This window comes from Lynx rufus, unplaced genomic scaffold, assembly GCF_022079265.1.
Source record: "Lynx rufus isolate CCGP_SWC_20201006 ecotype Redwood Valley unplaced genomic scaffold, mLynRuf1.p SCAF_4, whole genome shotgun sequence".
Classification (NCBI taxonomy): Eukaryota; Metazoa; Chordata; class Mammalia; order Carnivora; family Felidae; genus Lynx; species Lynx rufus.
The window spans coordinates 9999821-10128943 of record NW_025814856.1 but is presented as its reverse complement, the minus strand read 5'-3'; the positions used below and the strand labels follow the sequence as shown (position 1 = coordinate 10128943).

The 129123-nt window shown below is 43.0% G+C and overlaps 9 protein-coding genes across 10 annotated transcripts; 4 read left to right on the top strand and 5 right to left on the bottom strand.

Annotated features, from left to right (window-relative positions):
• The first annotated feature begins 5356 nt into the window (after positions 1–5356).
• On the top strand, positions 5357–19972 carry LOC124524779 (olfactory receptor-like protein OLF4). Its single transcript, XM_047097179.1, has 2 exons — positions 5357–5561; positions 19027–19972. The coding sequence occupies exon 2, from the start codon at positions 19040–19042 to the stop codon at positions 19970–19972; it is 933 nt and encodes a 310-aa protein (XP_046953135.1). The 5' UTR covers positions 5357–5561; positions 19027–19039.
• An 18058-nt stretch (positions 19973–38030) lies between these two features.
• On the bottom strand, positions 38031–39062 carry LOC124524879 (olfactory receptor-like protein OLF4). Its single transcript, XM_047097303.1, has one exon. It carries the CDS (start codon positions 39060–39062, stop codon positions 38031–38033), a length of 1032 nt encoding a protein of 343 aa, XP_046953259.1.
• Positions 39063–47963: 8901 nt separating this feature from the next.
• LOC124524850 (olfactory receptor 7A17-like) lies at positions 47964–51318 on the bottom strand. 2 transcript variants are annotated; one of them, XM_047097272.1, is made up of 3 exons: positions 51279–51318; positions 50278–50307; positions 47964–48946 (listed from the first exon to the last, which is right to left on the bottom strand). In XM_047097272.1, exons 1-3 carry the CDS (start codon positions 51316–51318, stop codon positions 47964–47966), a joined length of 1053 nt encoding a protein of 350 aa, XP_046953228.1. The 2 variants fall into 2 exon arrangements, with proteins under 2 accessions (XP_046953228.1, XP_046953230.1); XM_047097274.1 differs by lacking the exons at positions 50278–50307; positions 51279–51318 and having other exon boundaries at positions 47964–48953.
• Positions 51319–60615: 9297 nt separating this feature from the next.
• On the top strand, positions 60616–61545 carry LOC124524916 (olfactory receptor-like protein OLF4). The gene has a single exon (XM_047097361.1). The coding sequence runs from the start codon at positions 60619–60621 to the stop codon at positions 61543–61545; it is 927 nt and encodes a 308-aa protein (XP_046953317.1). The 5' UTR covers positions 60616–60618.
• Positions 61546–69992: 8447 nt separating this feature from the next.
• Positions 69993–70925, top strand: LOC124524877 (olfactory receptor-like protein OLF4). The gene has a single exon (XM_047097301.1). The coding sequence runs from the start codon at positions 69993–69995 to the stop codon at positions 70923–70925; it is 933 nt and encodes a 310-aa protein (XP_046953257.1).
• Positions 70926–79542: 8617 nt separating this feature from the next.
• On the top strand, positions 79543–80511 carry LOC124524894 (olfactory receptor-like protein OLF4). The gene has a single exon (XM_047097318.1). It carries the CDS (start codon positions 79543–79545, stop codon positions 80509–80511), a length of 969 nt encoding a protein of 322 aa, XP_046953274.1.
• An 8734-nt stretch (positions 80512–89245) lies between these two features.
• Positions 89246–95269, bottom strand: LOC124524852 (olfactory receptor 7A17-like). The gene is made up of 2 exons (XM_047097276.1): positions 95237–95269; positions 89246–90181 (listed from the first exon to the last, which is right to left on the bottom strand). The coding sequence occupies exon 2, from the start codon at positions 90176–90178 to the stop codon at positions 89246–89248; it is 933 nt and encodes a 310-aa protein (XP_046953232.1). The 5' UTR covers positions 90179–90181; positions 95237–95269.
• Positions 95270–102461: 7192 nt separating this feature from the next.
• LOC124524904 (olfactory receptor-like protein OLF4) lies at positions 102462–103479 on the bottom strand. The gene is given in 2 exon segments (XM_047097337.1): positions 102462–103430; positions 103432–103479. Coding segments are annotated over 2 exon segments (1017 nt in total).
• A 14261-nt stretch (positions 103480–117740) lies between these two features.
• Positions 117741–120799, bottom strand: LOC124524859 (olfactory receptor-like protein OLF4). The gene is made up of 2 exons (XM_047097283.1): positions 120723–120799; positions 117741–118680 (listed from the first exon to the last, which is right to left on the bottom strand). The coding sequence occupies exons 1-2, from the start codon at positions 120752–120754 to the stop codon at positions 117741–117743; spliced, it is 972 nt and encodes a 323-aa protein (XP_046953239.1). The 5' UTR covers positions 120755–120799.
• Positions 120800–129123: the final 8324 nt, after the last annotated feature.

Sequence of the window (129123 nt, the reverse complement as noted above, 5' to 3'; positions counted from 1 at the left end):
TCCATTTAAGCCTCAGGCTATTGACACCAATGCTTAGGTAGGAAACCCCAGGCATTTGCTTATGCCCTTGTGCTTGTGGACATTCCCCCAAGTGTTTCCCTGACCAGAACCTATGCTGTGACTGCCCTGGCCTTTGGGTTCTTATTTTGGTCACAAGACACACCTCAGCAACACCCACCGGAGGACTTTAAAAACACAAGGTTTATTTCTCATGTGTGTTGGAGGGCACACGGGATGCCCAAAGGCCATTTGGGGAGGTTTCAGAGAGGGAGAGGGACTTTGACAGGGAGGGAGAGAGAACACTGTTGAAGGATCTGACTTTTATGGGGGGGGGGTCCATGGGTGCATGGCTATGGGTTTCTGGGCTTAGTTTTTATGGTTAATTTAAAACATGAGTGGAGTTTGAGGACGGGGCACATGGGGGAAAGAGAGGCGGAACGGAGTTATGGAATGATCAATAATGAGAATGGAAGACACAGTGTATGGAACATAGTCATCGATGATGTACTAGCGGTAATGGGACAGGTGTCAGTACACCTGTGTGAGCCCCGCATAAAGTACAGAGAAGTTGAATCACTGTATTGCAGACCTGAAACTAAGGTAACATCGTGTGTCAACTACACTCATGTAAACAGTTAAAGAAAAAGAATAATAAAATATTATCCCCCAGTACTCAAAAATAACAACAGCAAAAGCCAGACAAAAAGCCCAGTAATGCAATGTGGGCACCGAACGGGAAAAGCGGGTCACTCACAGTTGTTACCTAGATTACCAGGACTTTCTAATGGGGGGATTTGTGGGAGGGGGGGCCTGCATGTTTATATAGTAACTGAATCATACACCTGGCAATGTGTTAATATGAATGGTGGTCTTTGAAGTGGATGCCTCAGAAATCAAAAGCCTAATGTCAGGCAATTACTGTACAAACACGCTTCTGTGTCTCATAACTGGACTCTGTTGTTGTTGTTGTTGTTGTTGTTGTTGTTGTTGTTGTTTTTCTGTTATTCAGCCCGGCGTCCAGAGGCCTATCATAGCCACTGGCAAAAACTGATGAGCAAATATGTACCTCCCAGTGGAGTAAACATGGAAAGACAAATTGGAGTAAACAGATTGATCTAATATGTTCTTGGTGTCAGAGGAGACCATAAACCCGAGGAAGCAAAACACCCATTGTGTTCCTATGCAAAATATTTCTTTTTCATGCGCTGCCTCTATTTATTGAAGCATGGAGGCTTTTGTCCACAGCTGAGGTGGTTTGTTCACTGAGGTAAGGGGTTGCTTAGTGTCTTCTGTTTTATCTCCGAATTCGCTTCCCGTTTCTTCTGAAAGCTTTGCAACGCTACCTACTATCATGAGTCTTCCTACCGTCACATGAAATAGGTTCCTTTTCCCAGTATTTGTCACAAATGATGGCAAATGAACAGTATCAGCCCCACCCATTTCGTGCCTCCATCCTGCTCGGAAATCGCTCCCACCTGCACAACCAGAGGATGCTTCACACGAGAGCTGGATGTCCTGCTGGCACGTGGCTCACGGTCCCCAGTTGTTCTGCACAAACGTGCATGTCCTTCAAGCTCTCCCAGTTACCCAGAAGGGAGCCCACTTGTTCATCAAGTCGTGGGAAATAAACTTGAATCACAGAACGATCATGAGTGCTCTCCTCAACGTCAGATCATTTGCCACAAATAAAAATCAGCACATCTTCTAACTGTCTAAGGTCCGTTCGCTTGGGTTTTTGTGTCAGTCAGCTATTCCTGTATAACAGGCTGTCCTTGTCAAATGAGATATCATAATACCTTTACAATCAAATGGAATCATATGCGGGGGAGTGTTTCTGATCTCTGCTGGGCTCTTTGTGGGTCTGGGGTCAAGTGTGAATCTCTACATTGTGTTTCTAAGGCTCATGTGTGGTGTTGGGCTTGGCTGTAGTGCTCTTCTGTCTTCAACCAATTTATGGAGGTTCCCATATGGAGGTTAATCTTCTTCTATTACAGAAACAAGTTTCTTTCTCATGTGGTTTACTTAAATTTAATTCCATTGTTTGTACATCCATACTAATGATTTCTTCCCCGTTAGAAGTGGTATCTCCTAATCCTCTTAAGTGAGAATCCGCTACCTGTGCTCTGGATCCTACCCTTTCCCATGCACCATCAGATTTTTTTTTCCACCGAATGAAATCATCGGAGTGTAATTACACACTATAACCTGCATATGTAAAGTGTATACTTTGGTGAATTAAAGGAGCCACATGCAAACGAACAGTAGATATTTCAAGTTTCTTGTTGTGTATAATTTAAGACTGTCACATAACCTTGAAGTGCTTTACTGGGTAATTTCTTTTTTTTTTTTAATTTATTTATTTTGAGAGAGAGAGAAAGAGAGAAGGAGAGGGAGAGAGAAAGTGCAGGGGAGGGGCAGAGAGGAGAGACAGAGAATCTCAAGCAGGTTCCATGCTGTCAGCCCCGACGTGGGACTTGATCCCAAGATGTTAGGTACTTTCTAAAATTGAAGCATCCTGAGCCGCAGTCTCCTTATTTCTGAAGGCAGAATGGCATACTGAACCGTGTGGAGGTCGTGAGGATGAATAACATGTGTGGAACTTCCTTTGTAACTCAGAGAAATCATTTGAGGGTGAAAGGTTTGTCGTGTGTGTGTGTGTGTGTGTGTGTGTGTTTATATCCAATTTTCTTTCAAATAAGCACACTCACCACACATGTACACACACAGATGACTTGTGATTTCATCTTTTATATTGAAAAGAGATGTGAGAGACCGTTGGAGAGGATAGTATGGAACAGATGAATGGTTGAATTAACATGAAATAAAAAGATGCAGAAATACAGACACAAAATCTTAAATTACAAAGGGTGACCTTAATTTTGATCATGGGTTCCTTTTCTGGACTTGCAGCCTCAAAGGCCTTGTAGTCAGACGACACTCACATTTCTACCCCGGGGAAATCACTGTACCAGCTGATGGGGCAGAATATATCGAAATCAATTTCATTTTTTTCCTACTTACTGTGGGTTCCTCACATGTCAAATAACCTTTTCCTGGGGAAGATGATGAGTGAATTCAGAGTCTTAAACTCAGTTTCCTCAAATAATTGTATTGACTATGTCAGTATGAGAGTTCTACCGCTGCTGTAAAATATCTCCACACTAGCTGCTTAAAACATACACACCCTTACAGTTCTGGAGTCAGAGCTCGGAAGGAGTCTCATCGGGCTAATAGCAGGAAGTCTGCAGGGTTGACTTCTTACTGGAGGCTCAGGGGAGAATCTGTTTCCTTTCCATTTCCAGCCTCTGTCGCCGGTCACCTGCATTCTTTGGTCATGGCTCTCCCTCCACCTTCAGAGCCGACAGGGTAGCAGTTTCAAAGTCTCTCTGACACCAACTCTTTTGACTCCCTCCTCAACATTTGGAGGACTGTCGCGACTACCTTAGTGCCACCTGGACAATCACAGCTAATCGTTGTATCTGAATGGCAGCTGATTGGCAGCCCTGTTCAATCACCTACCTTGATTCCCTGAGCTCTAGAAAATACCATGTTCGTAAGCACTGATTAGGATGTGGACCTGCTTGGGAGGCTCCTCCTCTGTCTTCTAAAAAGTCTTTTTCAAAAGTGTATTGTTTTCAGGTGATTTGACTAGTTTATACATTATGCTCTGTCACCATGAGAGCAGCTACTGTCTGTCCCCGGGCTGCACCATTACAATAAATTGACCGCATTCCTTATGCTGGGCCTTTTATTCCCATGGCTTATTCGTCCCATAACTGGAAGCCCGCACCTCCCACTGTTGTAACCTTGTGTGTCAACTGTACTAAAACTATGACAAAATAATAGATACACGAAAAAACCAAATCCCGGGTGTATTATTTTGTGCCACACTAGTGCCTGCCTATAAAAGAAGCAAACACAGAACTGACACAGCCTCCAGAAGGAGGGATACACTATTTCCTCCAAATTACATGCAACGATGATTTTTTGTATAGGAGATCTCTAAAACTACCTACATCTGTCTCTAACACAGGATCACACCCTTGCTAACCAAAGAGTGGTACACGGACTGGAACTTGCACATAAACGACAAGTGAGAGCTTGTCAAAAACGCAGAAGCTCTGGGCCACCCGGGAACTATCACTCAGATGCGGCATTTGCAGCAGGATCCGTGTGGATTCATTAACATTTGTAGACCATGTGAGGCTGGAGAAGGGCTGGTCTGGAACAGGTTTTCTCACTTGGTGCACCAGACCTTTGGGACAGCTTAAGTCTATTTTTGGAGGCTGCTTCTTGTGGACGAGGTGTTTAGCAGCATCCCTTCAGACGTCACCAGACATCCCCGGGGGAAAATTCATTTCTGGTCGAGAACCACTGCCCCCAAGCTTGAGAACCAGAAGCATCCGACAGAATCCCACTCAAGGCCCACATCCTCGAGCACTGACTTCGGGCAGGTCACTAGATGCCGCCGAGCACATTCCCGCCTGGAGAATGGAGTTTAGAAATGGAGTTTCTCAGGGACGACACGTTCACAGAACATTGAATTAAACATTCCCTGTAAATGCTCGATACAGGTGATGGCATGTGCAAAGACCTAAGTATACCTCTTATAATCAACAAGGCCTTTATAAGTGGGACTAAGTGACAGCTTTTAGCTTGAGATAAAGTAAGAAAGTCCTAATTGCAATGGCAAACGTATCTTGAACCGTAGATACGTAGTGCCCAAGGTTTATTATCAGAAGAACCGAGTTCTCCACCTCATTTAAGAGAAGAGTAAACACGTCTGGAGATAGCTGGGTCCCCACCGCAAGTCAATGCTTTGAAGATAAAGAGACCTAGTCCAGGCAGGATCCCTCAGTCTCAGACCTGGAGGAAACCGTAACTGGGAGCTGAGATAAGGTGCTGGGAGATTTACTCACCAGGAGGGAGGAAAGCTGAAGGAAAAGGAGTAAAAAAAAAACAAAAACAAAAACAAGCCCATCCAACTGGATTCCCTACTTTTTTTTTAATGTTTAGTTTTGAGAGACAGACACTGAGAGTGGGGAAGGAGCAGAGAGAGAGGGAGACACAGAATCTGAAGCAGGCTCCAGACTCCAAGCTGCCAGCACAGACCCAAAGCAGGGCTCGAACTCACAAACCACAAGACCATGACCTGAGCTGAAGTCTGACGCCCAACCGACTGAGCCACCCTGGTGTCCCTGAGGATTCACTACTTCTAAACTGGTCTCTTGGGAACATGGTTCATTAGAGAAATTTCCTATGTGTGCAAAAGTGTTCCACTTGGGAACTGTGCTGGAGTAAGAAGAGGGAACATATACCTAATGAGCAGACAACAGGGAGCTGTAAATATCTCCTGGTCTCCTGTCTGTCAGCCCGTGCAACCTTGCACAGGAAGGGGCAAGCTTTTCTGTTTGTTCTGAATCCTCGTTCTGGCTGAGGACTGATGCTTCACTGCCTCCTGCTGTCTCGGGTGAGGGCAGAGCTTTAGTCCCTATCATCTGCTATCCAGGGAGGCATTCAGGCTTCCACAAGGAGACCTTCCCGTCAGACACCCCAGCCAGGTGAGTCCAACAGCGCAGTGGACCGTGGGTGAGAGGGTCAGAGAGAATGGAAGCCAAGATCATTAGCTGTCACCACTTGAGAGCCAATCCAACGTAGCCCAGAGCAAGTGGTCACTGTGTTTGTTTGCTTAATTAAGTAATTCATGTATTTATTCAGTGGCTGTGTCAGTTTCAGAGGGAGTGCCATTCACACTCTTGAAGAGCTTTCTTATTCTTTTTCATTCAATTGCTATTATGGGCATGCTAGAAAAACTATGTTGAGATTGTTAAATTCAATGTGTGGTTCTAATCAGGTGTAATTTTGTCCCCCGGGGGACATTGATCAATGTCTGGAGACACTTTGTCTGTCACGCTGGAGAGGGGTGCACAGAGGTCAGGGATGCTCTGAACATCTTACAGGGCACAGGACGCTCCCCTACACAGGGCAGGCTCTGGGCAGGATGGGTGCAGAGACTGGGAAGCTCCTGGTTAAAGAATGTCAGTATCTGTAATACAGCTGCTTTCAGGTTCTGCCTTCCACCTTGTAACACTTACCCTTAGGCCAACAAATTCAGAATAACCCTTTGGCTCCTTTTTGAAAGTTTCAACCACAAACAATGTAACAGCCCTGTAAGTTTTTTTCCAGACTGCTGGGTGAAGGAGACAGTTCTTGTTATTTTCCTAAATCTTGTTATTTTCCTAAACTATCCCTCAGTTTCAGCCAGGGTCATATGTTTGATGACCGTCTGGTTGGTTTTATTATTATTATATGCCCATAGGTTTCTCTCTCTGTCTCTCTCTCTCTCTTTTTAAAACACTATCAGCATTTCAAATGATTTCCTGAGATCATTGTTTCTCAATTGGTTTTTGCAACATATTTTGATCATAAAATTTTTAAATTTTATTTAAATAAATCTATCTTCTTACTTCTGAGATTATGGCTTTATTTAGTGGGTTTGCTCATCTTGAATGTTATATGTAGTTTCCTTGATGTTCTGCTATGTTGTATGGCTACACTTACACTGGGGTCATAATCCCTCTGAATTTTCGTGAAGTGTCTGAGGAGGGGACCAGTTGCATATTCTTCCAGATAGATATCCATTGCTGCCAGCACTGGTTTAGATATTCATTTATTCTAGCTGTTATATACCAATTCAACCTTTTCCAACTAAACGGAAATTAAACCTTGTGAACAAAGAAGGTGAAATCCCTTCACTAGCGTATGTTTCTGTGTAGCATCATGGACAGAGAACAATAATATAAATATACGGATGGCATCATGCGGTCAAGCATAATCATATGAAACAAGTTTTGGTACAAAACTGGACTGTCGTGATGTCGGGAGCATTTACAGAGCATGGTCTGGGGAAGCCTCTGTCTACTGGCTGACATACAGAATGAGGATTCGAGGTGCCCTTGGGTTTGTGAAAAAGAGACCCAATACCCAGAGTCCAAGAGTATCAATGAAAGGACATCACATAGGGAAGGGAGATGAGCGCCTGGGTGGCTCAGTGGGTTAAGAGACCTCTTCTTGGTTTCGGCTCAGCTCAGATCTCACCGTTCGTGAGGTCCAGCGCCATGTTGGGCTCTGTGCTGATGGCATGGAGCCTGCTTGGGACTCTCTCTGTCCCTCCCCTGCTTGTGTGCTTGCTCTCTCTCTCTCTCTCCCTCCTCCCCTGCTTGTGCTCTCTCCCTCTCTCCCTCCCCTGCTTGTGCTCTCTCTCTCAAAGAAATAAACATTAAAAAGTGAAAGGGATAACAGGGCTGCCCTCACCTGCTGTCAGCCCCCATGAAGAGGAATTGCCCAAGTAATGATGTGAGAGGCACGTGAAAGCGAAGTCTTCCGTGGTTGACCTTGTAACTGCGCACCTTGCAGCCAATCGTGTGTGCTTCCTTTTGTGAAGTGTTGGCTTATCCCTTCGCTCATTTTTTCCCTTGGCCCCGCCATATGTAAGGTGTTTGACATTAGGAAGATTTCAGCACTTTCATCTTTGGGGGGACGTAAATGTGTTCTCACGTGGTTTTTGCTGGGCATCGGGGGAGGTGGTCGGGTGCAAAGCTTCCAGAAGCGAGGGAGGTTGCTGTTCGTCACAATCCCTCAGGGACCCCCTGAGCTTACTGGATCCTTGCTCTGCTGTCCAGACTCTGGGTCTTGTCTAGCAAGGGATGATTATAATGCGAGTGAGGCTAATGTCAGGGAGGAGACCAGAGCCCCAAGTAAGGGTCCTTGTTCTGCTTTCATTAGGATCAGGAGGCTTACAGGCTTGATGGGTGTGCACAGGGACGATGGAACCGTCCATATTAACTCATGGGCGTGGGGGAAGTGGGGCTTTGAAGACGTGTGGTGTTAGGGGTTTGGGTCAATGCAAAACAAATCCTGGGGCAGAAGGTTGTTTACAGCAGACATGAGGAGCCACCTCTGTTTACCTGAACTGGCCTAGGGGCAAGCCAGACAAAGCAGGCTACCTTAGGGTCTACAAGGCACCTTTCTTTTGCTAATTAGCTCCCCTCGGGGCAACTTCCCCTTGCTGAGGTCTATGGCCCTGTTTACCCATTTACCTAATTTTAGTCCTTCCTTCCTGGGAAAGCAGCTTTCTGCTATTGTATTCAGTTGGGGGGCGTTTCAGTCCTGAATACCTAATCTTTTCCCCTCATTTTGGATGCTTCTATGCAGAGATTTCCCATTCCTATACTTTTGTCCTGTGGTGGGGACCTGTGCCCTGTTTGCCTAATGTTGGATGCCTTCATCCTGTGTCTCTTTATGCCTTGTTAACGCATCTGTGCAAGCTCAGGGAATTCCTAAGCTTATTCCCCACAGTTGCCCCCTTTTGTTTTTCTTGGTTCTTCTAGTTTCGTGTTCCAGGACCGTCATGATGAGCTCCTGGTCCTTCGTTTGTTGTAGGAAGGCTTGGAGGGTGATTCCGCAAAGACACAAAAAGAGCCTCAGTGGAAGCATTCCGCTTCCCAGAGTTATCCAGAATTTGAGATGAGTGTTGGCTGTAAGTGAGAAAGGATTTAGGTCGCGCCACATTGCCCAGGAATCAGCCCGTTCATTTTTAAGCTGATCTTCTGCATATTGTAGCTGTCGGCACAATGTCACATCTAGATTTTCTATATTGTTAGAGTTGTAGGGAGAGAAGACACTGCAAAAGTGTGTCTGGACAGCATCCCAAGCTTGGGAGTGATTATAAGGAATGCCAGCCATGCAAATATGCTGGTAGTTAGGGTCGCAGGACAGTTTAGAGCGGAGGGACAAGGCCTCCTGTCTTTTCCAATAAATTCCACTGACGCCTGAAGGGCTTCGAGGCGGGCCAGAACTTGTTTATCAATGGAAGTCTGGCTTATAAATTCTTTCGTAGTGTTGACCGTAAATTTATTAAGGACACGGGCTGTCTGGATAGTACGGTGCAGGCTGAGTCCAGCTACAGTGGCAGAAGCGATAATGCCTGCTGCTGCTAGGATGCCCGTGATTAACAGGCCAACACATCATTTCTGCCTTGCAGCTGAGTGCCAGTGTTGAACAAGCTTGGAAAGAGCTCCTAGTCCCGATGGATGCGTATAGGGCTGAGAGCTATTAACAGGAAGCCAGGCCGAGATGCGCTTAAGTGCTAATAAAGAGGAGATGTTTAATTGGGTGATATTATCATTATTTACGCAGGACACAAGCCAGCCCTGGGAGGTAGAGATATTATAATTATTTTCTAGTTGTTTGATCTGTAAAGTGGAGGTAGCAAAGAGAAGGTAGGAAGAAGGGATACAAATAGTGGCCCCTGCAAATTGATGGTTGTGCGGGGAGGCCCAAGTTATGTTGATATGTCAATTTACATAAATTTCACCTTGGCTAACAGTATGAATGAAGAAGGGAAGGCCTACCTTCCAAAGGTTAACAAGCCCAGGTCCTTTTAACTTCCTTTTATGTGCAGAAATTATAGGGCCAGACAAGCCTCTGTCTTTCAAAACAATATTCTCCCTACTAGGCTGGCCAAAAGGTACGGTCTTATTACAGTATTTTGTTTCACGATGTCCTCTAGGACCCCTGTCAATAATAGTTCAATTGCCCCAGCGAAGATTATGCTGTTTCTCCATAACAGGTTGTCCAGGGAGAATGTTCCAGGGATGGTCTGAATATTTGAGAGTAGAGCAAGCTAGAACATTAGGAGTGTGAGATATGTTTGTTTGTTTTTTTTGAGGTATATGAAGCTTGTGGCTGAGAAGGAGGTAAAATTGTCTGGCCTTGTAGAGGTTTTGAGCTGTACATATAAAAGCCAGCTGATTTTTAGTTGGAGACAAGCAGATAAGTTGCTAAGTTTAGTAACACACACAGGAGGTGCTGGAGGAAGCCACCATTGAGGTCTTGGCATAGAAAGCCAATGGTCTTGTCCCGTTTGGAAGGGCGGGTTAAGATTGGCTCCTCCCAGGAACTCAGTGTCATAATGGCCAATAGGAATATCCCAGTCCAGAAGTGTTAGGCTGTCAAATATAGGTGGGTTAAAGAGATGAGCCCAATATGAATACTGAGGTTGGCTTGGACAAATGAGAGCAAGGAGGGGAATCAGGGTTACACATATCAAATTCCTGTTAGTGATGGAAATCGTGGCCATCAGATGTGAATCAGGGTATATGCAATGTAATTTTCTTGTAAGAGGATGACGGTAGACAGACGTTTAAGGCTTCCCCATGTTCTATCAGGGGCAGGGATTTGTGTTTGTGGAGTGGCTTCAGGATGGGGAGTCCACCAAGAGGCTTCTTCCATCTTGAAGAAGGGGGACAGGGGCTGCTCATTCAGAATCATTCTCTGGATGCCCTGGCTCATGGGAAGATATCCCGGGTGTCTCCATCATGCCACGGTAAGCCTTCAGCAACCGAGAGGGAATCCACAGAAGTCCAGAATCTGAAAGTACGCAGGCATATCCTCGACCGCAGGTGAGAAGTTGAGTGGGCCCAGTCCGTGTGGGCCCCCGTTCGGGGGGTTTACGTAGCGCCATAGGGTGAGAGGGTTTATCTGGTTTTGAAGAATGTCACTCAGCTGTAGTCAGTCCTTGAGGATTAAGATTTAAAAAGTGAAGAGTAATCATAGCATGATCAAGAAGGAGCTGAGGTTGTCATGCAGACTGATGAGGTTTTTTGGGGTGCTAGTGGGGTTCGTGGGGTCTGGAGCCGACGACCAAGAAGGAATTCTCGAAGACGTCTTTTGTGCCAAGAGGTGATTTATTGAGGCATGGGGACAGGACCCGCGGGCAGGAAGAGCTGCCCAGGGACCCTGAGGAGAGACTGGTTTTGCACTATGGAGCTGGGGGAGGTAAGGTCCAGGGGGAGTTCCCAGTGAGATTTTCATATGCTAAAGACAACTCCCAGGTTACTGGAGGCCTAGCTAGTGTCAAGTGAAGGTAGTTCTTCCCTCTAGCAAAGCAGTAAGACAGCAAGGAGTTCCTGGAGAAACGTTTTACTCTGCCAGCCTCACGTATTTGTCAGTGGGCTGCAGGGTGTAAGGAAATGGAGTTCTGTTAGCCATTTCCTTCTGCCTCTGTTTCCCCCATCACTGTGGAGAGGTGATGGAGACTCAGGTCCTGCTGGACTGCGATCTCCATCAGTTCACCCTCTGTTTGCCCCTTTCCTTTGTTCTTGGGCAGCGGGAGTGCCCAAGGAATATCACACACATCCCACCTGGTTGGGAGGGGATGTTTGCGGACGGTCAGCTTGCCTTAGGCTCCCTCATCACAGACAGCCAGGGGCCTCTCCCCCTTTTGGTTTGTGTAACATGCTTTTCGAGTGTATGATGTGCTCATTTTACAATTGCTTGGCCTTGTGGATTATAAGGAATGGCTAATTCTAACCAAGTCTTCAGTAAAACAACTTAAAAGGGCACGTTGTCCTTTTTTTCCCCCTTTTAGTTAAAATTTTATTTATTTATTTATTTATTTATTTATTTATTTATTTATCTATTTATTTATTTATGTGGATCCTGAGAAACTTAACAGAAGACCATGGGGGAGGGGAAGGGGGAAAAAAAACTTACAGAGAGGGAGGGAGGCAAACCATAAGAGACTCTTAAATACTGAGAACAAACTGAGGGTTGATGGGGCGTGGGGGAGAGGGGAAAGTGGGTGACGGGCATTGAGGAGGGCACCTGTTGGGATGAGCACTGAGTGTTGTATGGAAACCAATTATAATCATAATAAAACATTTTTATTTATTTAATTTGCAATAAATATGCAAATTATTTCTTTAATTTATAAGACAATAAGTTATATTTAATAAAAATTATTTATTTATTTATAAAATATAAATATATATTTATTTATAAATAAACATGTTTATGTATTTGTTTATTACCTTCAACAAACACGTATTTTCATTTTTTAATCTTTCTTACATATCTCTTACTTTTTACTATACGAAGTTACTTATTTCCATCAGCCTTAATAGCATTTAGCAGAATTTTAACTCTTAGAAACCTTTCGTCTCCATTGAAAATTAAATAGTAACCAACTGTGAATTGTCTGTTACATCAGAAAGTTTTTAGGTGGCCGACTTATGAATCCATTAAGCATAATGCGTGTTTTTTAATGGATTTACCTGTTCTTCGTTTTTTTTGTCTTTGCCATAAGAAGTCGGAAGCATAAACCGTGTTTAGTAAGCAATGTTTTAGCGTTCTGTTTGATGTGGAAGAGGCCTAAATGTCCGATGAACTTAATTCAATTTATCCTTTGAGCAAAACGCTAAAGTTTTAGGTTCCCAAAGACCCTGAAAGCTATTTTAACAATTACCCATGAAAACTGTGAGACAAAGTTAACTATTACTGTAAGTCGTCCTTTTGCTAACAAATTGGAACAGAGATCACAGGAGCTTATTTGGCCTTCAGTAAGCCTCAGTAGAATAAAGTTTTACTATTTAATTTTAATAATTTAAAAGACATGTCTATCTTAATTACATTTTATCTGCGTGTCCCCCCAGCCGCCCCTCCCCCCTCCCCCAAGGACACCGGAATAGCAGTGTCAAAGTTCTGCATAGCGGGAGCCACGCAAGCAGCATGAAACTCTTGGGCACAGACAGCATACTGGGCTGGGGTCAAAATGATGCTCATAAGAGAGCCCCAGTCCCAGGCACCCATGGAATAAGTACCCCAAGTATTTTCCAAAATGTCGATTGTAATAGGGCTGTGATGGACATACAGCTGAACTGATTTTTGCAATTCTTTTGCTACTGGAAAGAGCAGGCCTCCATGGACCTATTGCCCACTTTGCCTGACAGCGGGAAACCGCTGGAACTTACCCGCCTTACTGGCTTCCTTAAAGTACTTTCACATTGGGGTGAGGACTTTATCAGAACCGGTCGGTGAGGTTTTTAGAGGCTCCGTATCTTCCCACCCTTTTGGGAGAGGAGGAGTATCTTTTGGCTGCAAAGGCACCGAAGGCACAGGTTGACTATGAAAAGTTCAGGTTTTTCCTCTATTTGGGGTAATTTTACATCTTTAATCTTTCTTTTAAATTATTTTTTTAATGTTTATTTGTTTTGAAGGAGAGAGAGAGAGACAGAGCATGAGCGGGGGAAGGACAGAGAGAGAGGGAGACACAGAACCCGAAGCAGGCCCCAGGCTCTGAGCTGTCAGCACAGAGCCTGATGTGGGGCTCGAACTCATGAGCCTTGAGATCATGAACTGAGCTGAAGTCAGACCCTTCACTGACTGAGCCACCCAGGAGCCCCTGGGTAAGTTTACATCTTTATCTACATCCTCTGAACTCAAGGGCAGTATGGACAATGGGCTAAGTGAGGATTACCTTTGGGGGACATTAACCCCCTCAGAATGCCCAGCTTTAAATGTTTTCCCTACTTGTTCCCAAATATCAAGTCCTTGGGACTTAACAAGTACATTGTTTTGGGAACCAAGGGCAGTGTTGCTGGGTAATCATTAGATATTTAAGGAGTGCTTTCTGATTGAGGATAGTGTCGGCCACCTTTCCCAATGATTACAAAATACGAATGTATTGTTCCTGTTTTGGGGAGAGGGAGTTTCCTATAATAAATCTCCCAAAAGTTCCGCAGCAGCAAATCGTAATATAGTTTCGCTTTATCTCTTACCTTGTCAGGAAGAGACTGTAACCCCATGCATTTTTCTTGGAGCTCTTTGGTCGTTCCTCGGGTCCTGCAGTCCTTGAGTTGCACCGCCTCCTGGCCACCCCGGGTTCTAGCCACATCAGCCTATAGTCCTCTTGACTCTGATCATGTCGGGGTCACCATCTGTCAGAGACTCTGGGTCTGGAGTTCTCTCTTGTCCAGCAAGAGAGTGGATGCAGGGTTAAAATCTAAGAGAGGCTAATGTCTGGGAGGAGACAAGAGCCCCGAGTAAAGGTCCTTGCTCCATTTTTATTAGGATCAGAAGGTTTACAAGTATGACAGATGTGCAATAAACCATCAACATTAACTCAGGTGTGTGAGGGAAAGGGGGCTTTGAAGATATCCTGGCACTGGGCAAGTGGTTGTTTACAGCAGACATGAGGCACCACCTCTGTTTCCCTAAACTTGCCTAGGGCACAAGACAGAGCATGCTACCTTGGGGTCAATAAGGCACCTTTCTTTTGCTAATTAGCTTCCCTTGGGGCAACTTCCCCTTGCTGAGGTCCATAGCCCTGCTTACCTGTTGACCTATTTGGGTCCTTCCTTCCTGGGAAAGCAGCTTTCTGCTATTGTACTAAATGGGGGGGGGGCATTACCGCCCTGAATATCTAACCTTTTCCCCTCATTTTGGATGCTTCCATCCTGAGATTTCCTATTCCTATACTTTTGTCCTATACTGGGGACCTTTGCCCTGTTTACCTAATGTTGGATGCCTTCATCCTGTGGCTTTCTCTTTCTTTATGCCTTGTTAACTCATCGGTGCAAGCTCAGGGAATTCCTAAGCTTATTCTCCACACTCTGCCTCATCCATTTCATTCACCATCCCTATGTCTTTCCACGTATTAAACAAATGTATGTATGCATATATGTGTATATATATGTGTATACATACATACATTTGTTTAATATGTTTAATACATATGTTTAATATGTATATATATATATATGTCTTCAATCTAGTTTATTTTTTAAAGTTTTTTCAATTTAATTTTTTATTTTTTTAAATTTACATCCAAATTAGTTAGCATATAGTACAACAACGATTTCAGGAGTAGATTCCTTAGTGCCCCTTACCCATTTAGCCCATCCCCCTCCCACAACCCCTGCAATAACCCTCAGTTTGTTCTCCATATTTATGAGTCCCTTCTGTTTTGCCCCCTCCCTGTTTTTATATTATTTTTGTTTCTATTCCCTATATTCATCTGTTTTGTCTCTTAAAGTCCTCATATGAGTGAAGTCATATGATTTTTGTCTTTGTCTGACTGACTAGTTTCATTTAGCATAATACCCTCCAGTTCCATCCACGTAGTTGCAAATGGCAAGATTTCATTCTTTTTGATTGCCGAGTAATACTCCATTGTATATCTACATACCACATCTTCTTTATCCATTCATCCATCGATGGCCATTTGGGCTCTTTCCATACTTTGGCTATTGTTGATAGTGCTGCTATAAACATGGGGGTGCATGTGTCCCTTCAAAACAGCACACCTGTATCCCTAGTAGATAAATGCCTAGTGGTGCAATTGCTGGGTCGTAGGGTAGTTCTAGTTTTAGTTTTTTGAGTAATCTGCATACTGTTTTCCAGAGTGGCTGCACCAGCTTGCGTTGCCACCAATAATGCAAAAGAAATCCTCTCTCTCTGCATCCTCGCCAACATCTGTTATTGCCTGAGTTGTTAATGTTAGCCACCCTGACAGGTGTGAGGTGGTATCTCATTGTGGTTTTGATTTGTATTTCCCTGATGATGAGTGATGTGGAGCATTTTTTCATGTGTCGGTTGGCCATCTGGATGTCTTCCTTGGAGAAGTGTCTATTCGTGTCTTTTGCCCATGTCTTCACTGGATTATTTGTTTCTTGGGTGTTGAGTTTGATAAGTTCTTTATAGAATTTGGATACTAGCCCTTTCTCTGATATGTCATTTGCAAATATCTTGTCCCATTCTGTCGGTTGCCTTTTAGTTTTGCTGATCGTTTCCTTCGCTGTGCAGAAGCTTTTTGTTTTGATGAGGTAGGTCCCAGTTCATTTTTGCTTTTGTTTCCCTTGCCTCCAGAGTCGTGTTCAGTAAGAAGTTGCTGTGGCCAAGATCAAAGAGGTTTTTGCCTGCTTTCTCCTCGAGGATTTTGATGGCTTCCTGTCTTCTATTTAGGTCTTTCATCCATGTTAACTTTATTTTTGTGTCTGGTGTAAGAAAGTGGTCCAGGTTCATTCTTCTGCAAATTGCTGTCCAGTTTTCCCAGCACCACTTGCTGAAGACACTGTCTTTATTCTGTTGGATATTCTTTCCTGCTTTGTCAAAGATTAGTTGCCCATAGGTTTGTGGGTCCATTTCTGGGTTCTCTATTCTGTTCCATTGATCTGAGTGTCTGTTCTTGTGCCAGTACCATACTGTCTTGATGATTACAGCTTTGTAGTATAGCTTGAAGTCTGGGATTGTCATGCCTCCTGCTTTGGTTTTCTTTTTCAAGATAGCCTTGGTAATTCAGGGTCTTCTCTTGTTCCATATAAATTTCAGGATTATTTGTTCTAGCTCTGTGAAGAATTCTGGTGTTACATTGATAGTGATTGCATTGAATATGTAGATTGCTTTGGGTAGTATCGATATTTTAACAACATTTGTTCTTCCTATCCAGGAGCATGGAGTCTTTTTCCATGTTTTTGTGTCTTCTTCAATTTCTTTCATAAGCTTTCTATAGTTTTCAGTGTACAGATTTTTCACCTCTTTGTTTAGATTTATTCCTAGGTAGTTTATGGTTTTTTGTGCAACTGTAAATGGGATCAATTCCTTGATTTCTCTTTCTGTCGCTTCATTGTTGGTGTATAGGAATGCAATCGATTTCTGTGCATTGATTTTATATCCTGCAGCTTTGCCAAATTCATGAATCAGTTCTAGCAGTTTTGGTGGAATCTTTTGGGTTTTCCATATAGAGTATCACGTCATCTGCGAAGAGTGAAAGTTTGATCTCCTCCTGGCCGATTTGGATGCCTTTTATTTCTTTGTGTTGTCTGATCGCAGAGGCTAAGACTTCTGATACTAAGTTGAATAACAGTGGCGAGAGTGGACATCCCTGTCTTGTTCCTGACCTTAGGGGGAAAGCTCTCAGTTTTTCCCCACTGAGGATGATATTAGCGTTGGGTGGTTCATATATAGCTTTTATGATCTTGAGGTATGCTCCTTCTATCCCTACTTTCTTGAGGGTTTTTATCAAGAAAGGATGCTGTATTTTGTCAAATGCTTTCTCTGCATCTAATGAGAGAATCATATGGTTCTTGTCCTTTCTTTTATTGATGTGATGAATCACGTTAATTGTTTTGTAGATATTGAACCAGCCCTGCACCCCAGGTATAAATCCAGCTTGGTCGTGGTGAATAATTTTTTTAATATATTGTTGGATCCAGTTGGCTAATATCTTGTTGAGGATTTTTGCATCCATGTTCATCAGGGAAATTCGTCTCTAGTTCTCCTTTTCAGTGGGGTCTCTGTCTGGTTTTGGAATCAAGGTAATGTTGGCTTCATAGAAAGAGTTTGGAAGTTTTCCTTCCATTTCTATTTTTTTTTTTTTTGGAACAGTTTCAAGAGAATAGGTGTTAACTCTTCCTTAAATATTTGGTAGAATTTGCCTGGAAAGCCATCTGGCCCTGGACTCTTGTTTTTTGGCAGAATTTTTATTACTAATTCGATTTCCTTACTGGTTATGGGTCTGTTCAAATTTTCTATTTCTTCCTGTTTCAGTTTTGGTAGTGTATATGTTTCTAGGAATTTGTCCATTTCTTCCACATTACCTATTTTATTGGCATATAATTGCTTATAATATTCTCTTATTATTGTTTTTATTTCTGTTGTGTTGGTTGTGATGTCTCCTCTTTCATTCTTGATTTTATTTATTTGGGTCCTTTCCTTTTTCTTCTTGATCAAACTGGCTAGAGGTTTATCAGTTTTGTTAATTATTTCACAGAACCAGCTTCTGGTTTCATTGATCTGTTCTACTGTTTTTTTGGTTTCGATAGCATTAATTTCTGCTCTAATCTTTATTATTTCCTGTGTTCTGCTGGTTTTGGGTTTTATTTGCTGTTCTTTTTCCAGCTCCTTAAGGCATAAGGTTAGGTTGTGTATCTGAGATCTTTCTTCCTTCTTTAGGAAGGCCTGGATTGCTATATATTTTCCTCTTATGACGGCCTTTGCTGCATCCCAGACATAGCATATGCATATATTTAAGTTTGTGAAATACACAACAGGAGATGGCCATCCCAACATGGAGCTTCAACTTCATTTGTTCATGGGAGGCTTAAGAATTAAAATTTCCAGGAGCCATTTCTACATTTTTCAGGGGAAATTTCGCTGATCTGGTCTATTTGGGTTGTATCCATTCCCAGCATAACCTGGATGGCATGGGCAGTAAGACGGGGATTACACAACCCAGAAGACCACGGTGTCCTGTGTGTTTGTGTGTTTGTGTGACTTGTAGAGGGTGAGCAGTCCTCACAACAGGGGCCAGGACTCCTAATCTCAAGGTGACACAATACAGGGGCCAGAACTCAGTCAAGAGCAGGCACCAAGATGGAGATCTGTCAGTTCATGGGATGTCTTTGCAGCACGATGAATACAGAGGGAGAGGTAGTGTGGACAAGAACGGCCCTGTGCCCTGAGGTCACAGTTGTAGCAGAGAGACTACTTCCGTCATCACATGTGTGACAGCATCTGTCCTCAGTGTCCCCCAGACTCATTCCCCTTACAGCGCTGGCTTTGCTTTTTGACTTGAACATTTGAAACAAGTACCTTCCTCAGGGCCTCTGCACCGACCTGCATTCTGTCTGCTGGGCACGCATTTCCCCCATAATCCCACATCTACCTCTCTTTCGTATCAAGGTCTGTGTTCCAATATCACCTTGTTGCAGAATATGCCCAAATACCCACAAAAATAGAATGCCCTATTTGCTCTGCTTTATGCCTGTTTTTCTTTTCTTCATGTGCTATGCACATATGCACCCCTCACCATCTAAAAAGTTATACAATTCTCTTATATGCTTATATTTTTTCTCTATCATTGTAGGACTTTTTTTCTTTAACACGTTATGCTCATTCCTTAGATAGTGCCTGACACATGGTCAGCACTCAGTGTATATTCCTGAAATTCTTGAAGAACTTCTTAGTAAAACTATAAAATATGATTCCTTAGGAAAGAAGCTGATTGAAAAAAAAAACACACAGAACATATCAGATATGTCCGACTGCATTCCTGAAGGGGACCATATCCACATACAACATATTAAAATGAATTTCTGCACTCCAAACTATAAAAGTAGATTTCAATCTGTGAGTAATGAAAGTTTGTGTGAAATGTACTCACATTATTTCCTTCTTTCCAAGAAGCCACCTCCACCACATGGAACTGAGCAACAAAACACGAATTTCAGAATTTCTTCTCCTGGGATTTTCAGAGAGACCAGAACTGCAGCCCCTCATATTTGGGCTTTTCCTCTCCATGTACCTGATCACTGTGTTTGGAAACCTGCTCATAATTTTGGCCATCAGCACAGACCCCAACCTCCACACACCCATGTACTTCTTCCTCGCCAACCTGTCCTTCGTAGATATTTGCTTCACCTCCACCACGATTCCGAAGATGCTGGTGAACGTCCAGACTCAGAGCAAAGTCATAACTTATGAGGACTGCATCACACAGATTTATTTTCTCATTCTCTTTGCTGTACTGGACGTCTTCCTCCTGAGTGTGATGGCCTATGACCGGTTTGTGGCCATCTGTCACCCCCTGCACTACATGGTCATCATGAACCCCCGGCTCTGTGGGCTGCTGGTTCTGGTGTCCTGGATCATGTGTGTCCTGAATTCCCTGTTACAAAGTTTAATGATGTTGCGTCTGTCCTTCTGTACACACTTGCATATCCCCCACTTTTTCTGTGAACTCAATGAGATGCTCCAGCTTGCCTGTTCTGACACCTTTCTTAATAATGTGGTGATGTATCTTGCAGCTGTCCTGCTGGGTGGTGGTCCTTTTGCTGGGATCCTTTACTCTTATTCCAAGATAGTGTCCTCTATACGTGGGATTGCATCAGCTAAGGGCAAGTATAAAACGTTTTCCACCTGTGCATCTCACCTGTCGGTCGTGTGTTTATTTTACTGTACGATGCTCGGCGTGTACCTCAGCTCTGCTGCTACCCAGAGCTCCCACTCAAGTGCCACAGCCTCAGTGATGTACACGGTGGTCACGCCCATGCTGAACCCCTTCATCTACAGCCTGAGGAACAAAGACATAAAGAGTGCTCTGAAAAGAATTTTTTGGGTTCAAGTGATGTAATGGCCAACTGTCTTGGGGTTGGAGACATGTGCATGATTGCAGGGCAGAGCCTCAGACCCAAGAACTGCTCTTCCTTGAATAGACTTTGGCAGGAGAATCTGCTCCTTCTGTTTTTCTCCTGGAATTTCCACTTGTTTGCTTTCAACTTCTCTATACATTTAAGGAACTCACTTTATCAAGCTTCTTCTCTGTCTGACATACAGTTTCCCCTTTGTCCATTTTCATACATCCCCAGTGTTTTCCCCAGCCTTAGAACACAAATGCCTGGAAATTTCTGTATCTAATGGGACAAGTTGGATATCTTAAAATAAATTTTTTTTCAAATGACTTATCCCACGAGAAGTAAATCTCCCCTAGATTTTCCAAGAACATAATCATGAGTTATAGTCTTCATATGGAAAAAAGCTACACTTGGCCCCTAAGCCTGTTGCATCCACACGACTCCTGAAACAGAATGCTACGGGCACCAGTGACAGTTACAACAAAGTTTTTTACAATGAGAGGCAAGGCTGACCGATCAGGACCAACACTCTTGATAAGAGTGTGGCCTCGAACAGCCTGGGTACAGAGTTTTTAAAGCTGATCACATGGTTTTATCATTACCTGGGAACAGAACAGAGAAACAGTTCCCAGATGAATTAGAAACAGTTGCCAGATGAGTTAGAAATGGTTGCCTAATGAGGTGTTTATTTTAGACTTTCTGCCTCGAAGTTGCAAACAGTGGATCTCCTTGACCTTGCCTTTGATGCTCTTTTCTTTGAACTTTTGTTTCCTTCATTGGTAAAGCCTACTTTACAAGAGTAAAAGCAAGGCTGTTATCTTTTGACCTTCAGTGTCAGAACAAAGCTGTTATTTTTCAAGCTAAGCGTTAGCCCTACACTACAATTTAACCCTTACATTTCCCCCTTTTGTTGTCAATGAATCCATCCCTTGATTCATCATTAGGAACTAAGGGGACACAATTGGACCTAATCATCATAATTTTTATTTCACTAACTCGCCTCTTGACATATTGTACTAACCAATTGATAATGCACGGGGCAATAGTTAACCCAAGAAGTAACAATAGCAGTGGCCCAGCTACGGCGGTGAGCAGTGATGTGAGCCAGGGGGACCAAGAGAGTAAACTCTGATACCAATTATTGCTGGCCTCCCTGGCATGTTCCCTGGTCCTAAGATTATCCCTGACCAAACTGAGAGTGTCTCAGATTACTCCGGAATTGTTCGCATAAACACAGCACGTTTCTCCGAGGGTCACGCAGAGGCCCCCTTCCTTCATGAAGACTAAATCAAGTCCTCTTCTGTTTTGTAATACAACCTCGGCTAAAGAGTCTACTTGGTGTTCCAGCCGAGAAATTGAAGTTTCCAAGTAGTCTAGGTCTCGGTCCACTTGCTTGCTTACAGTTTTGTAATTTCGGTCCCCCACAATGAGTCCAGCAGTTCCAATAGCTGTGGATCCCGCAATTCCCAGTCCCACTAGGAGTGGAATGAGGACTGGTGCTGCCCTTTTTACCCTGGAATGTCCTTTGAATAGACGTAAGTGTTCTTTCCCTGCTTCTCCGCTGTATAGGTATATTTGTGGGAGAATATGAACTAGGATACAAACCTCTTGGGTGCCGACCCCGAAGTATGCGGCTGCAATGCAGGGGGTAATTCCTGATGAGCAAGCAAACCAGGCTCCAGTAAGGGCTTGGTATGCTATATTTTGGGCACTATCAGTATCTGAACTACTTGGAATATACACTTCTGCACAAGAGTTTTTGTAAGGGGGGTTCTGCCAATTATATTTTTGGGACACTATACACCAACCCTGCCCTTGAGGGTCTCCTAGGGTTAAAATTGGTCGTGAACCCCAAGGGCACAATGTCATGCTTGGATTTAGCAATTTCACGACATGCTTTTCTATGTCTTGTCCAATGCTAGCATTTGTAGCCACTCCCACGTAATACGGGGGTTTAGGGTTTAAACACAGCCAACAATCTTGTACAATCTCGGCGTGAGATGAATTTAGCCAAGCATACGTAGAATCTACTCCATCTAGCCAATGCGTCTCAGGGGAGAGCGGGTTCTGGATATGACCTGTAGTTGGTAATTCCGACTTTGTGGGGGCACCCGATTGCAGGGTAGGTTGGGAAGGGACAGTCGGAAAGAGTGGGGGGTGTAAAATCATATCCTTGTTTGGCCCTACCGGATTGGGTGGAGTTTTTCTTTTAACCCTTTGTATAGTAAAGGAAATGCCCTTGTCAACTCCTGGAGCATACATCCTAAGACCCCAAGTGTGTCCAGTGTCCCAGGAAGAGGAAAAGGTACTGGAACTAGAAACCTTTTTTAAACATATTTTTGTTGGGTTACATTTTCCTCAAGTCTTACATTTGGGATCTGGAGTTCTAAGGAGGGTGATTAAGGGATCATGGCCCTGTCCTGCCAGCCAGGGAGCCAGCGTTTCACAGCCCCATTTTGCACAATGGTATAGCCTTTTCCTTCACATTCGACCTTTCTATTTGCAGGGCAACTGTATAACCCTGGTATGTTAGCCAATTTTTGTTCTTGATCACTGTGTCCATATCCATAGGTAACCATATAGGGGTTTTCGGGGACCGGAGGAGCAAAGCCCGTTGGCTGTTTATAATTAGTAACTAACTCCCCCATGAGTCCCCCACCAAGTCGCATAAATCAAACAAACAAAAAAAAAAAGGCACAGTGGAAGAGGTATTAGATGCTATCACCTTCCCCATGACAGTGTCCCTGAGTTCCCATTGGTATGGCCAAAAAGATAGGGGATGCAATTTCATACAGTCCCCCACACTTAACACCATACAAACCCAGAAAATTATTATGCCCACATCAGTCTTAGTTTTAAAGGATCCTCTGGGGTCTTTGAACCTTCCTTTGCTGTTTGTTATCTGGTTCTGTATCAGTCTGGGTTGTTCCCGCCTTCACGCAGTTTTTCTTGACCTGAGAGTGATGAATCCAGGTTTGGACACCGTCTATCTTCACGGCCACGGGTGTAGTCAGAATCACGGTGTGTGGTCCTTTCCAGCGCGGCTCCAGGGTTTTAGGCTCATGCCTTTTGACCCAGACTAAGTCTCCTGGTTGAAAGGGGTGGGGAAGAACAGGAGGATGAGCAAAGGCTTCTCTCAAGGCCCTGGTTATTTCCTTTTGTACATGTTGCAGGGCCATGAGCGAAGCCAGCAAATGGTCCCGTTCCAACTGTTCCATTACGTTGTCTCCTAGCCTTGGCAGGATAGGTGGAGGTCTGCCGAATAAAATTTCATAAGGGGAAAATCCCTTGATAAATGGAGTACAACGCGCTCGCAAAAGGGCAAAAGGCAGGACATCAACCCAATTTTCTCCTGTCTCAAGGGACAATTTGGTTAAGGTCTCTTTTAGGGTCTGATTCATCCTTTCTACTTGACCTGAGCTCAGGGGTCTATATGTACAATGTAATTTCCAATCTATTCCCGATGCCCGGGCTAGACCCTGGGACACCTGCGCCATGAAGGCCGGGCCATTGTCTGATCCTATGCTCAGAGGCAGCCCGAATCTAAGAATTATTTCATTTAATAATTTCTTAACTGTCGTCTGAGCCGTTTCTGATTTAGTGGGGAACGCCTCGACCCACCCGGAGAAGGTGTCTACAAAAACAAGCAAGTATTTATATCCGTATTTCCCTGGTTTAATCTCAGTAAAATCTACTTCCCAAAAGCAGCCTGGCTCAATTCCTCTATCTCTTTTAGCTTCTGAAACCTTCCTATTTGCACCCTGATTTACTTGGGCGCAATTTACACATCTTTCAACCACCTCTTCGATCTCTTTTCCCAGCCCTTGCGCCCTGAACCTTTTCTGTACTAATTCCGCCATCCTCGTTTTTCCCAGATGAGTCCCTTGGTGGAGCTGACCCACCATGCGCCGCCCGAGTGCCGCGGGTAGAGTATCTTACCTTCAGGATCCTGAAACCACTTTTGTCCCGGCATCTTACTTCCTCCCTTTTCTGGAAACCCACTCCAGATCTTTAGGAGTGTAATTGGGCTCCGGTGGAAGCAAGGGCTCGGTCAAGATCGGTAGCTCCAAGGCACTTTCACTTTTAGTTAGGGCAGCTTCTCAGGCTGCTGCATCAGCCAGGCGGTTTCAGATTGCCTGTAGGGAGTTGCCTTTTTGATGTCCTGGGGTGCAGGTTCCCAGATGGCTGCTAGAAGATCTAAAATTTCAGCTTTATTTTTGATAGCCTTGCCTTCTGCTGTGAGGAGACCGTGCTCTTGATAAAGGGATCCGTGTACATGCGCGGTTGCAAAAGCACAGTGGCTGTCTGTATAAATGTTAACTGACTTGTTTTTTCTGAGTTTTAGGGCTTTTGTTAGTGCGATGAGCTCTGCTCCTTGGGCTGGGTGGGGGGGAAGGGTCTGTTGCCATAAAATTTCAAGGTCTGTTGTCACCGCAGCACCGGCACACCTTTGCCCTTGAAACACAAAACTACTGCCCTCTGAAAACATGCTGATATCAGGGTCATGTAAAGGAATGTCCGTAAGATCAGAGTGGAGGGACGAGATCATTGCCAAGGTTTCTGGGCAAGAGTGCAGAGGGGGATTCTATCCTTCGGGCAGCAAAGTGGCTGGGCTTAAGGTTGTGGGGGCACAAAAACGTACTGGTCGAGTAGCAATGCTTGATATTGGGTAATCTGAGCATTTGACAGCCATCGCTCTGGGGGAGCCCGCAGTAAAGTTTCCACTTCATGGGGCCCCGTGACAGACAATGCTTGCCCCAAGGTTAGTTTGTCTGCATCTTTAACTAGAAGTGCGGTGGCGGCGATTTGTCGAATGCATGGGGGCCACCCAGAAGCAACTGGGTCCAGCTCTTTGGATAAATAAGCCACCGGTCGGCGCCAAGGTCCTAGGCGCTGAGTCAGAACTCCCTTGGCTACCCCCCCTTTTTCGGCTACAAACAAATGGAATGGCTTGGTGGGTTCTGGCAAAGCCAAGGCCGGTGGGGTCATGAGAGCATCTCGTAAGGCTTGGAAGGCTTTAGTTTGAGTCTCTTCCCATGTGAAGGATTCTGGAGACCCTTTGAGAGTGGTGTATAAAGGAGCCGCCAGTTCAGCAAAGCCAGGTATCCATAGCCTGCAGTAGTCTGCTGCCCCTAAGGAACTCGCGGACTTGTTTGAGAGTTCTAGGCTGAGGAATATCGAGTATAGCCCGAATTCTTTGTTCACCAAGATAGCGCTTACCTTTTTTAAGGTTGTCACCCAAATAGGTCACTGCAGTACGACAGATCTGCACTTTTCTGGCTGACACTCTACCCCAGTTTTTGTAGAAGACTCAAGAGTCCTTTGGTGGCACTCAGACATTTCAAATGAGAAGGGGCCGCCAACAAGATATCATCAACATATTGCAATAGAGTTACCTGTGGGTTGGAGGTTCGAAATGGCTCTAAATCTTGGTGCAGGGCTTCATTAAAAAGAGTAGGAGGATTTTTAAATCCCTGGGGGAGTTGCATCCAGGTGAGCTGTCAGGCTTTTCCCTCTTCAGGATCAGTCCATTCAAATGCAAATAGTGGCTGGCTTTGTGGGGCCAGTGGGAGGGCAAAGAAGGCATCTTTTAAGTCCAGAACTGCATAATACGCTTGAGAAGGGGGAAGCAAACTAAGGAGAGTAGAAGGGTTGGGTACAGTGGGATGAATGTCCAGACCAGAATTCTTTGGGCGTTCTGGGTCCTCTTCCCTCACGGGCATCCAGGACGGCCGCCACCACCCTAGTTAATTTTTTTTGTCTGTCTTTCTTCCTGAGAATCCCTATTGTTGAAAACTTTTGGGGCTATTTCAACTAACTCAGATAAGTTTATTCCTTCAAACCCATCTAGTTTTTGTAACTTTTTCCAAATGTCTGGGGCTGCCTGTGAGACAAAAGCCATATTTAATGCCCTTCTATTTTCAGGTGCCTCAGGGTCAATAGGGGTAAAGGTGCGGTATGCCTCCATGAGCCTTTCTAAGAAGGCCGAGGGGCTTTCCTCAGTGCCCTGAATTACTTCTGTTACCTTAGACACATTTGTGGGCCGGCGGGCGGCCGCTCGGAGACCTCCCAGTAGAGTCTGGCGAAATAGGGTCAATGATCACCTACTGCGAGGAGTGTTTGGGTCCCAATTCTCAGGATGCGAGGAAGGAAAAACTTCCTCGAGTACAGTGGGATCCTCGGTGGGTTGCCCATTTGGCCCCATCACTAAGTTCTGGGCCTCAAGACGGATCTTATCTCGCTCTTCAGTGGTGAAGAGAACCTGCAAGAGCTGCTGGCAGTCATCCCAGGTTGGCTGATGGGTCACAAATATAGTCTCAAGAAGAGAAATTAAGGTTTGGGGTCTCTCTGAGAATGAGGGGTTTTGAAGCTTCCAATTATAAAGGTCGCTAGTGGAGAAGGGTACATAAGTCATAAAGGGTCAGACTTCACCCTGCAGGGGTGGCCCTGGACGAAGGGGTAGGGCAGTGGGAGGGGGATGGAAGGGAGTCCCTGACCGGGTATGAGATGGGCTCAGGGGAGTGTCCTGACTCGGGCTTGCCTCCTGATCTGAAGCATCTTGACTTGTATTCTTTGAGCGAGAACTATAGGGCGGCGGGCGGCAAGTTTCTTCTTCCTCTGGTGCAGGTGATAGAGGGGGCAGCCGCTTAGTCCCGTCAAGATTCTTATTTTGAGCTCCAGATGGGCTGCCTTTGAGTGATAAAGCCTGTACTTTAGGGAGGCAAGGGGGAAGGGGAAGGAGAAGTTTTAGCCAATCTGGAGGGTTTTCGATGAGGGTCCTCCATGCCCCAATATATGGGATTTGGTCTTCGTGCCTAGAAAAGACAGTATCATGAACCTTATATACCAAAGTAAGGTCAAAGGTCCCCTATGGAGGCCATTCCACCTGAAAGCTGGCCCATTCCACCTCGCAGAGAGTTCGAAGGACTGGCTTCTTAACGTGGAGGCCAAAAACTGAGGCAGCTCTCCTGTAGTCCTGGAAATGGGTTAGTATGAGACTCAGAGGAGTGGGGGTACTCTGATTTTGACCCATGACAAAGATAGGCAGAACTGACAAGGACGCACAGTCAACAGGAAGAAGACAATTAAGACACGAAGAAAACACAAGTTCGAGATCTCAAGGCCAGTAGGCCGTGGCAGCCACCTGCAAATAGGATCCTTCTTGACAAAAACCAAACCGAATGGGGTCCACCAGCGTCCCAGTAGGATCCCTGACTCTGGGTCTATAGCCGCGTCCAGCAGACCCTCCTGAGTCATTCAAATGGCGCGCCCCAAGAATTCCTTATCTCTCCCAATCCCGAGCTTCCTCCAGGGGTCTGCAGAGCAGTCCGCAGAAAGGGCCTTGTTTCAGACCTTTAACTTTCCCGGCCAATGCACCAAATGTTGCATCCACACGACTCCTGAAACAGAATGCCACGGGCACCAGTGACAGTCACAACAAAGTTTATTACAATGAGAGGCAAGGTCGACAGATCAGGACCAACACTCTTGATAAGAGTGCAGCCTCGGACAGCCTGGGTACAGAGTTTTTAAAGCCGATCACATCATTTTATCATTACCTGGGAACAGAACAGAGAAACAGTTCCCAGATGAGTTAGAAACAGTTGCCTAATGAGGTGTTTATTTTAGACTTTCTGCCTCGAAGTTGCAACCAGTGGATCTCCTTGACCTTGCCTTTGATGTTCTTTTCTTTGAACTTTTGTTTCCTTCATTGGTAAAGCCTACTTTACAAGAGTAAAAGCAAGGCTGTTATCTTTTGACCTTCAGTGTCAGAACAAAGCTGTTATTTTTCAAGCTAAGTGTTAGCCCTACACTACAATTTAACCCTTACAAGCCCTCTCCATAATTTTATCGCAGATGAACATACAAACCAAGGTTTTTACCTTGTGTCTGTCAATCTTTTTACATCACAACCTAAGCATTCCTACTGATGACGTGGACTCTAACAGTGTTCCCTTTAAGCCTCTGGCTATTGACACCACAATGCTCTGGCTAGGAAAGCCCCGGCACTCACCCGTGCCCATGTGCTTGTGGACATTCCCAGAGCTTATGCTGTGACTCACTGGCCCTCGGGTTCTTATTGTGATCAGAAGACACACCTCGGCACCACCATCAGAGAACTCTAAAAAAGCAATGCCTCTTACTCACAGATCCCGGAGGGCACATGGGATGACCAAAGGCCATTTGGAGAGGTCTGAGAAAGGGAGACAGAGATTGACAGACACTGGGAGCACCGCTGAGGGATCTGATTTATTCAGGACCATGGCCAGAGTGGCTAGGGGGTTGCGGGTTCACACCTTACTGGACAGTTTTATAGGAGCAGATTTCAGCAGCTGAAGGGGAAAAGCAAGGTCACTCAAGGGCAGTTATATCAGTTACCCAGGGCTTTGTCAACAGGAACTTCCTGGCTGGGGCGGTCCGAGTGCTAATTTGGTAATTGTGTCATACACCTGACAATATGTCTGTTCAACATGGTTGTTTTCAAATGGATGTCCCAGAAATCCAAAGCTTAATTTCAGGCATTTACATTATAATCAAAAGCTTAATGTCAGGCACTTACTCTAAAAAACATGCTACTGTATTTCCTAATCGGTCTCCTGTATTTTCTGTGTTATTCAGCGCGGTGTCCAGGAAGCCTACCATAGCCCAAGACAAAACTTGTTCAGCATAATATATCTCCCAGTGAAGTCTATATGGAAAGACAAACTTAAATAAGTTCATCAACTGGATATATTCTTAGTGTTGGGACGACCATAAATATGAGGAGGCAAAATTTCAAAACTCTATCTCTTATTACACAAGTTTCTTTCTTCTTTCTTCCTTTTCTTTCTTTCTTTCTTTCTTTCTTTTTCTTTCTTCCTTCCTTTCTTCCTTTTCTTTCTTTCTTTCTTTCTTTCTTTCTTTCTTTCTTTCTTTCTTTCTTTCTTTTTCTTTCAACAGTTGATCTTGTGCATCTACTTATTGAAGCATAGAACATTTGTGTCCACAGCTGAAGGGACTTAGTTTTTGAGGTGAAGGATTGCTCAGTGTCTTCTATGCTTTATCAGGGAATTTTCTTCCTGTTTCTACTTGAGAACTTCCAGTGCTACCTGTTAATATGACACTTCCTGGTATTATACATAAAATAACTCGCTTTTCTTAATTTTTGTCACAAATGCTAAGGCTTGGCAAAGGAACAGTATCAGCCCCATCCATTTCGTGCCTCTGTCCTGCTCTGAAATCTCTCCCACCTGCATGACCAGAGGTTGCTTCATAGGAGAGCTGGATGTCCTGCTGGCATGTGGTTCAGGGTCCCCAGGTCTTCTGTACAAACATGTATGTCCTACAAACTTTCCCCCTTACCCTGAGGGGAGCCCATATATAGTCACTTGTTCATCAACTCATGGGAAATAGACTTGAACCACAGAAGGATGACAACCATTCTCCTCAATTATCGGACCATATGCCACAAATAAAAAGCAGCACATGTCTGATCACCTCAAGTCTGTTTGCTGGCGTGATTATGTCAGCCAGGAGTTGCTGTATAACAAACAGGCTGTTCTTATCAAACGGGATATCATAATGATGTGGGGTTGCCGAGCACAATGGTGAAGAAAGAATTCTTGAGACATTTTGTGATCCAAAAAGGTGTGTTTATTAGAGCTTGGAGATAGGACCCATGGGCAGAAAGAGCTACACTGGGATTGTAAAGAATGACTGATCATATACTTTTAAGTTTATGGAGGAGGGGAGTAGAGATAGCACGTTTCTAAGGAATTCCTTTATGCTGAAAGTGAGGTTTACGGGGCCATGGAGGTTTGGTTCTTGTCAAGATAAGGTTGCTTTTCTTGTCTAGTAAAACATCAACATTAATGCAGCCTCGAGTTCCTGGAGGTGACTCAGGGATTTGTCAGTGGGCTGCAAGTTGTAAGGACACTGATGTTTAGCTACATTTCTCTTGCTTTTGTTCTCCTCATCGACGGTAGCTTTAGCATCAAATGGCATCATATCGGGAAACATTTCTTTCTTTGTCTTTTTAACATTTATTTATTTTTTTGAGACAGAGAGACAGAGCGCAAGTGGGGGAGGGGCAGAGACACAGAATCTGAAGCAGGCTCCAGGCTCTGAGCTGTCAGCACAGAGCCTGATACAGGGCTTGAACCCTCAAGCCGTGAGATGATGACCTGAGCCGAAGTCGGACGTTTAAGGGACTGAGCCACCCAGGAGCTCTGGGAAGCATTTCTAATCTCTGCTGGGCTCCTCATGCGTCTGTGGTCTGGTACGAATCTCTCTGTTGTGTTTCTAGGGCTCATCCCTGATGCTGTATGTGGTTGTAGTGCTCTACTGTCTCAGCCAATTTGTGGTCTTATTACTACATTTCTATGTGCAGAGTATTCTTTTATTTCTAAATAAAATGAATTATCATGTGAATTCTTTGCATTGAATCCCAGTGTTACTACACCCGTATGTAACATTGGTTTTCCTTCCCTGGTGGAAGGGCTAGCTCCCAAACCTGTAAGGAGAGTCATCTATCTGTGCTCTCTATCCAACCCTCAGCCTGTACCATAGATATGTGCCCATTTAATTAAATTACCAGAGTATAATTACACACAATACACCACATATTTAAAGGGTACAGTTTGATGAATTAAACGAGCTACACGAAAATTCATAGCACATAGTGCAAGTTTCCATTTGTGTATAGTTTAAGTTTTAACTGCTTTGTGAGGTGTTCTTCAAATTTTAAACTCCCTAAGCCTCTCTTTCCTTATTTCTGAAGGCAGAGTGGATGCTAAACATAACTTCCAATGAAATGTAAGGAAAGAGGGGCGCCTGGGTGGCGCAGTCGGTTAAGCGTCCGACTTCAGCCAGGTCACAATCTCGCGGTCTGGGAGTTCGAGCCCCGCGTCAGGCTCTGGGCTGATGGCTCAGAGCCTGGAGCCTGTTTCCAATTCTGTGTCTCCCTCTCTCTCTGCCCCTCCCCCATTCATGCTCTGTCTCTCTCTGTCCCAAAAATAAATAAATGTTGAAAAAAAATTTTTTTAAAAAAAGAAATGTAAGGAAAGAATGAAATGCATGGAAACACATTTTTTACTCCAAGGAAACCATTCAAGTGTAGTGGTTGTGTCTTATGTGTGTGTATGTGTGTGTGCACACATTTTTCTTTCTTATAATGTGTACACACACAGATGATTTATGATTTCATCTTTATGTTGAAAGACTTGAGAGAAAGTTGGAGAGGATAGTACTGAAAAGAACGAATGGTTGAATCAGCCTAAAATAAAAAGAAGCAGAGATAAAGACACAAAACTTTAAATTACAATGGGTGAACTTAATTTCTGTTTTTAAATTTATGTACTTAAATTAAAGTTAGTTCACATACAGTTTACTATGGGTTTTAGGCGTAGAACCAAGTGATTCGTCGCTTGCCTTGACACCCAGTGTTCTTCCCAAGTGCCCTCCTTAATGCCCTTCACCCATTTAGCCCATTCCCCCCCCCCACACACACACCTCCTCTCCAGCATCCCTGAATTTGTTCTCTTTATTTAAGAGTCTCTTAAGGTTTGCCTCTCTCTGTTTTTATTTTATTTTTCCTTCCATTCCCCTGTGTTCATCTGTTTTGTTTCTTAAATTCCACATATGAGCAAAACCATGGCATTTGTCTTTCTCTGACTGACTTATTTCACTGAGTATACTACCATCGAGTTCCATCCACGTCGTTGCAAAAGGATCTCATTCTTTTTGATGGCTGACTAATATTCTATTGTAGGGATATATCACATCTTCTTTATCCGTTAAAGGGCACCTGAACCCCAATGTTCATAGCAGCACTATCAACAATAGCCAAACTATGGAAGGAACCCAAATGTCCACTGGCTGCTGAATGGATAAAAAAGATGTCGGTGACCCTAATTTTGATCATGAGTTCCTTTCCTATCTTGTTGCCTCAAAGACATTATAGTCAGACCACACTCACATTTATGCCCACAGGAATTCACTCTACCACCTACTGGGCAGAATATCTCCAAATTGTTTTAATTTTTTTTCTACATATTGTGGGGTTTTTAAAATATAATTTATTGTCAAATTGGCTCTCATACAGTGTGTAAAGTGTGCTCTTGATTTTGGGGGTAGATCCCCATGGTTCATCACTTACCTCGTATTGTGGGTTGTTAAACTGTAAATTGCCCTTAACCAAGGGCAGCTAATGAGTGAATTGAGAGGCTTAAAGTTGGTTGTCTCAAATAATTTTATTGACTATGTTTATATGAGATTCCTACTGCTGCTGTAAAATATCCCCACACCAGCTGCTTGAAACAAACACATACAGGCTCTTACACTTCTGGAGTCAGAGGCTTGGAAGGAGTCTCAGGGCTGATAGCAAGAAGTCTGCAGGGTTGACTTCCTTCTGGAGGCTCAGGGGAGAATCTATTGCAGTCTCTGTGGCTGGCCACCTCTTCCTCCACCTTCACGGCCAGCAGGGTAGCATTTTCAAAGTCTTTCTGACACCAACTCTTTTGTCTCCTTCCTTAACAATTGGGGGACCATCATGATTACCTTAGGCTCACGTGGATAATCACAACTAATGTTTTTATCTCAATGGCAGCTGACTAGCAGTCCTGTTCAATTTGCCACCTAAATCCTTCTTTGCTATAAAAATATTTTAAAGGTACTGGGGATTTGGAGGTGCGCATATTTGGAGTGTTGTATTCTGCCCACTACAAAGTATTTTTCTCTAAGTATATTATTTTGATCACTTACAAAAGCAATAAACACAGAATTTATGCAGCTTAATGAATGAGCAAATACTGTATTCCTTCAAAAACACATCATGCAATGACAATATTCAGTGCAGAAGACTTAAAATTACCTACACCTATCTCTAACACAGGACCGCCTCCTTGCTAATCAGAGTGTTCCACAGACGATAGTGTCCCACCTATATCACCTAGGAACTTGTAGAAATGCAGATTCTCTGGGCCACTCAGGATGTGTTATCAGATTCTGCATTTGTAGTGGGATCTGTGTGGATTCACAGGCACATTGAAGTTGGAGAAATGCTGGTCTATTTGGGTTTCTACCTTTTGTGGTTGACATTTGTGGCAGGATAGTAATATTTTGGGGTGCTTCCCTTTTCCTTGTAGGTGTTTGGCAGCTTCCTTTCAGACTTTGACAGGTATCCTCAGGGGAAAACGCATTTCTGGCTGAGAACCACTGCCCCAGTGTTTGAGAACTAGAAGCATCCTGACAGAATCAAACTTAAGGGACACCTCATGCTCAGATATTCAATTCGGACAGATGACTAGACACCACCAAGCGCCATTTCTACAATGCAAAGTGGACTTGTAGGCTTCTGGGTGAAAAAGACATTTCCAGGACCAGATGGCTTCCCAGGAGAATTCTACCAACATTTAAAGAAGAGGTAATACTTATTCTTTTGAAGCTGTGTCAAAAAAATAGAAATGGAAGGAAGACTTCCAACTTCATTCTCTGAAGTCAGCATTACCTTGATTCTAAAACTAGAGAAAGACCCCACTAAAATGGAGAATTACAGACTAATCTTTCTGATGAACATGGGTACAAAATTATCAACAAGATAGTAGCAAACCAAATCCAACAATACATTAAAAGAAGTATTCACCACAATCAAGTGGGATATTCCTGGGCTCTTTGGGTGGTTCGGTATCCTCAGATCAATCAATGTGATACACCACATTAATAAAAGGATAAGAGCCACATGATCCTCTCAATAGATGCTGTAAAAACCCTCAAGAAAGTAAGGATAGAAGGAACACACCTCAAGATCATAAAGGCCATATACAAAAGACCCAGAACTAATATCACCCTCAATGGGGAAAAAGTTAGAGTTCTCTACCTAAGGTCAGGAACAGGACAAGGGATGTCTGCTCTCATCAAGTTTGTTCAACATAGTGTTGGAAGTCCTAGCCTCGGCAATCAGACAACAAAAATAAATAAGAGGCATCCAGATTGGCAAGGAAGAAGTGAAACTTTCACTCTTCGTTGATGGCATGATACTCTACGTGGAAAACCTGAAAGGTTCCACCAAAAATTGCTAGAACTGATGCATGAAGTCAGCAAAGATGCAGGATATAAAAATTAACATATAGAAATCGGTTGCAATTCTATGCACCAATAATGAAGCAACAGAAAAAGAAATTAAGAAATGAACCCCATTTACAATTGCACCAAAACCCATAAAATACCTAGGAATAAACTTAATAAAGAGATAGAAAAAAAACTGTACACTGAAAACTATAGTAAGCTTATGAAAGAAATTGAAGAAGACACAAAAGTATAAAACATTCCATGTTCATGGATTGGAAAACAAATATTGTTAAAATGTTGATAGTACCGAAAACAATGTATACATTCAATGCAAGTGCTATCAAAATAACACCAGCATTCTTCATGGAGCTAGAACAAACAATTCTAAAATTTGCATGCAACCAGAAACGACCACAAATAGCCAAAGCAATTGTGCAAAAGAAAATCAGAGCCAGAGACTTCACAATTCTGGACTGCAAGCTGTATAACAAAGCTGAAATCATCAAGACAGTATGGTACTGGCACAAACACAGACACATAGATCAATGGAACAGAATAGAGAACCCAGAAATGGACCCACAAATGCATGGCCAACTAATTTTTGACAAAGCAGGAAACAATATCCAATGGAATAAAGACCGTCTCTTCAGCAAATGTTGCTGGGAAAACTAGACAACAACGTGAAGAAGAATGAACCTGGACCACTTTCTTACACCATACGCAGAAATAAACTCAAAATGGATGAAAGACCTAAATGTGAGATAGGAAACTATTAAAATCCTACAGGACCAAACAGTCAACAACCTCTTTGACCATGGCTACAGCAACTTCTTACTAGACACGTTTCTGAAAGCAAGGGATAGAAGGGCAAAAATGAACTATTGGGACTTTATCAAGATAAAAATCTTCTGCACAGCAAAGGAAACAATCAACAAAACTAAAAGTCAACTGATGGAATGGGAGAAGATATTTGCAAATGGCATATTGGATAAAGGGTTAGCATCCAAAATCTATGAAGAAATTCTCAACCTCAACACACAAAAAACAAATAATCCAGTGAAGAAATGGGCAAAAGACATGAACAGACACTTTTCCTTAGAAGACATCCCAATGGCTAACAGACACATGAAAAGATTCTCATCACTCATCATCAGGGAAATACAAATGAAAACCACAATGAGACACCACCTCACACCTGTCAGAATGGGTAAAATGAACAACTCAAACAGCAACAGATGTTGGCTAGGATGCAGAGAAAGAGGAACCCTTTTTCACAGCTGGTGGGAATGCAAACTGATGCAAACACTCTGGAGAAGAGTATGCGGGTTCCTCAAAAATAAAAAATGGAGTTACCCTACAACTCAGCAATTGCACTACTAGGTATTTATCCAAAGGATACAAAAATGTTGATTCCAAGGGACACATGCATCCCAATGTTTATAGCAGCACTATCAACAACAGCCAAATTATGGAAAGAGCCCAAATATCAGTCAACTGATGAATGGATAAAGAAGATGTGGTATATATATTCTATTCTATTCTATTCTACTCTATTCTATTCTATTCTATGATCTTATCTTATCTTATATTATATTATATATAATGTAATATTGCTCAACAAAAAAATGAAATCTTACCATTTGCAGCAATGTGGATATAAGTAGAATGTATTACGCTATGCGAAATAAGTCAGTCAGAGAAAGATAAATATATCATTTCACTCATATGTAAAGTTAAACAAAACAGATGAATATAAAGAGGGGAGAAAAAAAAGAATAAAATAGAGAGGGAGGCAAACCGTACGAGAGTCTTAAAGTGAACAAACAGGGTTGCTGCAGAGGAGGGCAGAGGAATGGGCTAAATGGGTGATGGGCAATAAGGAGGATACCTGTTGGGATGAGCACTGGGTGTTCAAGGCAAATGATGAATCACTGGGTTCTATTTTGAAACCAATACTACACTGTATGTTAACTAACTGAATTTACATAAATAAAAAAAATTTTAAGGTGTAACAAAAACCTTGGGTACTACATTCTTTGGCTTCGTGATAGTTTTGCCAAAACCATTAGGAATTTCATAGTTAGATCACAAAATAAGAGTCATCATTTACTCCCTCGTGATGAAGTATTTATTAACTGTAAGAGATACATTTTGATTTTCTGCAGCATAGACTAGCTAGCACACTAAAGGGATTCTATGGTTTAATTTTGACAAAAGTACACTCTATGATGTAGTACTTTCATGAGCTGTTTCTCTATTGTAGAAATGGGCTCAGAGGAATTCAATGTGCTGCTCAAAGGCACAAACCAATCAGCAAGTAGTCTTAATTGGAATGATGTCAGGATGTTTCCGGTTCTGAAACTCTGGGAAGTGGTTCCCACCAGAGCTGCTCTTGGGATTTTTGTCCATGTCTGAAGAGGTGCTTCTGAATACCTTCAGCCGCAGGACAGCACCCGACAAAAATAGTTATCCAGCTCCAAGGGTCAATGGCGAGAAGGTGATGAAACCTGTTCCCCACTAAGGTTTCTCCACTCCTTGTGCACACAATTCACTAGAGACTGTAGTTGAAATGCAAATTCTGATTCCTCAGGTCTCCAGGGGCCCCGAGGACCCTGCTTCTCTAACAAGCTCCCTGGTGGGTTTGATGCTACGGGTCCTGGATGTGGAGCCCAGACTGAGAGCAAAGCTGTGGTCCCTCGTTAGGAGAAATTTAAGTTAGAATTAAAGTTGTGAAGATGGCAATACTAACCCGAAGATCTACAGATTCAATGATAATTTGAAAATAACAAAAATGGGGTATTCTTGGAAAACATTTTTAAAACCATCCTAAAATTAAATAAAAAATCTTCCAAGCATGAGCACAGGAGGTCATCCCATTTATTTATGTCTTCTTTAATTTCTTTCAGGACCATTTTATTGTTTTTATTTATAAGTGTTTTGACGGCAATAAGTAACCAATCATTCACCCCAGCAAATAAATCCCCTTAAACACTGCCACTGCTATTCCATACTTGATTGAGAGATGTACAGCTTGAGAAGAAATGTAGAGCATAGCAAAACAAAGGAGAATTTAAAATTTGCTTTATCATAGTCGAGGTCATCTTTGACTCCAAAGCCATATTGAGTCATTCTACTTATTTGAATTTCTGTTTCTGTGTAGACTCCACTGGTAGACAAGTTTTTGATAATCAGTGTTGCCAGTGACTAATGTAAGCACTGGGGACATAGAGCCTGAGAAGAGAACAGAATCCTAATTCGGAGAAAAAAGCTAATGGCCCATTATAAAACACACTGGTTTGTTCATCAGGAAAAACAGTTACGGCAGTGATAAAGGAATGACAGACTCCAAATGAAAAACTGTGGTCCCAGAGTTAATAGAATAGAATAGAATAGAATAGAAATGGCCTATTTGCCAAATTGAATTTATTCCAAAAGAGAGGTAACAAATCACTATTCTTTTAGTAAAACTAAAAACATTATTATGTGGAGTGATTTTGTCATTGGTGAAGAAATTATTCTTTTTTCTTTAAAAATTTTTTAATGTTGTTTTTTTATTTTTTGAGAGAGAGAGACAGAGACGAAACATGAGTGGGGGGGGGAGAGACAAAGGGAGAGGCACAAATCTGAAACAGGCTCCAGGCTCTGAGCTATCAGCACAGAGCCCGATGCGGGGCTCGAACTCGGGAACCAGGAACCTGAGCCGAAGTCAGATGCTTAACCAACTGAGCCACCCAGATGCCCCTGTGAAGAAATTATTCTTAAGAAATCCAGGCAGTTCCATGAGACAAATGAGAACTCCTAATTTTCTCATATCACAGCTTGTGAATCAATTTAGAAATAAAAGAAAAAGAGAAGGGAAAAAGGTTGGAACACAGAGAGGGAAAAACTTAGTAAAATGAGGAACTAAATTGTACTGAGTGGTTGAAAAAATAAGAATTCCGGGAAATAAATGAGAGACATAAACTCTATGTCTACAATCTGCTTAAAAAAAACAAAACACAATTTCTGACGCTAAGACTTTGAGGCTTGCAATCCTGGGAAATTCTTCAACCGCAGGACAATTGGACCTTTTCTAACTGCCATCGCAGAGAATCTCTTCAGAGCCCCCTTTATATCTTTGTTCCTCAGGCTGTAGATGAAGGGGTTCAGCATGGGCGTGACCACCGTGTACATCACCGAGGCTGTGGCACTTGAGTGGGAGCCCTGGGTAGCAGCAGAGCTGAGGTACACTCCGAGGCCCGTACAATAAAATAAGGAGACAACCGATAGGTGAGATGCACAGGTGGAAAATGCTTTATACTTGCCCTGAGCTGATGAGATCCCATGTATGGAGGAAAGTATCTTGGAGTAAGAGTAAAGGATCCCAACGAAAGGACCTCCACCCATTAGGAGAGCTGCAAAATACATCACCAAGTTGTTAAGAAAGGTGTCAGAACAGGCAAGTTGGATCATCTGATTGAGTTCACAGGAAAAATGGGGGATTTCCAAGCCTGTCCAGAAGGACAGCCGCAACACCATTGAAGTTTGCAACAAGGAATGCAGGACACTCGTGATCCAGGACACCAGAACCAGCAGCCCACAGAGCCGGGGGCTCATGATGACCGTGTATTGCAGGGGGTGACAGATGGCCACAAACCTGTCATAGGCCATAATGGCCAGGAGGCAGATGTCCAATCCTGAAAAGATTATGAAAAAGTTCACCTGTGTGATGCAGTCCTCATAGGTTATGACTTTGCTCTGGGTCTGGATGTTCACCAGCATCTTCGGGACGGTGGTGGAGGTGAAGCAGATGTCTACAAAGGACAGGTTGGCCAGGAAGAAGTACATGGGCGTGTGGAGGCGGGAGTCAGAGCTGACGGCCAGGAGGATGAGCAGGTTGCCAAACACAGTGATCAGGTACATGGAGAGGAAAAGCCCAAATACGAGGGGCTGCAGTTCTGGACCCTCTGAAAATCCCAGAAGCAGAAATTCTGATGTCCGTGTATCATTTCCTGGTTCCATGAGGTTGCACTGACCACGAGGAAAGACGATGGGAGACATCATTAATTTTCACCTGAACAGTATCACTCACATTGTTGCAATGGCACGATTTATATTTTGCTGTCAAGAAGTTGTAGTGAGGATCAAACATATTCCAGGCATTGTCGAGGCAATGAGTCCGGGAAAATCAAAAGCCAGTATAATCCAGTGATGGAGAATGAACAGAAGGAAATCAAAATATCAATAAGACATCAGAGGGTGTCAAGTGCTGTGAAGAGAAGAAGAGTAGGTGTAAAGGAGAGTGTGGATACAAGTGTTATTTTGTAATTGGTGTTCAGTCAAGAACAGTGAACAAGGCGACATCTGAACGGAGACCTCAGGGAAAGGAAGGCAGGAGCCACGAGCATCTCTGGGGAAGTGTGTGCTGGCTGAGGGAATGGCCTCTGCTAAGGCCCCGAGGATGATCCTACTTTGAGGTATGTGGGTCCCAAACAGGAAGCATGTGTAGGAAGGGGAGTGAACAGGAGGGAAATCAGAGACGGTGTGAGGCAATTTCAAGGAAATGGGCGCTGCTGGTTAATCCGCAAGAAAACAGTCACTCACCCACACTATGTACTGCTTGTATTTTAGACTCTCCTTGCAAAGTCTCCTGTAAATTGACATCGAGCCCTCCTGAGTACTGTGTGTTGATTGAGTTCTGGATTCTGTATTCACCTTAGAACATATTAGACCGTGTACCCCTGTTCTGAGGATGAATCCCACTCCAAAAACCATGCACACACACACACACACACACACCAAATCATTGTTTCTCTGGCTGTGTTCTTACCATGACTTCTCACCCCCAGCCCCCGTGATTAAGTTTGGAGGGAGTATAACTCAAGCTGGCCAGATCCATAATCATTCCCCTAAACAATGTAAAATGTTACCTGAATTCAGGTAACAAGCTTGAACAAGCTTCCCGTGAAGAAATAACATTGACAAGTCAGACTGGCATGTTCATTTTCTTTCCTGTATTTAAATTTTTTAACGTTTATTGATTACTGAGAGAGAGAGAGAGAGAGAGAGAGAGAGCATGAGTGGGGGAGGGGAGGAGAGAGAGGGAGACACAGAATCCGCAGCAGGCTCCAGGCTCCGAGATGTCAGCACAGAGTCCGACGCGAGGCTGGAACTCACAGACCGCGAGATCATGACCTGAGCCGAAGTCAGACGCACACCCATCAGCCTTTTATAATACAGAAAATCCCACGCAGGCTCCACGCTCGGCATGGAGACTGATGCATGGTTTGATCTCACGAACCATGAGATCATGACCTGAGTCGAAACAAGAGTCAGATGCTCAAAGGACTGAGCCCCCCAGGCACCACTGTATTCCAATTTAGTTGGTGAAGGTTGTTTCCTAAAGGCTGGCACAGGTGGCTATCCATCTGAAAGAAAAGAAAGTTTCCCTAGTACACACATCTTAAACAATTCAGAGGGATTAGAGATCTTGAAGTAAATGGAAACAGTACATTTTCAGTGAACATGCATAAAAACACAGATACATTGTATCTGCAAAATCATTGTATAAGGCAGGAAAATCGGAAGTAAGAAGATAGATATATTTAGCTATATAAAATTTAAATCATTTTGTGGACATAATATCCAACCCAAGGCAATAAACGGTAATCTGTGAACTTCATGTGAAATGCTGCTAGCTGCGGAATAGGCATAGTCTTTATGGACACATAATAACAATGGACATGTAACAATGAACCTGGTGATCAAATATGTACATATTGGCTCAAATTCAGTAACGGTTGAAGAAAACAAGATCTCTCGAGCTGACTGGGTTGAAATTTTTAAACAGGTAGAAAAAAGAGATTCTCTAATTTTTCTGGGAGGAATGTGAACCACTGCGATGTTGAGAAAACAACTGAAGACAGCTACAAATGTGAAAACACAGATATGCTTTAACTCAGAGATTCTCAGTCTTGGCACCTTTGACATTCTGATCCAGACTGGCCTCTGTGCTGTGTGTCCTGGGCTTTGAATGTGTTTAGAGCATCCCTGGCCCTTCCTGAGCCCCCCCCCCAACCATGTGACACCCAAATAAGTCGTGTCCCCCGGAGGGACAGTGTTTCCTCCAGTGGAGAACCAGATTTTTCACATAACAATCTCAAAATAATTTTGCAGAATTGTTATAATAGCAATGCATCGAGAAAAGCTACGAAAAGCTTTCAAAGTGTGAGTAGCACAGCCGTATCATGAAATATTATGCAGACATTGAAACAAAGAATCAGCATTTCCTTGGTCGGTTGGAGACAAGTCCATGAGGTAGTTTTGAGGAAGAAGGAGGAGTGGACGCAGGTAGAAGAAAAGACTACCCTAAAACCTAAAGAGCATTTATGTTGTCCACAGGCCGCTATTCATTCATCCGTCTGGTTATGAATGTGTATGTGCGCCTAAGATAGCAAGAGAAGCTTTATGAGAACTTCAAGAATAAAGACTTCCAGGAGGAGTGAAATTAGGGCAAGTTTCAAAATAACTGTGTGAAACAAAATTATGTGAGACTCTAAAAGCGACTTACAAAAGGCATAAAATGATTTAGTGGTATCGAGGTGGGCCACTGATTTCAGATCACACTTCCAAACACGTGGAAAGAAAAGAATGCGATAGAATCACCTTTATCTCTGGGGAAGGAGCCGTATCTAAATGATAAATGTTTTCTTATAACGATACATGGATTCATATATGCTTATGGAGGGTAAAGGTGATCTTCAGTCAAATGTAAAGAAGCCGTGGTAGTCAGAGATAACGCAACTTCCAGAAATAAATCTTTTCACAACGGGCCAAAAGGAACTGCAGGGAATAACAGAGATGGGAAGGCACGTGGAAATGTGTATAGACAGTGATTTGTGAGCAATGTACAAAATACCACGTATGCTCCTTTTTGTTTATAGCAAGAATTTGCAAGTGAAGAGTATTACTGACAGCTCAGTATAGGATAATGAAGGAAGGCAAATAAATAACTAAATACATAAGTAAATAAATAAATAACATGAGAGAACACAGTATAACCGAGTGACAGATTTGACCCCATATTACTAATGAACACAGTCTTTTATGTCTATGTCACAGTGCGTATATGTCTATATGTACACAATAGAACTCAATGGTAAACGGCAAAGTGGGGAAAATAACACCGAACACCCCATCCACTTCCTTTTTAGAAAGAATGCAATCAGAAATGGAAGTAGCACCTCCTCGACTCCACTGTACACATGCAAAGACCCGTTAGAGACAATGCGTAAATGAGCTAACCAAGGAATAACTAACCCACAAATATAGTCAACTTCGTAGATAATGAAATCACTGCAAAGCAAAGCTAGGTAACCATAGTTTTTACTTATCACATCATGGCGGTCATACGAATACCCAGAGCAAGAGTACGCTGTGAAAATATATGTCTCATGAATTAATGTTGCAAGGTCGTATATGCAAGCAGTAATTGGTCGAGATATGTCTCATCAATATGGAAACGTAGCCCAGTATGCCCCATTTGTTTAATGTTTTGTTATTTATTTTCAGACAGGGTGTGTGAACGGGGGAGAGGCAGAGAGGGAGAGAGACACAGAATCCAAAGCAGGTTCCAGTCTCTGATCTGTCAGCCAGAGCCCGATGCAGGGCTTGACCTCACAAACCATAAGATCATGACCTGACCCAAAATCAAGAGTTTGCAGCTTAACCCACTGAGCCACCCAGGCACCCCCCAGGATGCCTCATTTACAGACAAAAAAGGAATGTCCTGACTTCACTGCGCATCCCTCCATCCCTAATTTTCCTACTCCCTTCAACTGCAAGACTCATTGGACGTGTTCTACTTTTACTGGAAGTATTTCCTGCCTCCCCTCCCATCACTTCACTGGCAACAATCACCCATGTGTGGCTGAGTTCAATGTGCAATCCTTTCTGTAACATCACCCACGAGGTCATTAAGTAATCAGGCAAGCAAATGACCATAGAGATCTCCAGGTTCTGGGCTAGGCTGGTGGCTGTGTGGTGACCTTAGGTAAATGCACCTGGCTTTGATTCTCCCTACTCTTTTCCTGAAGATCCTGCTGGGTCTCAGACTCACCTGGATGGGAGCTCTGAGGGAGAGGTCTCCTTGTGGCTGTCTGAATTCCCTCCAGATGGTTATTGGTGGCGACTAAACTCTGTCCCCACACAAGACGACAGGAAGGAGGCTAGCATGAGTGTCCCAGCCAAGCTTCAGACTCCAGAGGCAACAACAGGGTCCCATCAGCCCAAGGTTGCACAGGCAGAGGGACGGCACACAGGAGATATTTATAGTTTCCTCTGTCTGTTCATGAGGCACGTTCCCCTCCTGCCTCTCCAACCTACAGCACATGATTTCCCTGGAGGACACTGGTCTGGAGACAAAGGAAAGATTTTTGGAGATTCCATATTCCCAATAGACTGTGACCCCAGTGTTAATCACTCCTTGCTCTTGAACTCTGCTCCTCCCAGAGGGCAGACATCCCTGCATCTCATCCCAACCCTGATTTCAGCTTTTCCCCCAAGTCTAGAACTGAACAATCTTTGTGGATTAGATGCCTTGGATGTGCAAACACTTGGCTTGTGGTGTAGACACAGCTCTGCTATCTATGGAACATTCCTATTTCCTTTTCAACGAGTTCCTTTGATATGAACCCCAAGCACTACGTACCTCAGCTTCATGACACATTTTCCAAACATTTAGGATTTCCATAATACGTCACAAGTTAACAGCTGCCATGTAGCCCCTCTGTGTGAAGCATTTGTCAGTTATATAAAATATATTTAGATCATATTTTGCACTATGATATGAGCTTGGGATAGAAAAGTAAACAGATTTTTCCCTGTAGCTTCCAGAAGGAACCAAGCCTTGCAAACATCTTCATTTCAGACCCATGAGAATGACTTCAGGCTTTTGAGCCCCAGAATTGTAAGAGCATACATGTGTTTTAAAACACTAATGTAGTCATTGTACATTAGCATTAGGACTTGAACACAAACATTTGTCCAATAAAATTTTGTTAAGAACCTGAGACTAAGCTTCTCCTTTCATTCACTATAGCTCCCCCTGGGTAAAGGCATTTTGTGTTGTAATCCCATCTTTAAGTAGAAGAATTTTAAAATCAATTTGGAGATATTCGTCCTCTTTAGCTGGTAGAGAATTTCTCAGTGCATAAATACAAACGTGCTCCAGATTTTATTGTCTTTGACGCATTAGCATAAGAAAAGTAATTCATCATTTGAATGTATGTCTATTGTTTATACTAAATTGTTGTGTCTACATGTCTACATTCTATCAATTGCATATTAACTCAAACATTTATTCTTTTTATGTTAACACTCTTCAAATTTCACTCACATCCTTTCAACATAAAATAAGAGGTCATAAATGAGTCTGTGTTCATTTTTTAAATTTTTGTTTGAGAGTAAGAGCATGTGTGAGTGGAGGAGGGGCAGAGGGAGAGATTCAGAGAGAGAGAATCCTAAGCAAGTTCCATGCTCAGTGTGGCGGGGAACCCAATTCCACGACCCCAGGGGAAATCAAGAGTCAGACATTCAGCCAACTGAGCCACTCGGGTGCCCCATTGACTCTGCTTAAAATGAAGAAACAAGCACACAAAACAGCAGAATCCGATCCATAAATATAGAGAATAAACCCGTGGTTGTCAGAGGGGGGTGGGGAGGATGGGTGAAGGGCAGTGGGAGGTACAGGCTTCCAGTTGTGGAATAAATGAGTCACGGACATCAAAGGCACAGTGGACAGAATATAGTCAATGATATTGCAATGGCCTGGTAGGCTGACAGCCAGCAGCTGCCTTTGTGCTGAGCACCGCATAATGTACGGAGAAGTTGAATCTCTACGTCGTACACATGAAACTCGTGTCACATTGTGTGCCAAGTACACTCAGATAATAATATTTTTAAAAATCATTCTGTGTTGGATACCCATGTGTAGGTGTGTTTATTTGAAATAAAAATGTATACAGAGAAAGACACATATATGCATACATACAACTTTACAGGTGAGCATTTTCTTCAGACTCAACGAAAGATGTCCGCACACGTCATTTATTTCTTGCAACATCCATTTGAAGTTACGTTTATGGTCCCAAGTTACTTTTGGAAATAAAGAAGCTGAGGCCAAGGGAGATTACATTTTAACAATTGGATTAAGAAGTCATCAAGGTTGTGCATTTTCTTGAAGAACATCAAATAGGAATGTGCAGTAGGTACTTTAGTTTTTGTATGGCTCCCTTAATTCATCAAATCATACGTTCCAAATAGATGCAGTTTATAGCACATGATTATACCCCCACTAAATTGGTTAGAAGGGAAAAAAATCTAGCAGCGTACGGATCAGTGTGAAATATAGAGCAGAGGTAGCTGATTCATACTGAGTCGTGACAGGAGCTTTTTCTTCTCAGTAGGAAGAAAGCAAAGTGTCATGTATGAATACAGGAACAGTAGATGTAAATTAAAATCATTCACTTTTGATATTCTTTTTTTCCCTGTAAAACATAAGATAAAAATGCACTCGGAAATCGAGTTAACTGATCATAATCTTGTTCAGAAGAGAAGTGCCCCGTGGTCACACATGACATCATGGATGAGTCTTAGGAACAATGTAGAGTCGGGGCACCTGAGTGGCTCGGTCGGTTGAGCGTCCGACTTCGGCTCAGGTCATGATCTCACAGCTTGTGGGTTCAAGCCCTGCATCAGGCTCGGTGCTGCCAGCTCGGAGCCTGGAGCCTGCTTCGGATTCTGTGTCTCCCCCTCTCTCTCTGCCCATAACCCACTCGCATCCTGTCTCTGCCTCTCTCAAAAACAAATAAACTTTAACAAAAAATTAAAAAAAAAGAAACAGTGTAGAGTCTCACAGCTCACTATAGACTCACGAGGAGACAGGCAGAGCTCAGAACAATCCCCAACATACAATATCATTTGGCAACAAAAGCATTACATTAAATCATTTTCTTTTAAATGGCTTGTTATGCAGCAATGGCTAACTGATTCAATGATCACGGTGAACAGAAGTAAGGACAATTATCATAATCTGCTGCTGACTGTTCTTGGTATTTATTCTTGTATTTGAAGCCTGCATTCATGGTACCTCTGTGATTTCAGTTTAGTTCAGACAATTGCATATAAAACCTCTCACTGAGAAGCACCTTAGTGGCTCAGTCGGTCGAGTCTCCAACTCTTGATTTTGGCTCAGGTTGTGATCTCACAGTCATGAGATCAAGCCCCGTTCAACTTGGAGCCTGCTTAACATTCTATCTCTGTCTCCCTCTCTGCCTCTTCCCCTCTCTCCTGCTCACTCCCCCTCTCCCTCTCTCTCTCTCTCTCTCTCTCTCAAAAACAAACAAACAAACAAACAAACAATAACAACAAAAACACAAAACAACTACCTCTCATTGAGGTTCTTTTCCCCATAGCCAGAAAAGATTGAAAATGTATGCATATTGTGTTGGAAAACTGGTGTCCCTGATTCACATGACCAGACAGGAATGCGAGCTCCCTCTTATGTCATCCCTTGAACATAGAAGATGAATAGAATCCTGAGCCTGAGAAACATGTATAATAGAGGATAACAACCATTCGACACCCCTTCCATGGTTATGACAAAATTTAGAAGGAAGGGGGATATATTTCTTTTACAACAATGAAAGGAGTCATACCAAAGGCAGCGTAAAGATTTCAGGAAGAAACAAGGAGAGAATTCAATAAAAGTAGAAAAATGTCAATCAGTCCTTCCCCCATTTGGATAAGCCCCCTTACTCATGGCCACCAATCCTCCATACTCCAATGAATAGCCATACAGCATGAAGAATAAATATTTTAAAGAGCACAATGTGCGATTTAAAACTTCGCTTCGTTGGGATGGGCACTAGATGTTGTACGTAAGTGATGAATCACGGAATTCACTCCTGAAACCAATATTGCATGGTATATTAACTAACTAAAATTTAAATTGAACAAAACATAAAATAAAATTTTGCTTCATCGTATTAAAGGGCATCTAGAGTCTAAGATCATATTCTAAAGTCAATCTATCTAAGTTTGTTGTTCCATGAAGACTTCTTTTGGAGACGCGTATTTGGTGAATGCTTGAGTAAGGTAGTGACTGTCATACACATTGTGGACAACAAGGTACTAAGAGACCAGGATCCTAATGAGGAAAATAAAACCGATCTAGAAGACACATTAATATATTAAGTGTCCACTATTAAGAAGAGCAGTTAAGATACTGATATACAAAGGACCTTCAGACATATAAGTGAAAAAACATAGTCTCAGATATTGTTCTACTTTAAAATCATATATATTTGTCATAAAGTGTGGTTGTGTCCATAGGTGGCATATCAATCATGACAGTTCTTTTTGTTTGTTTGTTTCAAGTTTTTATTTAAATTCTAGTTAGTGAACATGTAGTGTAGTGTTGGTGTCAGGAGTAGAATTTAGTGATTCATCACTTACATACAACACCCAGTGCTCACCCCAACAAGTGCCCTCCCTAATGCCCATTGCCCATTTAGCCCATCACCCACCCAATTCTGCCCACCAATCCTAAGACATACAGAGAGCTAACCAGTGGTAAACGTGGCATTAAAAAAACACGTATGAAAGAAAAATGATTTGGTGTGAAACAATTGTTTGAGAAAGATTATTTTTTAAAAACATCTATGTTGGCTCAAGGTAAATGAACATTTCCAAATATTTCAGATCCATGGTTGGAAATAAAATTCAGAAAGTGGGAAATACAAGGGAAAAATCTGTAGGATATCGGAGAGAGAAGAGCTTCATAGAGTGACTTACATACATGGCATATGGAAGTTGAGGACAAGGAAATAAACGGAAAGAGGAATACTACATGTACAGTCTGAATAAAGATCACAATCTCTGACCCAGAGGCTTTGACCCCTGCAATCAGAGGCACTTCTTCAATCTTATGACGATTGGCCATGTAAGGGTCTCCTTCCCAAAGAATGCTTTCAGAGCCCTTTTCATGTCTTTGTTCCTCAAGCTGTAGATGAAGGGGTTCAGCATGGGCGTGACCACCGTGTACATCACCGAGGCTGTGGCACTTGACCGTGAGCTGTGGGTAGCAGCAGAGCTAAGGTACACGCCGAGCATCGTACAATAAAATAAGGAGACAACCGATAGATGAGATGCACAGGTGGAAAATGCTTTACACTTTCCCTGAGCTGATGAGATCCCACATATGGAGGAAACTATCTTAGAGTAAGAGTAAAGGATCCCAATGAAGGGACCACCAGCCAACAAGACAGCTGCAAGATACATCACCACATTATTAAGAAAGGTATCAGAACAGGCCAGTTGGAGCATCTGATTAAGTTCACAAAAAAAGTGGGGGATATGCAAGTGTGTACAGAAGGACAGACGCAACATCATTAAACTTTGTAACAGGGAATGCAGGACACACATGATCCAGGACACGAGAACCAGCAGCCCACAGAGCCGGGGGTTCACGATGATCGTGTAGTGCAGGGGGTGACGGATGGCCACAAACCGGTCATAGGCCATCACACTCAGGAGGAAGACGTCCATCACAGCAAAGAGTATGAGAAAATAAATCTGTGTGATACAGCCTGCATAGGTTATGACTTTGCTCTGAGTCCGGATGTTCACCAGCATCTTCGGGACGGTGGTGGACGTGAAGCAGATGTCTACAAAGGACAGGTTGGCCAGGAAGAAGTACATGGGCGTGTGGAGGTTGGGGTCTGTGCTGATGGCCAAGATGATGAGCAGATTCCCAAACACAGTGATCAGGTACATGGAGAGGAAAAGCCCAAATATGAGGGGCTGCATTCCTGGTTCCTCTGAAAATCCCAGAAGAAGAAACTTTGAAAATTGTGTTTCATTGCTTGGTTCCATGTGGTGGAGGTGACCTCTGAGAAAGAGGGAAATAAAAATACACAAATTTGTATTAGTCACAAAATTGAAATGTGACTGTTTTTTTTTTTTTTTTATTTTGCAGTCCAGAAATTCCTTTTAATATGTTGTGCACGGATATGGTCCCCTTTAGGGAATCATCGCTGCCACATCTGATATATTTTTATTGTCAATCAGCTTCTTTCCTAGGAAATCATGTATTTTATACTTTTTCTGAGAAATGCTTCAATTATTCAGGAATATAAATTGAGTGCTGACCAGCTTTCAGGCACTATCTAGGCAATGAGTATAGAGTGCTGAAGAACAAAAATCCCTACAGCGATCGAGAAAAAATATATAAGCAAAGAAGACAATTATACAACTATCTTTTTGACACAATTATCTTTTGATTATCTCACCTTTTTGATGGTGAGGTGTGCTGAGAGGAAATAGAAAACAGGGATAAAGCAGAGAGCAAATAGGGCATTCTATTTTAATGGCATTTAGGCAAATTCTGTACACAGGTGGCATTGGAACACAGACATCATGTAAGACAGAGACATAGACACAGGATTCTGGGGGAAGTGTGTGCCTGGAAGAGGGAATGGCCAGAGCAAAGGCCCTGAGGAAGGTACTTGTTTCAAATGTTCAAGCGAAAAAGCAAAGCCAGTGCTGCAAGGGGGATGATCTTGAGGGACACTGATGACAGACTCTGTCACACATGTGAGGAGGCATGTGGCCTCTCTGCGACAACTGTGACCTCCAGGCACAGGGCCGTCCTTGTCCACACTGCCTCTCCCTCGGTATTCATCGTGCTGCAAAGCCATCCCATGAATTGACACAGATCCCCGTCTTGGTGCCTGCTCTTGACTGAGCTCTGGCCCGTGTATGGTGTCACCTTGGGATTGAGGAGTCCTGGCCCCTGTTGTGAGGACTGCTCACCCTCTACAAGTCACACACGCACCAGACACCGTGGTCTTCTGGGTTGTGAATTTCCCTGTCCTCACAGCCCCCACATTCCTGGTTATGCTGGGAATGGATACAACCCAAGGAGACCCGATCAGCCATCTTTCCCCTGCAGAGTGTAGAAATGGTTCCCAGAAATGCTAATTCTTAAGCCTCCCATGGACCAATCACCATGGAGCTCCATGCTGGAATGTTAATTTTCCTCTGTGATTTACACCAGTGTAACAAAGTCTGCTCAGTAGATGAAAGAGACAGAGAGTGAGATACAGAGGGAATGAAATCAATGAGGGAGAGCAAGGATCTCATAAGCTGGGGTGGTCCCTGAGAGACTGTGAGGAAGAAATATCTCCCTTGCTTCTCCCCTGGTTATATCCCCTGATGCCCAGCAAAAATAATAAGAGAATGAAACAAACTTATTTAAAAGACAGATAGTGATATATTCATGGTGTGCTTGTACAAAACTATATAGATAAAATATAAATAGATACAAATATTAACATATCTGTTTATATTATACATCAAGAAAAACGAACAAAGGGATAAACCAATACAAAGTCGGGCATTTTTATATCAAGCCTAGAAGACATTTTCCTGTACCTCCTGCATCATTATATGACTGATTTATTTCTACGTGATTGATAGGGGATGGGGTTAGCTCCTTTCTCCCTCTCTTATGTGGCACCTTTTCATTGATATTCCTGGGCTTTGAGTAAAGATCTCTCTTTCTCAAACCCAGTGGACACCCTCTAGTCCTCATTCGGGATCTCATCCAACATGCAAAGGACTCCCCACACCATGCTCTGTAAATCCTGCCCACATCATGACAGTCTCAGTGCTACACTGTAACATCCAGAAGAGCAGGGACTTTATCCTCTCTGTTCATTTCTGTTTTTCACCAACTTAGTTGAATATATGTTTTCTATAAAAAGATATAAGACTATGAGAAGTTATAGAATGGAAAGAATGAAAGGTTCTGGAAACCAGGTTAAAATAGTACCTTGAAAACAACTGTCATAAGCAAAGTTGTATGAAAAATAAACGCAAACTGGAACAGGTAAAAATAGCAGTCATTAGTAATAGCGACATGGATTAATAACTAAATTGTGAAAGACCATGAAAGAATATGACATATAGTGTCCCTAGAATGTTCTGGCCCATGGCAGATGCTCAGTTATTATTTGTCGAATGAATCAGGAATTCGGTCTCAGTGTATAAGGACATTTCCTATATGGCAAGGTCGTATTTCAGTTTTTTTGGGAAGAGATTAATTGCTAAGTAACAGCTAGAATACATGGATATCTATCTGGAAAAACATTAAACTGGTCCCTTCCCTCAGACACATTATTGACACCAGAGGGATAATGACTTCAGTGTAAATGTAACCATACAATATATGGAACATCAAGAAAACTGCATATAACATTTACAGGTGGGAAAAACCACTAAAATAAAGCAAGAAACTCAGCAGTAAGAAGATAGAAATATTTAAATCAAGTTAAACATTTTTATGGTCAAAGAATGTTTCCAAAGTCGACGGAGAAGCAGTGGTCTGAGGAAATCTTTTGATATGCTAAAAAAAAGCAGGGGAGGGGGAATAGCATATGGCCATATAATAATCAGAAAGGTCATCAAATATTTGCTGAAACTGAGGGATAGATTAAGAAACAACAGGAAATGTCTTCTTCACCCAGGAACCTGGGGAAAAAACTTACAGCAGTGTTACATTGTGTGGTTGGAACTTTTTTTAATGTTTATTTATTTTTGAGAGAGAGAGAGAGACAGAGTGCAATTGGGGAGGGGCAGAGAGAGAGGGAGACAGAATCCGAAGCAGGTTCCAGGCTCTGAGCTGTCAGCATAGAGCCTGGTGCGGGACTCGAACTCATGGACTGTGAAATCATGACCTGAGCCAAAGTCGCACGCTTAACCGACTGAGCCTCCCAGGCGCCCCTGTGGTTGGACTCTTAAGCGGGTAGTCTTGGGGTTACACTGAATTTGCTGGTGGAAAAGTGGGTGTTACAGGTTGAAGGCAGGACCTGAAAGCAGCTGTATTACAAATATTCATATTTTTAATGCAGGGTTTCTACGTCTCTGCCTATGGACATCCTGACCAGAGCCTGCCCAGTGCTGAGGTCTGTGTATCTTAGGATGTTTAGAGCATCCCTTTCATGATAAAGAATATGAAGGACTCTCAAAAGTGTTCGTAGCAGCCATTCCGCGAAACTGGCACAGTCACTGAATAAATACATTCATTACTTACGCAAGCAAATAAACACAGTGATCACTTGCTATGGACTAAGCTGAATTGGCCCCCAGGTGATGATGGATTAATGTTCTCGGACAACCCTGTCATCCACGGTGCACGGGGCTGTTGGACTCACCTGGCTGGGTGTCTGACAGGAAGGTCTCCGCGTGAAACCGAATTCCTCCCAGGACAGCAGGTAACAGGGACGAAGGCTCTGTCCTCAGCGGAGACAGCAGGGGGGACTGAAGCGTCAGTCCCCAGCCAGAATTAGGACTCAGAACAAACAGACAAAACCCACTCGCCTTCCTGTCCAAGGTCGCACAGGCTGACAGGAGACCAGAGGGTATTTATACCTCCCTGTATCTGCTCATTAGGCGCATTTCCCTCTTGTTACTCCAACCTCTAAGCATATGATTCCCAATGGAAAGCTGCTCTGGACATAAAGGATTTCTTCCTGATGAATCTCAGTTCCCAAAAGACTAGGTTAGAGATCAAGTGAATCCAGTTCTTTTCTTTTTTCTCTTTTTCCCTGAACTTGCCCTCTTCCTGTTATGGAAATCTCCTAGCACGTTATCTCAGCTCAGAGTTACACTTTTCTCCAGCTCTAAGAAGGAACAACACACCCGGGATTAGGTCTCTCTAACTTCAAAACCTTGACTTGTCTCGGGGAACCAGCCCTGCCATCTCCAGTGTCTCCTCTTCTCCTTCCCCTCACCCTCTTCCTTCTCCTCCTCCTCCTCCTCCTCCTCCTCTTCCTTCTTCTCTTTCTTCTTCTCTTCTTCTTCTTCTTCTTCTTCTTCTTCTTCTTCTCCTCTCCTCCTCCTCCTCCTCCTTCTTCTCCTTCTCTCCTCCTCCTCCTCCTTCTTCTTCTTCTCCTCCTCCTCCTCCTCCTTCTTCTTCGTCTTCTCCTCCTCCTCCTCTTCTTCTCCTCCTTCTCCTTCTCCCCCTCTCCCTCCTCCTCTTCCTTCTTCTTCTTCTTCTTCTTCTTCTTCTTCTTCTTCTTCTTCTTCTCTTCCCTCCCTTCCTCCTCCTCCTTCTCCTCCTCCTTCTTCTTCTTCTCCTCCTTCTTTTTCTTTTTTTCTCTTTCTTCTTCTCCTCCTTCTTCCTCTTCTTCTTCTTCTTCTTCTTCTTCTTCTTCTTCTTCTTCATCCTCTTTGTCTTCTTCTATAGGAGAAAAAGTACCAAGGAGGGGAAGAGAGAGACAGGGAGAGAGATAATCATTAGCAGACTCCTCACTCTCAATGCATAACTGATGGGGGCTCAATCTCCAGGTTCCTGAGATTGATACCTGAGCCAAAATCAAGAGCGAGATGCTCAGCCAACTGAGTCACCCAGCAACCCTAGTGTCTATTCTTTAAAAAAACATTTTTAATGTTTATTTTTGAGAGACAGAGCATGATCAGGGGAGGGGCAGAGAGATAGGGAGACACAGAATCCGAAGCAGGTTCTGGGCTCTGAGGTATCAGCACAGAGAAGCATAGAGAAATGGGTTCTTCTGGTAATAAACCTTGGGTTCTACACACACTGGCTTCAAGACACTTTTGCCATCACAATTAGGAATTTCTTACATTATCACAAGGTAAAACCTGTCTCTTGGTCCTTTGTTATTAAGTGTTTAATTATAACAGATGTATTTAAATATTTTAAGTACTACAATGTGACCTTGACATCTCATAGGGATAGTTGGATTCAATTTTTATAAACATCTTAGCCCTGAGGAAGTACATTTATGAGCTCCATTCTACATTGTAGAAATGGCACTTGGTCATGTCTAGTCCTCTGTCTAAATTATATACCTGAGTATGTGGTGACCCTTGAGTTTGATTCTGTCAGGATGCTTCTAGTTCTCAAACTCTGGGGCAGTGTTTCACAGCCAGAAATGATTTTCCACTGAGGATGTTTGTCAAAGTCTGAAGGGAAGCTGCCAAACACCTACAATTCAAAGGGAAGCACCCCCAAAAATATTATCCTGCCACAAATGTCGATCATAAAAGGTGAGAAACCCAGCTACACCAGCAGTTCTCCAACTTCAATGCGCGTGTGCATTCACACAGATCCCACTACAAATGCAGAATCTGATCTCATGCCCTGGGTGGCCCAGAGATTCTGCATTTCTACCAGCTCCTGGGTGATGCTAAACTGTGGGTCTGGGTCTGTGGGCCACTCTTTGATTAGCAAGGCTGGGATCTTGTGTTAAAGACAGGTGTAGGTATTTTTAAGTCTTCTGCACCAAATGGTGTCCTTGCATGCATGTAATTTTGAAGGAATAATGTATTCACTCTTTCTTCAGTCTGTGTCAATTCTGTGCTTATTGCTTTTCTAAGTGACAAAAATAATACATTTATGAAAAAGACTTTGTAGTGGGCAGAATAAGGCCCTTCCAAATATGTCCACATCCTAATTCCCAGGGCCTTTCACATGTTATTTTTGATAGCAACGTAGGATTAAGGTAGCAGACTAAACAGGGCTGTAAATTAGCTGCCATGGAGATAAAAGGATCAGCTGTGATTCTCTAGGTGGGACTAGGGTAGTCAGGATGGTCCTCCAAATGTTGAGGATGGAGACAAAAGAGTTGATGTCAGAGATTTTGAGAACGCTCTCCTGCTGGCCATGAAGGTGGCGGAAGAGCCATGAGCCAAGAAATGCAGGTGGCCAGCAACAGAGACTGCAATTGGAAAGGAAACACATTCTCCCCTGAGCCTCCAGAAGGACCACAACCCTGCAGACACCTTGCTATTAGCCTGACGAGACTCCTTCGAAGCTTCTGACTCCAGAACTGTAAGAACCTATATGTGTTTGTCTTCAGCAGCTACCGTGGGAATGTTTTATAACAGCAGTAGGAATCTCACAGGGACATAGTCAATAAAATTATTTGAGGGAACCGAGTTTAAACTTCTCCATTCATCAGCTTCCCTTGGTTAAGGTCAATTGACATTTAAAGAACCACATTATGGAGAAGAAATTATATCAATTTGGAGATATTCTGCCTAGCACCTGGTAGAGTGAATTCCTGGGGCATAAATGTGAGTATGGTCTGACTATGATGCTCTTGAGGTAGCGAGATAGGCAAGAAACTCATGATCAAAATTTAGGTCACTCACATCTTCTTTATCCATTCATCAATCCACGGACATTTGGGCTCTTTGCATAACTGGCTATTGTTAATAACACTGCTATAAACATTGGGGTACATATGCCCCTTTAAGGGATCAAGAGGATGTGGCATATATATATATATATATATATATATATATATAATGGAATATTACTCAGTGATCAAAACGAATGAAATCTTCCATTTGCAACAACGTGGTTGGAACTAGAGTGTATTATGCGAAGCAAAATATGTCAATCAGAGAAACAAAATTTCATATGATTTCACTCATGTGTGAAACTTAAGAGACAAAACCGATAAACATAGGGGAAGGGAAGGAAAACTAAGATGAAAACAGAGATGGAGGCAATTTATAAGAGACTCAAAAATACAGAGAACAAATTCAGGGTTGCTGGAGAGGAAGTGGGTGGGGGGCAGGGCTAAATGGGTGATGGGCATTAGGGAGGGCACTTGTTAAGACGAGCACTGGGAGTTATATGTGAGTGATGTATCACTGGGTTCTACTCGTGAAACCAACACTGCACTGTATGTTAACTAACTTGAATTGAAATGAATAAACGTAAGGTGTGCTTGGGTGGCTCAGTCAGTTAAGCATCCGACTTCGGCTCAGGTCATGATCTCACAGCTCTTGAGCTCAAGCCCCATGTCGGGCTCTGTGCTGACAGCTTAAATTCTATGTCTCTGCCCCTCTCTGCCCCTCCTCAGCTCAGGCCATCTGTCTCTCTCTCTCTCCCTCTCTTAAAAATAAAAAAAAATATTTAAAAATACAAATTATTTGGTTTTCTATCTGCAATATTTTATATGTGTCTCTAAAAGAACTCTATTTTTGGCATGCCTGGGTGGCTCAGTGGGTTGAGCGTCCAACTTTGGCTCAGGTCATGATCTTGCGGTTGACAATTTCAAGCACCGCATCAGGCTCTGTGAGATTATGTTTTTTTCACTTATATGTCCAAGTTCCTTTGTATATCAGTATCTTCACTGCTCTTCTTAATAGTGGACACTTAATATATTAATGTGTCTTATAGATGGGCTTTATTCTCCTCATTAGGATCCTGGTCTCTTAGTACCTTGTCGTCCACAATGTGTACAACAGTCACTTCCTTACTCAAGTGTTCACCAAATATGCATCTCCAAAAAAGTTTTCATGGAACAACAAACTTTAATAAATAGATTGACTTTAGAATATGATCTCAGACTCTAGATGTCCTTTAATATCCTGAAGCAAAATTTTATTTTATTTTATTACTTTTTTAAATTTAAATGATAGTTAGCTTTGTTGAGTCCAAAGAAAATGTTCAGAGGCAAAGTTGTACGTATATATTACATGTGTTTTTTCAAATAAACACATATACGCATATGTACATAAACACAAACTCACTTAAAAGAAATCTTATCTGAGTACAGTTGGCAAGAATGTTGCATTAGTTTCAGGTGCACAACGTAGTGATTCAACTTCTCTGCCCATTACGCGCTGGTGATTCAACTTCTCTGCCCATTACGTGGTGCTGGCCACAAAGGTAGCTGCTGTCTGTTATCATACAAACCCATCCAGTATCATTGACTGTATTCCATACCCCGTGCCTTTTTTCCCCAAGACTCATTAATTCCATAACTGGAAGCCTGTATCTCCCACTATCCTTCACCCATACTGCCCATCCCCTCCACGTCCCCTCAGGCAAACCATGAGGTTTTTTCCTCTGTATTTGTAGGTCTCATTCTGCTTTTTTGTGTGTTTATTCACTTAAAATTTTTTTAATGTTTATGCATTTAATTTTGAGAGAGAGGTGTGGGGAGAGGCTGAAAGAGGGAAAGACAGAGAATACCAAGCAGCCTCATGTCAACACAGACCCTGACATGGGGGTTGAACTCACAAAATGTGAGATTGTGACCTGAGCCAAAATCAAGAGGCAGGTGCTTAACCAACTGAGCCATCCAAGAGCCCCATGTTTATTCATTTTAATAGCAAACTCATACATAATCTCTTATTTTATGTTGAAAGGAAACAAGAGAAAGTTGCAGGTGTAGGTATTAAAAGAGTAAATGTTTGAATTAATATGCATTTAAAAGAATGAAGATGTGTAGACACAAAGATTTCAAGATAGACATAAATGGTAGACATACATTTAAAGGATGAATTACTTTTGCTGTCATAATGCCTCCAAGACGTCAAAATCTGAAGCATGCTTGCAGTTACGTACTGAGAAATTCTCTACCAGCTAAAGAGGATGAATATCTGTAAATTGATTTTAAATCTCCTTTTCTCCTTAGAGATGAGATTACGATGCAAAATGCCTTTACCCAGGGGAAACTCCGTGAATGAAGGGAGAACCCTAATCTCAGATTCTTAACAAAATTTCATTGGAACAACATTTGTCGTTAAGTCCTAACGCTGATGTAAAATAACTACATTGGTGTTTTAAAATTCATTTATGTTCTTACATTCGATGGATCAGAACCCAGAAGTGGCTCACCTTGGTCTAAAATGAAAATGATTGCAAGGCCTGATTTCTTCTCAAAGCTACAGGGAAGAACCTGTTTACTTTTCTATTCCAAGCTCATATTATACTGCAAGAAAAAAAAATCTCACCATATTTCATATAATTAACAAATTCTTTACAAAGAGGGGCTGAACAGCAGCTCTTAATTGTGATGTGGAATGAAAGCCCTAAAAGTGTGCAAATGTGTCATGAAGCTGCGGTACGTAGTGCTCCGGGTTCGTATCAAGGTGCTTTTTTCTCCTCCTTGTTGAAAAGGAAAACCGGAATGTTGTGTAGATGGCAGGACTATATCTCCAACACAGGCCAACAGCTTGGAGATCCAAGGGAACTAATCCACACAGATTGCTCAGTCCTAGACTTGGGCGAAACATTGACATAAGCGTTGGGAGTCGCTGCTGGGAGGTCTGAACTCTGAGAGCAGCGGAGTTCATGAGGAAGGAATACTCAACACTGGGGTCACGCAGTTATAACCTGGTCTATTGGGAACACAGAACCTCCAGAACAATTTCCTTTGTGTCCAGACCAGTGTCCCCCCAGGGAAATCATGTGCTGCTCCAAAGAGGAGGAGGAGGGGAATGTGCCTCATGAACAGACAGAGGAAACTATAAATCCCTCCTGTGCACACCCACTGCCTGTGCCACCGTGGGCTGACGGGACCAGGTTGTTGCTGTGGAGTCGAAAGCTTGACTGGGAGACTCATGCTAGCCTCCGTTCTGCCGTCTTGTGTGGGGACAGAGTTTAGCCACCACCAATAACCATCCAGGAGGAATCCAGACGGCCCCATGGACACCTCTCCCTCAGAGCTCCCAGCCAGGTGAGTCTGAGAGCTTGGCAAGACCCGGAGGAAAGGGTCAGAGAGAATCAAAACCAGGCGCATCTACCTGAGGTCACCTGGCAGCCACCAGCCTAGCCCAGAACGTGGAGATCTCTATGGCCATGTACTTGCCTGATCATGCCCTTCTGAAAAACTACAGTGAACAAGGTCAGAGAGGGCCCCGTTCCTTTGGTACTTGCCTTATAATGGTGGAATCACAGTACTATGAAAAAAGTTTGTGTGGTGTAAGAGCCTCGGGCAGAAATCTTTCGGAGATGGTGACTTAGAGCCAGAATGGTTGTCATGGTATGTGCAGAATTTTGTAGCGCAAGGTCTGAGCAGAACTTTGCACGTTGTGCAAACCAGAAACAGGACCAGAGTGTGCCCAACACTCGGCCAAAAGATCACAGCACAAAGCCCAGGAAAAACAGAGAAAAGATGCCACGTCTAAAGAGTGAAAGGGACTTGTCCCACCTTCTCTAAGATCACAGGACATCCAGTTGGTCAAAGAAATAGCAAAGTCTCAAGGTGCTTTTTCAAAGAAAAAGCAAGTCTCTTACCTTCCATTATAACCTGCCCAAGTTTTGCTGTGCTTTGCATAGTTCCTGTGCCGAAAGGTTGATTTATTCCCTTAGCACACTTTTCTCTTGGAGCATTCACTCTGTAAGACGATGCACACCCTGAAGTTCCCATTAATGTCGTCTTCTGACTGAATTTAATTTTGCTCCTTATTATTTTTGCTGGGCATCAGGGAGGTAACAAGGGTTGGAATGTTGTCAGAACCAGGGATGCTCTTTCTTCCTCATGGTCCCTCAGATTTCAGCGATCACCTGAGCCATTAGATCTTTTCTGCCACTTCTATTTTATTTCACTTTCTTGTTTCTCTGTCTCTCTGATTTTGTTTGTGTTTCTTTAAATACAGGAAAGAAAATGAGCATGCCAGTCTGACTTGTCAATTTTATTTGTTCATGGGAAACTTACATCATTTGCAGAAATGATAATGGATCTGCACATCTTAAGTTAAACCCACCCTGAACTTAATTCTTGGGGTTGGGATGAGAAGTCATGGTAAAAACACAGCCCAGGGAGCACTCATTTGGGGTGTGTGTGGGTGTGTGTTTGCCTTGTGAAATACATCCGTCATCAGAGCGGGGGACATGGTTAAATATATTCCTAGGTGATTCTTATAATACAGAAGCCAGAACTCAATCAACACACTGTATTCTAGAGGGCTCTATGTCAATTTACAGCAGACTTTGCAAGTAGATTCTAAAATACAAGCAGTACATAGTGGGTGAGTGACTCCTTTCTCTTGAAGGGGAACCAGCAGCGAGGCCACCTATTTCTTTGAAATTGCCTGACATGATCTCTGATCATTTTCCTGCTCATTCCCCTTCCCATACATGCTTCCTGTTTTGGACTCAAATAGCTCCAAGTAGTATCATCCTCGGGGCCTTAGCTGAGGCCATTCCCTCTACCATCACACACTTCCCTACACAGGCTCTGGGCTCCTGCCTTCCTTCCCTGCAGGTCTCTGATCAAATGTCACCTTGTTTACTGGTCTTGACCAAACACTGATTACAAAATAGCACTCATATCCACGCTCTCCTTTATATCTGCTTTTGTCTCTTCATAGCTCTTGACACCCTCTGATGTCTTATTAATATTTTTATTTGTTTCTAATCACTCTCCATCATTAGATTATAGTGGCTTTTGGCTTTCAGTATCCCGTGCTCATGGCCTAGACAATGCCTGGAACATGTTTGACGCTCAGTACATATTCCTCCAATGCAGGAAAGATATTCTTAGTAAAACAGTAAAATGCATGACCTCTGCTGGGGAGTGTGGAGAATGAGACCAAAACACCTAATCTGAGATGAAACAGGAGGGAATCTCTTCAAAAGGACAATCCTTTGGGGACAAAAAAGGATAAGGTACTGAAATGAACTTCTTGACTACACAATATAAATGGTAGCATTTCAACTATGTGAGTAAACTGTTCATATGAAAATTAATGATGTCCTTTGCCTCTTTCTGACAGTCAGTGCAACCTCATGGAACCAGGAAATATCACACGGATATCAAAATTTCTTCTCCTGGGATTTGCAGAGAGACCAGAACTGCAGCTCCTCATTTTTGGGCTTTTCCTCTCCATGTACCTGATCACTGTGTTTGGGAACCTGCTCATCCTCCTGGCCGTCAGCTCTGACTCCCGCCTCCACACGCCCATGTACTTCTTCCTGGCCAACCTGTCCTTTGTAGACATCTGCTTCACCTCCACCACCGTCCCGAGGATGCTCTGGAACATCCAGACCCAGACCAAAGTCATAACCTATGAGGACTGCATCACACAAATGAACTTTTTCGTAACCTTTGCAGGGATGGACGACTTTCTCCTGAGTGTGATGGCCTATGACAGGTTTGTGGCCATTTGTCACCCCCTGCAATACACGGTCATCATGAGCCCCCGGGTCTGTGCACTGCTGGTTCTGGTGTCCTGGATCACGAGTGTCCTGCATTCCTTGTTACAAACTTCAATGGTTTTGCAGCTGTCCTTCTGTACAGAGGTAGAGACCCCCCACTTTTTCTGTGAACTCAATCAGATGATCCAACTTGCCTCTTCTGACACCTTTCTTGATAACTTGGTGATGTATTTTGCAGCTATGCTGCTGGCTGGAGGTCCCCTCGTTGGGATCCTTTACTCTTACTCCAGGATAGTTTCCTCCATACGTGGGATCTCATCAGCTCAGGGCAAGTATAAAGCATTTTCTACCTGTGCATCTCACCTCTCGGTTGTCTCCTTATTTTATTGTACGAGCCTAGGTGTGTACCTTAGCTCTGCTGCTACCCACAGCTCACGGTCAAGTGTCACAGCCTCGGTGATGTACACGGTGGTCACGCCCATGCTGAACCCCTTCATCTACAGCCTGAGGAACAGAGACATAAAGAGGGCTCTGAAAAGAATCGTTGGGATCCAGTGATATAAGAACCAATCATCCAAAGGCTGGAGACATGCCCGTGATTGAAGGGCTAAAATCCTAAGAGCCAGGAACTGCCAATCTTTGATCAGACTGTGGAAGTAGAATCTACCCCTTCTATTTCTTTCTTGGCATTTCCATTTGTTTGATCAACTTCTCTATACATTTAAGGAACTCACTTCATTAAGCTTCTGCTGTGACTGCAATATAGATGGTTTCTCCTTTGTCTATTTTCAGATATCCCCAAAGTTTACCCCAACCTTGGGTCACAAATGCCTGAAATTTCTGTATCTCACATGGGACTAGTTGGATTTCTTAAAATTAATTTCACCTCAAATGACTTATACCATGCCGGGTAAATTTCCCCTAGATTTCCTGAGATCGATATCATGAATTATACACTTCGTACGGAATAAAGCTACACTTGATCAGTAAGGCTTTTCCATCATTTTACTGTCAAGGAGAATACAAAAGCACAGTTTCCACCTTGTGTCTCAGTCTTTTCCTTCACTTCCTTTAGGACTCCACCTGATGATGTGGACTCTAACATTGTTCCGTTTAAGCCTCAAGTTATTGACACACCGCTCTGGCTAGGAATGCCCAAGTACTCACCCGCGCCCATGTGCTTTCCACACTCACACAGACCTTTCCCTGACCACAGCCTATGCCTTGGCTGCACCAGCCCTTGGGTTCTTATAGTGATTGCAGGACACACGTCAGCAATATCTATCAGAGGGCTCTATATCCCCAGGTTTATTACTCATGTATCCTGGAGGGCACATGGGATGCTCAAAAGCCATTCTGGGAGGTCTCAGAAGGGGAGAGAGGGTCAAGAGGGAGAGAGAGAGAGAGAGAGCTGCAGAGGGATCTGGCTTTCTCAGGGACCATGGCCAGGGTGGGTAGCTGGTGTTGGGTTCACACGTTCTTGGAGAATTGTATTGAGTAGAATGTATGTGCTGAAGGGGAAAAGCTGATTCACTCATTTGGCAGCATCTAGTTTATAAAGGGCTTTCTGAAGAGGTACTTCGTGACTGGGGGTAGCTGAGGGCTTATCTGGTGATTGTGGAACACATCTGATGATATGTTTATTCAACATGGTTGTGTTCGAAACGGACCCGGGGAAAATACGTCATTTCAGTCCCTTGCACTAAACATGCCCTTATGCTTTGTAAGCGGTCTCTTGGTTTTATTCTGTTACTCAGCTCTGGGTCCAGAATTCCTACCATAGTCACTGGGAAAACCTGATTAGCTAATCTGGATCTCCCAGTGGAGTGTACTTAGAAAGGCAAGTTCGAATAAATAGATCGACCTGATATGTTCTTCGTATTGGCCTGACCATGAATATGAGGAAGCAAACTTTCGAAACACTCATTTTGTGACACACAAAATATTTCTCTCGTTTTTAAAAAATCACAGTTTGTGCTATGCATCTATTTATTAAAGCATGGAAGATGGTGTTCACCACTGAGGGAGTTTGTTCATCGAGGCGCAGGATTGCTTAGTGTCTTCTACGTTTTATCACTGAATTATCTTCCTGTTTCTGCTTGAAAACTTCTAATGCGATCCGCTCGTATGATTCTTTCTGTTGTTACACGAAATAGCTTCCTTTTCCTGATATATGTCACAAATCCCACGCGATGGCGAATGCACAGTATCAGCACCATCTATCTAATACGTCCTTTCTGCTCTGAAATCTCTTCCACCTGCTTGACCAGAGGACGCTTCACCCAAGAACTGCAAATCCTGCCAGTCATGTGGCTCAGGGTCCCCAGTTCTTCCCCAAAAATGGGCATGTCCTTCAGAGTCGCCCAAGCTGATGAGCAGCCCTGTTCAATCTGCTGCATAAATCCTTCTTTGCTCTAAAAAAAAAATAATATGTGAAAGGGACTGGAGATTAGGATGTGGGCATATCTGATGGTGCCTTATTCTCCTTAGTGTAAAGGCTTGTTCATCAGGGTATTATTTTGGTCACTTATAGAAGCAATAAACACAGATTTCACACAGCCTGAAGAATGAGCGAATACACGATCCTTTCACAATTACAGGCACACAAGGACAGTACTTGGTGCAGAAGGCTTCACGCTTCCTACTCTTATCTCTAACACAGGATCATCTTCTTGCTAATCAAACAGTGGTTCGCAGACTCAGACCTGCACTTCAGCCTCACCTAGGAGCTTGGAGAAATGCAGAATCTCTAAGATTTTGCACTTGTAGTGGGATCCGTGTGGATTCACAGGCACAGTGAAGTTGGAGACATGCTGGTCTAGCTGGGTTTCTCACTGTTTATGGTGGACATTGGCGGCAGGATAACAGGAATTTGGGGGTGCTTTCCTGGGGACTGTAGGTGTTTGGCAGGTTCCCTTCAGACTTTGACAGACGTCCCAGGGGAAAATTCATTTCTGGCTGAGAACCACGGCCACAGAGTTTGAACCAGAAGCATCCTGACAGAGTCAAACTCAAGGGACACCACATACTCAGATATTAAATTTGGACAGATGACAAGACACGACCAAGCACCATTTATACATCATAAAATGTAGTTCATAATCTCAGGGATAAGATTTTATAAAGATTAAATCCAAACTCCCTGTGAGATGTTAAGCTCACATTGTAGTACATAACTAGATCTCAATACATCTGTTATATTTAAGGACGATTTTATAACAAGGGACCAAATGACAGCTTTTAACGTCTTATAAAACAAGTGACAGAAAAAGTGTCTTGAAGCCAATCTCTGTGGCACCCAAGTTTTATTATCAGAAGTCATTTCTCTGCTGTATTATTTTTTCTTTTTTTTTAATATATGAAATTTATTGTCAAAATGGTTTCCATACAACACCCAGTGCTCATCCCAACAAGTGCCCTCCTCCCTGCCCATCACCCACTGTCCCCTCTCCCCCACCCCCCACCTACCCTCGGTTTGTTCTCAGTCCTCAAGAGTCTCTTATGTTTGCCTCCCTCCCTCTAACTCTCTTTTCCCCTTCCCCTCCCCCATGCTCTTCTCTTAAGTTTCTCAAGATCCACCTATGAGTGCAAACATATGGTATCTGTCTCTGCCTGACTTCTTTCACTTAGCATAACACTCTCAATTTCCAGCCACGTTGCTGCAAATGGCAGGATTTCATTCCTTCTCATTGCCTATTAGGATTCCATTGTGTATATAAACCACAACTTCTGTATCCATTTGTCAGTTGATGGACATTTAGGCTCTTTAGATAATTTGGCTGTTGCTGAAAGTGCTGCTCTAAACATTGGGATGCACGTGCCCCTGTGCATCAGCACTCCTGTGTCCTTGGGTAGATTCCTAGCGGCGCTGTTGAGAACAACAGTAGACACTGGGTCGCCTCATGGGCTCAGTGGGTTCATCTTCCGTGTCTTGATTGCGGCTTAGGACATACCCCATGGTCTGGAGATGAGCCCCCAGATTGCTTCTGCACTGAGCATAGAGACTGCTTGGGATTCTCTCTCTCCCTCTTTCTCTGACTCTCTCTCTTAAAATAAATAAATAAACATTAAAAAAGCTTCTCTCTGTCCCTCTCTCCCTCCCTTCCTCTCCCCCACTCATGCTCTCTCTCTCCCTCTCTCTCAAAAACAAACAAAGAGACAGACAGACAGACAGCACTAGGATTGCTACAGCTGGGTCCCTAGGACAGGCAATGCTTGGAAGACAAAGAGGACTAATCCCGGAGGGTTCCTTGGTCTTAGACTTGGAGGAAAGTGTGTCTCGGCTGAGATAAGGTGCCAGATGATTTACACATCAGGAAGGGGACAAGTTCAGGGAAAAGGGGAGGAAAAAAAGAACTGCATTCACTTGGTCTCTGACCTAGTGTTTTGGGAACCGAGAGTCATTAGGAAAAAATACTTGTGTCCAGAGCAGTTTTCCACTTGGGAATATGAGATCAGAGGCTGGGGTACCAAGAGGGAAATGAGCTTAATGAGCGGATACAGGGAGCTGTAAATACTCTCTGGTCGCCTGTCAGCCTGTGCGAACTTGGATGGGAAGGGACAAGGTCTCCCTGTGTTCTTCCAGGCCCTAATTACGGCTGGGGCCCATGCTTTACTCCTTCCTGCTGTCTCAGCTGAGAACAGAGCTTTAGTCCCTACCATCTGCAGTCCAGGGAGCCATTCAGACTTGTCACAAGGAGACCTTGTCAGACACCCCAGCCAGGTGAGCCCAACAACCCGGTGCGCCATGGATGACAGGGTCAGAAGAATGGAAGCCAAGTTCATTAACCTGTCTTCACCTGAGAGCCAATTCAACTTAGTGCAGGAGGGGTGATCGCTGTGTTCATATGTTTGTTTGATTAAGTGATGTATTTATTCAGTGGCTGTGTCAATTTCACAGAGTGGATGCTCACACTTTCGTTGATCTTCCATATTCTATTCCTTTAACTTACTATTAAGGCAATGACAGTTTATTTTACCTCCCAGTGTCTCAGGAACCACACAAGTTTCTTAGATAATTGCTCTGCCTCCTCCGTTTCATTCACTGCCCGCCCCCCCCCGACTCTCTGCCTCGCTGTGTGTTGAACAGACATTTTTAAGTTTGTGTAAATCACAGCAGAAACTTGCCATTCCAATATGGAGCCTCAAATTCATTTGTCCATGGGAGGCTTAAGAACTGGCATTTCTGGAAACCATTTCTATACTTTGCAGGGAAAAGATGGCTGATCTGGCCTCCTTGGGTTGTGTCTATTCCCAGCATAACCGGGATGGTGAGGTCTGTAAAGACAGGGAATACACAACCCAGGAGGACATGGTGTCTTGTGACTGGTGATGGGTGAGCAGTCCTCAAAAAAGTTAGAGAGGGAGGGAGCCAAACCAGAAGAGACTCTTAAAAACAGAACAAATTGTGGGTTGATGGGGGGAGGGAGGAGGGGGAGGCTGGGTGATGGGTATTGAGCACTGTGGGGATGAGCACTGGGTGTTGTATGGAAACCAATTTGACAATGAATTTCATATTTTAAAAAAAGGAGGGTCAGGACTCTGAAATCCCAAGATGACGCAATACAAGGGCCAGAACTCAGTCAAGAGAAGACACCAAGAAGGGGATCTGTGTCAACTCATGGGATGCCTTGAGACCATGATGTATACAGAGGGAGACGTAGCATGGGCAAGGACGGCCCTGTGCCTTGAGATGGCAGTTGTAGCAGAGAGGCCACTTCACTCCTCACATGTGTGACAGCGTCTGTCATCAATCTCCATCAGGCTCATTGCCCTTGCAGCACTGGCTTTGCTCTTTGCCTTGAACTTTTGAAACAATACTTTCCTTGGGGCCTTTGTACTGGCCATTCCCTCTGCCAGGTAAAGGCTTCCCACATAATCCTTTCTGTCTTATATGAGTTCTGTTTTCCAATGTCACATCGTTTGCAGAATTTTCCTAAATACCCACTAAAATAGAATGCCCTATTGCCTCCCTCCTTTATTCCTGCTTTTCTTTTCTTCACAGCAGCCCTCACCATCTGAAAAGTTATAGAATTCTCTTGTTTGCTTATATACTTTTTCTCCATGTTTCTAGGGATTTTCGTTCTTCACCACACCCTATACTCATTGCCTGAAACATGGTCAGCACTCAATTTATATTCTGAATACTTGAAGAATTTCTCAGTGAAATTATAAAATATGTTGTTACTTACAGAAGAAGCTTTTTGACAAAAAAAAACCCTACATCAATGTGGCAGAAGGAATCCCTTAATGGGGGCCATATCTATGCACAACATATTTAAATGCGTATCTGGGGGCGCCTGGGTGGTTCAGGCTTAGAAGCGTCCAACTCTTGATTTCGGCTCAGGCTCCACCGTAAGCTAACATTTTGGAGATCCAAGGGATCTAATCCAGACTGATTGCTTAGTCCTAGATTTTGGGGAAATGTTAAAATCAGGGTTGGGATTAGGTGCTGGGATATTTGAACTCTGGGAGCGACAGAACTCACAAGGTAGGAGTAATGAACACAGGGGTCACGCAGTTATAACCTGGTCTATTGGGAACACAGAATCTCCAGGAAATCTTTCTTTGTGTCCAGACCAGTGTCCCCCAGGGAAATCATGTGCTGTAGGTTAGACAAGCAAGAGGGAAACATGTCTCATGAACAGACAAAGGAAACTATAAATGTCTTCTCTGTGCAGTCCCTCCCCCTGTGCCACCGGGGGCGATGGGACCTGATTGTTGTTTCTAGAGTCCGAAGCTTGGCTGGATGACTCATGCTAGCCTCCTTCCCACCATCTTCTGCAGGGAGAGGGTTTAGTTGCCACCGATAACCATCCAGGAGGAATTCAGACAGCCACATGGACACGTCACCCTCAGAGCTCTCAGCCACGTGATTCCGGGTGCTCAGCAGGTCCAGCAGGAAAGGGTCAGAGAGAATCAATGCCAGGTGCATTTACTTGAGGTCACCGCACAGCCACCAGCCTAGCCCAGAACCTGGAGATCTCTATGGTCATGTGCTTGGCTGACCATGCCTTCCTGAAAAACCACAGTGGACAAGGTCAGAGAAGGCCCTGTTCCTTTGGTACTTGCCTTATATGGCAGAGTCATAGTAGAATGAATTAAGTGTGTGGTGTAAGAGCCTCAGGCAGAAATCTTATGAAGACGGTGATTCAGAGCCTAGACTGACTGTCACGGTGCGTGCAGAATTCTGTAGAGCAAGGTCTGAACAAACCTTTGGGTGTTGTGCAAACCGGAAACAGGACCAGAGTGTGCCCACTACCCTTGTCAAGAAAGAGGTCACAACGCAAAGGCCAGGAAAAACAGAAAAGATGCCACATCTGAAAAGTGAAAGGGACTTGTCCACCTTCTCTGACATCACAGGACATCCAATGGGTCAAAGAAATATGAACCAGGCACAGAAAAAAAAAACAAGTCTCCTACTGCTTCATTATAACCTGCCCAACTTTTGCTGTGCTTTGCATATTTCCTGTGCCGAAGGGTTGATTTATTCCCTTAGCACACTTTTCTCTTAGAGCATTCAGTCTGTAAGGCGATCCGCATGCTGAACAACCCACTAATTTCATCTTCTGACCACATTTAATTTTGCTCCTTATTATTTTTGCTGGGCATCAAGGAGGTAACAAGACTTGGAATGTTGTCAGACCTCAGGATGCTCTTTCTTCTTCACGGCCCCTCAGGTTTCAGTGACCATATGAACCATGAAATCTTTTGTGCCACTTCAATTTCATTTCACTCTCTTGCCTCTCTCTCTCTCTCTCTCTCTCTCTGTGTGTGTGTGTGTGTGTGTGTTTCTCTGATTTTGAGCAGATGGTTTGTTTTTCCTTAAATGAAGGACAGAAAATAAGCATGCCAGTCTGACCTGTCAATTGTATTTGTCCATAAGAAACTCAATCATTGGAATTCAGGTACCATTTTTACATCATTTGTGAGGAATGATAATGGATCTGGCCACATTGGTTTATAGCCACTCTGAGCTTAATTACTGGGGCTGGAGGTGAGAACTCATTGAAGAACACAGCTCAAGGAGTAATGATTTGGTGTGTGTGTGTGTGTGTGTGTGTGTGTCTTGTCTTGTGGAGGGGGATCCGCTTCCAGAGCAGGGGTGCCTTAGCTAATAGATTCTAAGTTGACTCTAATAATACAGACCCCAGCACTCAATCAGCACAAGGTATTCAGGAGGGCTCCTTGTCAATTTACAGGAGGCTTTGCAGGTAGATTCTGAAATATAAGCAGTATGTAGTGTGGGTGAGTGACTCCTTTCCCTCTAAGGGGAACCAGCAATGAGGCCACCCATTTCTTTGCAATTGCCTGACACCATCTCTGATTTCTCTTCTGTTTACTCCTCTTCACACAATCCTTCCTATTTTGGACCCCAATAGCTCCAAGTAGTGTGATCCTCAGGGTCTTAGCAGAGGCCATTCCCTCAGCCAGCACACACTTCCCCAGAAATGCTTGCAGATCCTGCCCTCCTTTCACTGAAGTCTCTGTTCAAATGTCACCTGTCACGGGTCTTGACCAAATACCAATTACACAACGACACTCGTATCCATGCTCTCCTTTATATCTACTTTTGTTCTCTTCATAGCACTTTGACACCCTCTAATGTCTTATTAGTATTTTTATTTCTTTCTAGTCATTCTCCATCATTGGATGATACTTGCGTTTGGCTTTTCAGTATCCCATGCTCATTGCCTACACAATGCCTGGAATATGTTTGACAATCAGCACATATTCCTCCAATGCAGGAAAGATATTCTTAGTAAAACAGTAAAATGCATGACCTCTGCTGGGGAGTGTGGAGCATGAGACCAAAACACCTAATCTGAGGTGAAACAGGAGGGAATCTCTTCAAAAGGACAATCTTTGGGGACAAAAAGGACAAGATACCGAAATGAACTTCTTGACTACACAATATAAATGGTAGCATTTCAACTATGTGAGTAAACTGTTCATGTGAAAATTAATGATGTCCTTTGCCTCTTTCTGACAGTCAGTGCAACTTCATGGAACCAGGAAATATTACACGGATATCAAAATTTCTTCTCCTGGGATTTTCAGAGAGACCAGAACTGCAGCCCCTCATATTTGGACTTTTCCTCTCCATGTACCTGATCACTGTGTTTGGTAACCTGCTCATCATCCTGGTCGTCAGCTCTGACTCACGCCTCCACACACCCATGTACTTCTTCCTGGCCAACCTGTCCTTTGTGGACATTTGCTTCACCTCCACCACCGTCCCGAAGATGCTGGTGAACATCCAGACCCAGAGCAACGTCATAACCTATGAGGACTGCATCGCACAGATGAACTTCTTCATAATCTTTTCAGGGTTGGACATCTATCTCCTGGCTGTGATGGCCTATGACAGGTTTGTGGCCATCTGTCACCCCCTCCACTATATGGTCATCATGAACCCCTGGCTCTGTGGGCTGCTGGTCCTGGTGTCCTGGATCACAAGTGTCCTGCATTCCTTGTTACAAACTTCAATGGTGTTGGGGCTGTCCTTCTGTACAGAGGTAGAGATCCCCCACTTTTTCTGTGAACTCAATCAGATGATCCAACTTGCCTGTTCTGACACCTTTCTTAATAATGTGGTGATGTATCTTGCAGCTATGCTGCTGGCTGGAGGTCCCCTTGCTGGGATCCTTTACTCTTATTCTAAGATAGTTTCCACCATAATTGGAATCTCATCAGCTCAGGGCAAGTATAAAGCGTTTTCCACCTGTGTATCTCATCTTTTAGTTGTATCTTTATTTTTTTGTACGAGCCTAGGTGTGTACCTCAGCTCTGCTGCTACCCAGAGCTCCCACTCCAGTGCCACAGCCTCGGTGATGTACACGGTGGTCACGCCCATGCTGAACCCCTTCATCTACAGCCTGAGGAACAGAGACCTAAAGGTGGTTCTTAAAAGAATCATTGGGATTTCATTGATGTGAGGGCCAATCATATTAGGGCTGAAGACGTGCCCATGATTGCAAGGCTCAAAGCTTCAAAGTCAAGAATTAGTTATTCTTTGATTAGACTGTGGAAGTGGAATCTGTTCCTTCTACTTATTTGCTGGAATTTCCATCTTTTTTTATGTCAACTTCTCTATACATTTAAGTAAATCACTTTATTAAGCTTCTGCTGTTTCTGATATACAGACAGTTTCCCCTTTGTCTATTTTCATATGTCACCAATGTTTTCCTCAACCTTGGATCACGAATGTCTGGAAATTTCTATATTTCACATGGGAGTAGTTGGATTTCTTAAAATTAATTTCATTTCAAATGACTTATACCATGCCAGGTAAATTTCCCCTAGATTTCCTGAGATCATTACCATGAATTACTCTTCATATGGAATAAAGCTACACTTGATCAGTAAGCCATTTCCATAATTTTATTGTCAAGGAGAATACAAAACCACAGTTTCCACCTTGAGTCTATCGGTCTTTTTCCTTCACTTCATTTAATACTCCTCCTGATGATGTGGATTCTAACATTGTTCCATTTAAACCTCAGGCTATTGACACCAATGCTTAGTCAGGAAAGCCCGGGCACTCACCTGCACCCATGTATTTTTGGACATTCCCACAGACCTTTCCCTGACCAGGCCTATGCTGTGACTGCACAGGTCCCTGGGTTCTTATTGTGATCACAAGACACACATCAGCAACACCTATCAGAGAACTCTAAAAATGTAAATGTATTACTCACATAAGCTGGAGGGCACAGGGATGCCCAAGGGCCATTTCTGGATGTCTCAGAAGGGGAGAGAGAGATGGAGAGGGAGACAGAGAGAGTGCTGCTGAAGGACCTGGGTCTATTAAGGCCCATGGCCAGAGTGGCTAGGTGTTTGAGGATTCACTGGAGAATTTTATTGAGTAGAATTTATGTGCTGAAGGGGAAAAGCTGATTCACTTATGTGTCAGTATCTAGGTTATCCAGGACTTTCTGAAGAGATACTTTATGGCTGAGGGTAGCTGAGCCATATGTTTATTTAAATAATAAATAATATGTTTATTTCACATGGTTGTCTTTGAATTCGATGCCCCAGAAATCTAAAGCTTAATTTCAGGCACTTATGCTAAACATGCTATTGTGCTTTATAACCGGTCTCCTGGTTTTATTCTGTTATTTAGTTCGGGGTCCAGAAAGCCTCCCATAGCCACTGGCAAACCTGATTAGCAAATATTCATCTCCCAGTGGAGTGTACTTAGAAAGACAAATTTGAATAAATAGATCAACCTGATGTTCTTAGTATCGGCATGACCATAAGTATGAGGAGGCAAAATTTCGAAACACTCATTTTGCTACACGAAAAACAGTTCTCTCTTTTTTTTTAATGTCCCAGTTCATGCTACGCACCTCTTTATTAAAGCACAGAAGATGGTGTTCACAACTGAGGGGGTTTATTCATTGAGGTGCAGGATTGCTTAGTGCCTTCTATCTTTTATCAGTGAATTATCTTCCCATTTCTGCTAGAAAACTTCTCATGCTAGCTGCTAATATGATTCTTTCCGTTGTTACACAAAATAACTTCCTTTTCTTAATATTTGTCACAAATGCCGAGAGATGGTGAATGAACACTACCAGTATCATCCATTTCGTACCTCTTTCCTGCCCTGAAATATCTTCCACCTGCATGACCAGAGGATGCTTCACCCGAGAGCTGGATGTCCTGCTGGGGTGTGGCTCAGGGTCCCCAGTTCTTCTGCACAAACGTGCATGTCCTTCAAACTCTCCCTGTTACCCAGAAGGGAGCCCTCACGTGGTCACTTGTTCATCAAGTCATGGGAAATACACTTGAATCACTGAATGGTCATGAGTGCCCTCCTCAATTGTCAAATCATATGACACTAGTAAAAGGTAGAACGTGTTCAAATTAGTTCAGGTCGGTTGCTCAGATGATTGTGTCAGTCAGCTCTTGCTGTATAACATTCTTTCCTTGTCACGTGGGATGTTAAAATGATGTGGGATCGCCGAGGACAATGGTCACAAAAGAATCCTTGAGTTGTTTTACCGTGCAAAAAAAATGTGCTCTCAGCAAGGCGGCAGTACTCATGGCCAGGGAGCGCTGCACTGGGATTGTGGAAAGTGAGTGATTATATACTTTTAAGTTTGTGGAGGGAGGGAAGGGTAGTGATAACATAAACGTCTAAGGAATTTCCGTATGCTGAAAGTGACCTTGGAGGTCTCGATCCTGTTGAGAATAATGGTGCTTTTAGTCTCCAACAAAACATCAGCATCAGAGTAGCCGTGAGTTCCTGGAGAATGTCATTCCCTGCATTTCTTGGGGATTTATCAGTGAGCTACAGTTGTTGGGAATCTGACTTCAAGCAACATGTCTCATGCTTTTTGTTTTCTTCATCAATAATACCTTTACAATCAAACGGCATTGTATCGGGAAACTTTTCTGACCTCTGCTGGGCTCCTCACGGGTCTGTGGTCAGGACTGAATCTCTACCTGGTATTTCTAGGGCCCATCCATGACGTTGTGTCTGTGGCTGTCATGCTCTTCTGTTTCAGCCGGATTCTTGGTCTTATTTCTACATTTCGATTTGTAGGATAGTCTTCTATTTACAAATTACGTACGCTTATGTGTATTCTTTGAGTTGCATCTCACTGCGCCTACATCCGTACATAAACTTGCTTTCCTTCCGTTACAAGAGCTATCTCCACACCTGTAATGGAGAGTCAGCTAACTGTGCTCCAAATCCTCCTCTGAGCCCTGCTCCATAGATATGTCCCCAATTAAATCATTGAAGTATAATTATACACAATACACCGCGTATTGAAAGGGTACAATTTGGTACGTTAAAGGAGCTACACAAGAATGTAGAGCACATGGGGTGCCTGTGTGGCTCAGTCTCTTAAGCGTCTGACTCCAGCTCAGGTACGTGGGTTCGAGCCCCCCACCGGGCTCTGTGCTGACAGCTAGAGCCTGGAGCCTACTTCGGATCGTGTGTTTTCCTCTCTGTCAACCCTCCCCCGCTCATGCTCTGTCTCTCTCTCTCTCTCTCTCCTCAAAAATAATTAAATGTTTAAAAATTTTACAAAAAAGATAATGAAAAGCACAGTGCAAGTTTCCATCTGTGTATAATTTAAGGGTCTACATAAGCTTTAATTGCTTTCTCAGGTAATTGTTAAAAATTCAAGCTCCCCGAGCCTCTCTTTCCTTATTTCTGTAGGCAGTGCGGACGCTAAACGTTAATTCCTATGAATCTTGTAAGGAAAAAAATTAAATGCATTTTTACTCAAAGAAAACATTCAAGTGTAGTGGTTTTGTCATGTGTGTGTGTGTGTGTGTGTGTATACACTTTTCTTTCAAATAATCACACTCCCCATACATGTACACACACAGATGATTTATGATTTCATCTTTTATGTTGCAAGGACACTTGAAAGACAGTTGGACAGGATAGCACTGAAAAGAATGAATGGTTGTAGCAACAAAAAATAAAGGGAAACTAAATAAAGAACATATGTAAAAGGAAGTGGTAATAGACACAAAATTTTAATTTGTCACATTACCATAATTCTGATGATGAGTTCCTTTCTTGTGTCACTGCCTCAAAAGATTCATGGTCAGACCACACTCACATTGATGCCCCACAGAAATCACTGTATCAGGTAAAGGGGCAAAATGTTTCAAAATCTATTTCATTTTATTTCTATTAATGTGGTTTCCTTACATGTCAATTGCCCTTACCCAAGGGAAGCTGATAAATGAATTGAGAGTCTTAAACTCAGTTCCCTCAAATCATTTTATTGACTCTGTCCCTATGAGATTCTTACTGCTGCTGTAAAATGTCCCCATTTTAGCTGCTTAAAATGAACAAATACACACTCTTACAATTCTGGAGTCAGAAGCTTGGAAGGAGTCTCATCAGGTTAGCAGCAAGATGTCTTCAGGATTGAGTTCCTACTGGAGGCTCAGGGGAGAATCTGTTTCCTTTCCATTTCCAGTCTCTGTCACTGGTCACCTGCAGTTCTTGGTTCATGGCTCTTCCTCCACCTTCAGAGCCAGCAGGGTAAGTTTTCAAAGTCTCTCTAGCACCAACTCTTTTGTCTCCCTCCTCAACATTTGAAGGACTGTCGTGATTGCCTTTGTCCCACCTGGACAATCACAGCTCTTTTCCTCTCAATGGCAGCTGATCAGCCGCTCTGATCAATCTGTTACCTTAATCCTTCTTTGCTATAAAAAATAACATGTTGTAGATACTAGGGACTAGGATGTGAACATATTTGGGGGGGCCTTATTTTGCCCACTACAAAGTCTTTTTCATAAGTGTATTATTTTGGTCACTTATAAAATCAATAAGCACAGAATTGACACAGCCTGAAGAAGGAGCGAATACACGATCCTTTCACAATTACAGGCACGCAAGGACAACATTTGGTGCAGAAGCCTTCACGCTACCTACACTTATCTCTAACACAGGATCATCTTCTTGCTAATCAAACAGTGGTCCACAGACCCGGACCTGCACTTCAACATCACTCAGGAGCTTGGAGAAATGCAGAATCTCTGGGCCACCCAGGACATGAGATAAGATTTTGCATTTGTAGTGGGATCCATGTGGATTCACGGGCACAGTGATGTTGGAGACATGCTGGTCTAGCTGGGTTTCTCACCTTTTATGGTGGACATTTGTGGCAAGATAACAATATTTTGGGGGTGCTTTCCTAGGGATTGTAGGTATTTGGCAGCTTCCCTTCAGACTTTGACTGACGTCCCAGGGGAAAATTCACTTCTGGCTGAGAACCACGGCCACAGAGTTTGAGAACCAGAAGCATCCTGACAGAGTCAAACTCAAGGGACACCACATACTCAGATATTAAATTTGGACTGATGACTAGACATCACCAAGCACCATTTATACAATGTAGAATGGAGTTCATAAATGTACTTCCTTGGGGATAAGATGTTTATAAAGATCAAATCAAAACTCCCTATGAGATGTTAAGCTCACATTGTGGTACACAAAAGGATCTAAATACATCTTGTTCTATTTAACAAGCATTTTGTAACAAAGAACCAAATGGCAGCTTTTAACTTGTGATAAAGTAGGTGATGGCAAAAGTGTCTTGACGCCAATGTGTTTAGTGCCCAAGGTTTATTATCAGAAGAAGTCAGTTTTCCGCCTTATTAAAAAGAAGAATAGATACTGGGTTGCCTGGGTGGCTCCAATGGTTGAGATTATGATGTGAGCCAAAATCAAGTCAGGTGTTTAACAGACTGAGCCACCCAGGAGACGCACATTTATTCATTTTAAACACAAACTCATTTCTAATCTCTTATTTTATGTTGAAAGGAAACTTGAGGGAAAGTTGCAGAATAAATGTTTGAATTAACATGCATTTAAAAGAATGCGTACATGTAGACAAAAAGATATACAATAAATGAGAGATATACATTTAAATGATGACTTACTTTTCCTGTTGTAATGTCTCAAAGACATCAAAATCTGAAGTACGTTTGAATTTATGCATTGAGAAATTCTTTTACAGTTAAAGAGGATTAATAACTCCAAATTGATTCTACATTTCTTCTTTTACTTGAAGATGGGATTACAACACAAAATGCCTTTACCCAGGGGAAGTTAAATGGATGAATGAAGAAGCTTAATCTCAGGGTCTTAACAAAACTTAATTGGGAAAATTGTATTAAAGTCCTAATGCTAATGTAAAATGACTACATTAGTGTTCTAAAACATTTATGCTGGGTGCATGGATGGTTCAGTCAATTAAGCATCTGATTTTGGCTCAGCCGTGATCTCAGGGCTCATGATCTTGAGCCCCATGTCAGGTGAGCCCCACTTCTCTCTCCCACCTCTCTCTCTCTCTCTCTCTCTCTCTCTGCCCCTCATGGGATTCTCTCTTTGCCCTTTGCTCACTTGTGCCTTTTCTCTCTATTTCAAAAATAAGTTAAATTAAATTAAATTAATATAAAAATAAACACATTATGTTCTTATAATTCTGTGAATCAGAAGCTGAAGTAGCTCTCATTGGGCTAATATGAAGATGTTTGCAAGGCTTGGTTCCTTCCAGAAACTACAGGGAAGAATCTGTTTACTTTTCTATTCCAAGCTTTTCCAAGCAAAAATATCTATAAAAATAGATCTACCCTATGACCCAGCAATAACACTGCTAGGAATTTACCCAAGGGATCCAGGAGTGCTGATGCATAGGGGCACTTGTACCCCAATGTTTATAGCAGCACTCTCAACAATAGCCAAATGTTGGAAAGAGCCTAAATGTCCATCAACTGACGAATGGATAAAGAAATTGTGGTTTATACACACGATGGAATACTACGTGGCAATGAGAAAGAATGAAATCTGGCCTTTTGTAGCAACATGGATGGAAGTGGAGAGTGTGATGCTAAGTGAAACAAGTCATACAGAGAAAGACAGATACCTTATGTTTTCACTCTTATGTGGATCCCGAGAAACTTAACAGAAGACCAGGGGGGAGGAGAAGAAAAAAAAAAGTTAGAGAGGGAGGGAGCCAAATCATAAGAGACTCTAAAAAACTGAGAACAAGCTGAAGGTTGATGGGGGGTGGGTGATGGGTATTGAGGAGGGCACCTGTCGGGATGAGCCCTGGGTGTTGTATGGAAACCAATTTGGCAATAAATTTCATATTTAAAAAAAAGTATCTAAACATATGCCATACAACTAACAAAAGCCTCACAAAGAGGGGCTAAAGGGCAGCTCTTAACTTGTGACATAGTATGCAATTCCTAAATGTTTGGCAAATGTGTCATGAAGCTGAGGTATGTAGTGCTTGGGGTTTATATCAAGGAACTTAGTTGCCCTCCTTGTTTAAAAGGAAAACAGGAATGTTCTATAGATGGCAGGGCTGTGTCTCCACCACAAGAGGTACATGGTCTAATATATATTCCAAGGTGACTTTTGTAACACAGAGGTCACAACTCAATCAACACGTGGTATTTTGGAGGTCCAAGGACAGATTGCTAGTCCTAGACTTTGGGGAAATGCTGAAACCAGGCTTGGGATAAGGTGCTGGGAGGTCTGTACTCTGGGAGCAGCGGTGTGCACAAGGAAGGATTAATCAACCCTGGATATGTGTGGTTATAACCTGGTCTATTGGGAACACAATCTCCAGGAAAACTCTCCCTTGTGTCCACACCAGTGTCCCCCAGGAAATCATGTGCTGTAGGTCAGAGGAGTGGGAGGGAAACGTGCCCTCTCAACAGAAGAGGAAACTGTATCTCCTGTGTGAAGTCCCTCTGCTTGTACCACCTGATGGGACCTGGTTGTTGCTTCTGGAGTCTGAAGCTTGGCTGGGAGACTCACGCTAGCCTCCTTCCTGCTGTCTTGTGTGAGGACAGAGTTTAGCCGCCACCAATAACCAACCATCCAGGGGAAATTCAGACTGCCGCATGGGCACCTCTCCCTCAGAGCTCCCATCCAGGTGAGACTGGTGATTGTATTTATTCTTGGGAAGCTTATTCATTGAAATTCAGGTACCATTTTAGATTGTTTAGGGGAATGATAATGGATCTGGGTATCTTGAGTTAGAGCCACTCCGAGCTTAATTGTTGGGGTGAGGGTTGAGAACTCATGGAAAGAACACAGCTCAGAGAGCAATGATTTGGGGTGTGTGTGTGTGTGTGTGTGAACCTTGTGGAATGGGATACGTATACAGAGCAGAGGTATATGGTCTAATATATTCCAAGATGACTCTTGTAACACAGAGGCCAGAAATCAACACATGGTGTTCAGTAGGGGCTCTATGTCAATTTAAAGGATGCCTTTGCAAGTAGATTCTAAAATACAAGCAGTACATGGTGTGGGTGAGTGACTCCTCTCTCTTGAAGGGGAACCAGCAACGAGGCCACCTATTTCTTTGAAATTGCCTGACACCAACTCTGATACCTCTCCTGGTAATTCTCCATTCCCAAACATGCTTCCTGTTTTGGACCCAAATAGCTCGAAGTAGGATCATCCTCGGGGCCTTAGCAGAGGTCATTCCCTCGGCCAGCACACACTTCCCCAGACAGGCTCTGGGTTCCTGCCTTCCTTTCCTTGAGGTCTCTGTTCTAAGGTCACCGGTTCACCACTCTTGAAAAAACACCAATTACAAAGTAACCCTCGTCACCACACTCTGCTTTACACTGACCCTGGTTTCCTCAAAGTTCTTAACACCCTCTGATGTCTTATTAATATTTTTATTTGTTTCTAATCACTCTCCATCATTAGATTATAGTGGCTTTTGGCTTTCAGTATCCCGTGCTCATGGCCTAGACAATGCCTGGAACATATTTGACACTCAGTACATACTCCTCCAATGCAGGAAAGATATTCTTAGTAAAAGAGTAAAATGCACGACCTCTGTTGGGGAATGCAGAGAATGAGACCAAAATGCCTAATCAGAGATGCAATGAGAGGGAATCCTTTCAAGGGGACAATCCATACACAAGACACTGAAATTAACTTCTTGACTGCACAATATAAATTGGACCCTTTCAACTATGTGAGTCATGCCTTCAGGTGAAAATTGATGATATCTCTTTCCTCTTTCCGGGGGCCAGTTCAACCTCATGGAACCAGGAAATGATACACGACTATTAGAATTTCTGCTTCTGGGATTTTCAGAGGGACCAGAACTTCAGCCCCTCATATTTGGGCTTTTCCTCTCCATGTACCTGATCACTGTGTTTGGGAACCTGCTCATCATCCTGGCCGTCAGCTCTGACTCCCACCTCCACACGCCCATGTACTTCTTCCTGGCCAACCTGTCCTTTGTAGACATCTGCATCACCTCCACAATCATCCCGAAGATGCTGGTGAACATCCGGACTCAGAGTAAAGTTATAACCTATGATGACTGCATCACACAGATGGACTTTTTCTTGATCTTTTCAGTGTTGGACATGTATCTCCTGACCATGATGGCCTATGACAGGTTTGTGGCCATCTGTCACCCCCTGCACTACACAGTCATGATGAAACCCCAGCTCTGTGGACTCCTGGTTCTGGTGTCCTGGATCATGAGTGTCCTGCATTCCTTGTTACAAACCTTAATGGTGTTGCAGCTGTCCTTCTGTACAGAGGTAGAAATTCCCCACTTTTTTTGTGAACTCAATCAGATGACCCAACTGGCTTGTTCTGACACCTTTTTTAATAACTTGGTGATGTATCTTGCAGCTATGCTGCTGGGTGGTGGTCCCTTCATTGGGATCCTTTACTCTTACTCCAAGATAGCTTTCTGCATACAGAGAATCTCATCAGCTCAGGGCAAGTATAAGGCATTTTCCACCTGTGCATCTCACCTCTCGGTTGTCTCTCTATTTTATTGTACTGGCCTGGGAGTGTACCTCAGCTCTGCTGCTACCCAGAGCTCCCACTCAAGTGCCACAGCCTCGGTGATGTACACGGTGGTCACGCCCATGCTGAACCCCTTCATCTACAGCCTGAGGAACAGAGACATAAAGGAGGCTCTGAGGAGATTCTCTGGGATGGTAGCTATAAAAGTTCCAGTTGTCCTGGGGTTGAAGAATTTCCCATGATTGCAGGCCTCATGGTCTTAAACGAATAAGTTGTGTGTGTGTGTGTGTGTGTGTGTGTGTGTGTGTGTGTGTGTGTGTTTAAAGCAAATTGTGGTTATAGAGAGTGCTTCTTTCATTTATTTCCTGGAATTTTTATTTTTTCAACTACTCAGTACAATTTACTTACTTATTTAAAAAACTTTTTTTTTTTTACCTTTCTCTGATATGCAATCATTATTCCTTCATTTTCTTCCTGTATTTCTACCAATCACTGAGCATGGAATGTTTTTCCATTTCTTTTAGTCTTCTTCAATTTCTTTTGTAAACCTTCTAGAGTATTCATTGTACAGATCCTTTACCTTTATTTGTAAATTGATTCCAAACCTGTGATATGGAAAATTTAAGAATCCCTATTTATCTAGTGGAACTGCTTGGATTTCTTAAGAATAATTTATTCCCAAATGACAAAAATTACCCCATTTAATATGTCCTTAGTTTTCCTAAAAGAGTATTCATTTGTTACCACTCTGATGGAAAAAGTTCAGTTTGATCAGTAGTTCATTTCTATTCTATTCTGTTTTATTCTATTCTATTCTATTCTAAATCTGACACCACAGTTTTTCACTTTGTGTCTGTCATTCTTTTGTATATCACTACAATAACTGTTCTTCCTGATGAACAGATAAGTGTGTTTTATAAGAGACCATTAGCTTTTTTCTCCGAATTAGGATTCCATTCTCTTCTCAGGCTCTATGTCCCCAGTGCTTACATTAGTCACTGGCAAAACTGATTATCAAAAACTTGTCTACCAGTGGAGTCTACACGGAAACAGAAATTCAAATAAGTAGAATGACTCAATATGGCTTTGGAGTCAAAGATGACCTCGACTATGATAAAGCAAATTTTAAATTCTCCTTTGATTACTATGCTCTACATTTCTTCTCAAGCTGTACATCTCTCAATCAAGTATGGAATAGCAGTGGCAGTGTTTAAGGGGATTTATTCGCTGGGGTGAATGATTGGTTACTTATTGCCATCAAAACACTTATAAATAAAAACAATAAAATGGTCCTGAAAGAAATTAAAGAAGACATAAATAAATGGGATGACCTCCTGTTCTCATGCTTGGAAGATTTTTTATTTAATTTTAGGATGGTTTTAAAAATGTTTTCCTAGAATACCCCATTTTTGTTATTTTCAAATTATCATTGAATCTGTAGTTCATTGGGTAGTATTGCCTTCAATCTTCACAACTTTAATTCTAACTTAAATTTCTCCTAAGGAAGGACCACAGCTTTGCTCTCAGTCTGGGCTCCACATCCAGGACCCATAGCATCAAACCCACCAGGGAGCTTGTTAGAGAAGCAGGGTCCTCGGGGCCCCTGGAGACCTGAGGAATCAGAATTTGCATTTCAACTACAGTCCCTGGTGAATTGTGTGCACAGTGAAGTGGAGAAATCTTAGTGGGGAACAGGTTTCCTCACCTTCTCGCCATTGACCCTTGGAGCTGGATAACTATTTTTGTCGGGTGCTGTCCTGCGGCTGAAGGTATTCAGAAGCACCTCTTCAGACATGGACAAAAATCCCAAGAGCAACTCTGGTGGGAACCACCTCCCAGAGTTTCAGAACCGGAAACATCCCGACATCATTCCAATTAAGACTACATGCTGATTGGTTTGTGCCTTTGAGCAGCACATTGAATTCCTCTGAGCCCATTTCTACAATAGAGAAACAGCTCATGAAAGTACTACATCATAGATTGTACTTTTGTCAAAATTAAACCATAGAATCCCTTTAGTGTGCTAAGCTAGTCTATGCTGCAGAAAATCGAAATGTATCTCTTATAATTAATATACACTTCATCAGGAGGGAAAAATGACAGTTTGTAACTTGTGATCTAATAATGAAATTCCTAATTGTTTTTGCTAAACTATTACAGAACCAAAGAGGTTAGTACCCCAACTTTTTAAAATTCATTTATTAAAATTCAAGGATCCAAGAAGCTCAGGGAGTCCCCGAGGGACTGTGAGGAACAGTAACCTCCTCGCTTCTGGCAGCTTTGCACCCGACCACCTCCCCTGATGCCCAGCAAAACCTATGTGAGAACACATTTATGTCTCCCCAAAGACGAAAGTGCCGATATCTTCCTAATGTCAAACACCTTACATATGGCGGGGCCAAGGGAAAAAATGAGCAAAAGGATAAGCCAACACTTCACAAAAGGAAGTGCATGCGATTGGCTGCAAGGTGCGCGGTTACAAGGTCAACCACAGAAGACTTTGCTTTCACGTGCCTCTCGCATCATTACTTGGGCAATTCGCTTTCATGGGGGCTGACAGCAGGTGAGGGCAGCCCTGTTATCCCTTTTACTTTTTAGTATTTATTTCTTTCAGAGAGAGAGAGCACAAGCAGGGGAGGGAGAGAGGGAGAGAGCACAAGCAGGGGAGGGACAGAGAGAGTCCCAAGCAGGCTCCATGCCATCAGCACAGAGCCCAACATGGGGCTGGATCTCATGAATGGTGAGATCTGAGCTGAACCGAAACCAAGAAGAGGTCTCTTAACCCACTGAGCCACCCAGGCGCTCATCTCCCTTCCCTATGTGATGTCCTCTCATTGATACTCTTGGACTCTGGGTATTGGTCTCTTTTTCACAAACCCAAGGGGCACCTCGAATCCTCATTCTGTATGTCAGCCACTGGACAGAGGCTTCCCCGACCATGCTCTGTAAATGCTCCTGACATCACGACAGTCCAGTTTTGTACCAAATAACTTCTTTCACATGATTATGCTTGACCGCATGATGCCATCCGTATATTCATATTATTGTTCTCTGTCCTTGGTGCTACACAGAAACATACGTTAGTGAAGGGATTTCACCTTCTTTGTTCACTTTTGTTTTTGTCACAAATGTGTGTGAATATATGGTTAGTATGAAAACCCCAAGGATATGAAAAATTATAGAATTTAGGGGCGCCTGGGTGGCGCAGTCGGTTAAGCGTCCGACCAGCCAGGTCACGATCTCGCAGTCGGTGAGTTCGAGCCCCGCGTCAGGCTCTGGGCTGATGGCTCGGAGCCTGGAGCCTGTTTCCGATTCTGTGTCTCCCTCTCTCTCTGCCCCTCCCCCGTTCATGCTCTGTCTCTCTCTGTCCCAAAATAAATAAAAAAACGTTGAAAAAAAACTTTAAAAAAAAAAAGAAAAATTATAGAATTTAAAAAATAAAGGGAAAATGAAACCAGGTTAAAATCACTAGTTTCCAAACAACTGTCCACAGCAAAATTATGTGAAAACTAAAAACTAATTGAAATTGGCTAAAAAAGAAATTGTTAATGCTATCAACATGGATTCATATTTAAATTGTCAATGGCCTACACGCAAAAAAAAGTAATATATAATGTTCTTACAATGCTCAGTTTGTATTTGTGGGATGACTCAGAAATTAGGTCTCAAAGTATAAGGACATTGACCATATGGGAAGGTTGTATTTCATTTCATTGGAAAAGGCTGAATTGCTAAATAACATCTAGAATAAAGGGATGTCTAAACTAATACTGGCATCAATGGATATCTATCTGGAAGAATAGATCCTATCCTGGTCCTATCCCGCAGACATGTTACCAACATCGGAGGGATTATGACCTCAGTGTAAGTGTAACCATATAATATAGCAGAACATCAAGGAAACTACATATAACATTCACAGGTAAGCAAATCCACTAAATAAAGCCATAATCTCAGAAGTAGGAAGATAGATTTATTTAAATAAAATTTAAAATTTTTATGATCAAAATATGTTGCAAAAATCAATTGAGAAACAATGATCTCAGGAAATCATTTGAAATGTTGATAATGTTTTAAAAATAAAAGAGAGAGAGAGAGAAAATAACCTATGGGCATATAATAATAATAAAACCAATCACAATGGTCATCAAACATATGACCTTGGCTGAAACTGAGGGATGGTTTAGGAAAATAACAAGAACTGTCTCTTTCACCCAGCAACCTGGAAAAAAACTTACAGGGCTGTTACACTGTTTGTGGTTGAAACTTTCAAAAAGGAGCCACAGGGTTATTCTGAATTTGTTGGCATAAGAGTAAGTGTAACAAGGTTGAACGCAGAAGCTGAAAGCAGCTGTATTACAGATACTGACATCCTTTCACCGGTGGTTTCCCAGTCTCTGCACCCATCCTGCCCAGAGCCTGCCCTGTGGTGGGGAGTGTCCTGGCCCTGTAAGATGTTCAGAGCATCCCTGACCTCTGTGCACCCCTCTCCAGCGTGACAGACAAAGTGTCTCCAGACATTGATCAATGTCCCCTGGGGGACAAAATTATACTCCATTAGAAACACACAGTGAATTTAACAATCTCAACATATTTTTTCTAGCACGGCCATAACAGCAATCGAATGATACAGAATAAGAAAGATCTTCAAAAGTGTGAACGGCAGTCATTCGGTGAAACTGACATTAGCACTGAATAAATACATTATAACTTAATTAAAGGAGCAAACACACAGACACAGCGATATGCTCTGGGCTAAATTGGATTGGCCCTCAGGAGATGACATTTAGTGTTCTCGACTTCCACTCTCTCTGACCCTCTCATCCACGGACCAGGCTGAGTTGTCTGACAGGAAGGTCTCCTTATAGAAGGCTGAATCCCTCCCTGGATGCTGAATTCCTCCCTGGATGCTAGATTATAGATCATTTTCTCCTCAATGGAGAAAGCAGGAAGGTCAGAGAAGCATCAGCCCTCAGCCAATGTTGGTACTCAGAACAAACAGACAAAAACCACACCCATTCCTGTCTAAGGTTTCACACACTGACAGACAGGAGACTAGGAGGTATTTTCGGCACCCTGTATCTGCTCGTTAGGTACATGTCTCTCTTCTTACTCCAGCATGGCTCCCAAGTGGACAACCCTTTGGCACACAAAGGACATTTCTCTAATGAATCTCTGATCCCAAGAGACCAGTTTGGAAGTAGTAACTGCAGTTAGGTTTTTTGTTCTTCCTTTTCCATGAATGTGACCCCTTCCTGATGAGTAAACTCACAGCACCACTGTGAGTTACAGTTTCCTGCAGGTCTATGTATATGGGATCAATTCCTTGATTTCTCTTTCTGTTGCTTCATTATTGCTGTATAGAAATGCAACCGATTTCTGTACATTGATTTTATATCCTGCAAAAATTCTTAACAAGATACTAGCAAATTGAATTCAACAGTCTATCCAAAGAATTATTCACCATGATCACATGGGATTCATTCCTCAGCTGCAAGTCTGGTTCAATATTTGCAAATCAATATGATACATCACATTAATAGAATAAAGGACAAACCATATGATCCTGTCAGTGGATGCAGAAAAAGCATTCAACAGAATACAGAATCTTCTTGATAAAAATTCTCAAGAAAGTCGGGATAGAAGGAACATACCTTAACACCATAAAAGCCATACAAAAAAGGCCCACAGCTAATGATCACCCTCCATGGGAAAAGACTGAGAGCTTTCCCCCAAAGATCAGGAGCATGACAGGGATGTTCACTCTCACCGCTGCTGTTTAACATAGTGTTGGGAGTCCTAACCTCAGCAATCAGACAACAAAATGAAGTAAAGGCATCCAAATTGGCAAACACGTCAAACTTTCACTTTTTGCAGAAGACATGACACTTTACATGGAAAACTCGAAAGACTCCACCAAAAAACTGCTAGAGCTGATACATGAATTCAGCAAAGTCTCAGGATGCTTGAATGTTTAGAAGTTACCTAACATCATGGCACTGAGCCCTGCATCAGGGCTGACACTGTGGAGCCTGCTTGGGATTCTCCCTGTCTCTGCCCCTCCCCCACCTCTCTCTCTCTCTCCTCTCTCTCTCTCAAAATAAATAAATAAACTTAGAAAAGAAACTCTCCAACAAAGCAGTTAAAGCTTATGTGACAGTATTACAATATACATAAATAGAAACTTGAAATATCTACTGTGCATTTGCGTGTGACTCTTTTAATTCACCAAAGCGCATACTTTACATATGCAGGTTATAGTGTGTAATTACGCTCCGATGATTTAATTCGGTGGAAAAAAATCGAATGGGGCATGGCTAAGGTTAGGATCTAGAGAACGGGTAGCTGATTCTCACTTAAGAGAGCTGGGAGATAGCACTTCTAATGGGGAAGGAAGCCAAATGTTAATATGGATGTATGAACAATGGAATTACATTTAAGTAATTCACATGATAAAGCAGTTTGTTTCCATAAAGAAAAGATTAACCTCCATACGGGAACCTTATCTGACCACAAATTGGTTGAAGACAGAAGAGCACTACAGCCAAGCCCAACACCACCCATGAGCCTGAGAAACACAATGTAGAGATTCACACGTGACCCCAGACCCACGAGGAGCCCAGCAGAGATCAGAAACGCTGCCCCGCACATGATTCCATTTGATTGTAAAGGTATTACGATATCTCATTTGACAAGGACTGCCTGTTATACAGCAGTAGCTGACTGACACAATAACCCAAGCGAACGGACCTTAGACACTTAGAAGATGTGCTGATTTTTATTTGTGGCAAATGATCTGACGTTGAGGAGAGCACTCATGATCGTTCTGTGATTCAAGTTTATTTCCCACGACGTTACGAACAAGTGGGCTCCCTTCTGGGTAACTGGGAGAGTTTGAAGGACATGCAAGTTTGTGCAGAGGAACTGGGGTCCCTGAGCCACATGCCAGCAGGACATCCAGCTCTCGTGTGAAGCATCCTCTGGTCATGCAGGTGGGAGAGATTTCAGAGAGGGACGGAGGCACGAAATGGATGGGGCTGATACTGTTCATTTGCCATCATTTGTGACAAATACTGGGAAAAGGAACCTATTTCATGCGACGGTAGGAAGACTCATGATAGTAGGTAGCGTTGCAAAGCTTTCAGAAGAAACGGGAAGTGAATCCGGAGATAAAACAGAAGACACTAAGCAACCCCTTACCTCAGTGAACAAACCACCTCAGCTGTGGACAAAAGCCTCCATGCTTCAATAAATAGAGGCAGCGCATGAAAAAGAAATATTTTGCATAGGAACACAATGGGTGTTTTGCTTCCTCGGGTTTATGGTCTCCTCTGACACCAAGAACATATTAGATCAATCTGTTTATTCCAATTTGTCTTTCCATGTTGACTCCAGGGGAGGTACATATTTGCTCATCAGTTTTTGCCAGTGGCTATGATAGGCCTCTGGACGCCGGGCTGAATAACAGAAAACAACAACAACAACAACAACAACAACAACAACAGAGTCCAGTTATGAGACACAGAGCGTGTTTGTATAGTAATTGCCTGACATTAGGCTTTTCACTTCTGAGGCATCCATTTCAAACCACCGTTCATATTAACACATTGCCAGGCGTATGATTCAGTTACTATACAAACATGCAGGCCCCTCCTCCCACAAATTCCCCCATTAGAAAGTCCTGGTAATCTAGGTAACAACTGTGAGTGACCCTGCTTTTCCCGTTCAGTGCCCATATTCCGTTACGGGGCTTTTTGTCTGGTTTTTGCTGTTGTTATTTTTGAGTACTGGGGGATAATATTTTATTATTCTTTTTCTTTAACTGTTTACATGAGCGTAGTTGACACACGATGTTACCTTAGTTTCAGGTCTGCAATACAGTGATTCAACTTCTCTGTACATTATGCGGGGCTCACACAGGTGTACTGACACCTGTCCCATTATACCGCTAGTACATCATCGATGACTATATTCCACACACTGTGTCTTCCATTCTCATTATTGATCTTTCCATCACTCCATTCCCCCTCTCCTTGGCCCATTCGGCCCATCCTCCAACTCCACTCATGTTTTAAATTCATCCATAAAAAATGAGCCCAGAAAAACATAGTCACTCCCCCCATGGACCCCCCAAGAGCCAGATCCTTCATAGTGCTCTCTTTCCTTCCCTGTTAAAGTCTCTCCCTCTCTGAGACCTCCTTCATGGCCTTTGGGAATCCCATGTGCCCTCAACGTTTGTGAGCAATGAACCTTGTGTTTTTAGAGTCCTCCGGTGGGTGTTGCTGAGGTGTGTCTTGTGACCAAAATAAGAACCCAAAGGCCAGGGCAGTCACAGCATAGGCTCTGGTCAGGGAAACACTTGTGGGAATGTCCACAAGCACAAGGGCATAAGCAAATGCCTGGCTATTCCTACCTAAGCATTGGTGTCAATAGCCTGAGGCTTAAATGGACCCCTGCTAGAGTCCACATCATCAAAGAGTTCTTAAGGAAGGGACTTAAAAGGGATTGACAGACTCCAGGTGAAAGCAGTGGTTTTGTATTTCCATTTACAATAAAATTATGTAGAGGGCCTAGGGGTCAAGTGTAGTGTTTTTCCACATGAGTAACCCACCTTGTGATTATTCTTTGGGGAAAATGTATATGGCATGGTATAAATCATTTGAAATGAAATTATTTTCAAGGAGACCAACTTGCCCATTGAGAGATACAGAAATTTCCAGGCATTTGTGATCTAAGGTTGGGGAAAACATTGGGAACACATGACAATGAACAAAGTTGAAATAGTGTATCAGACAGAGCAGAAGCTTGATAAAGGGAGTTTCTTAAATATATGGAGAAGTTGGATTCAAACAAATGGAAATTCCAGGAAATAAATAGAAGGAACAGATTCTACTTCCACAGTCTGATCAAGGAATAGCTCTAAGTCTCTGAGCCTTGCAATCATGGGTATGTCTCCAGCCCCAGGACTACTGGCCCTTACATTGCCGGAACCCCAATGATTCTCTTCAGAGCCCCCTTTATATCTTTGTTCCTCAGGCTGTAGATGAAGGGGTTCAGCATGGGCGTGACCACCGTGTACATCACGGAGGCTGTTGCACTTGAGAGTGAGCTCTGGGTAGCAGCAGAGCTGAGGTACACTCCTAGACTCATACAAAAAAATAAGGAGACAACCGAGAGATGAGACACACAGGTGGAAAATGCTTTATACTTGCCCTGAGCTGATGAGATTCCAGTTATGGTGGAAACTATCTTGGAGTAAGAGTAAAGGATCCCAGCAAAAGGACCACCAGCTAATAGGACAGCTGCAAAATACATCACCAAGTTATTAAGAAAGGTGTCAGAACAGGCAAGCTGGAGCATCTCATTGAGTTCACAAAAAAAGTGGGGGACATGCAAATGTGTACAGAAGGACAGCCACAACATCATTAAACTTTGTAGCAAGGAATTCAGGACACACATGATCCAGGACACCAGAACCAGCAGCCCACAGAGCCGGGGGTTCATGATGACCGTGTAGTGTAGGGGGTGACAGATGGCCACAAAGCGGTCATAGGCCATCACGGTCAAGAGAAAGACTTCTAATCCTGCAAAGTGTATGAAAAAATAAATCTGTGTGATGCAGCCTGCATAGGTTATGACTTTGGTCTGGGTCTGGATGTTCCAGAGCATCTTTGGGATGGTGGTAGAGATGAAGCAGATGTCTGAAAAGGACAGGTTGGCCAGGAAGAAGTACATGGGCGTGTGGAGGTGGGAGTCAGAGCTGACGGCCAGGATGATGAGCAGGTTCCCAAACACAGCAATTAGGTACATGGAGACGAAAAGTCCAAATATGAGGGGCTGTAATGCTGGTTCCTCTGAAAATCCCAGAAGAAAAAATTCTGAAATTTGTGTATCATTTCCTGTTTCCATATGCTGGAGATGACTACCGGGGAACAAAGAAATAACATGAGTAATTTTCTCAAAATGAACATTGAAATATCATTGAAATTCTACAATTTTATATTGTATTCAAAAGATCAATTTCCATAGGTTTTTTACAGAATTTTTCCCCTCTCAGGGAAAAATCTCCTCCCCTCCCCCTGCCAGCTCTAACTAAGACTTCACATCCCCCAGTTAGCTTTTTCCCCATCTACTCATCTATTATATATTTTTAATGAGAAATTCTGAAATCTGTCACGTGTTTGAGGAATAACCTTGAGCACTAGCCAGTGCACCTTCACGCAAAGTGTATAAGTGTCTAGAAACAAAAGCCTGGAGGGTTCAGTGATGGAGAAAGGGGATAAGCAAAGGAGACCAGATAAAATATCAGGAGGTGACAGGTGCCATGAAGAAAACAAAGCCTGTGTAAAGGGAAGCGTGGATGGAGGGATGGCTCTTCCTGGTTGTTCGGGCACACCGGCACACATGTAAACAGAGCCCTCGAGGGGACAGGAAACACAAGGTTCTCTGGGGAAGAGCGTGCCCATCGGAGGGAACTATGGGTGCGACGGCTCTGAGGAACGACGTGGGTTTTTCTAAATTAATTTTTTAAAGCATGAGGGTGGTCGACACACCAGGTCACGTTAGTTTGGGGGGCGTCACACAGTGATTCAACAAGTGTCAACATCACGCCCTGCTCACCAGGCATGGATCTTCCATCTGTCACCACACAGCCTGTGACAGCATCACTGACAGTATTCCCTCCGCTGGGCCTTTACCTCCTCTGAGTCTCCCCTTCCTGAACATGGAAGGAATTCCTCAACCGGAAGCCAGTGTCTCCCACTCCCCTTCACCATCCTGCCTTTTGTTGTTTGCATATTGTGTTAAAGACCCAGGCTCAAAAGAAAGCCAGTGTGTCCGGGGGAAGGAGCGAGAGGAAGACTGATGAGAGGTGGTGGCAGGGAATGTTGAGGAATGAGGTGGCCTCCCAGACACTGATGAAACTTCCCGGCACAAGGAACCCCTCCTTCACATGGTGTTCCTTGCACTTTATTAATTTCCTCTCCAAGGAATCTTTGAATAGAAACAGGCACCCTTCTTATATTCATTGTCAGTAGTAATCTGGCACCTGTATTTTAAGGGTCACGTATTGGAGGTATGGGTTCCAGGACCTCTGTCTTGAGACCTGCTCATCACACACACACACACACACGCACACACACACGCTCTATAGCCTCCTTGGACCATGTCACAACCAGACTATTCTCACCTCCAGGGCGAACAATGATACAAGGCAAGCTGTGCAATATCAGATTGTCTTTCCTATAAGTTGCAAAAACATCCAAATTCTAGTAGTTAAGTCTCCCGTGAGCATGTAGACCTGGGTCTCGATTTTAAGGTGATCATTTTGTGTCCAGCATTTACAGAAACATAAAAATCAAATTCAAAAACTGAGAGCAAGAAAAGTGGGGAGAAAGATCTAATGAGCTCAGGTGGTCATCCTGGTGAGGATGACGAGAAAGTGTCCCTGGTTCTGGCGACACCCCAACCCCAGGTACATCTCTTTGATGCCCAGAATAATAAAGCGGCAAAAAGCAATTTATCCAAAAGAAAAAGTAGGAATGTCTTCATGTTATCGAGACATCCCACCAGAATAACAAGGGAAGACACCCACAATTCACAAAAGGAAATACACAGGGTACAAGAAAAGTGGGGGGTTTTAGAAAATTATTTGCTAAAGAACAACTTTTCTAAATGATATAAAATGCTAAACTTTTACAATCAGAAACCGGTTTTGAATTGGGGATCTCCACACGTTTGCTATTTGGACTTGGAGAACCAACCAAACTATTCTTTTTCTCCCCCCTGTAAACTCTCGTCAGGTAACATACAGTGTAATATTGGTCTCAGGAGCAGAATTCAGTGATTCATCACTTACCGCACCCAGTGCTCATGGCAGCAATTGCCCTCCTTAATCCCCATCACCCATCTAGCCCATCCCCACCCACCTGCTCCATCAACCTTGAGTTTGCTCTCTACCCCTATGAATCTCCTGTGGTTTGTTTCCCTCTCTTCTCTTCCCCCACCTTCCCAGTCAAACTATTGTAAATGCTAATATTCTTCCCCCAAATGGTAGGGCTAGAGGTATCTATCCTGCTCAGGTGGTTGGCAGATTTAGTGAATACACTGTAAAGAACTTAGCAGAGTTCCCTCAATTGACAATGAGTGCTTCTCACTGGTGAGGAGATTTGGCTGATTTTTTTTCTTCTCTCAAAGTCCCCATCGCTTCCCCACCTCTGGGGTCCCAAATCCACCGCCTTATTTCCGTTCCTTGTCCTGTCTCCACCTGTCATGGCTGGCACTTCTCTAGCCATGAGTCACAATTACCCAAGAGGTCTTTCTAATATTGCAATTACATGACTGTCCACCTTAACTCCTTCCCAGTGACTCCCCCTTAGAGAATGAACCCCCAATTCCATACCTTCCAACACTTGGCTTGCCTCCCCTGACCGACCCACTGCCTTCATTCACACTCACACGGCCTCACCCCTTCGATCTCACACACACCGAGCCTGAGTTGTAGCCTCCCCGGAAGGCCCGGCTCAGGTCTCGGAGCCTCTACACCCCTGCTTCCCTCTGCTTGGAGTCACCCCCCTGGTCCGTTTGGAGTTTTTCACCTCTTCTCTATCCTGAAAATCCCATCTCCTCTTTCAGAAGCAAGGAGTCCTCTCCGTCATGAACCTTCGTGGGTGTAGTTCCTTTTAATAGTCTCACAGAATATTAAATAGCCTATTTAATAGTCTCACAGAAAAAAAAGACTTTCTCTTGTGATAATTTAGATGTCAGGGTTATCAATGTGTAACTTTTATGTAATGCCATTGGTTTCCCTGCTGGACTGTGGGCGCCCTGGGGCTATTATGCATACCCCCACCCTTTACCCCCAGACATAGTTTAGTTGGGATCACCAGGAATAAATACATATTGCATGAAGGAATGAGAGGCTCTGTGCTCACAGAAGTTGCCAGTGATGAGAGAGAACAGAATCAGGGAGCTACTAGCACAGGAACAGAGGACGAAGAGAAGAATGTTGTCCATGTTCTTAGAATGGGAGCATTTGTGGGGTCAAGCTTGGTCTGCAAGAATAAACTAGAGTAGGAAAAATAAGGCACAGTAGAAAATATCAGAGCGCATCAGACGTGGTCAGGCTGCAAACCCAGCCATTTCGTGGTTCTCCCTGTAGAGCCGTAGGCGTGGGCGCGTGCGTGTGCACAAACGTGTTTCTGTGTTTGCCCCTGCAACGTGCTGGGTCACATGTAAATGGCATGTTTTGCTCCGGGGTAAAGTCAAAGTTCTCTTATCCGTGGAAGTACATGCAAGAATAGTTTCAAAAGAAGGGTAGTTCCTGCTAAGGAGGGGAAAGCAATAGGAATAAGGAGCCTATTCTAGAAGCCAGGTTGCAGAGACAGTGGGCAGCCAGGGCGGGTGCTGGCGTCACTTCAGCGAACATCCGTTCGCTTCATACAGTGTCCACATCGGGCCCTTGTTTGGCTTTTATTCCCTATTTATTCCTATGTATTGGACCACACTTGTTCTCATATGGCCCAGGAACAGACGCAGCTGGCCCTTCTCTCACATTCCTTTGTAATTCCTGAGCTCTGGGTTTTAATCTCTTTTTTGACAAACTCATTGGGCGGCTCCACTCTTCCTGAGTTTAATCCAACATGTGTAGGCGTCCCTACAATATGCTCTATAAAATCCTATACGTGCCCCCAAAACCTGTTTCCTTTCTTCGTCTGTATATCCCTGAAGACGTCATGTCACACACACATTTACATCACCCCCTCTGCTTTCTTCATTTAATGTCAGATCCAAATGAGCAGGACCTCACCTGATTGTTCCTTTTTGCCATTTCATAAAGGCGTGCGTTCAGGCAGAAACACATCTTTAGAAAATGGAATTTATAAAATAAAAAGAATAGCAGGGAGAGGACAAGCAGAATAAACACAGTGGATTCCAAACAACCTTGCTAATCAAATCCAATTTTAAAAAGACTGTCTTACAGTATTATTGGTTGCTACAGGAAGATGGCGGCGTAGGAGGACGCTGGGCTCACCGCGCGTCCTGCTGATCACTTAGATTCCACCTACACCTGCCTAAATAACCCAGAAAACCGCCAGAGGATTAGCAGAACAGAGTCACCGGACCCAAGTGCAGACGAGAGGCCCACGGAAGAGGGTAGGAAGGGCGGCGAGGCGGTGCGCGCTCCACGGACTGACGGGAGGGAGCCGGGGCGGAGGGGCGGCTCGCCGGCCAAGCAGAGCCCCCGAGTCCGGCTTGCAAAAGCGGAGGGGCCTGACGGACTGTGTTCCGACAGCAAGCGCGACTTAGCGTCTGGGAGGTCATAAGTTAACAGCTCTGCTCGGAAAGCGGGAAGGCTGGAGGACAAAGGGAGGGTGAGCTGCGGAGCCCCCGGACGACAGAGCTCAGTTTGGCGGGGAACAAAGGCGCTCGCCAGAGCCATCTCCCCCGCCCATCCCCCAGCCAAAATCCCAAAGGGAACCGGCTCCGGCCAGGGAAATTGCTCGCTCCGCGCGAACACCCAACTCTGTGCTTCTGCGGAGCCAAACCTCCGGCAGCGATCTGACTCCCTCCGGCTGCCACAGGGCCCCTCCTGAAGTGGATCACCTAAGGAGAAGCGAGCTAAGCCTGCCCCCCCTGCCGCCGTGCACCTTGCCTTCCCACCCCAGCTAATACGCCAGATCCCCAGCATCACAAGCCTGGCAGTGTGCAAGTAGCCCAGACGGGCCACGCCACCCCACAGTGAATCCCGCCCCTAGGAGAGGGGAAGAGAAGGCACACACCAGTCTGACTGTGGCCCCAGCGGTGGGCTGGGGGCAGACATCAGGTCGGACTGCGGCCCCGCCCACCAACTCCAGTTATACACCACAGCACAGGGGAAGTGCCCTGCAGGCCCTCACCACACCAGGGACTATCCAAAATGACCAAGCGGAAGAATTCCCCTCAGAAGAATCTCCAGGAAATAACAACAGCTAATGAGCTGATCAAAAAGGATTTAAATAATATAACAGAAAGTGAATTTAGAATAATAGTCATAAAATTAATCGCTGGGCTGGAAAACAGCATACAGGACAGCAGAGAATCTCTTGCTACAGAGATCAAGGGACTAAGGAACAGTCACGAGGAGCTGAGAAACGCTTTAAAGGAAATGCAAAACAAAATGCAAACCACCACGGCTCGGATGGAAGAGGCAGAGGAGAGAATAGGTGAACTAGAAGATAAAGTTATGGAAAAAGAGGAAGCTGAGAAAAAGAGAGATAAAAAAATCCAGGAGTATGAGGGGAAAATTAGAGAACTAAATGATACACTAAAAAGAAATAATATACGCATAATTGGTATCCCAGAGGAGGAAGAGAGAGGGAAAGGTGCTGAAGGGGTACTTGAAGAAATCATAGCTGAGAACTTCCCTGAACTGGGGAAGGAAAAAGGCATTGAAATCCAAGAGGCACAGAGAACTCCCCTCAGACGTAACTTGAATCGATCTTCTGCACGACATATCATAGTGAAACTGGCAAAATACAAGGATAAAGAGAAAATTCTGAAAGCAGCAAGGGGTAAACGTGCCCTCACATATAAAGGGAGACCTATAAGACTCGTGACTGATCTCTCTTTTGAAACTTGGCAGGCCAGAAAGAATTGGCACGAGATTTTCAGGGTGCCAGACAGCAAAAATATGCAGCCGAGAATCCTTTATCCAGCAAGTCTGTCATTTAGAATAGAAGGAGAGATAAAGGTCTTCCCAAACAAACAAAAACTGAAGGAATTTGTCACCACTAAACCAGCCCTACAAGAGATCCTAAGGGGGACCCTGTGAGACAAAGTACCAGAGACATCACTACAAGCATAAAACATACAGACATCACAATGACTCTAAACCCGTATCTTTCTATAATAACACTGAATGTAAATGGATTAAATGCGCCAACCAAAAGACATAGGGTATCAGAATGGATAAAAAAACAAGACCCATCTATTTGCTGTCTACAAGAGACTCATTTTAGACCTGAGGACACCTTTAGATTCAGAGTGAGGGGATGGAGAACTATTTATCATGCTACTGGAAGCCAGAAGAAAGCTGGAGTAGCCATACTTATATCAGACAAACTAGACTTTAAATTAAAGGCTGTAACAAGAGATGAAGAAGGACATTATATAATAGTTACAGGGTCTATCCATCAGGAAGAGCTAACAATTATAAATGTCTATGCGCCGAATACCGGAGCCCCCAAATATATAAAACAATTACTCATAAACAGAAGCAACCTTATTGATAAGAATGTGGTAATTGCTGGGGACTTTAACACCCCACTTACAGAAATGGATAGATCATCTAGACACACGGTCAATAAAGAAACAAGGGCCCTGAATGAGACACTGGATCAGATGGACTTGACAGATATATTTAGAACTCTGCATCCCAAAGCAACAGCATATACTTTCTTCTCGAGTGCACATGGAACATTCTCCAAGATAGATCATATACTGGGTCACAAAACAGCCCTTCATAAGTTTACAAGAATTGAAATTATACCATGCATACTTTCAGACCACAATGCTATGAAGCTTGAAATCAACCACAGGAAAAAGTCTGGAAAACCTCCAAAAGCGTGGAGGTTAAAGAACACCCTACTAACGAATGAGTGGGTCAACCAGGCAATTAGAGAAGAACTCAAAAAATATATGGAAACAAACGAAAATGAAAATACAACAATCCAAACGCTTTGGGACGCAGCGAAGGCAGTCCTGAGAGGAAAATACATTGCAATCCAGGCCTATCTCAAGAAACAAGAAAAATCCCAAATACAAAATCTAACAGCACACCTAAAGGAACTAGAAGCAGAACAGCAAAGGCAGCCTAAACCCAGCAGAAGAAGAGAAATAATAAAGATCAGAGCAGAAATAAACAATATAGAATCTAAAAAAACTGTAGAGCAGATCAACGAAACCAAGAGTTGGTTTTTTGAAAAAATAAACAAAATTGACAAACCGCTAGCCAGGCTTCTCAAAAAGAAAAGGGAGATGACCCAAATAGATAAAATCATGAATGAAAATGGAATTATTACAACCAATCCCTCAGAGATACAAACAATTATCAGGGAATACTATGAAAAATTATATGCCAACAAATTGGACAACCTGGAAGAAATGGACAAATTCCTGAACACCCACACTCTTCCAAAACTCAATCAGGAGGAAATAGAAAGCTTGAACAGACCCATAACCAGCGAAGAAATTGAATCAGTTATCAAAAATCTCCCAACAAATAAGAGTCCAGGACCAGATGGCTTCCCAGGGGAGTTCTACCAGACGTTTAAAGCAGAGATAATACCTATCCTTCTCAAGCTATTCCAAGAAATAGAAAGGGAAGGAAAACTTCCAGACTCATTCTATGAAGCCAGTATTACTTTGATTCCTAAACCAGACAGAGACCCAGTAAAAAAAGAGAACTACAGGCCAATATCCCTGATGAATATGGATGCCAAAATTCTCAATAAGATACTAGCAAATCGAATTCAACAGCATATAAAAAGAATTATTCACCATGATCAAGTGGGATTCATTCCTGGGATGCAGGGCTGGTTCAACATTCGCAAATCAATCAACGTGATACATCACATTAACAAAAAAAAAGAGAAGAACCATATGATCCTGTCAATCGATGCAGAAAAGGCCTTTGACAAAATCCAGCACCCTTTCTTAATAAAAACCCTTGAGAAAGTCGGGATAGAAGGAACATACTTAAAGATCATAAAAGCCATTTATGAAAAGCCCACAGCTAACATCATCCTCAACGGGGAAAAACTGAGAGCTTTTTCCCTGAGATCAGGAACACAACAGGGATGCCCACTCTCACCGTTGTTGTTTAACATAGTGCTGGAAGTTCTAGCATCAGCAATCAGACAACAAAAGGAAATCAAAGGCATCAAAATTGGCAAAGATGAAGTCAAGCTTTCGCTTTTTGCAGATGACATGATATTATACATAGAAAATCCGATAGACTCCACCAAAAGTCTGCTAGAACTGATACATGAATTCAGCAAAGTTGCAGGATACAAAATCAATGTACAGAAATCAGTTGCATTCTTATACACTAACAATGAAGCAACAGAAAGACAAAGAAAGAAACTGATCCCATTCACAATTGCACCAAGAAGCATAAAATACCTAGGAATAAATCTAACCAAAGATGTAAAGGATCTGTATGCTGAAAACTATAGAAAGCTTATGAAGGTAATTGAAGAAGATTTAAAGAAATGGAAAGACATTCCCTGCTCATGGATTGGAAAAATAAATATTGTCAAAATGTCAATACTACCCAAAGCTATCTACACATTCAATGCAATCCCAATCAAAATTGCACCAGCATTCTTCTCGAAACTAGAACAAGCAATCCTAAAATTCATATGGAACCACAAAAGGCCCCGAATAGCCAAAGGAATTTTGAAGAGGAAGACCAAAGCAGGAGGCATCACAATCCCAGACTTCAGCCTCTACTACAAAGCTGTCATCATCAAGACAGCATGGTATTGGCACAAAAACAGACACACAGACCAATGGAATAGAATAGAAACCCCAGAACTAGACCCACAAACGTATGGCCAACTCATCTTTGACAAAGCAGGAAAGAACATCCAATGGAAAAAAGACAGCCTCTTTAACAAATGGTGCTGGGAGAACTGGACAGCAACATGCAGAAGGTTGAAACTAGACCACTTTCTCACACCATTTACAAAAATAAACTCAAAATGGATAAAGGACCTAAATGTGAGACAGGAAACCATCAAAACCTTAGAGGAGAAAGCAGGAAAAGACCTCTCTGACCTCAGCTGTAGCAATCTCTTACTCGACACATCCCCAAAGGCAAGGGAATTAAAAGCAAAAGTGAATTACTGGGACCTTATGAAGATAAAAAGCTTCTGCACAGCAAAGGAAACAACCAACAAAACTAAAAGGCAACCAACGGAATGGGAAAAGATATTTGCAAATGACATATCGGACAAAGGGCTAGTATCTAAAATCTATAAAGAGCTCACCAAACTCCACACCCGAAAAACAAATAACCCAGTGAAGAAATGGGCAGAAAACATGAATAGACACTTCTCTAAATAAGACATCCAGATGGCCAACAGGCACATGAAAAGATGTTCAGCGTCGCTCCTTATCAGGGAAATACAAATCAAAACCACACTCAGGTATCACCTCACGCCAGTCAGAGTGGCCAAAATGAACAAATCAGGAGACTATAGATGCTGGAGAGGATGTGGAGAAACGGGAACCCTCTTGCACTGTTGGTGGGAATGCAAATTGGTGCAGCCGCTCTGGAAAGCAGTGTGGAGGTTCCTCAGAAAATTAAAAATAGACCTACCCTATGACCCAGCAATAGCACTGCTAGGAATTTACCCAAGGGATACAGGAGTACTGATGCATAGGGGCACTTGTACCCCAATGTTCATAGCAGCACTCTCAACAATAGCCAAATTATGGAAAGAGCCTAAATGTCCATCAACTGATGAATGGATAAAGAAATTGTGGTTTATATACACAATGGAATACTACGTGGCAATGAGAAAAAATGAAATATGGCCTTTTGTAGCAACGTGGATGGAACTGGAGAGTGTGATGCTAAGTGAAATAAGCCATACAGAGAAAGACAGATACCATATGGTTTCACTCTTATGTGGATCCTGAGAAACTTAACAGGAACCCATGGGGGAGGGGAAGGAAAAAAAAAAAAAAAAAAGAAAAATGTATGCAACCACATACATACCCAAGACACAACCATTACCCTAAAATGTTTTCTTTGAGGTCAGAAAAGAAGTTCCACATATTTTATCATTCCCAGCAATGTCCATATGCAGGTATGTTTCAAATCCCACATTACCATCAAAAAAAGGGAATATGATGCCCGGGATGCTTAAAGTTTTAGTAATTACCTAACAAAGCAGTTAAAGCCTATGTAACAGTCTTAAGTTATACACAAATAGAAACTTGCACTGAGTACTCTTCATTTTTGTGTAGTTCCTTTAATTCACCAAAGTGTACACTTTACATATGCAGGTTACTGTGTACAATTATACTCCAAAGATTTAATTCAGTGGGAAAATATCTAATGGTGCATAGCTAAGGGTAGGATCTGGAGACCAGGTAGCTGATTCTCACTTAAGAGGGGTGAGAGATAGCACTTCTAATGAGGAAGAAAGCCAAGTGTTAATATGGGTCTGTGAACTATGGAATTACATTAAGTAATTCCCACAATAAACAGATTTTTTCTATAAGTAGAAGATTAACCTCTGTGTACAAATGTAGTAACAAGAGCCCGTAAATTGACTGAAGACAGAAGAGCACTACAGCCAAACAAAATACCACACATGAGCCTTAGAAACACAAGGTAGAGATGCACACTTGACCCCAGACCCACGAGGAGCCCAGCAGAGATCAGAAACGCTCCCCAGCATATGATTCCATTTGATTGTAAAGGTACCACCTGTTATACAGCAGTAGCTGATTGACACAATAACCCAAGCGAACAGACCTGAGGCAATTAGAAGATGTGATGCTTTTTTTAAGTTTATTTATTTATTTTGAGAGACGGAGAGTGGGGGAGAGTGATGCAGTTACAGAGAGAGAGGGAGAGAGAATCCAAAGCAAGCTCCATGCTGTCAGCAGCAGAGCCCAATGCGGGGCTCGATCTCATCAACTGTGAGATCATGACCTGAGCTGAAACCAAGTGTCGGGTGTTTAACCAACTGAGCCACCCAGTAGCCCCAGAAGATGCTGCTTTTTATTTGTGGCACATGATCTGACAATTGAGGAGCACAGTCATGATCATTCTGTTGTTCTAGTTTATTTCCAATGACTTTATGAACAAGCGGTGATGGTGGCATTCTAGACACCTAGGTGAATGCTTCTACTCACCAGAGAACTACTCAGAACACACCCAGTCTGAAGCACCTCTTCAGAAAGCCATGGGTAACCTACATACTGACACATGAGTGACCCTGATTTTCCCTTTCTGTGCCAGAATTTCTGTTTTAAATTTGTCAACAAAGAGGGATCCTGCGAACCCCTAGACACTCTGACCAGAGACCCCAATAAAGGCAGGGCCTGCCATTGTGGCCTTTCTCTCTCTCCTTCTGAATTTCTGTACAGTCCCTCCAGACCTTTCTGCCTATTCCTTGCAGAGCCTATAAGTAATAAGCCTTGTTTTTTTAGAGTTCTCTGATAGGTGTTGTGGAGGTGTGCCTTGCAATCACAGTAAGTACCCCAAGGGCCAGTGCAGTCACAGCATAGGCTCTGGTCAGGGAAATGTCTGTGGGAATGTTCATAAGCACATGGGCATAGGAGACTGCCTGGGCTTTCCTAGCTTAGGCATTGATGTCAATAACCTGAGGCTTAAAATGAACACTGTTAGAGTCCACATTCTCAGGAAGAGTAGTTAAGGTAATGATATAAAAAGATTGACAGACTCAAGGTGAACACTGTGGTGTTGTATTCTCCCAGACAATAGAATTATGTAAAGGGCTTAGTGGCCAAGTGTAGTTTTCTTCCATATGAGGAATGATTATTCTTTTGGGAAATCTACTTGGCATGATAGAAGTCATTTGAAATGAAAATATTTTTAAGAAATCCAACTTCTGAAAAATAAAATAGAAACGAGAGGGAGGCAAACCATAAGAGACTCTTAAGGATAGAGAAGAAAGTGAGGGTTGCTGGAGGAAGGTGAGTGGGGGGATGGGTTAAATGTGTGATGGGCATGAAGGAGGGCACTTGTAATGAGTGGTAGGTGTTGCATGTAAATGATGAATCACAAAGTTCTACTCCTGAAACCAATACTACACTATATGTTAACTAACATGAATTTAAATAAAATCTTGAAAAGAAAAAGAAATCCAACTTTCCCATTGTAAGATACAGAAATTTCTAGGCCTTTGTGACCCAAGGATGGGGAAAACATTGGGAACATATGAAAATGGACAAAGGATAAACTGTATATCAAACAGATCAGAAGCTTAATAAAGTGAGTTACTTAAATACATAGAGAGGTTGAATTCAAACAAATGGAAATTTCAGGAAATAAATAGAAGGAACAGATTCTACTTCCCCAGTCTGATCAAGGAACAGCAGATCCATCCAGTCTCTGAGGCTCTGAGCCTTGCAATCATGGGCACATCTTTAGCCCCAGGACAATGGGCCCTTACATCACTGGAACCCCAATGATTCTTTTCAAAGCCTTCTTTATGTCTTTGTTCCTCAGGCTGTAGATAAAGGGGTTCAGCATGGGTGTGACCACCGTGTACATCCCTGAGGCTGTTGCACTTGACCATGAGCTCTGGGTAGCAGCAGAGCTGAGGTACACTCCTAGGACTGTACAGTAAAATAAGGAGACAACTGAGAGGTGAGATGCACAGGTATAAAATGCCTTATACTTGCCCTGAGCTGATGAGATCCCACGTATGGAGGAAACTATCTTATAATAAGAGTAAAGGATCCCAGCTAGGGAAGAACCGCCCAACAATCCAGCTGCAAAATGCATCACCATGTCGTTAAGGAAGGTGTCAGAACAGGCAAGTTGGATCATCTGATTGAGTTCACAAAAAAAGTGGGCGATTTCCACCTCTATACAGAAGGACAGCCGCAACAGCATTGAGGTTTGTAATAATGAGTTCAGGGTGCTCACCGTCCAAGACACCAGAACCAGCAGTCCACAGTAGGTGGGTTTCATGATGATCGCGTAGTGCAAAGGGTGACAGATGGCCATGAATCTGTCATAAGCCATCACAGCCAGTAGAAAGTTGTCCAATCCAGCAAAAAGTAGGAAAAAAAACATCTGTGTGATGCAGCCTGCATAAGTTATGACTTTTCTCTGAGTCTGGATGTTCACCAGCATCTTCGGGACGGTGGTGGAGGTGAAGCAGATGTCTACAAAGGACAGGTTGGCCAGGAAGAAGTGCATGGGTGTGTGGAGATGGGAGTCAGAGCTGACGGCCAGGATGATGAGCAGGTTCCCAAACACAGTGATCAGGTACATGGAGAGGAAAAGCCCAAATATGAGGGGCTGCAGTTCTGGGCCCTCTGAAAATCCCAGAAGAAAAAATTCTGAAATTTGTGTATCATTTCCTGGATTCATGTGCTGGAGGTGACTACCAGGGAACAACAACAACAACAAAAATACCATGACTAATTTTCTCAATAATGAACATTGCAAATATCATTGAAATGCTACAATTCTTATTTTGCATTCAAAAGTGAATATCCATCGTTTTTGTATGGAACTTGTCCCCTCTCAGCATCTCCATGCCAGCTCTGAATAGGTATTCACTTCCCACACTTAACATTTTCCCCAAGTGCTCATGTTTTCTTTACTTTTAATGAGAAATTCTGTCATGTGTTTGAGGAATAACCTTGAGCACTGACTAACCTTCACACAAAGTGTATAAGTGTCTAGAAACAAAAGCCTGGAGGGTTCAGTGATGGAGAAAGGGGATAAGCAAATGAGACCAGATAAAATATCAGGAGGTGACAGGTGCCGTGAAGAAAAACAAAGCCTGTGTAAAGGGAAGCGTGGATGGAGGGATGGCTCTTCCTGGTTGTTCGGGCACACCGGCACACATGTAAACAGAGCCCTCGAGGGGACAGGAGACACAAGGTCCTCTGGGGAAGAGCGTGCCCATCGGAGGGAACTATGAGTGCGACGGCTCTGAGGAAAGACGTGGGTTTTTCTAAATTAATTTTTTAAAGCATGATGGTGGTCGACACACCAGGTCACGTTAGTTTGGAGGGCGCCACACAGTGTCAACATCACGCCCTGCTCACCAGGCATCGGGCTGCCATCTGTCACCACACAGCCTGTGACAGCATCACTGACAGTATTCCCTCCGCTGGGCCTTTACCTCCTCTGAGTCTCCCCTTCCTGAACATGGAAGGAATTCCTCAACCGGAAGCCAGTGTCTCCCACTCCCCTTCACCATCCTGCCTTTTGTTGTTTGCATATTGTGTTAAAGACCCAGGCTCAAAAGAAAGCCAGTGTGTCCAGGGGAAGGAGCGAGAGGAAGACTGATGAGAGGTGGTGGCAGGGAATGTTGAGGAATGAGGTGGCCTCTCTGACACTGATGAAACTTCCCGGCACAAGGAACCCCTCCTTCACATGGTGTTCCTTGCACTTTATTAATTTCGTTTCCATGGAATCTTTGAATAGAAATGGGCCTTCTTAGCTTCATATGTTTGTAGTAATCTGGCACATCTATTTTAAGGGCATATATTGGAGGTATGGGTTCCAGGACCTCTGTCTTGAGAACTGCTCATCACACACACACACACACACACACACACACACGCACACACACATGCTCTATAGCCTCCTTGGACCATGTCACAACCAGACTATTCTCACCTCCAGTCACAATAATTAGGCAAACAATGATACAAGGCAAGCTGTGCACTATCAGATTGTCTTTCCTATAAGTTGCAAAAACATCCAAATTCTAGTAGTTAAGTCTCCCGTGAGCATGTAGACATGGGTCTCGATTTTAAGGTGATCATTTTGTGTCCAGTATTTACAGAAACAAAAATCAAATTCAAAAACTAAGAGCGAGAAAAGTGGGGAGAAAGATCTAATGAGCTCAGGTGGCCCCTGGTGATGATGACGAGAAAGTGTCCCTGGTTCTGGCGACACCCCAACCCCAGGTACATCTCCTTGACACCAAGAATAATAAAGCAGCAAAAAGCAATTTATCTAAAAGGAAAAGTTAGGATGTCTAAGTTATCAAGACATCCCGCTAAATAACAAGCAAGGGAAAACCCCCACAATTCTCTAAGGGTAATACACAGAGTACATCCAAAGTGGCGGATTTTAAAAGATTATTTGCTAACAAAACCCCACCTCTTATAAATGATATAAAATGCAACACCTTCATCATCAGAGACTCGTGTTTTAAATTTTGGATCTACATATGTTTGCTTTTTGAACTTGGAGAACCAACCAAACTACACTTTTTTTCATTTAAATTCTACTCAGGTAACATACAGTGTAGCATATTGTTTTCAGGAGTAGAAATCAGTGATTCATCACTTAAAAACACCCAGTGCTCATCCCAGCAATTGCCCTCCTTAATCCCCATGACCCATGTAGCCCATCCCCACCCACCCGCTCCATCAACCCTGAGTTTACTCTCTACCCCTATGAATCTCATGTGGTTTGTTTCCCTCTCTTCTCTTCCCCCACCTTCCCAACCAAACTATTGTAAATGCTAATATCCCTCCCCAAATAGTAGGGCTAGAGGTATCTATCCTGCTCAGGTGGTTGGCAGATTTAGTGAATACGCCATAAAGAACTTAGCATAGTTCCCTCAATGGATAATGAGTGCTTCTTGCTGGTGAGGAGATTTGACTGACTTTTTCTTCTCTCAAATGTCCCCATCGCTTCCCCACTTCTGGGGCCCCAATTCCACAGCCTTATTTCAGTTTTCTTCCTCTCTCCACCCATCACAGGCTAGCACCCCTCTAGCCAATATTCACATTTACCCCCGAGAGATCTCTCTATATTACAATTACGTTACTGTCCACCTTTCTGATTTAATGCTTTCATCTGACTCCCCCCTGGAGAATGAACCCCAAATCCATATTTCCAACACTTGGCTTGCCTCCCCTGACTGACCCAACAGCTTTGCACTCATGCTGCCTCACCCACATCAATTCTACCGACACTGAACTTGAGTTGTAGCTTCATCTCAAGCCCCAGTCTCAAGACTCCGAGCCCCTACACACCTGCTTCCCCTCTGGTTGGAATCATCCACTGATCTATTTGGAAGTTTTCACCTCTTCTGTCTTGAAACTCCCATCTCCTCTTTCAGACAGCAAGGAGTCATCTCCTTCATGAATGTGTGTGAGTGTGTGTGTGACTGTGTGTGTGTTTTGACATTCCCACAAGAAAAAAAAAGACTTTCTTTTGTGATAATTTAGATGTGGTGTTATCACTGTAATTTTTATTTAATTCCATATATGTTTCCCTGCTAGACTGTGGGTGGCCTGGGCATGTTATACTTACTCCCACCCTTTACAACCAGATAGTTTGGTTGGGGGCAGTAGTAATAAATACATATTGCATGAACGAATGAGAGATTGTGCTCACAGGAGTTGTCAATGAAAAGACAGAGAACACAAACAGGGAGCTACCAGCACAGGAACAGAGAACCAGGGAGAGGAATGTTTTCCATATTCTGAGACTGGGACCATTTGTGGGTCAGGGTGTGGTTTGCAAGAATAAACTAGAATAGAAAAACTAAGGCACAATAGAAAATATCAGAGCACGTCATACGTGGTCAGGGTGCAGACCAATCACTTGTGGTTCTCCTTGTTGAGTTATATGTGTGTGCACGTGAGTGTGCAAAAACGTGTTTCCTTTCTTCATATGTCTATCCCTGAGAACATTGTGTCAGATACATATTTATTTCCCCCACTCTGCTTTCTTCATTGAATGTAAGATCCAAATGAGCAGAACTTCACTTCTTTCATTCATCTTTTTTTTGCTGTTTCATAAAGGTGTGCATTTATATAGTAACACATTTTTAGAAAATGGAATTTATAAAATACAAGGAATAGCAGAGAGAAGAAAACTGGGATAAATAGTGAATTCAAAATAAACTTATTAATTAAAATTGAGTTAAAAAGACTCTTCTGTAGGAAAAGATATAAAATAACAATTTCATCACATTAACACACGTCTCAAAATCAAAATGGAATAGGCAAAAACCTCAAAAAAGAAATGGAAAAATAAGAATTATGATTATAACTGACTTTAAAAATAAGGCAGGGAGCAGACTATAAAATTATAATTTCATCCTTTACAAACATAAGTGGGGTCACACACACTTGTGAGAAAGATATAAGTTGAATGCAAGAGAAATTCACATTTCCACAGGACGGCAGAAGGACGATTGCTAGTTTAGAAAATAGATCCAATCACAAAACAAAAGGTAGCAGCGAGGAAGCACAGATGTGAGGTAGGTGGCAATACATACAAAAGGCAGTTTATTACTACAAGGCACAGAGAACACAACGGGTGGGGGAGAAAGTATGGCCGACTGGTAGATTTGACCACTCAAAGTTTATAAACTCTCACACCACCCAGAAAATATATCTGTACATACATACAAGAATTAAACAGCATATAGTAAACTTGGCTTAAAATTTGCAATTTTTTTTTTTGCTTTTTAAAGTTTTTATTTAAATTCTAGTTGGTTAAAATATAGTGTAATATTGGTTTAGGAGTAGAATTATTTGTGTGAAAAAATGCAATCAAGAGGAAGGAAGAAAATGATTCAGCAGGAGCAACAAACAAAGAAAAGAATAAGAACACTCAGACTCAATGTAAAAGGCAAAGAAATTACACTGATAATTTACGACAGGGAAAGTAAATGGCCAATAAACCCCAACATAAATTCGTCCTCCAGGTAATGAAATAAGTGCAAAATAAAACCCTCTAGCATATGCCTGTTTGCATTTTAAATAAACTTTTTAAGTGACGTAATGGAGAGAAGATTCTGTGAAATGTATGTCTCCAGAACTGCAGTTGCCAGGTCGTGGCTCCCTCCATTGGTCTGGACCTTTCTAAAAGATACAGAATATGCTCCAAAATACCCCATCTTAAAAATATTGTTTAAATTCCCTCACTGCACCTCCTTCCATACCTAATAGTGTATTTTCATATTTCCTTTAACTGCAAAACTCTTGGGAAATGTTCAGATTATCCTGGAAGACAGTACCCGGCGTTCCCTCGTTAGTCGCATCCAACTGATCTTTTATTCCCACCACTTAATTGTCAACAATAATCCTTATATTGCTAATTTCAACAGACATTTCATTTTTTCGCATCTTACATAAATTGATTATAAATGAGTGGGTTGGGCACCTGGGTGGCTCAGTCGGTTAAGCGTCCGACTTCAGCTCAGGTCATGATCTCGCAGTTGGTTAGTTCCAACCCCACAGAAGGCTCTCTGCTGAGGCTCAGAGTCTGGAACCTGCCTCAGATCTATGTCTCCCTCTCTCTCTGGTCCTCCCCCACTCACACTCTGCCTCTCTCTCTCTCTTTCTCTCAAAAGTAAATAAACATAAAAATAATAAATGGGGGAGACTGGGTGGCTCAGTAAGTTAAGCGTCTGACTTTGGCTCAGGTCATGATCTCGCAGTTCGTGAGTTCGAGCCCCATGTCAGGCTCTGTGCTGACAGCTCAGAGCCTGGAGTCTGCTTCAGATTCTGTGTCCCCCTCTCTCTGTGCCCCTCACGCACTCTTATCTGTCTCCGCCTCTCTCTCTGAAATATAAGTAAACATTAAAAAAATGAAAGAGTTCACCGTGCCAACAAACACAATGATTTTTGGCTCTGAGACCAGGATGGTTAGGCTTTCAGGTGACCTCAGAGGAAAGCTTTCAGATTCCATTCTCTCGGAACCTTCCCTGGAATACCTGCTGAGTTCTCAGACTCACCTAGATGGGGTCTCTGAGAGGAAGGTCTCCAGGTGGAAGTCAGAATTCCTCCCTGTTTGTTGATGATGGAAAGCAAGTTCTATTCCCAGAACAGGAAGGAGTGAAGCATTGGTCCCCAAACCAGACTTAAGAATCCAAATGCAAAAACCATGTCTCCTCCGGCTTCGGATTAAACATGTTCTGGATCTGCAGCCGAGGAGATATTTACAGCTCCTTATGTTTGCTGCATCTGACACAGCAAAATGTGTCTGAAATGTTAGACACATTTCCCATTGTTACTCCAATCCCTGAGCCCATCTCCCCATGGGAACTTATCTGGACAGAATGGAATTTTTTCCTGGAGATTCCCTGTTCCCAAGAGATCACATTAGAATTCAGGCATATCCAATTTTTTTTACTCCTCCTCGAACTTCCCTGGCTTGTCTAACATTGAAACTTTTCACAGACCTGAGTGAAAGTTTCTTTTTCCAAATCTAGGACTCAGGAACCTGTCTTGACTGTGCCCCTTGGCTCTCCGAAACATTGAGTTGTGGTGGGAACACAACTCCTGATAGTCTAGAAAATACCTACTCTTTCTTCAACAAGAAATAGTGTGTTCCTTTGCTATACAACCATGGGTTTAATAATCCTTGGATTTGATATCCTTTTGACAAATCATCTAGGAGTTTCATATGTTTAAGACAGGTTAAAAGTTGACGTTTATAAAACTTTTGGTAATTCTAGGTGTATTACAAAGCTGTAGTCATCAAGACAGTGTGGTACTGACACAAAAACGGACCCATAGAACAATGGAATAGAATAGAAAACCCAGAAATGGACCCAAAACAATACGGTCAATCTTCGACAAAGAAGGAAGAAGCGTCCAATGGAAAAAAGGCAGCTTCTCAAGCAATGGTATTGGCAAAATGGAGAGCAACATGCCAGTGGAACTGGACCACTCTCTTACACCATACACCATTCACAGAAATGAATTCAAAATGGATGAAAGACCTAAATGTGAGATAGGAAACCACCCAAATCCTAGAGGAGAACACAGGCAGCTATCTCTTTGACCTCAATATAGCAACTTCTTGTTACCCACGTTGCCGTAAGCAAGAGAAACAAAAGCAAACATGAACTATTGGGACCTCACCAATGTAAAAAGCTTCTGCACAGTGAAGAAAACAAAAGAATTAAAAGGCTTCCTACAGAATGGGAGAAGATGTTTGTAAATGACACATCAGATCAATATTCGTGTGTGTGTGTGTGTGTGTGCCACATTTTCCTTATCCATTCCTCTATTGATAGACACTTAGGTTGCTTCCATATCTTGTCTGTTGTAAAGAATACTGCAATAAACATAGGGGTGCATATATATTTTCAAATTGGCGTTTTTCTTTTCTTTGGAAACAGTAATGGACTTATTGGATCATGTTGTCGTTCTATTTCCAAGTTTTGAGGGCCCTCCACACTGTTTTCCACAGTGGCTGCATTCCCACCAGCAGTGTGTGAGGGGGCCTTTTTCTCCACTTCATCACCAGCACTTGTTTGTTGTGTTTCTGATTTTAGCCCTTCTGACCTGTATGAGGTGGTATCTCCTTGTGGTTTTGATTTACATTTCCCTGATGATGAGTGATGATGAACATCTTTTCATTTTTCTGTTGGCCATCTGTATGTCTTCTTTAGAGACAAGTCAATTCAGAACCTCTGCCCAATTTTTAAGTGGATTGTTTGGGGTTTTTTTGTTGTTGTTGTTTAGTTGTATGAATTCTTTGTGTATTTTAGATATTAACCTTTTATCAGATATATCATTTGCAAATACCTTCTCCCATTCAATAGATCAGGTTTGTTTTGTTTTGTTTTGTTTTGTTTTGTTGTCTCCTTTGCTGTGTAAAAGCTTTTAATTTTTATGGAATCCCAATAGTTTATTTTTACTTTTGTTTCCCTAGCCTTAGGAGACTTGTCTAGAAAAATGTTGCTATAGCTGATATCGGAGAAATTACTGCCTGTGTTCTTTTCGGGCAGTTTCATGTCTCACATTTAGGTTTTTCATCCATTTTTGTTTTTGTGTATGGTGTAAGAAAGTTGTCCTGTTTCATTGTTTTACATGTATCTGCCCAGTTTTCCCAGCACCATTTATTGAAAAGACTGTCTTTTCCCCATAGTCTCACCTTTTTAAATTTTTTTTAAAATTTACATCCAAGTAATAGATTAAACCCATTTAGTCATGTTTTATTTCTGGGGTCTTTATTCTGCCCACTGACCTATGTGTCTATTTCTGTGCCAAAAGCATACTGTCTTGATTACTACAGCTTTGGAGTATATCTTGAAACCTGGTAGGTCTGTTCTTTTTTCTCAGAATTGCTTTGGCTATGCAGGGTCTTCTATAGTTCCATACAAATTTTAGCATTATTTGTTCTAGTTTTGTGAAAACTGCTGTTGGTATTTTGATAGAGATTGCATTGAATCTGTCCATTGCTTTGCTTTGGGTAATATGGACATTTTCACAAGAATAATTCTTCCAATCCATGAGCATGGAATATCTTTCTATTTATTTATGTTACCTTCAATTTCTTTCACCAGTGTGTTATAGTTTTTGGAACATAGGTCTTTCACTTTTTGGCTAAATTGATTCCTAAATATTTTATTCTTTTTGGTGCAATTGTAAATGGTGTTTTTAAATGTTTTTCTTTCAGCTGCTTCATTGTTAAGGTACAGACACGTTGCTGATTACTGGGTATTTATTTTGTATCTTGTACTTTACTGAATTAATGTAATACATCTAGTAATTTTATATGTATGTATGTATGCATGTATGTATGTAAAATCAAGTTAGTTAACATGCACTGTAGTATTGGTTTCATGAGTAGAACCCAGTGATTCATCACTTCTATAGAACACTCAGTGCTCATTCCAATAAGTGCCCTCCTTAAATGTATGCCCATCACCCATTTAGCTAACCCCCAATCCACCTCCCCTCCAGGAACCTCCAGCCTATTCTCTGTATTCGAGAGTCTCTTATGGTTTTACTCCTTCTGTTATTAACTTATTTTCCCTCACTTCCCCTATGTTCATCTGTTTTGTTTCTTAAATTCCACATATGAGTAAAATGATATATTTGTCTTTTTCTGACTGACTTATTTTGCTTACCATAATACACTCTAGTTCCATCCACATTCTTTCAAATGGCAAGATTTCATTCTTTTTGATCACTGAATATGATTCCACTATATGTATATATACCACATCTTCTTTATCCACACTTCTAGGAATGTTTTGGTAGATTCTTTTGGATTTACCATGTATAGTATCATGTCATCTGCAAATAGTGACAGTTTAGCTTCCTTACCAATATGGATATCCCTTATTTCTTTTTCTTGTCTGATTGCTGTGGCTAGGACCTCCAGTACTATGTTGAATAAGTGTGAGTGGACATATTTTCTTCTTCCTGACATTGGGGGAAAAGCTCTCCACTTTTCACCATTGAGTATGATGCTACCTATGGGATTTTCATAGGTGGCCTTTATTATGTGGAGGTATGTTGCCTTTAACCCCACTTTACTGAAGTTTTATCATGAATGAATGTTGAATTTTGTCAAATGATTTTTCTTCATCTATTGAGATGATCATATAATTTTTATCCTTCATTTTGTTGATGTGTATAACATTGACTTTCAAAATATTGAAACACCCTTGTATCCCTGAAATAAATCCTACCTGATCATGGTGAATGATCTTTTTAATATACTGTCATGTGTGGTCTGCCAGGATTTTCCTAAGGATTTTTGTATCTATCTTCATCAAGGATACTGGTTTATAGTTTTCTTTTTTGGGGGTGTCGTCGTCTGGTTCCAGCATCAGGGTAATGTTGGCCTGATTGAATGTATTTGGAAGCTTTCCCTCCTATTCAATATTTTGGAGTAGGTTGAAGAGAATAGATACTAACTCTTTGTTAAATGCCTTGTAGATGGGGCATTTGGGTGGCTCAGTTGGTTGGGTGTCCAACTTCAGCTCAGGTCATAATCTCATGGTTCATGAGTTTGAGCCCCACATTGGGATCTGTGCATTGGGCTCTGTGTTGACATCTTGGAGCCTGGAGCCTGCTTCAGATTCTGTGTTTCTGTCTCCAAAGGCAAGGGATTAAAAGCAAAAATTAACTATCGGGAGCTCATGAAGATTAAAAGCTTCTGCGCTGCAAAGGAAACAATCAACAAAACTAAAAGGCAACTGACAGAATGGGAAAAGATACTTGCAAATGACATATTGGACAAAGGGCTAGTATCCAAAGTCAATAAAGAACTCTCCAAACTCCACACCCGAAAAACAAATAATCCAGTGAGGCCAGATCAGCGACCTTTTACCTGGAAAGTATAGAAATGGTTCCCAGAAATGCCAGTTCTTAAGCCTCCCATGGACAAATGAATTTGAGGCTCCATATTGGAATGGCAAGTTTCTGCTGTGATTTACACAAACATAAAACAGTCTGTTCAACAGACAGCGAGGCAGAGCGGGGGTGGTGGTGAATGAAACGGATGAGGCAGAGCAATTATCTAAGAAACTTGTGAGGTTCCTGAGACACCGGGTGGTAAAATAAACTGCCATTGCCTTAATAGTAAGTTAAAGGAATAGAATATAGAAGATCAACGAAAGTGTGAGCATCCACTCTGTGAAATTGACACAGCCACTGAATAAATACATCACTTAAACAAACAAATGAACACAGCGATCACCCCTCCTGCACTAAGTTGAATTGGCTCTCAGGTGAAGACAGGTTAATGAACTTGGCTTCCATTCTTCTGACCCTGTCATCCATGGCGCACCGGGCCGTTGGGCTCACCTGGCTGGGGTGTCTGACAAGGTGTCCTTGTGACAAGTCTGAATGCCTCCCTGGACTGCAGATGGTAGGGACTAATGCTCTGTTCTCAGCTGAGACAGCAGGAAGGAGTAAAGTATGGGCCCCAGCCGTAATTAGGGCCTGGAAGAACAGAGGGAGACCTTGTCCCTTCCCATCCAAGTTCGCACAGTCTGACAGGCGACCAGAGAGTATTTACAGCTCCCCGTATCCGCTCATTAGGCTCATTTCCCTCTTGGTACCCCAGCCTCTGATCTCATATTCCCAAGTGGAAAACTGCTCTGGACACAAGTATTTTTTCCTAATGACTCTCGGTTCCCAAAACACTAGGTCAGAGACCAAGTGAATGCAGTTCTTTTTTTCCTCCCCTTTTCCCTGAACTTGTCCCCTTCCTGATGTGTAAATCGTCTGGCACCTTATCTCAGCCGAGACACACTTTCCTCCAAGTCTAAGACCAAGGAACCCTCCGGGATTAGTCCTCTTTGTCTTCCAAGCATTGCCTGTCCTAGGGACCCAGCTGTAGCATTTCTAGTGCTGTCTGCCTGTCTGTCTCTTTGTTTGTTTTTGAGAGAGAGGGAGAGAGAGAGCATGAGTGGGGGAGAGGAAGGGAGGGAGAGAGGGACAGAGAGAAGCTTTTTTAATGTTTATTTATTTATTTTAAGAGAGAGAGAGTCAGAGAAAGAGGGAGAGAGAGAATCCCAAGCAGTCTCTATGCTCAGTGCAGAAGCAATCTGGGGGCTCAGTTCCGGACCATGGGATATGTCCTAAGCCGCAATCAAGACACGGAAGATGAACCCACTGAGCCCACAAGGCGACCCAGTGTCTACTGTTGTTCTCAACAGCGTCGCTAGGAATCTACCCAAGGACACAGGAGTGCTGATGCACAGGGGCACGTGCACCCCAATGTTTAGAGCAGCGCTTTCAGCAACAGCCAAATTATGTAAAGAGCCCAAATGTCCATCAACTGATGAAAGGATCAAGAAGTTGTGGTTTATATACACAATGGAATCCTACTAAGCAATGAGAGGGAATGAAATCCTGCCATTTGCAGCAACATGATGGAACTAGAGAGTGTTAGGCTAAGTGAAGTAAGTCAGGCAGAGAAAGAGAGATACCGTATGTTTTCACTCATAGGTGGATCTTGAGAAAATAACAGAAGAGCATGGGAAGGGGAAGGGGAAAAGAGAGTTAGAGGGAGGGAGGCAAACATAAGAGACTCTTGAGGACTGAGAACAAACCGAGGGTAGGTGGGGGGTGAGGGAGAGGGGAAAGTGGGTGATGGGCAGGGAGGAGGGCACTTGTTGGGATGAGCACTGGGTGTTGTATGGAAACCATTTTGACAATAAATTTCATATATTAAAAAAAAAAGAAAAAATAATACAGCAGAGAAATGACTTCTGATATTAAACCTTGGGTGCCACAGAGATTGGCTTCAAGACACTTTTTCTGTCACTTGTTTTATAAGACATTAAAAGCTGTCATTTGGTCCTTTTTTATAAAATGCTCCTTAAATATAACAGATGTATTGAGATCTAGTTATGTACTACAATGTGAGCTTAACATCTCACAGGGAGTTTGGATTTAATCTTTATAAAATCTTATCCCTGAGATCATGAACTACATTTTATGATGTATAAATGCTGCTTGGTCGTGTCTTGTCATCTGTCCAAATTTAATATCTGAGTATGTGGTGTCCCTTGAGTTTGACTCTGTCAGGATGCTTCTGGTTCAAACTCTGTGGCTGTGGTTCTCAGCCAGAAATGAATTTTCCCCTGGGATGTCTGTCAAAGTCTGAAGGGAACCTGCCAAACACCTACAGTCCACAGGAAAGCACCCCCAAAATACTGTTATCCTGCCACCAATGTCTCACCATAAACGGTGAGAAACCCAGCTGGACCAGCATGTCTCCAACTTCACTGTGCCTGTGAATCCACACGGATCCCACTACTACAAGTGCAAAATTTTAGCGATTCTGCGTTTCTCCGAGCTCCTGGGTGATGCTGAAGTGCAGGTCAGAGTCTACGGACCACTGTTTGATTAGCAAGAAGATGATCCTGTGTTAGAGATAAGTGTGGGTAGCGTGAAGGCTTCTGCACCAAATCTTGTCCTTGTGCCCCTGTAATTGTGAAAGGATCATGTATTCACTCATTCTTCAGGCTGTGAGAAATCTGTGTTTATTGCTTTTATAAGTGACCAAAATAGTACCCTGATGAAAAGCCTTTACAGTAAGGAGAATAAGGCACTATCATATATGCCCACATCCTAATCTCCAGTCCCTTTCACATGTTATTATTTTTTTTTAGAGCAAAGAAGGATTTATGCAGCAGATTGAACAGGGCTACTCCTCAGCCTGGGAGACTCTGAAGGACATGCCCATTTGTGCAGAAGAACTGGTAACCCTGACCCACACGACTGGCAGGACATGCAGTTCTTGGGTGAAGCGTCCTCTGGTCAAGCAGGTGGAAGAGATTTCCGAGTAGAAAGGACGTATTATATAGATGATGCTGATACTGTGCATTCGCCATCGCGTGGGATTTGTGACATATATCAGGAAAAGGAAGCTATTTCGTGTAACAACAGAAAGAATCATATGAGCGGATCGCATTAGAAGTTTTCAAGCAGAAACAGGAAGATAATTCAGTGATGAAATGTAGAAGACACTAAGCAATCCTGCGCCTCGATGAATAAACTCCCTCAGTGGTGAACACCATCTTCCATGCTTTAATAAATAGGTGCAAAGCACGAAATGTGATTTTTTTTTTAAAATGAAAGAAATATTTTATGTGTCACGAAATGAGTGTTTCGAAAGTTTGTTTCCTCCTATTTATGGTCAGGCCGATACGAAGAGCATATCAGGTCGAACTGTTTATTCAAATTTGCTTTTCTAAGTACACTCCACTGGGAGATCTATATTAGCTAATCAGGTTTTCCCAGTGACTATGGTAGGGTTTCTGGACCCTGAGCTGAATAACAGAATAAAACCAAGAGACCGCTGACAAAGCATAAGGGCATGTTTAGCGCAAGGGACTGAAATGATGTATTTTCCTGGGGGTCCGTTTCGAGCACAACCATGTTGAATAAACATATCATCAGATGTGTTCCACAATCACCAGATAAGCCCTCGGCTACCCCCAGTCACGAAGTACCAATTCAGAAAGCCCTTTATAAACTAGAGACTGACACATGAGTGAATCAGGTTTTCCCCTTCAGCCCACACATTCTACTCAGTACAATTCTCCAAGAACGTGTGAACCCAACACCAGCTACCCACCCTGGCCGTGGTCTTTGAGAAAGCCAGATCCCTCAACAGCTTCCTCTCTCTCTCTCTTCATCTTGACTCTCTCTCCCCTTCTGAGACCTCCCAGAATGGCTTTTGACCATCCCATGTGCCCTCCAGCATACATGAGTAATAAACCTGGGGTTATTAGAGTTCTGATAGATGTTGCTGACTTGTGTCCTGCAATCACAATAAGAACCCAAGGCCTGGTGCAGCCAAGGCATAGGCTGTGATCCGGGAAAGGTCTGTGGGAGTGTGGAAAGCATGTGGGTGCAGGTGAGTGCTTGGGCGTTCCTAACCAGAGCGGGGTGTCAATAGCCTGAGGCTTAAACGGAAGAATGTTAGAGTCCACATCATCAGGTGGAGTCCTAAAGGAAGTGAAGGAAAAGACTGAGACTCAAGGTGGAAACTGTGCTTTTGTATTCTGCTTGACAGTAAAATGATGGAAATGGCTTACTGATCAAGTGTAGCTTTATTCCGTACGAAGCATATAATTCATGATAATGATCTCAGGAAATTTAGGGGAAATTTACCTGGCATGGTATAAGTCATTTGAGATGTAATTAATTTTAAGAAATCCAACTAGTCCCATGTGAGATACAGAAATTTCAGGCATTCGTGACCCAAGGTTGGGGTAAACTTTGGGGACACCTGAAAATAGACAAAGGAGAAACCGTCTGTATTTCAGTCACAGCAGAAGCTTAATGAAGTGAGTTCCTTAAATGTAGAGAGAAGTTGATCAAACAAATGGAAATGCCAAGAAAGAAATAGAAGGAGTAGATTCTACTTCCACAGTCTGATCAAAGATTGGCAGTTCCTGGCTCTGAGGATTTGAGTCCTTCAATCATGGTCATGTCTTCAGCCTTTGGATGATTAGTTCTTATATCACTGGATCCCAACGATTCTTTTCAGAGCCCTCTTTATGTCTCTGTTCCTCAGGCTGTAGATGAAGGGGTTCAGCATGGGCGTGACCACCGTGTACATCACCGAGGCTGTGGCACTTGAGTGGGAGCTCTGGGTAGCAGCAGAGCTAAGGTACACTCCTAGGCTGGTACAATAAAATAAGGAGACAACCGACAGGTGAGATGCACAGGTGGAAAACGCTTTATACTTGCTCTGAGCTGATGAGATCCCACGTATGGAGGAAACTATCTTAGAATAAGAGTAAAGGACCCAGACAAGCAGACCACCACCCAGCAGCATAGCTGCAAGATACATCACCACGTTATTAAGAAAGGTGTCAGAAGAGGCAAGTTGGATCATCTGATTGAGTTCACAGAAAAAGTGGGGGATCTCCACCTCTGTACAGAAGGACAGCCCCAACACCATTAAGGTGTGTACCAAGGAATACAGGACACTCATGATCCAGGACACCAGAACCAGGAGTCCACAGAGCCGGGGGTTCATGATGACCATGTATTGCAAGGGGTGACAGATGGCCACAAACCTGTCATAGGCCATCACACTCAGGAGAAAGTCGTCCATCCCTGCAAAGGTTATGAAAAAGTTCATTTGTGTGATGCAGCCTGCATAGGTTATGACTTTGGTCTGGGTCTGGATGTTCCAGAGCATCCTCGGGACGGTGGTGGAGGTGAAGCAGATGTCTACAAAGGACAGGTTGGCCAGGAAGAAGTACATGGGCGTGTGGAGGTGGGAGTCAGAGCTAATGGCCAGGAGGATGAGCAGGTTGCCAAACACAGTGATCAGGTACATGGAGAGGAAAAGCCCAAATATGAGGGGCTGCAGTTCTGGTCTCTCTGAAAATCCCAGGAGAAGAAATTTTGATATCCGTGTAATATTTCCTGGTTCCATGAGGTTGCACTGACTGTCAGAAAGAGGCAAAGGACATCATTAATTTTCACATCAACAGTTTACTCACATAGTTGAAATGCTACCATTTATATTGTGCAGTCAAGAAGTTCATTTCCGTATCTTGTCCCTTTTGTCCCCATAGGATTGTCCTTTTGAAGAGATTCCCTCCTGTTTCATCTCAGATTAGGTGTTTTGGTCTCATTCTCCACACTCCTCAGCAGAGGTCATGTATTTTACTGTTTTACTAAGAATATCTTTTTTGCATTGGAGGAATATGTACTGAGGGTCAAACATGTTCTAGGCATTGTCTAGGCCATGAGCATGGGATACTGAAAAGCAAAAGCCACTATAATCTAGTGATGGAGAATGAAGAGAATCAAATACAAATATTAATAAGACATCACAGGGTGTCAAGTGCTAGGAAGAGACAAAAGCAGATATAAAGGAGAGCGTGGATATGAGTGCTATTTTGTAATCAGTGTTTGGTCAAGACCAGTAAACAAGGTGACATTTGATCAGAGACCTGCAGGGAAGGAAGGCAGGAGCCCAGAATCTGTGTGGGGAAATGTGTGATGGTAGAGGGAATGGCCTCAGCTAAGGCCCCGAGGATGATACTACTTGGAGCTATTTGAGTCCAAAACAGGAAGCATGTATGGGAAGGGGAATGAGCAGGAAAATGATCAGAGATCGTGTCAGGCAATTTCAAAGAAATAGGTGGCCTCGTTGCTGGTTCCCCTTCAAGAGAAAGGAGTCACTCACCCACATTATATACTGCTTGTATTTTAGAATCTACCTGCAAAGTCTGCTGTAAGTTGACATAGAGCCCTCTAGAATACAGTGTGTTGATTGAGTTCTGGCTCCTGTATTATAAGAATCACCTTGGAATATATTGGACCATGTCCCCTGCTCTGATGACGGATATCATTTCACAAGGCGTGCGCACACACACACACACACCCCCCAAATGAGTGCTCCCTGGGCTGTGTTTTTACCATGACTTCTCACTCCAGCCCCAACAATTAAGTTCGGAGTGGGTATAACTCAAGATGCGCAGATCCATTATCATTCCTGCAAATGATGTAAGTTTTCCATGAACAAATAAAATTGACAAGTCAGACTGGCATGCTCATTTTCTTCCCTGTATTTAACAAAACACAATCTGCTCAAAATCAGAGAGAGAGAGAGAAACAAGAAAATGAAATAAAATAGAAGTGGCAGAAAAGATCTAATGGCTCAGGTGATCGCTGAAATCTGAGGGGCCATGAAGAAGAAAGAGCATCCCTGGTTCAAGTCTTGTTACCTCCCTGATGCCCAGCAAAAATAGTAAGGAGGAACCTTAAATTCAGTCAGAAGACAAAATTAGTGGGAACTTCAGGGCGTTGTTCACCTTACAGAGTGAATGTTTCAAGAGAAACCTGTGCCAAGGAATAAATCAACACTTCGGCACAGGAAATATGCAAAGCACAGCAAAAGTTGGGCAGGTTATAATGGAAGGTAAGAGACTTGCTTTTTCTTTGAAAAAGCACCTTGAGACTTTGCTATTTCTTTGACCAACTGGATGTCCTGTGATCTTAGAGAAGGTGGGACAAGTCCCTTTCACTCTTTAGACGTGGCATCTTTTCTCTGTTTTTCCTGGGCTTTGTGTTGTGATCTTTTTGGCCGAGTGTTGGGCACACTCTGGTCCTGTTTCTGGTTTGTACAACGTGCAAAGTTCTGTTCAGACCTTGCGCTACAAAATTCTGCACATACCATGACAACCATTCTGGCTCTAAGTCACCATCTCCGTAAGATTTCTGCCTGAGGCTCTTACACCACACAAACTTTTTTCATAGTCCTGTGACTCCACCATTATAAGGCAAGTACCAAAGGAGTGGGGCCCTCTCTGACCTTGTTCACTGTAGTTTTTCAGAAGGGCATGATCAGGCAAGTACATGGCCATAGAGATCTCCACGTTCTGGGCTAGGCTGGTGGCTGTCAGGTGACCTCAGGTAGATGCGCCTGGCTTTGATTCTCTCTGACCCTTTCCTCCGGGTCTTGCCAAGCTCTCAGACTCACCTGGCTGGGAGCTCTGAGGGAGAGGTGTCCATGGGGCCGTCTGGATTCCTCCTGGATGGTTATTGGTGGTGGCTAAACTCTGTCCCCACACAAGACGGCAGAACGGAGGCTAGCATGAGTCTCCCAGTCAAGCTTTCGACTCCACAGCAACAACCTGGTCCCGTCAGCCCACGGTGGCACAGGCAGTGGGTGTGCACAGGAGGGATTTATAGTTTCCTCTGTCTGTTCATGAGGCACGTTCCCCTCCTCCTCCTCTTTGGAGCAGCACATGATTTCCCTGGGAGACACTGGTGGACACAAAGGAAATTGTTCTGGAGGTTCTGTGTTCCCAATAGACCAGGTTATAACTGTGTGACCCCAGTGTTGAGTATTCCTTCCTCATGAACTCCGCTGCTCTCAGAGTTGAGACCTCCCAGCAGCGACTCCCAATGCTTATGTCAATGTTTCGCCCAAGTCTAGGACTGAGCAATCTGTGTGGATTAGTTCCCTTGGATCTCCAAGCTGTTGGCTTGTGTTGGAGATACAGTCCTGCCGTCTACACAACATTCCGGTTTTCCTTTTCAACAACGAGGAGAAAAAAGCACCTTGATACGAACCCGGAGCACTACGTACCGCAGCTTCATGACACATTTGCACACTTTTAGGGCTTTCATTCCACATCACAATTAAGAGCTACTGTTCAGCCCCTCTTTGTAAAGAATTTTTTAGTTATATGAAATATGGTGAGATTTTTTTTTCTTGCAGTATAATATGAGCTTGGAATAGAAAAGTAAACAGGTTCTTCCCTGTAGCTTTGAGAAGAAATCAGGCCTTGCAATCATTTTCATTTTAGACCAAGGTGAACCACTTCTGGGTTCTGATCCATTGAATGTAAGAACATAAATGAATTTTAAAACACCAATGTAGTTATTTTACATCAGCGTTAGGACTTAAAACGACAAATGCTGTTCCAATGAAATTTTGTTAAGAATCTGAGATTAGGGGGGCACCTGGGTGGCTCAGTCAGTTAAGCGTCCGAATTCAGCTCAGATCATGATCTCACAGTTCGTGAGTTCGAGCCCCGCATCGGGCTCTGTGCTGACAGCTCAGAGCCTGGAGCCTGCTTCACATTCTGTGTCTCCCTCTCTCTCTGCCCCTTCCCTGCTCATGCTCTGTCTCTCTCTGTCTCTCTCTGTCTCAAAAATAAATAAACATTTTTAAAAAATTTTTTAAAAATAAATAAAAAAAAAGAATCTGAGATTAGGGTTTCCCTTCATTCATGGAGTTTCCCCTGGGTAAAGGCATTTTGCATCGTAATCTCATCTCTAAGTAGAAAAGGAGATTTAAAATCAATTTACAGATATTCATCCTCTTTAGCTGGTAGAGAATTTCTCAGTACGTAACTGCAAGCATGCTTCAGATTTTGACGTCTTGGAGGCATTATGACAGGAAATGTAATTCATCCTTTAAATGTATGTCTATCATTTATGTCTATCTTGAAATCTTTGTGTCTACACATCTTCATTCTTTTAAATGCATATTAATTCAAACATTTACTCTTTTAATACCTACACCTGCAACTTTCTCTTACGTTTCCTTTCAGCATAAAATAAGAGATTATGTATGGGTTTGCATTTAAAATGAATAAAGATGGGGCTCTTGGATGGCTCAGTTGGTTAAGCACCTGCCTCTTGATTTTGGCTCAGGTCACAATCTCACATTTTGTGAGTTCAACCCCCATGTCAGGGACTGTCGACATGAGGCTGCTTGGTATTCTCTGTCTTTCCTTCTCTCAGCCTCTCCACACACCTCTCTCTCAAAATTAAATGCATAAACATTAAAAAAAATTTTAAGTGAATAAATAAACACACAAAAAAGCAGAATGAGACCTACAAATACAGAGAAAAAGACTCATGGTTTGCCTGAGGGGACGTGGGGGGATGGGCAGAATGGGTGAAGGGCAGTGGGAGATACAGGCTTCCAGTTGTGGAATTAATGAGTCTTGGGGAAAAAAGGCACGGGGTATGGAATACAGTCAATGATACTGGGTGGGTTTGTATGATAACAGACAGCAGCTACCTTTGTGGCCAGCACCGCGTAATGGGCAGAGAAGTTGAATCACCACCGCGTAATGGGCAGAGAAGTTGAATCACTACGTTGTGCACCCGAAACTAATGCAACATTCTTGCCAACTGTACTCAGATAAGATTTCTTTTAAGTGAGTTTGTGTTTATGTACATATGCGTATATGTGTTTATTTGTAAAAACACATGTAATATATACGTACAACTTTGCATCTGAACATTTTCTTCGGACTCAACAAAGCTAACTATCATTTAAATTAAAAAAATAATCAACCAAATAAAATTTTGCTTCATCTTATTAAAGGACATCTAGAGTCTGAGATCATATTCTAAAGTCAATCTATTTATTAAAGTTTGTTGTTCCATGAAAACTTTTCTTGGAGATGCATATTTGGTGAACACTTGAGTAAGGAAGTGACTGTTGTACACATTGTGGACAACAAGGTACTAAGAGACCAGGATCCTAATGAGGAGAATAAAACCCATCGATACGACACATTAATATATTAAGTGTCCACTATTAAGAAGAGCAGTGAAGATACTGATATACAAAGGAACTTTGGACTTATAAGTGAAAGAAACATAATCTCACAGAGCCTGATGAGGTGCTTGAAATTGTCAACCACAAGATCATGACCTGAGCCAAAGTTGGACGCTCAACCCACTGAGCCACCCAGGCATGCCAAAAATAGAGTTCTTTTAGAGACACATAATAAAATATTACAGATAAAAACCAAATAATTTGTATTTTTAAATATTTTTATTTATTTTTAAGAGGGGGAGAGAGAGAGAGAGAGAGATGGCCTGAGCTGGGGAGGGGAGAGAGAGGCAGAGACATAGAATTTAAGCTGTCAGCACAGAGCCCGACATGGGGCTTGAACTCAAGAGCTGTGAGATCATGACCTGAGCCAAAGTCGGATGCTTAACTGACTGAGCCACCCAAGCACACCTTACATTTATTTATTTCAATTCAAGTTAGTTAACATACAGTGGAGTGTTGGTTTCACGAGTAGAACCCAGTGATACATCACTCACATATAACTCCCAGTGCTCGTCTTAACAAGTGCCCTCCATAATGCCCATCACCCATTTAGCCCCTCCCCCCACCCACACCCTCTCCAGCAACCCTGAATTTCTTCTCGGTATTTTTGAGTCTCTTATAAATTGCCTCCCTCTCTGTTTTCATCTTAGTTTTCCTTCCCTTCCCCTATGTTCATCGGTTTTGTTTCTTTAGTTTCACACATGAGTGAAGTCATATGATATTTATCTTTCTCTGATTGACATATTTTGCTTCGCATAATACACTCTAGTTCCAACCACGTTGTTGCAAATGGAAGATATCATTCTTTTTGATCACTGAGTAATATTCCACTATATATATATATATGCCACATCCTCTTTTATATATATATGCCATATATATATATATATATATATATGGCATATATACATATATATGCCACATCCTCTTGATCCATTAAAGGGGCATATGTACCCCAATGTTTATAGCAGTGTTATTAACAATAGCCAGTTATGGAAAGAGTCCAAATGTCCATGGATTCATGAATGGATAAAGAAGATGTGAGTGACCTAAATTTTGATCATGAATTGCTCGCCTATCTCGCTACCTCAAAAGCATCATAGTCAGACCACACTCACATTTATGCCCCAGGAATTCACTCTACCAGGTGCTAGGCAGAATATCTCCAAATTGATTTAATTTCTTCTCCATAATGTGGGTTCTTTAAATGTCAATTAACCTTAACCAAGGGAAGCTGATGAATGGAGAAGCTTAAGCTCGGTTCCTTCAAATAATTTTATTGACTATGTCCCTGTGAGATTCCTACTGCTGTTATAAAACATTCCCACACTAGCTGCTGAAGACAAACACATACAGGTTCTTACAGTTCTGGAGTCAGAAGCTTCGAAGGAGTCTCGTCCGGCTAATAGCAAGGTGTCTGCAGGGTTGTGGTTCTTCTAGAGGCTCAGGGGAGAATGTGTTTCCTTTCCAGTTGCAGTCTCTGTTGCTGGCCACCTGCATTTCTTGGCTCATGGCTCTTCCGCCACCTTCATGGCCAGCAGGAGAGCGTTCTCAAAATCTCTGACATCAACTCTTTTGTCTCCATCCTCAACATTTGGAGGACCATCCTGACTACCCTAGTCCCACCTAGAGAATCACAGCTGATCCTTTTATCTCCATGGCAGCTAATTTACAGCCCTGTTTAGTCTGCTACCTGAATCGTACATTGCTATCAAAAATAACATGTGAAAGGCCCTGGGAATTAGGATGTGGACATATTTGGAAGGGCCTTATTCTGCCCACTACAAAGTCTTTTTCATAAATGTATTATTTTTGTCACTTAGAAAAGCAATAAGCACAGAATTGACACAGACTGAAGAAAGAGTGAATACATTATTCCTTCAAAATTACATGCATGCAAGGACACCATTTGGTGCAGAAGACTTGAAAATACCTACACCTGTCTTTAACACAAGATCCCAGCCTTGCTAATCAAAGAGTGGCCCACAGACCCAGTCCCACAGTTTAGCATCACCCAGGAACTGGTAGAAATGCAGAATCTCTGGGCCACCCAGACGTGAGATCAGATTCTGCATTTGTAGTGGGATCTGTGTGAATGTACATGCACACTGAAGTTGGAGAAATGCTGGTGTAGCTGGGTTTCTCACCGTTTATGATTGGCATTTGTGGCAGGATAATATTTTAGGGGGTGCTTCCCTTTGAATTGTAGGTGTTTGGCAGCTTCCCTTCAGACTTTGACAGACATCCTCAGGGGAAAATTCATTTCTGGCTGTGAACCACTGCCCCAGAGTTTGAGAACTAGAAGCATCCTGACAGAATCAAACTCAAGGGTCACCACATACTCAGGTATTATATTTAGACAGATGACTAGGCATGACTAAGCGCCATTTCTAGAATGTAGAATGGAGCTCATAAATGTACTTCCTCAGGGATAAGATGTTTATAAAAATTGAACCCAACTATCCCTATGAGATGTCAAGCTCACATTGTAGTATGTAAAATATTTAAATACATCTGTTATAATTAAACACTTAATAACAAAGGAAAAATTGACAGCTTTTACCTTTTGTTAATGTAAGAAATTCCTAATTGTGATGGCAAAAGTGTCTTGAAGCCAGTGTGTGTAGAACCCAAGGCTTATTATCAGAAGAACCCAGTTCTCTGTGCTTCTCTGTGCTGATAGCTCAGAGCCCGGAGCCTGCTTTGGAATCTGTGTCTCCCTCTCTCTCTGCCCCTCCCCTGTTCATTCTCTCTCTCTGTCTCTCAAAAATAAATAAACATTAAAAAATATTTTTTTAAAGAATAGACACTAGGGTTGCTGGGTGACTCAGTTGGCTGAGCATCTGAGCATCTTGATTTCAGCTCAGGTCCCAATCTCAGGAACCTGGAGATTGAGCCCCCATCAGGTTCTGCATTGAGAGTGAGTAGCCTGCTTATGATTATCTCTCTCCCTGTCTCTCTCTGCCCCTCCCTGGTACTTTTTCTCCCATAGAAGAAGACAAAGAAGAAGGAGAAGAAGAGGAAGAAGAAGAAGAAGAAGAAGAAAAAGAGGAAGAAGAAGATGAAGAAGAAGAAGGAGGAGGAGGAGGAGGTGAAGTAGGAGGAGGAGGAGAAGAAGAAGGAGAAGAAGAAGAAGAAGAAGAAGAAGAAGAAGAAGAAAGAAAGAAAGAAAAAGAAGAAGAAGAAGGAGGAGGAGAAGGAGAAGAAGGAGGAGAAGGAGAAGAATAAGGAGGAGGAGAAGGAGGAGGAGGAAGAGGAGGAGGAGGAGGAGAAGAAGAAGAAGAAGGAGGAGGAGGAGGAGGGGAGAAGGAGGAGAAGGAGGAAAAGAAGAAGAAGAGGAGGAGGAGAAGGAGAAGAAGAAGAAGGAGGAGGAGAAGGAGAAGAAGAAAGAGAAGAAGAAGGAGGAGGAGGACAGGGAAGAGGAGGAGGGAGAGGGGGAGAAGGAGAAGGAGGAGAAGAAGGAGAAGAAGAAGGAGGAGGAGGAGGAGGAGAAGAAGAAAGAAAGAGGAGGAGGGGAGGGGGGAGAAGGAGGAGGAGGAGAAGAAGAAGAAGAAAGAAGAAAGAAGAAGGAGGAGGAGGAAGAGGAGGAGGGGAGGGGGAGAAGGAGAACGAGGAGGAGGAGAAGGAGAAGAAGGAAAGAAGAAGAAGGAAGAAGAAGAAAGAAGAGGAAGAAGAAGAAGAAAGAAGAAGAAGGAGGAGGAGGAAGAGGAGGAGGGGAGGGGGAGAGAAGGAGAACGAGGAGGAGGAGAAGGAGAAGAATAAGGAGGAGGAGAAGGAGGAGGAGGAAGAGGAGGAGGAGGAGGAGAAGAAGAAGAAGGAGGAGGAGGAGGAGGAGGGGAGAAGGAGGAGAAGGAGGAAAAGAAGAAGAAGAGGAGGAGGAGAAGGAGAAGAAGAAGAAGGAGGAGGAGAAGGAGAAGAAGAAAGAGAAGAAGAAGGAGGAGGAGGGACAGGGAAGAGGAGGAGGGAGAGGGGGAGAAGGAGAAGGAGGAGAAGAAGGAGAAGAAGAAGGAGGAGGAGGAGGAGGAGAAGAAGAAAGAAGAAGAAGGAGGAGGAGGGAAGAGGAGGAGGGGAGGGGGAGAAGGAGGAGGAGGAGGAGGAGAAGAAGAAGAAAGAAGAAAGAAGAAGGAGGAGGAGGAAGAGGGAGGAGGGGGAGGGGGGGAGAAGGAGAAACGAGGAGGAGGGAGAAGGAGAAGAAGGAAGAGAAGAGAAGAAGAATGAGAAGAAGAAGAAGAAGAAAGAAGAAGAAGAGAGGAGGGAGGAGAGAGAGGAGGAGGGGAGGGGGAGAAGGGAGAACGAGGAGGAGGAGAAGGAGAAGAAGAAAGAAGAAGAAGAAGAAGAAGAAGAAGAAGAAGAAGAAGAAGAAGAAAGAGAGAAGAAGGAGGAGGAGGACAGGGAAGAGGAGGAGGGAGAGGGGAGAAGGAGAAGGAGGAGAAGAAGGAGAAGAAGAAGGAGGAGGAGGAGGAGGAGGAGGAGAAGAAGAAAGAAGAAAGAAGAAGAAGGAGGAGGAGGAAGAGGAGGAGGGGAGGGGGGAGAAGGAGAACGCAGGAGGAGGAGAAGGAGAAGAAGAAAGAAGAAGAAGAAGAAGAAGAAGAAGAAGAAGAAGAAGAAGAAGAAAAAGAAGGAAGAAGAAGGAGGAGGAGAAGAAGAAAGAAGAAAGAAGAAGAAGGAGGAGGAGGAAGAGGAGGAGGGGAGGGGGAGAAGGAGAATGAGGAGGAGGAGGAGAAGAAGGAAGAAGAAGAAGAAGAAGAAGAAGAAGAAGAAGAAGAAGAAGAAGAAGAAAGAAGAAGAAGGAGGAGGAGGAAGAGGAGGAGGGGAGGGGGAGAAGGAGAACGAGGAGGAGGAGAAGGAGAAGAAGAAAGAAGAGAAGAAGAAGAAGAAGAAGAAGAAGAAGAAGAAGAAAGAAGAAGAAGGAGGAGGAGGAAGAGGAGGAGGGGAGGGGGAGAAGGAGAACGAGGAGGAGGAGAAGGAGAAGAAGAAAGAAGAAGAAGAAGAAGAAGAAGAAGAAGAAAGAGAAGAAGAAAGAAGAAGAAGGAGGAGGAGTAGGAGGAGAAGGAGAAGAAGAAGAAGAAGAAGAAGAAGAAGAAGAAGAAGAAGAAGAAGGAAGAGGGGGAGGGGAAGGAGAAGAGGAGACACTGGAGATGGCAGGGCTGGGCCCCCAAGACAAGTCAAGGTTTTGAAGTTAGAGAGACCTAATCCCGGTGTGTTCTTCCTTCTTAGAGCTGGAGAAAAGTGTAACTGTGAGCTGAGATAACGTGCTAGGAGATTTCCATAACAGGAAGAGGGGCAAGTTCAGGGAAAAAGAGAAAAAAGAAAAGAACTGGATTCACTTGATCTCTAACCTAGTCTTTTGGGAACTGAGATTCATCAGGAAGAAATCCTTTATGTCCAGAGCAGCTTTCCATTGGGAATCATATGCTTAGAGGTTGGAGTAACAAGAGGGAAATGCGCCTAATGAGCAGATACAGGGAGGTATAAATACCCCTCTGGTCTCCTGTCAGCCTGTGCGACCTTGGACAGGAAGGCGAGTGGGTTTTGTCTGTTTGTTCTGAGTCCTAATTCTGGCTGGGGACTGACGCTTCAGTGCCCCCTGCTGTCTCCGCTGAGGACAGAGCGTTCGTCCCTGTTACCTGCTGTCCTGGGAGGAATTCGGTTTCACGCGGAGACCTTCCTGTCAGACACCCAGCCAGGTGAGTCCAACAGCCCCGTGCACCGTGGATGACAGGGTTGTCCGAGAACATTAATCCATCATCACCTGGGGGCCAATTCAGCTTAGTCCATAGCAAGTGATCACTGTGTT

Bases quoted from the DNA above. Each gene is read 5' to 3' on its own strand.
- LOC124524779 (XM_047097179.1), top strand. From the start codon at position 19,040: ATGGAACTGAGCAACAAAACACGAATTTCAGAATTTCTTCTCCTGGGA.
- LOC124524879 (XM_047097303.1), bottom strand. From the start codon at position 39,062: ATGATGTCTCCCATCGTCTTTCCTCGTGGTCAGTGCAACCTCATGGAA.
- LOC124524850 (XM_047097272.1), bottom strand. From the start codon at position 51,318: ATGTTATATGCAGTTTTCTTGATGTTCCATATATTGTATG. The intron at 50,308-51,278 runs GTTACATTTACA...CTTTTAAATAAG, and splicing joins GATGTTCCATATATTGTATG to TTTGTTTCATTCTCTTATTA. The intron at 48,947-50,277 runs GCATCAGGGGAT...TCTTTCTCAGAG, and splicing joins TCTCTTATTATTTTTGCTGG to GTCACCTCCACCACATGGAA.
- LOC124524916 (XM_047097361.1), top strand. From the start codon at position 60,619: ATGGAACCAGGAAATATCACACGGATATCAAAATTTCTTCTCCTGGGA.
- LOC124524877 (XM_047097301.1), top strand. From the start codon at position 69,993: ATGGAACCAGGAAATATTACACGGATATCAAAATTTCTTCTCCTGGGA.
- LOC124524894 (XM_047097318.1), top strand. From the start codon at position 79,543: ATGGAACCAGGAAATGATACACGACTATTAGAATTTCTGCTTCTGGGA.
- LOC124524852 (XM_047097276.1), bottom strand. From the start codon at position 90,178: ATGGAAACAGGAAATGATACACAAATTTCAGAATTTTTTCTTCTGGGA.
- LOC124524859 (XM_047097283.1), bottom strand. From the start codon at position 120,754: ATGGACACCTCTCCCTCAGAGCTCCCAGCCAG. The intron at 118,681-120,722 runs GTGAGTCTGAGA...TCTTTCTGACAG, and splicing joins CCCTCAGAGCTCCCAGCCAG to TCAGTGCAACCTCATGGAAC.